General features: G+C 33.5%; 12 protein-coding genes, 1 non-coding gene and 5 pseudogenes across 15 annotated transcripts in view; 16 read left to right on the forward strand and 2 right to left on the reverse strand.

The window, feature by feature from the left end:
* The first annotated feature begins 4991 nt into the window (after nt 1-4991).
* LOC143611629 (scopoletin 8-hydroxylase-like) lies at nt 4992-6531 on the forward strand. Its single transcript, XM_077085808.1, has 3 exons — nt 4992-5509; nt 5863-6205; nt 6289-6531. The coding sequence occupies exons 1-3, from the start codon at nt 5001-5003 to the stop codon at nt 6529-6531; spliced, it is 1095 nt and encodes a 364-aa protein (XP_076941923.1). The 5' UTR covers nt 4992-5000.
* Nucleotides 6532-7273: 742 nt separating this feature from the next.
* LOC143611637 (scopoletin 8-hydroxylase-like) lies at nt 7274-8833 on the forward strand (annotated as a pseudogene).
* Nucleotides 8834-9470: 637 nt separating this feature from the next.
* TRNAW-CCA (transfer RNA tryptophan (anticodon CCA)) lies at nt 9471-9542 on the forward strand. Its single transcript has one exon. It is a non-coding gene; the product is annotated as a tRNA-Trp (tRNA).
* Nucleotides 9543-10408: 866 nt separating this feature from the next.
* On the forward strand, nt 10409-12175 carry LOC143610767 (scopoletin 8-hydroxylase pseudogene; annotated as a pseudogene). The gene is made up of 3 exons (XR_013149644.1): nt 10409-10898; nt 11155-11480; nt 11935-12175. The product of XR_013149644.1 is annotated as a scopoletin 8-hydroxylase pseudogene (transcript).
* Nucleotides 12176-13043: 868 nt separating this feature from the next.
* LOC143612609 (putative serine/threonine-protein kinase PBL23) lies at nt 13044-14967 on the forward strand (annotated as a pseudogene).
* Nucleotides 14968-16676: 1709 nt separating this feature from the next.
* LOC143612598 (phospholipase A I-like) lies at nt 16677-22255 on the reverse strand (annotated as a pseudogene). Its single transcript, XR_013149970.1, has 17 exons — nt 21722-22255; nt 21359-21506; nt 21175-21253; nt 20900-21053; nt 20618-20827; nt 20282-20527; nt 20036-20198; nt 19687-19947; nt 19476-19597; nt 19224-19385; nt 18959-19151; nt 18742-18878; nt 18528-18666; nt 18234-18437; nt 17374-18155; nt 17210-17299; nt 16677-17126 (listed from the first exon to the last, which is right to left on the reverse strand). The product of XR_013149970.1 is annotated as a phospholipase A I-like (transcript).
* A 2457-nt stretch (nt 22256-24712) lies between these two features.
* LOC143612620 (polyadenylation and cleavage factor homolog 4-like) lies at nt 24713-29734 on the forward strand. The gene is made up of 6 exons (XM_077086564.1): nt 24713-24985; nt 26684-26785; nt 26875-27765; nt 27842-28465; nt 28541-29092; nt 29546-29734. The coding sequence occupies exons 1-6, from the start codon at nt 24713-24715 to the stop codon at nt 29573-29575; spliced, it is 2472 nt and encodes an 823-aa protein (XP_076942679.1). The 3' UTR covers nt 29576-29734.
* Nucleotides 29735-47158: 17424 nt separating this feature from the next.
* Nucleotides 47159-49661, forward strand: LOC143611647 (tryptophan synthase beta chain 1-like). Its single transcript, XM_077085826.1, has 5 exons — nt 47159-47428; nt 47609-47965; nt 48341-48777; nt 48862-48956; nt 49477-49661. Exons 1-5 carry the CDS (start codon nt 47159-47161, stop codon nt 49659-49661), a joined length of 1344 nt encoding a protein of 447 aa, XP_076941941.1.
* Nucleotides 49662-60224: 10563 nt separating this feature from the next.
* Nucleotides 60225-62100, forward strand: LOC143611656 (tryptophan synthase beta chain 2, chloroplastic-like). The gene is made up of 4 exons (XM_077085832.1): nt 60225-60489; nt 60686-61042; nt 61445-61881; nt 61962-62100. The coding sequence occupies exons 1-4, from the start codon at nt 60226-60228 to the stop codon at nt 62068-62070; spliced, it is 1167 nt and encodes a 388-aa protein (XP_076941947.1). The 5' UTR covers nt 60225; the 3' UTR covers nt 62071-62100.
* A 7644-nt stretch (nt 62101-69744) lies between these two features.
* On the forward strand, nt 69745-72259 carry LOC143611662 (tryptophan synthase beta chain 1-like). The gene is made up of 5 exons (XM_077085842.1): nt 69745-70008; nt 70204-70560; nt 70963-71399; nt 71480-71574; nt 71966-72259. The coding sequence occupies exons 1-5, from the start codon at nt 69745-69747 to the stop codon at nt 72148-72150; spliced, it is 1338 nt and encodes a 445-aa protein (XP_076941957.1). The 3' UTR covers nt 72151-72259.
* A 5108-nt stretch (nt 72260-77367) lies between these two features.
* On the forward strand, nt 77368-79958 carry LOC143611672 (tryptophan synthase beta chain 1-like). The gene is made up of 5 exons (XM_077085851.1): nt 77368-77637; nt 77818-78174; nt 78550-78986; nt 79071-79165; nt 79686-79958. The coding sequence occupies exons 1-5, from the start codon at nt 77368-77370 to the stop codon at nt 79868-79870; spliced, it is 1344 nt and encodes a 447-aa protein (XP_076941966.1). The 3' UTR covers nt 79871-79958.
* Nucleotides 79959-86457: 6499 nt separating this feature from the next.
* LOC143611681 (tryptophan synthase beta chain 1-like) lies at nt 86458-88983 on the forward strand. The gene is made up of 5 exons (XM_077085859.1): nt 86458-86721; nt 86917-87273; nt 87675-88111; nt 88192-88286; nt 88678-88983. Exons 1-5 carry the CDS (start codon nt 86458-86460, stop codon nt 88860-88862), a joined length of 1338 nt encoding a protein of 445 aa, XP_076941974.1. The 3' UTR covers nt 88863-88983.
* A 5082-nt stretch (nt 88984-94065) lies between these two features.
* LOC143611693 (tryptophan synthase beta chain 1-like) lies at nt 94066-96656 on the forward strand. The gene is made up of 5 exons (XM_077085867.1): nt 94066-94335; nt 94516-94872; nt 95248-95684; nt 95769-95863; nt 96384-96656. The coding sequence occupies exons 1-5, from the start codon at nt 94066-94068 to the stop codon at nt 96566-96568; spliced, it is 1344 nt and encodes a 447-aa protein (XP_076941982.1). The 3' UTR covers nt 96569-96656.
* A 4224-nt stretch (nt 96657-100880) lies between these two features.
* Nucleotides 100881-103406, forward strand: LOC143611703 (tryptophan synthase beta chain 1-like). The gene is made up of 5 exons (XM_077085875.1): nt 100881-101144; nt 101340-101696; nt 102098-102534; nt 102615-102709; nt 103101-103406. Exons 1-5 carry the CDS (start codon nt 100881-100883, stop codon nt 103283-103285), a joined length of 1338 nt encoding a protein of 445 aa, XP_076941990.1. The 3' UTR covers nt 103286-103406.
* A 5083-nt stretch (nt 103407-108489) lies between these two features.
* On the forward strand, nt 108490-111080 carry LOC143611713 (tryptophan synthase beta chain 1-like). Its single transcript, XM_077085879.1, has 5 exons — nt 108490-108759; nt 108940-109296; nt 109672-110108; nt 110193-110287; nt 110808-111080. Exons 1-5 carry the CDS (start codon nt 108490-108492, stop codon nt 110990-110992), a joined length of 1344 nt encoding a protein of 447 aa, XP_076941994.1. The 3' UTR covers nt 110993-111080.
* Nucleotides 111081-115305: 4225 nt separating this feature from the next.
* LOC143611723 (tryptophan synthase beta chain 1-like) lies at nt 115306-117830 on the forward strand (annotated as a pseudogene).
* A 5082-nt stretch (nt 117831-122912) lies between these two features.
* Nucleotides 122913-125503, forward strand: LOC143611734 (tryptophan synthase beta chain 1-like). Its single transcript, XM_077085895.1, has 5 exons — nt 122913-123182; nt 123363-123719; nt 124095-124531; nt 124616-124710; nt 125231-125503. The coding sequence occupies exons 1-5, from the start codon at nt 122913-122915 to the stop codon at nt 125413-125415; spliced, it is 1344 nt and encodes a 447-aa protein (XP_076942010.1). The 3' UTR covers nt 125416-125503.
* Nucleotides 125504-137590: 12087 nt separating this feature from the next.
* Nucleotides 137591-144179, reverse strand: part of LOC143610776 (homeobox-leucine zipper protein PROTODERMAL FACTOR 2-like) — a 13226-nt gene continuing 6637 nt past the window's right edge. Inside the window, exons 2-10 of the mRNA XM_077085163.1 lie at nt 140420-140537; nt 139963-140148; nt 139391-139837; nt 139204-139305; nt 138900-139097; nt 138609-138781; nt 138214-138487; nt 138022-138114; nt 137591-137953 (exon numbers count right to left, since the gene is read on the reverse strand). Of these exons, the coding sequence (XP_076941278.1) occupies nt 137591-137953; nt 138022-138114; nt 138214-138487; nt 138609-138781; nt 138900-139097; nt 139204-139305; nt 139391-139837; nt 139963-140148; nt 140420-140537 (1954 nt within the window). The remainder of the gene's footprint in view (nt 137954-138021; nt 138115-138213; nt 138488-138608; nt 138782-138899; nt 139098-139203; nt 139306-139390; nt 139838-139962; nt 140149-140419; nt 140538-144179) is intronic.

Raw genomic sequence — 144179 nt, forward strand, 5'->3', positions numbered from 1 at the left:
CCATTTTGAGATAAGTTTTACATCGGTCGACTCGTATCGTTCTTCCGATCAAAAGCCCTAAAACATCGGTTTGAAACTAGGGAAAAAACATAATGACGTTAAGTATTTTTTAACGGAGGACCAGTGAGACAAAAATAGTTAAAAGGTGGGACCATTGCTAGTGATTTTTAAAGGTGGGATTATTATCGGCCAATACACAAAAGGTGGGATTATTTATTTTCAATTTTCCAATAAAGTAAATATTTTGGTAAATGCGAAGGTTAAACAAGCGATTAAAATATTGAGGGTCTGTTGAGAGAATCAACTTTTTAGCGTCACACGAGTTGCTAATCATCCAACTAAGTGAAAACAAAAGCCTACGGTGGCTGCTAGTCCGCATAGGAAAAACAAAATCAACTCTTAAAATGTAAAAATGGAAGCCCAAAATAAAGAAATGAAAACCCTATGTGCCAAAGAAAAATAAAATGAGAGACTTACCTATTAACCATCCGCGAGTCCCAATAACAAAAAAGATCGAAAAAAATCTGTATCTATTAATTATTTTTTTTCTGACAATCGTGGGTTCTTATACACATTTTATAAACAAAGTAGAAATTTTTGAAAATGCGAAGGTTTAACTATTGATTAAAATATTAAGGGTAGGTTGAGAGGTTTAACTTCTTAGTTGTCCTATGAGTTGATAATAGACTCGTTAAGGGAAGACAGAAGCCTACCGGTGGCTAGTAGCCTCGCATTGGGAAAACAAAATCGACACTTTTAAAACGAATAAATAGAAGCCTAAAAGGAAGAAATGAAAAACCTACGTGTCAAAGAAAAATAAAATGAGAGACTCACCATCTTAATCATCCCTTGAGTCCCTGCTAGGCAAAAAAAAAAATTCCAAATAATATAAATTTATTAGTTTTTTCTCTGAATTATGGGTTCTTATGAACATTGTATTAAATAAACTAGAAATTTTGGTAAATGCGAAAAACTATTGAATCAAAATATTAAGGGTCGGTTGAGAATTAGTTTCTTAGTCATCTCACGAGTTGCTAATAGCCCCGTTTAGTGAAAACAAAAACCTAACGGTGACTGCCAGCCCCACATAGGGAAAACAAAATGGACTCTCTTAAAATGAAGAAATGGAAGCCCAAAATGAAGTAATGAAAACCCTACGTGCCAAAAAATAAATAAATAAATAAAATGAGAGATTCACCATCTTAATCATCACACGGGTCTCTACAAGGCCCTTCCATTTGAATTTATTTCAATAATTCTTTTAGTTGCATTAATCGGCGCAATTGTTGTAGCTCGTCAATAATAACTCTTTATAACTGGAAAAACCTTGTTATGAGCTATTACATATCTTTCCTTTTTTCTGTTTGACTTTGTATATAAAATAGAAATTATTTATTAGTTCAATCTATTATCCAAAATAAAAAAAAATTCCAAATAATCTATATTTATTTATTATTTTTTTCTCAGAATAATGGGTTCTTATACATATAGTATCAAGGTAAATGCGAAGGTTTAACTATTGATCAAAATATTGAGGGTTGTTTGAGAGAATTAGCTTCTTAGTTGTTCAACGAGTCGATGATAGCCCCATTGAGTGAAAAAAAAAAGCCTACTGGTGGCTGCTAGCCCCGCATAGGAAAAACAAAATTGTCACTCTTAAAATAAAAAATGGAAGCCCAAAATGAAGAAATGAAAACCCTATGTGTCAAAGAAAAATAAAATGATAGACTCGCCATCTTAATCAACTTATGAGTCCCTGCTATGCCCAAAATAAAAAAAATTCCAAATAATATATGTTTATTTATTTATTTATTTTATCTAAATCATGAGTCTTTATACACACATTGAATCAAATAAAGTAGAAATTTTGGTAAATGCGAAGGTTAAACTATTGATCAAAACATTGAGGTTTTGTTGAGAGAATCAGTTTCTTTAGTCTTCTCACGAGTCGCAGATCGCCCCATTAAGTGAAAACAAAAGCCTACCGATTGCTGCCAGCGCCGCATAGAAAAAACAAAATGGACACTCTTAAAATGAGAAAATGGAAGCCCAAAATGAAGAAATGAAAACCCTACGTGTTAAAGAAGAATAAAATGAGAGACTTACCATCTTAATCATCCCATGAGTCCTTGTCAGACCCAAAAATTAAAAAGAAAAAAAATCCAAATACTCTATATTTATTTATTGTTTTTCTCTCACAATCATAGGTTGTTATACATATTGTATCAAATAAAGTAAAAATTTTAGTAAATGCGAAGGTTAAACTATCGATCAACATATTGAGGTTCGGTTGAGAGAATCAGCTTCTTAGTCGTCTCACGAGTCGCAGATCGCCCCATTAAGTGAAAACAAAAGTCTACCGATTGCTGCCAACGCCGCGTAGGAAAAACAAAATGGACACTCTTAAAATGAGAAAATGAAAGCCCAAAATGAAGAAATGAAAACCTTACGTGTTAAAGAATAATAAAATGCGAGACTCACCACTTAATCATCCCATGAGTCCTTGTCAGACCCAAAAATTAAAAAGAAAAAATCCAAATACTCTATATTTATTTATTGTTTTTCACTCACAATCATGGGTTGTTATACACATTGTATCAAATAAAGTAAAAATTTTAGTAAATGCGAAGGTTAAACTATCGATCAAAATATTGAGGTTTGGTTGAGAGAATCAGCTTCTTAGTCGTCTCACGAGTCGCAGATCGCCCCATTAAGTGAAAATAAAAGCCTACCAGTGGCTGCTAACTCTAATATGGAAAACAAAATCGACACTCTTAAAATGAAGAATTGCAACTCCAAAATGAAGAAACGAAAACTCTACGTGTCAAAGAAAAATAAATAAGAGACAAACCATCTTAAACATCCGCGAGTCCCTGCTAGTCCCAATAATAAAAAAAATCCAAAAAATCTATATCTAATTATTATTTTTTATCTCACACTCGTGAGTTCTTATACAAATCTAACTAATATATTAAAGCAATATATGTTTTACACATGTCCTTCAAATATGTCATCCACATGGGATGTCAACTAATCAATTTCCATTTATATATATTTCACCTGATTAACTAATTTTTTAATTACCACTCCTTCAATTTAATACATTTTTATGTTAAATCATATGACAATTAATGCATTCATTAATATTTAATATTTATTAATTAACTCAAGGAAACCAATTGACTTTCTTAGAATTATATTATTAACAATTTCTTTTATCTCAAGTTAGTTATTACCTAAGAAATAATAACTGGTATCCACATTTTGATCAATTTGCTTAATTTTTTTTACAGAGGTATTACGAGTTTACGGGTCAAAAGTGTATAATCAAATATTAAAGCAAGATGAGTTTTCCACATGGCATCATTCTAAGACTTCTAGATAGATAAGATGTAACGTAAATGTCATGTGAGCAGCTTCTTATTTTATCATCTCTTCTTCTAAACATAATATGGGACACTAACCCTTTTAGTTATGTTATAACCGTGACTAAGTTTTTTATTTTTTTAACCAACTGTGTATCACACGGGCTCTATCCTAGTATTACAAAGTAGAAACTTTCGATCATTGATTATATTGGTAGCTTTGAGTTAACTAGTAATAAATTAATACATATTAAATGACATTTATTACTCATCTTGATTTTAAAATTAAGACACTTAATTATCATTTTCATTAAAATCCTAGTTAATTAATTTTTCGCTAATTATAAATTTGTCATTTTTATTTTGGATAATTGATTATATTTAATTAATGACTAAGATCATTTTCTCGTATTAATATCATTTATCGCATGAACCATCCCTAATATATACATATGTATATAACAAATAACTATAGTTGATATATCATATCATATGAAATGGTAATATGCTTAATATAATTCTATATATATGGTTATATAACAAATATCTAGTATACTGTACTACATTCGATATATCATATCATACCAAATGGTAATCTAATCCTATATACGCTTATACAACAAGCATCTAATTTACTATATTTGATATATAACATCATACGAGATGATAATCTTATTCTATATATGGTATATATGTACATTTAAAGATGCTATAAATATATATACATTTAATCTGCAATTAGCTGTTTAATCGAAGAAAGTTATGTTTATGTTTTATTTTGTTTTATTGATTTTCAGTTTTTACTCGGTTTGAGTTTATGTTTGTGTGATTTTGAATTAAAAAAGCAATTGGTTGATGAAGATTCAACCACTAATTTATTAACTTATATAAGAGTTTGATCAAATGATTAAATTGGAGATTGCGGCTCTTCATTTTCAGCTTTTTAGTTGTGATTAGTTCGGAAAATTGGTAATTAGTTGGTGGCCAAGCTGGGTGTGCATGGTTTGGCTTGGATCGGTTTTGGGCTAAAATCGCAAAAAAATTCAAAAATAATTTTTGGATTTTTTAAACCGTTCGGTTTCAATTTTTCGATTTTTTTTTCATCTGACCTTAAAGTTTTGGTAAGAATTTTTTTTAATAAATAACTAATTGATTATTATACATTTTGGCTAAAATATTTTAGTTACAGATTAATTAAGTTCTTAAGAATTACTTACAATAAAAAAATAAGAAATGAAAATCTAGAAATCTGGTTTGGTTCAGTTTTTACAAAAATATAAACTCAAATCGTCAGTTCTTGTTTCAGTTTGGTTTTTCAATTTTCTAGATTTCAGATGGGTATTTTGGTTTCATGCACAACTCTAGGCTGTGGACCCAAAATTGATGAGATTTAATATAGACAATGACGAAGATACCCCTTGTTTTATGGTAGACTGGTAGTTAAACATGCCAATTTGTATAAATTTAATGATAGTTTTAATTATAGAAAATGTTAACTACCATTGTCTACATATGAGGCCAGGACCATGCCTTAGTTAAATATATATTGCAACATAATTTATAAATGAATAACATGAACACTATATATATGCTAGAGATAGATACTAAAGAGATCACTACATTTTCAGTTCTCAAATGGCTTCAACATTCACCTCCAACGATGACACCTCATTGTTCAACTTTGTCGTGAAAGACGGTAACGGTGTCAAAGGTCTAGTGGACTCAGGCCTAACCGAGGTACCCAGTCGGTACATCCAACCACCCCACCATCGAATCAACAAGGAACTCGCAGCCGAGTCACTTGCAAACATGACCATTGATCTATCTGAGCTAGATGGTCCCAACCATGACCAAGTGGCCAAGGCCATTACCCATGCTGCTGAAACCCTTGGGTTCTTCCAGGTGGTGAACCATGGTGTGCCGTTGGAGCTCCTTGACTCGCTTAAAGCTGCGGCTCACAAGTTTTTCGCTCAACCGGCTGAAAAGAAGGCGGTGTATCTTAAGGGGGTTAGCCCTAGTCCCGTGGTCAAGTACGGGACTAGCTTTGTACCTGAGAAAGAAAAGGCTTTGGAGTGGAAAGACTATGTTAGCATGACATACACAAATGATGCTGATGCTCTTGAGTTTTGGCCTAGTGAATGCAAGTAAGAATCCTAAATTAGTTGTTTATGTATCTATAATTTTATTTGTACACACCTTAGGCAAATTCCATATCAGTCATGGACGAGACATATGTTGAATTGTAAGGAATAACGAATATTAAATATCACCAACGTGTTTTAGAAGCAATAACTATGGATCAAGAACTCAACAGCTAATTGTACGTGCTTGAGTGGGATAGTACTAGGATGGTGACTTCCTAGGCAGTTTTCACTCGGACAACAAAAAACAAATATGTTAGCTTATTGTGGACAAAACGAACAATATAGTTTGGTATGAGATGCCGAATGTTACATTGTTTTTTTTGTGATGATACTTTTTATCCATCTTTTTGTAGGGATGTAGCTCTCGAGTACTTAAAGACGTCAACAGAGATGGTGAAAAAACTGCTACAAACACTCATTGAGAATCTTGGAGTAAAATTCAACGACTCAAGGCTCGAAGAACTTGTAGGCTTTAGGATGGTGAACATGAACTTCTACCCAACTTGTCCAAACCCTGAGCTAACTGTTGGTGTGGGCCGTCACTCGGATATGGGCACACTAACCATGCTCCTACAAGACGGCATTGGTGGATTATATGTGAAGAAAGGTGAAAATGCATCACCAGAAGACGAAGAGTGGATTGAGATTCCACCCATCGACGGTGCTTTGGTCATCAACGTTGGTGATACTCTACAGGTAAAATTAAAAACTGATAGTGCCCCCTTTGGTTAAACGCACCATCTCGCAAATTTTATTAATTCTTGGCGTGTTTTTGTCAGATTTTAAGCAATGGGAGGTACAAAAGTGCAGAACACAGAGTGCGAACCACAAGCACCGAGTCAAGGGTCTCGGTCCCAATATTCAACGCCCCATCGCCTGTTGTGAAAATCGGACCGTTGGCTGAGCTAGTGGCTCGTGATGGGATGGCTCGATATAGAAAAGTTATATTTCAAGAGTACATGAACAATTTCTTTGCAAATTCTCATGATGGAAAGAAGTCCCTTGATTTTGCTTCTGCTTGATGAGATCAAAATGGAGTTTGTTGTGTGCAATAAAAGACTTTATGCCAAATAAAACATCATGTTTTCTTTAAACTTTTCTCTTTTAGTTTATATGAACTCAACCATTTTTTTATATTTATTTTGTCAACATACATGCTAATACTTAACATGCATGTATTTATGGTTAAATGTTACTTGTTGAGAATTGCTATTATGAGACCCCTGAAACTATGTTACCTGACCTGAAGGGTATGTATACATATTGTGATATTTACAATATGTAATATGAATATGAAACAATACTAATGGTCCACTTATGATTTTAATAACTGAATTTTGTGATTTGGTTATTATAATATAAAACAGAAATCATACCGAATCCAACCGCCACGAATACTCAATCTTGTGTCTGCATATATAATTTTTAGTTGTGATTAGTTCACAAACTTGGTAATAAGCAGCTTCAATATTATCATATTGATGAGATTTAATATATGAACAAAGACTGAGTCTGAGATGCTCACTGAATTAAAGACGCCGATTTGTATTAGGTTAATTTAATTAATGATATTTTAAAAATCTAGAAAATGTTAAAATGTCAATTCATTGTCATTTGTCAAGTTATGAGGCCAGGACCAAGCCTTAACTACATAAATAAATATTGTAACATGATCTATAAATTAATAACATGAACACTATGCATATATGCTAGAGATATATACTGAGGAGATCACTACATTAATTTTCAGTTCTTATTTCTCAAATGGCTCCAACTCTCTACTTCAATGACGAGACCTCACTGCTCAACTTTGTCGTGAAAGACGGTAACGGTGTCAAAGGTCTTGTGGACTCAGGCCTAACTGAGGTACCAAGCCGATACATCCAACCGCCCCAGAATCGAATAAACAAGGAACATGCTGCCGAGTCACTTGAACACATGACCATTGATCTATCTGAGCTAGATGGTCCCAACCATGACCAAGTGTCCAAGGCCATTACCCATGCTGCTGAAACCCTTGGGTTCTTCCAAGTGGTGAACCATGGTGTCCCATTGGAGCTCCTTGACTCGCTTAAAGCAGCCGCACATAGCTTTTTCGCTCAACCGGTTGAAAAGAAGGTTGTGTATCTTAAGGGGGTTAGCCCTAGTCCCATGGTCTATTATGGGACTAGCTTTGTTCCTGAGAAAGAAAAGGCTTTGGAGTGGAGGGATTATGTTACCATGCCATACACAAGTGATGATGATGCTTGTTAGTATTGGCCTACTGAATTCAAGTAAGAATCCTAAATTACTTGTCCTTTTTATTATTAGTTTCTTCGGTCTCTATGTAACAACCTAAATAAATCTCTCACTGACCCGTGGTTAGAAGAGATGTTGGGTTTGCAAGGAATACCGGATCTTAAATATCACCAACATGTTTTGGGCGTAATATTATGGATTAATGGAGAACTTCATATATATATATATATAGTGTTCTCAAGTGGATAAAACATAAAATATTGGTAAAAACAATACGTGTACCTTATTGTGAATAAAACATAATATTGGTTTTATGAGATGCTAAAGATATCATTCTTTTTGTTGCAATCGTACTCCATTGATCTTTTTGTAGAGATGTTGCACTCAAGTACCTAAAAACATCGACCGAGATGGTGAAAAAGCTACAACAAACACTCATCAGGAGTCTTGGAGTAGAGCCCGATCACTCAAGGGTTGATGAACTTGTAGGTTTTAGGGTAGTTAATGTGAACTTCTACCCAGCTTGTCCAAGCCCCGAGCTAACCGTTGGTGCAGGCCGTCACTCGGATATGGGCATGCTAACCGTCCTCCTACAAGACGACATTGGCGGATTGTTCGTGAAGAGGTGAAAATGCATCGTCTGAAGATGAAGAGTGGATTGAGATTCCATCCATCCATGGTGCTTTGGTCATCAACATTGGTGATTCACTACAGGTTAAATTGAAATATTGAGCGAGCCCATTGACTAAACTCAAAAAATTAAGTTTTATTATAGTTGGTTTTTTAAGAGGTAAAAATATGTCCTCTCTTATATTTTATTAATTCTTGGTGTTTCTATGTCAGATTCTAAGCAACGGGAGGTACAAAAGTGCAGAACACAGAGTACGGACCACAAGCACCAAGTCAAGGGTCTCGATCCCATTATTCATTGCCCCGTTGCCTGTTGCTAAAATTTGACCATTGCCTGAGTTGGTGGCTCGTGATGGGGTGGCTCGATATAGAGATGTAACGTTTCATGAATACATGAACAACTTCTTTGCAAAATCTCTTGATGGAAAGAGGTCTCTTGATTTTGCTTCTATTTGATGAGATTGAAAGTCATTTTATTGTTATGTAACTTTTCCATCTATCATGTATCTATATTAATATTGGTGTTTGAGAATTCGTGTAATGAATAAACTTTTCCCATCTATCATGATAAAATCTTCTTCATATGTAGTGGTGGAACTTAAACATTTAAATAATTAGGGCCTGAAAATAAATCATAGGTTTGGTCTTTCAGATTAGGTCATTAGGAGGGCCACAACCAAATATCATCATCATCATCGTACTCAGTATATCCCACCAATAGCAATGCTATGGCAGGGTCTGAGGAGGGTAAGATGTAGACAGTCTTACCTCTATCCCATAGGGATAGAGAGGCTGCTTCCGGTGAGACCCCCGGCTCGATAATGTTTAAGTTCCACCAAATATAACTATTATTTAAACCTAATGAGCTAATACTCGTGCGTCTAAGAAAAAAAATCATAAAGGGCCAAGTCCAATTCTCGTCACTTCGCCAATCATATGATAATAGCAGGTGTGGTATTACAAACAATAAAAACCAAAACAACAATCACACAACAAACTAGTTATGAATCTAAAACAAGCTAAAAGAAATTTAAAATACAGAATATGTGTCGTTGCTTCATTAATTAATTTGAGCACGAAACTATAAGCATCAGGATCTGTGGCGCAATGGTAGCGCGTCTGACTCCAGATCAGAAGGTTGCGTGTTCGATTCACGTCAGGTTCAATGTTTTTTTACTTTTAGATATTGTATCTTTTATGCGATCAATGTCAGCAGCTTAGGTAATACTTGGACATATGATTAAAGGTACACTGGTTTTTTGTTTTTGATATTCTTCTCAAGAGTAGAATGAGTGGGTCCGGTTAGTGACGCATCAAAACAGGTGCGGGTAGACTGAGTTCTTGTCAAATCAAACCATTTTATAAACAAGTTTTAATTCGATTTAGGTTTATATTTCTTTTAGAAAAAAAAATAGGGATCAAAAGTTAGGGTCATCCGCTATATATTTTTAAGTTGTAAGTTTTATAACAATGACCTAAACTAGCGTGTTATACCATTCATGTAGAATCGAAATGGAATTCATATAACTTAAATAAATCTAAATGAACGCATAAGCATCGTCTTTTATCCGGTCATCTTATTTCTTGATCAATTAACACGAAAAATTTACTAATGTCAAATTATGCTAATATGATTCAAACTTGTTTCAACTTCTTATATGGTCTGAGGTAAAAAGTTGAGTTCTCATGGACTGGCAATATTGACAAAACTTAAGGCGGTTTTTTTGTTAATTAATATTATATAACAGTAACTAGAATTAAAAAAAAACAATAAATACTGTATTACTAAAAGATAGGACGTTTTTTTATTCATATTCATGCACTTAACTCAAAAAATTACAGAAGACAGAAAAGTAAATAAATAATTAAGTTCAAAACATTTATATTTTATATTATAAACAGGCAGTCTCTCATGACCAGAGTCCAAGAATGACTATATATATGTCCATGTTTGAGATACTAGGACATACAACAACTAAATAATAAAAAAAAATTAATAATTTTATATCATAAGGTTACTTTGATCGAAATTAATGGCTTCCGGTTTCAATGATGATAACTCGTTGTTCAACTTTCTCGTAAAAGACGGCAATGGTGTCAAAGGTCTGGTCGACTTGGGTCTCACAGAGGTACCAGGACGATACATCCAGCCGCCACACCACCGAATCAACAAGGAACAAGTTGCTAGTTCACTCGAAAATGTGACCATTGATCTATCTGAGCTTGATGGTCCCAACCATGACCAAGTGGTCAATGCCATTGTTCATGCATCTGAAACTCTAGGCTTCTTCGGTGTGCCGTTGGAAGTGCTCCATTCGCTTAAAGCGGCAGCCCACCGGTTTTTTGATCAACCGGCTGAAAAGAAGGCGGTGTATCTCAAGGGGGTTAGTCCTAGCCCCTTGGTCAAGTATGGGACTAGTTTTGTTCCTGAGAATGAGAAGGCTTTGGAGTGGAAAGACTATGTTAGCATGAGGTATACTAATGATGCGGATGCTCATGAGTTTTGGCCTAATGACTGCAAGTAAGAGTTTATATAGTTGACATATATACATATTATGCTTGAAAAATCATTATGTTTTTGACAAGTGTCCATTGACGGAACTTAATATTAATCTTGACCCATTCTGCTGCCACATGTAAAAGTAGTATTTTGTGTGGTTTGTCATGTGAAAACTTTCTAGTTGAGCGAAAAAAATTTTAAATTAAAAACAAGAAAAGTAAAATGATACTTTTGTAAAAGGAAAGAGAAGAGACTATTTAATGTTTGTGTTTTGTAGGGAGGTGGTGTTGGAGTACATGAAGACGTCATCGGGGATGGTGCGAAAGTTGTTACAAGCACTCATCGGGAACCTTGGGGTAAAGCTAGACGAGTCAAGGCTCCATGAACTTACAGGTTTTAATTTGGTGAACATGAACTTCTACCCGGCTTGTCCTAACCCCGACCTAACCGTTGGATGCAGATACGCTAACCGTTCTTCTACAAGACGGCATTGGTGGATTGTACGTGAAAAAGGTTGAAAATGATTCACCGGGAGATGAAGTGTGGATTGAGATTCCACCCAAGGATGGGGCTTTGGTCATTAACGTTGGTGATTCACTACAGGTTAGATTTCACGTGCAGAAAAAAAAAGTGAAAATAACAATTAAAACTATATTGGTAAATAACGTTTTAGGTTTGGATTAAATACAAATTAAATTAATACATTAAACATGTGAATCAAGTAATTATATATATATATATGTAAACTTGTATGTATAATTACACCATTTGATTCGCATATTTAATACATTTTTTTTGGGTTGTACATTAACTTTTCCCTAATTTTTTATATTTTTAAAAGAATTAAAAACCAGATGTCTTAATATAAAGATATTATAATTATGATAAAGATAACTAAAGGTAATCAGCTAATATATCAACAACTATCAGAAAATTAATTCGAGAGATACAATAATATGAAACAAAGCATATCATGGATAAATCATATAATATATTAATGTTAATAGATAATTAACTAGGTTAACACATGCAAAAACTAAACTTAATGTTTATGTAGATATTAAGCAATGGGAGGTACAAAAGTGCAGAACATAGAGTACGAACCACAAACGTCGAGTCAAGAGTGTCAGTCCCATTATTCACTGCCCACGGCGAAAGTTGGACCATTTCCCGAGCTGGTGGCTCGAGACGGGGTGGCTAAATATAAGGAGATGTTATATGAAGAGTACGTGAAAAACTTTTTGAAGAAATCTCTTGATGGAAAGAAGTCACTTGATTTAGTATCTACGACAGTTTGAGACAAATTCCTCATATAAATATTCTATCCTTTTAATGAGAAAGAATTTTTTGCGTGTAATAATTGAATTCGAACCTATACAAGCCAGTCCAAAGTTCAAAAAAGACTTTAAACAGTTTATTATAAAAAGTATAACGATGGTATTTCCCCCTCCCTGTCCATGACTACTCGTAGCATGGCGGGTATTTCCAAACCTAAACATCATTTTAATCTCAACACTATTCCCACCATCTCTCACATCACTCGTCGGCTCGTCCGTGTGACGCCTCCTTGGTTTGGAGAAAGGCCATGAACGATGAGTTTCGTGCCATTATCGAAAATAGGGCTTGAGATTTACTACCAAAATAAACCTAATATGAATATTTTACGCAATATGTGGATTTTCAGACATAAAAAGTAATTCCCATCACACACTTGAGCAATATAAAGCTCGCCTAGTTTGTGGTGACATGTCCCAACAGGTCGGTGTCGATTGTGGTGAAACCAGCTCGGTTGTCAAACCATGCTAAGCTTGGCCAATTCAACAACTTGATATAAAAAAATTGTCTTATTTCATGGCAACCTCAATGAGACAGTTTACATGCATCAACCATTCAACCTAAATAGTTATTTTATATATAAGTAGCGTTATATTAAAAACATTACATGTTTTTACAAAAAAGTAATCATGAATCTCTCTATATATACATACATGTTGATTGTTGAAACCTTTATCCCGAATTCTTCTCTCTATCTATCGACCCAATAAACAAATATCTTATTATTCAAATGTGCCAATTCGATTTTTAACGATGTTAAAGGGTTGTGCACGAATGGAGATCCAAGACAGGATATGATATTATGTGTGTCGGATTAAGCAACATTACAAGATGACTCAACAGGCTCAAAATGAAATGCCAACAGGAAATAGCAAGCTAAAGATGGTAGCCAATGAGACGCGCAAACACGGGGATTCAGAAATCGTTGCCAAGGTTTACACGTTCCAGGACCTTGCCCATGCAACTGAAAACTTTAACCCCGAGTTGCTTGTGGGCAAAGGCGGGTTTGGGAGGGTCTACAAGGGCCGTCTCCGAAACAAAAACCAGGTAAGCTTTAGATGATCATTTGGAGATCTTATATGTTTTTGGAAAATGACCCACGTGTCATTTGACTGGTTAATACCGACAAAATGTTCATTTGACCAACCAATTCTTAAAATGCGTCAACCCAATCACTTTCTAATTGTTACTTGACTAAATTTTTAACCAATTAGGTTCCGCAATTTGTCCAAAAAGTCTCGTCGAAAGCCACAAAAATCTCGTCATGCGCCTACATAATCCTGCCGGCTAGTGGCTTGACGTTTTTATGACACTTAGCAAAATCTGGTTAGTTAAAATTTTCGTCGAGAATCGTTAAAAAGTGATCATGTCAAACAAGTTTCATGGTGAATATTAATTATGGGAATATGGTTGGTCAAATGGGCATTTTGTTGACATTAACCTCTCAAATAGACATTTTGGTCACTATCACTATTATTTTATGACCAAGTGGTTTTAGTTTTTTGAGGCCATTTGTAAAACTAGACAACTCGCTTATGTTAAACCCAATTTCATGCAAGTTTCACCAATTTCGCCTGCATGTGAAGCGAAGTCACCTAGTTATAATATTTAATTTCTTTTCCTTTCTTCTGAATCCGCTCCACCTGCACGTGAAATTGGTGCATATTGCGTGAATTCACTTGTACCGAATTGTGGCTCACGTGCTCGTTATGTGGTTTCATGTGTAGGTTTTCGCGGTGAAACAACTTGACATGATCGGAGTACAAGGAGGGAATCGTGAGTTCTTAGCGGAGGTTCTAACACTCGGTCGCATTCACCACCCGAACCTAGTCAATCTTGTCGGATATTGTGTGAATGGTCATCAAAGGTTATTGGTCTATGAATACATGAAAAATGGTTCATTGGAAGAACACTTGTTTGGTATATTCAATTTCATATAGAATGTATGTGTTCTAAGTAACTTATGTGTCATTTGATTTATAATCATTTTTTTCTGAAGATTTGGATGAGAAGAAAGCTCCTATTGATTGGCATACGAGGATGGTGATAGCTAAAGGAGTAGCCAAGGGCTTGTACACTTGCATGACGTGGCCAACCCTCCGATTATTTATCAAGATCTAAGACCTATAAATGTATTACTTGATGATGACATGAATCCTAAGATATCAGATTTTGGTCCAGCTAAGTTTGGTCGGAAAAAAGGGGATGGTCATATCACGACTAGAGTGATAGGTGCTTATGGTTATTCTTCTCCCGAGTATGCAATGACTGGAGAATTAACAACAAAATCAGATGTTTATAGCTTCAGGGTTGTATTCCTGGAGTTAATCTCAGGGAGAAAAGTAATCGATAACAAAAGACCTACCGAAGAGCAAAACTCATTATTTGAGTAAGTTTTATATACGTTATAATAGGTTATAATAGGAAATACGCATACATGTGGGGTCCACACTAAAAATATGTATTGTTTATGTATTTTCCGGTTTTATATTTAATAAAACTAAAATATGACTCGTATGATATTTCTCGATTGTAGGCAAAGCCTTTGTTTAAAGAACATAGTAAGATTCCAATGGTGGCTGATCCGTTGCTAAAGGGAAATTACCCGATAAAGTGTTTACATCAAGCCGTTGCGATTGCATCAATGTGTCTACAAGAAGAACCCGTCACGAGGCCATACATGGGTGACGTCGTGGTGACTCTTGAGTACCTAGCCAAGGTTCAGAATGACCACGGACCAAGTAACGTTGATTAATAGTCATTGGGAGTTGAACGACCATGAACGATATAAATGTACAGCTTTTGACGTAAACAGTACAATTTAGTGTAACATAGTGTAGTTAAAAGAAGAATTTACCTTTTTGTTTCCCTTTGAGGCAAAGACTGAACATATAAAAACAAGGTGAATATTTGCAAACATAAGTTTTGAAACCAAAAATACATGTGAGGCGTGTCACATTATGCCACCTCTTTCTAAACCTTTGTTTAAACCTCAAATTGGTTAATGTCATCTTTAAGGTTCCGGTAACGGAAGCTAGGAATCTTGGTCAACCTATGGTGGCGGTTGTCGGCAACGTCTACCATGGTGCACATTCTAGGCATAAACCTACCACTACTGCCACCCTTTCTCTTCACCCTCCGCCACGAAATGGTCAAGAATCCAAAACCAGTCCAAAAGTTCGAACCATTTCTATCACCGCGATGCTTCTTGTCAGGAGAGTTTTTTGTTGAACACTTGTGATCACCATCGACATCACCACTGCTAGTCTCAAGTCTTTTGAAATACTCTATCTCCTTCATCACAAGGTTTCCCACCGTACCTCGTGTGCCTATCTCAATGGGAACATGATCGCCACCGGCCGCCTTTTTTGGCAAGATGGTGGTGGTTGTGTAGGGGTGGGAAAAGGTTGCTTTTGGTGTATGCTTTGTACATAAGATGCAATTTATTCCATCTATATTAAAGTAGACATGCCCTTGATAAAGTGCATAATGGGATGGTTTTTCCCTTTTGGCATAAAGTATGCTTTTTGTATGATGTCGTATTCTTGTCTATGCAAGTTCTATTATTCTTTCACCCTTTAACTTACTATAAATATATGAAAACCTTCTATTGTAAGAAAATAAAAGCGGATAATAATCTGCTCCATAACTTGAACTAATATGACCTATTAATCTATTATTCATAGAAAACTAATGTTGTAAATGTTCATAATCCTAAAGCCAAATAAGATATAGAAGGGTAATAAGGGTTTACCAAAAGTGATGTTTCTATAAAAATAACCTATCACTTATGAAACTGCTTTTAATCATGACAACCAATTCTTTTTCATACTTTTTCTCATGTTCTAATAATTACTCATTTGGAAAGCAAGTTGACTATTAATGTCAAAACTCCAATCAGAACCTAGATATTATTAACTACAAGTTTCTTGGTTTTAAGAAAGCTAGAAGAGCTTATAAGAGTTTCAGTCCAAAAAGCCAAGGCGCGAGACGCCTTTCACGTACGTGAGACACATGTTTATACAACCAAACAAGCGTTATTTACAACCAAAATCTGCTTCTCGTATATTTACGTATCAACCTAATTATCAAGGAAATCTTTCATGATTTCTACGCCACGTGCCTTAATCGTTCCTTTTTAAACAAAGGTGTGTCGATGGCAAGTGACCGTAATGTAAATGTTTACAAAAAATATAATGCATGAGGTATTACTATCATTAAGAAAGTACACCTTTGAAGGTGTAAATAAACAAGATAAGTACAAGTTTACAACTCACATTTGCAGTACAACCCTCAAAATTGCAATGTACCTTTTTATTATTCTATTCTCTATATACCCAAGCCACAAAAACAGTCTCTTTTCAAATCTCTTCTTTATAAGGGCAATCCTTTTATCTATAGTTCCTCTATTATAATGTTCTTTTTTCAACTTCTGTCTTGTAGTTGTATAATTGTGTTAGAAGGTTAAGGTACATGAGGCAAATGACACGAATACCTTATGCTCGGGTGAGATGCAAGAGCTTGTTGTAAAGCAACATTAATTCGAGCTCCACTCGCAAACATCAAATCGTATAGCTGGCACACGAATCTTGACAGCTCATCCTCGTCATCATCCCAAACTAACATCCCTTTATCTGTACCTTTATCCGTCTCACTATCTTCCCAATCGCTTGCTGGGCTTATGGGTTGTTCTGTATACTCGTCGTCTCCTTCATCTACCCCGATCTCAAACTTGCCGTTTCCCAAATCGTTCAATTCAGTTGACCCGAGAAATGTGGTCAACTGCATTTCTTGAGGTTCTGACGATGGACATATGACGGCTTTAGCACCCGAATCTAGGAATGCCTTTATTAGAGCCGGTGAAGGACCGTATAAACATGTGCATATTATTATCCTATCCCTCCAAGCACCAACCTGCAAAATTTATTACAATCAAATTAAACCAAACTTCAAAAAAAAAAAAATTATAAACTAAGTATGATTATCTAAAAACATACCATGCAACGCACGTCTTCAAGCGTTAAGTGCAAAGAAGGGACCGTCCTGCGAAACATGTAGGCCCCAATTTCTTGGTCATCTTCCATCACCTTCATAAAGCGGTTATTGAATCATTTTAACCAAATATAGAATAAATAAAAAACCGTGAGCTATTTAAACATACTTGTGTCTGGCGTCCTATGTAACGATGTACGACCCCTCCAATCTGAAAATAAGGTCGACACGCAACCAAATCAGAAACGCTAGAGATGTTGGTAATTGCTGACGTGTACTTTCTGCGTCGGCCTTTTAATAATGATAGCAGACTGTATTTGACATTCTGTAGAAACTTCTCAGCCAACTCTCCTGGTTCTGCCACTACAAATACATCATTTTGCCAGCTGTAACAACAAAAACACCGCAACTCGGATCAACAGGTGACATGGTTGTTAATACTTACAGCAAATAATTTTCATCAAAGTGACCTTAAAATAGACCCGGTGGTATCGTTTTGGAGAGACAGGTGTACGACTCCAACTTGTGGTGAATTCTGTAGCTTTTCGTGTAATAATCGAACAGGGGCTGACAGCTGTCGGGGTACTGTTGGTGATTCTGGAGGGGAAGAAGTTCTACCGGAATGGAATCCATCAAGGCTTAAATGAGGTACCAATTCAATTCTGCCAGGCCTATGAAGCCCAAGATCGGGACTGTAAAGAAGTGGGCTTGATGGAAAGCTTCCGGTGAATAATGGTGATGTGAAGGGCGTTGGGAAAGATGATGTCCCAGGGTCGGGCTTATTATTAAGTGGTCTTGATGCAGCATTCAGAAGTGATAATCTTATATTGTGATCAGAACAATATGTTTGAAGTGCACGAGCATGGTTATAAACTCTTCCAGAATCTGGATTGTGAGAAGCTTCCACTAATAAAACATTGCGTCTCCACCCTAACGATGGACTGTTTTCACCTGTGAATTTAATATGAAATATAAAAAATGGAGGTTAAAAAATGGAAGTTAATCAGACTTAGAAAGTAGAAACTGCACCAGTATTGGACCCATTTGCCTTGAAAAATTGATGAGAGTTGAGATTATCTGGTAGCTTTTCATCAATGTGATTCAGCAGCAGTCTCTCACAGGCCTTTTTAAATGCAGGAGAATTATTCTGAATATATTCATCTGTTGCTACCTCTAACTTTAGCCAGACTGTGGGGTCCGTTTCATCCAACTCCATATCACACCGATCATCAACTGTAAAAAGTCATTTATATTTTTTAAATAAGTACTTAAATAAACTAATTGTGATATCAGGAATGAGAATAATAATATTTAATATTCCACCTGGATTGAATCGAAAATAGTGTATTTCAGGAACCATCGGTAACAATGTGCTCAATGCTTCTTCAACACGTTCAACTGAGCATGCACTCTCAATCAACACTTGACCGGTGTCCAAATATCGCCACCCACCTTTACGAGCCTAGATTCAAAAGTGGATAATATTTAAGTTTTCCTATGTTTGTATAACTAAGAGAATTCAATTCACGTGCCATACCTTTGTTGGAACAGAACAACAACCAACTGAAACCAAAGTGTCGATTTTTGCATCAGGCCAAAGAAGCTGAGCTTCTCGTATTGCAAATATAGTAGGGTTATTTGCAACGATAGCGCCATCTTGCCAGCGAAAAACACCTGCATAGAGATAGATAAGGTTTAATTACAAAAAATAAATAAAAGTATAAATTTATTATGCCAAAATAACTATGTAGTACCATCAGAGTAATCATCAAGATAATACGGAGCTGCAGATGATGCTCTTATAGCTTGCCATAAATCATGTCTACAACTTCCCATATAAGCACTCCTTTTATACCCAATTTGAGCACCGGTAGTTGCCGTTCCTGGTCCATTCATAGTCATATTTTCTGACATCATCAAAGGGACTTCTGGTGTGCCAGCTGGATACTATAACATCAACACTTAATACATTAAGAAAAATAACACATTAATGTAATAATAACTAGGGAAAACACAAACCTGATAATTACGAAATATAAATGGCTGTGCTGGTGCCACATTGACCAATGTTGATACCACAAAAACTTTGGGAATCCGTTTTACTGATGAATCTATTAGCAAATCTCCATCCTCGTCAGCACATATCTCCTTTAACAATCTCTCAAACTGATCTGCACTGTGCTGGACAAATTCAAAACCGGTAGTTTTAGGGCTTATTTTCTTTAAACATTAGTAATTTTAAAGTGAATATAATAATGGAAAACAAAGTACTTTAGATCCATGTACAACAACTCTAAAGCTTTGTGACGAGCTCTTGTAAAGTTGATCTAACTTTTCTCTCCAAGTTGCTGCTTCATTATCCTTAGGAACAGGTTCAGCAAAAACAAGTTTTCCTGCAAAATTGTAAAACAAAATATTACATAAATACCCTTTAAACATTTATTATAATACGACTTCTGTAGATACAAAACATTTGAATTACCAAGATTTTTGTATATATCTTCACATTGTTCCAAAGACATAAGCTTTATTCCAAGAGCAACCGCCAGCATGCCGCCAGTTGATGTGCCACATATTAAGTCGAACATCTCATGTATCCGTTTCCCGGTACCATTTTCAATTTCTTTAAGAATCCTAACAGTAGCAAGGCCTTTCATCCCACCACCATCCATTGCAAGTATCCTTAAACCTTGTTTTGGGACCTGTCTTCCTTTGATAGCACGCCTTAGACTTTCATTCTCTCCTATATTAGAACAAAGTTTTACCCACATTTAACAAATTATATACACTTTACTTTCTTATTTCAGAAATTTTTATCACTCAGAACCAACCAAGAATTGCTAGAGCACGAGCAGCAGCTTTGCTCACACGTTGCTCAGATGAAAGTGTAAGCCTCAAAAGAAGATCTCTTAAACTTTCAGAAGTAACAAGGACTCGCCGATTCTCCAGACAAAAAGCTAAATTCCCAACTGCTAATAAAGCTAACCTTTGTACCTAGGAAAAATTGTAATGATTGTGTCACGTCCTTTATATAGATAAAGTGGTACCATTAATCGGAACTTATCGGGCGTACATACCTCTGGATCCTTATGGGCACATAATAGTTTTAAAGATTTCATCACATCTTTGCTAAGCATTTTTTGGGCCACTGTATCAGAGACAAAACCCAACTTGCCCACAACTTGCAAAACCGATTTTAGTTCTTGAGGACCAACAGAAGTAAGTACTCTTTTAATTGGCTGCATGATGTCACATTTCATCAACTGAAGGGCCACAGATACATCTGAGGCAAGAGAAGTGAGCGCAGAGCAAGCCTCCACAACCTTAATAAAAAAATTAAAAGAATTTAACTACCTAGAATAAGAATTTAGCAAGACATAAACAAATATTAAACCATAAAAAGCCTCATTTACCACATGTTGGTCTTCACTGCTTATCATGCTTATGAGCTGTCTGACAGCGTTTTCATCTTTACCAATAACTACACGGTTTCCTTCATCCTGCATGATCTTTGCTAAAGCAGATGCTAGCAAAGGATGGTGACATGAAGAAAAACGAAATATAAGAGAAAAAAACGCACTCAACTTGTGCCTTGATGCAACAAAGTAAGAACTATTCTCCATCTGCAATTTCATGAAAATGAGTTGTGAAAAAATTGAGTACGATATATGAAGAATATTATCATTACTCGGTACCTCAATTTGAACATTGACTGATCTAAGATGGTCATCTGACACAATACGAATATTTGCAAGAGAAAGGTGGCGAAGTTGATGCAAAGGCAAAATATCAGGAAGAAACTCAAGTGGATTACCAAATAGCCTAAGAATCCGTAATTCAGCCATGGCCCTGCATGAAAGATTATGAAAAACAATAAGTTTAAATGGAATTAAGTATAGCCGTCGCTATAAGATGATAACAACCAATTACCAAGGAAAACAAGTTACAATTTAGGTAAAAAGTGAATAACCTGAAATCAAGAAGAGGGCGAATTAACTTATTATGTTCAAGTGATAATTCCACAAGTCCAACACACTGCTTCAGTTCAACTGTGTAATGTTCAGACAAGACACAAAAGATGAGTCACAACTCACACGCTGTAGAAAACTGCTCTGAACATAATCAAACAGCAAGTGTCTTCTCATAAACCTTACCTGGTACCGAAACCAACATATTGTAGTCAACTGTGAGCACTTTCAGGTTTTTCAAAGCACCAAGCTCAGGCGGCAAGACTGTTAGCTTATTGTTATCAAGATATAGCTTTTCGAGACATGGGAGTTTGGTCAACTCTACTGGAAGCGTCTGCACATACGTTCAACATTTGGAAAAATATAAGAAATTTGCACACAACTTACTTCGAACAAAACCGCCATTAAGTTAAACCTCTAACAAACTACAAATTTCGTATCTTTCACATATAGATCCATTCAACCGCCCGTATTGCAACAATTATCTAGGGCATTTAAGTATTAAACACAAGCAACATTGCAAAAAAAAACATACACAAAACAACTTACTAATAATCCACAGTTATTAAGACTAACAACAGTAACATTCATCCAATGATCACCACCCCCAGGACCCAACTCCGCAGCGAAATCCGACTTCAACAGCTTCGCAAGCACTCCCATCCCATCATTCCCCGGACCCGACACCCCAACTCGCGACATCGCCACCGCCTTAAGCGGCTCCCTCCGCTTCACAACCTTCATTTCCACCGCCACAACATTCCCATTCCCATTCCCATCATCCTCAACCGACACCAACCGAATCACAACCGTGTCCTGCGGCAATGGCAACGCCACCATCACCTGAGACTGCAGCCTCAAAGTGAGCTGATCCTCATCGTCGCCCGCGTTCCATTCGAGATCAATCCGAAACCCTAGCTCCGGATTATTATTATTATTATCATTGCTATTAACATTATTATTATTATTATTGTTGTTGTTGTTGTTGTTGTTGTCTTGATCGTCTAGTGCTTCATCGGAGCCGTAATAGAGCGATAAATGAAAGACATCAGACGGGCGTTTCCAGCCTAATCCCCACGACATTACAAGTCAGAGTGGATCATGGGTTAAATGAACGAATTGGAAGTTGAATTGAAGGAATTAGGGTTTAAGGAAGGTATTGGTGCAATGTAGGGTTACGATTGGGACAAAATTGGGGGAAATGAAATGAGGCGAATGCGTGTATTGAATTGAATAATAAACGGATTTACACATTAATTATAATATGCATTCATGGACCTGGCGAATTGTTGATGATGTCATTGTGAGAGAAATGAAATAATAAATAAATAAAAATGAGGTTTTTAATAAATTTGGGGTTGGTTGAAGGAAGAAGACGGATGATACGACGACGTTGAATGATTGCCTACATCCTACTGACTTTGCTTTCTTGTTTCATTTCAAGACTTTTACCATTCCAAAATAAAACTCCAAAAACAAGTTTTTTTTTTTTAACGACGACTTCTTTCTTGTGTTTATTCATCAAACTTTATAATTTGGAGAGCGTCATTGTCTTCATTCTGGCTAGAATAGGGGTGTAAACGAGCTAAGTCGAGCTCGAGCTTGAGCTTGGGTTGCTTCGAGCTTTATTTTCAAAGCTCAAGCTTGGCTCGTGAGTAGATTTTCAAGCTCGAGCTCGGCTCGTTTACTATTTATCAATTAATTATTATATAATTATAATTATTTTTATATATTTTTTCTATTATAATTTTGTGTAAACTAATATATATTATTTAGTGATTTTTATTTATTTTTTCATAGCATTATATACATTGATTAATAATTATTAAATATATATTTTAAAAAATTATATAAATGATAGGCTCGAGCTCGATAAGTGAAGTTCGGGCTCGTGCTCGTTTATTAAATGAGCTTACTTTTAGGCTCAAGCGCGGGCTCGGACTTTATTAATCTCAACTCGATCAAGCTTTTTAACGAGCCGATCTCGAGTAGCTCGCGAGCAGCTCGGCTCATTTGCACCCCTAGGCTAAACTATATGTTTTAACTAAGCTCGTGTTGGCTTTAAAGTTTGGCTTGGGTATTCCCCTAGGTCCCCCCCCTGGGGACTATATCGTCGGCTATCATTTACAATCATTTTGCCGCCACAAAAGCACTCTTTGGAATAACATACTGTGGGAGGAAAACTCATATGGGCTCGAGATTTGAATTGACAACCTCGCAAGGCTTAACACAAATCTTTCATTACCAATATCTATTGATACGGTTATGAAAAAAAAATTTAGAACGATCGTTTCAACAATAAATACGTTTAAAGGCATGTTCACAATTGATGTGTAGTTAAATATGCTTAACTAATTTGTGGACATTATGTGAAATCAAGTTGGGCTGTTAGTAAAAAATCACAAGAACTAAATGGGCTTGTTCAATAGCAATTAGTTGGGCTGAGAAGAAACATGCATGCAGAGGCTTAAAAGATTATATAGTGGGCTTAATTATAACTTAATAATGTGTTAGTCCATTAAATAAAGTATGAAGTCAAGTCGGTTTACAAATTACAAGTTACAACACGGAATTAAAAGGAACTTAAAGGAGATCGGTGACGGCAGAAACGAGTTCGACGGCTACAGGAGAATCGAGAAAAGGTTTTGATGATTTTTGGGTTTTAATTATTTTAAAGAACAAGAAATCATTTTGGTTTGTAATGTAAGTTTTTTGTTGTTTGTCTATAAAACAGTTTGAGTGTGTCTCTAAGTTTAAGTTTTCTACAGAATCACATAACCTAGTTAAGCATTCCGAATTGTATGTGTGTTTAATTATATTCACTATTTCTATCGTTGCAACCTGCATACTAAGATTAGAATGGCTCAGTGTCTAGTGTGGATATAAATTGTTTAGCTAAAGGATTATTGCACCATAATTGTTAGTAAGCCAAATCAATTCAAAATATTGTCTTAATATTGAAGTTAGCTTTAAAATTATTAAATGATACATAAAATACTATTTAAAACTTATATAAATGGTAAATAATGTATATTACTTATAGTATAAAAAAGATGCAATTTTTGGATACACCCATTAGTTTACAAAAAGTATCCATTTGCTATACCCGTCTAAAACGTGTCTATCAAATAACCATAATATATAAATTGGTTTCAGATATCATCATTGAATGACTCAAATAATTTAAACACACATAAACTTATCAAAACATTTAAATCGATGTGACAATTAGTATTAAATTGGTTGTATTAACCATTAAATCTTATATCCGTCTCAACATATAAAAGAATTCAAACGTAATCCTACACTCGATCTATATGTTTCAGGTTTCGGGTATCTATATGTCGGGTTGCTAAATAGTATGTTTTCGAATATTACCGAAGGGCATTAACACAAAATAATTAAGTAGTCATTCATCTTCCCTCTGCAACCGCATCTCCCCTGCAAGACACACATTATGAAAACACTCCTCAATTCACCTTCAAAACCCTAACCCTAATTCCACCCCCAATTCACCCACCATCAAATTGACCCGACCCGATGGACGATAACACCACCAATCCGAAGTCATCAACTCCGATTCTCGACCGATTCAAGGTTCTATTGAAGGACCGAGAGGACGAAGCTAGGGTTTCAATTGGGGCAAATGACGATATGCTTGGTACCGGAGAAATTGTGGAGCTTTATGAAGTTGTGTTGTCGGAATTGGTTATTAATTCGAAGCCGATTATTACTGATCTCACGATTATTGCTGGTGAACAGAGGGAGCATGGTGAAGGTATTGCTGATGCGATTTGTGCTCGGATTATTGAGGTAATTGTGTTAATTGAAGTTTTCTGAATGTTGTGTTGGGTCTAGGGTTATAAAGTTTGTAACTTTGTTAAATTGTTGTATGCATATTCATGATATGAGTTGTTATTAGTAATTAGGCATGAAAGTTGTTGTCTTGGTTGTTAGTTTCGATGTGTTTGTAATATTACAAGTCGCAAAGGTTGAGCCTTGGGCCCGAGATAAGCAAGGCGTATAACATAAAGATATCATTTTTTGGGGTTTTAGACATGTTTTAGGTTTTTTAAGGGCTAGTGTAGGCTGGTGTCAGGTCATTTTTGGATGCTTCAAACCAGTTTACTCGGAATGTTCAGGATTTGGGTGAAATCTCACTTCGCTTGAAACTCGCCTGGATGGCAGCGAGGCGCTATCTATGAGCCTCACCTGAGGGTTTTGGCGCACCTGAAGGGCTTTTGACGAAGTTTTCTGAGTGTTAAATTGGGTTTAGGGTTACAAAGTTTCTAACTTAGTTAAATTGTTGTATGCATATTCATGATATGAGTTGTTATTAGTAATTAAGCATGAAAGTTGTTGTCTTGGATGTTATTTTCGATGTGTTTGTAATATTGCAAGGCACAAAGGTTGAGCTTTGGGCTCGAGATAAGCAAGGCGTATAACATAAAGATATCATTTTTTGGGGTTTTAGACATGTTTTAGGTTTTTTAAGGGCTAGTTTAGGTTGTTTCCGGGTCTTTTATGGATGTTTTAGACCAGAGGGAACATGGTGAGGGGATTGCTGATGTGATTTGTGCTCGAATTATTGAGGTAATTGTGTTGTTCTTTTGTTTGTGATTGAAGTTTTCTTAAGTTATGTTAGGTCTAGGGTTATAAAGTTTCTAACTTTATTAAGTTATTGTATGCATACTCATGATATGGTTTGCTAGTTATTAGGCATGAAATTTGTTTGTCTTGGGTGTTAGTTTCGATGTCTTTGTAATATTGCAAGGCGCAAAGGTCGAGCCTTGCGTCTAGGTGCAAGGGTCTTAAAAGGCGAGGGCTTGAGATGAGCAAGGCGCATAACATAAACATAGTATTTTTGGGGGTTTTAGACATCTGTTAGGTTTTTGGGTTGTTTTAGGCTAGGGCTGGTCACTAGTTGAGCCATAGTGGGTTTGAGCTCGAGCTCGAAATGAAATGAGGTAGCTCGGCTAGGCTCGAGGTCGATCTTGAAGTTAAATGAGCCTAAGATCGAGCCAACAAACCGAGCTTGGGTCGAGATTGGCTCGGTTACAAAAATGAGCCAGCTCGGATCAGGTTGTTTCAAATTAAACTTTCTTAGCCATTATTATTCGAGCTGTTTTTGGGCCATTTTTGGATGTTTTAGACCTGTTTGCCCGAAATTTTAAGGATTTGGGTGAAGTCTCACGGAAATCTGACCAAAATTTGGCCGGAATCTTGATCGAAAGTCGTCTGGATGGCAGTGAGGCTCTATTTATGCGCCTTGTCTAAGGGCCTTGGTGCACCCGAAGGCCTATTTTGACAAAGTTAACTTACACTTTCATAAACCTTAAGTTTGCAATGTTTGGTGTTTTTGTTCATTATAATGTCATTGTAACTCTTCAGCACTTGATGCTTACTATACCTACTTCTCTATCTGTTACTATTTTTTGTTGTTTCATAAGCATGAACATCCTGCACTTTCTGAAGTTTATATGGCCTAATTTTGTTTGCTCTGCTATCTAGGTTCCTGTTGAACAAAAGCTTCCTTCTTTATATCTTCTGGATAGTATTGTTAAAAATATTGGTAGAGAATACGTAAGGCACTTTTCTGCTTGTTTGCCTGAGGTTAGTGGCTCAAAGTATTTGTTTTATTTACAGTATAAAACATATTAAAGTTTCAGAAATGTGATTTTTTTTTATGATTGTTTTTCTAGGTCTTTTGTGCGGCATACAGGCAGGTTCACCCAAATCAACGCCCTTCCATGCGCCATCTTTTTGGTACTTGGTCAACCGTGTTTCCAGCTTCTGTTCTTCGCAAGATTGAAAGTCAACTGCGGTTTTCCCCTTCTTCTTCTTTAAGAGATTCTGAATCTCCAAGACCTGCTCATGGTATACATGTCAATCCTAAATACTTGGAGAAAATTCAACATGCAAGAGCTGCTTCAGCTCCAAAGATTGTTGAAGAATATGAATCTGATAACAGGAATGTGGTCTCTTCACATATTGGAACTCAGTCAATGGGGTCAACTAGTCGTGTGGGCCGTACGCCTTTTAGTCTTGGACATAAACAGCCTCCATCACCAGTACTTGATGAATATATTATGGCTGATTCTCCCAAAAGGGTTGTTGAAGGAGCATCCCCATCTCGTCACGGATATGATTATCGAACAGGTGTCGTGACAGCTGGCGATGAAGATCTACGTGACTGGCGGAGACCACATGGTGTAACTAATGGATTTGATGTTCAGAGACCTAGAGCTCTGATTAGCGCATACGGGACAGATGAAAGGATTAAAGCAAGCCAAAAACTTCACCATGGGAAAAACTTAACTGTAAATGGGTTAGGCTTAGGTAGTAAGCCTGGTGTGATGACATGGCGGAACTCTGACGAAGAGGAGTTTGAGTGGGAAAATATGAGTCCCACTTTAGCAGACCGTGGTTGTGGTAATGATTTGTTTTCATCTGCTTCGTTACCTGGTAGCTCTAAAGTAGGTCAGCCTCTTCATGTCGACCGGTCAATGCCTACAAAGACTGATTTTGGCAGAGGTGATTGGTCTATCCATGAGCTACTTCCTTCAGTTACTCCCAACACTGCAGTTTCATTGGTTAGTGTATATTTTTCTTATATATGTTCCTCTTCAATAATCTATCTAGAAAATTAAAATCTGTTTTTTTTTTCAGGCTGATCGTGGATTAAAGCGGAAAATGCCTGGATTCCAAAGTGAGCCACAAGATTCATTCAATCTTTCTCATGGTCAGCATCACTACAATTCTCATGGTCAAAGGCCCCATCTCATTGACAGCTTTCAAGGTGGCAGTAATCTACCACACCACTTATCTTCATCATCTTGGCGACCCCCACTAAATATGCAAATGCCGTCTCATCCATTTCAAAAACAAGTAAATGACAGTTTTAGTGAAAGGAGAGAATCCAGTCAACAAATCCCAGTGCAGAACACTAGGTTCCCACCACAGTTATCACTGCCTCAAGAAATTAGACCAAATATGATACCACCTACTTTAGGTTATAACCCGTCTCATTTAGTAACCCGACCCATGATTCGTGGGTACACCCCTCAAAGATTTGACCCATCTGCTGGTGCTTCATTGCATCCAGTTTCTGGCATGCAATCATCTATGCCTTTTCATTTAGGCCCACCTCCTTTACCCCCAGGCCCACCTCCAGGTCCTCAATTACTTTCATCAATCGCCTCCGCCCCTCCAGCTGGCGGTGCAATTTCTGGTTTATTAGGTTCTCTTATGGCTCAAGGTTTTCTCTCACTCAACAAACCGTCTCATGAACAGGTACATATAATTTATCAGATTACAAAAGTTGTAATTTGTTGTAAGTTTTTCTTAGTTATGTAATTATATGTATAGGATTCAGTTGGGCTTGAGTTTGATCTTGATGTTCTGAAGACGCGCCACGAGTCAGCAATAGCTGCTTTATATGAAGCTCTGCCCAGACAATGCAAAACATGTGGGCTCCGATTCAAGTTGCAAGAAGAACATAGTAATCATATGGATTGGCATGTGACTAAGAACCGAGTATCAAAAAACCGTAAGCAAAAACCATCTCAGAAGTGGTTTGCTAATGTTAATGTGTGGCTGAGTAGTGCAGAGGCATTGGGAACTGATCCGGTTCCAGGGTTTCTTCTTCCTTCTGAGAATGTTGTGGAAAAGAAAGACGATGATGACATGGCGGTTCCTGCTGATGAGGATCAGAATGTTTGTGCACTTTGTGGAGAGCCGTTTGATGATTTTTACAGTGATGAAACAGAAGAATGGATGTATAGAGGTGCTGTGTACATGAATGCTCCATCTGGAGCAACTGCGGGCATGGATAGATCTCAGTTAGGCCCCATAGTTCATGCTAAATGCAGGTCTGAGTCTACTGTGGACCCTCCTGATGATTCTGCCCATAATGGACGGGTATGTAATGCAACTGGCTTTGCTGTATATATGAAATTATAAGATCCTTGCTGCCTATATTACAAATTAAATAGGTGAAGTTAAGTATTTGCTGTAATTTTTTGTCTACTCGTTTTAAGCATGACTTCCTCTGCAAATTGCAAATTTCTTTGTGTCTTCGATTCACCACAATTAGTGATTTTATGGTGTTATTCTAAACAAAACAATATTTTGGTTACTCCATTTGGTTTCTACTTGGCGATGCCCTTTTCGCACACGAAACCAATTAAACAGCAAATTAGAAAATGTAACTCACCTTCACCTGTTTAATTTAAAATATAATTAACTGAACTGCATTAAAAAGATAAATTATATGAGGTGATAAAAAATGTCTACCAGAACTTATTTGACTGGTACTGTAATGCATGTTGTAAAAGTTAAAAGATTTTCATTTGTTTTATTTTTTATTTTCAGGCATTTACTGAAGAGAGGATGCGTAGTTAGCTGAGCTGATTTCGGCTTTTAGGTCCATTTCTGTAACCTAGAAACGAGTTTCTTCATTTTACTTGTTCTCACATCTGCTCGAATGTATGCAGTGGCAGTCTTGTACATGTATAGTTGGATTAAATTGATATGGATTTCCCCTGCATCAGAATGACTGAACTACCCGTTTTTCGTTTTTTGCTTTTTTTTTTTTTCGTAATTCCATCTTTCCATGGCCGGATTCTTGATTCTTAAGACCTACCCGTATCACAATTCACAAAAATTGTTAAGATTGGAAGCATCTTATAGGTCTTTTTAATTAGATGTATGCATTTTGTTGCCAACTGTTATTTGCAGGGAGGATTACATTGCTGATAAAAGTGCATACATTGATGAAATGTCTGTAGAAGAACCCTGGTCAACCTGTGCTCAACATATTTCGACTTATTTTCATTGTTGCAGCAGTTAACTGTATTTCCAGCTTTGTTCATTTGATGCTTTTAAAACATGCAATTCAAATGTTTTGTTACATTTAATGGGTTATATATCTGAAAAACTTATTATTTATGGTAAAAGTGAGATGCACAAGAATTGCATATCCATCACACTTTATTAGATAATGTGTTTGCTAGATTACATGAGCATTGCAAGTTATAAGCTTGAATCCAGATACAAATGTCTTAACTAGTTTACACTAATGGAGAGAACTCTTACCCTCAAAATAAACAAACAACTAATTGCCACAAGAATAAAAAGCATACATCTCTATATTGGCATTCCAATGTGAAGATACACATCCTGCTTGTTGATGAAATAGCTTTGATGAAATAGCTTTGAAGTATCACAATATTTGCTTTTGAGTAGATACCATTTGGGAAAATTCCCAAAATGGATAATTTTAACCAACGGAAAAATTCCCAAAATGGCCATATCATTTGTTTGTTTGGGAAGTCATTTGCTCGTTTGGGAGGTCATTTGTTCATTTGGGGTGTCGGGTGTCGTTTGTTCGTTTGGGTGATCATTTATTCGTTTGGGAGGTCATTTGTTTGTTTGGGGTTCGACCTAAATATTTAGGCCGAACCCCGAAGGTACTTTTGAATGAAATGCCTAGGCTTTAAGCGGGCGGCACTCCTACTAATCGTCGAGTATTTAAGAGAAAACGGTATCGGAACTTGTACGTACTTTAAGAATAAACCACTCAAGATCGTTGGGAATCGGACACTATTCCCAAGACTAATTGTGTGAGTGAGAGAATGGGTTTTGGGATGCAAAAATGCAGGGCCCCAACCTCCTATTTATAGGAAAAATTTTGAAGTTCATCGTGTATCGAGATGGACTGTAAAACCCTCCTTAACCGCCCTTTTATTATTTGAATCCGTAGGTATCGCGGCGAATGAATGATCTTATCATCGTGTAGCACGACATAGACCAACTAGAATTGCTTCGTCTGACCTGCCATGTGGTGCCACATGGCCTATCAGATCGTGCCACGTGTGTTCCACATGGTGCAACACGTGTCTGGTGGTCGTGGTGCCCACGCTGCGTATCGCGATGACCAAAGACTCGGTTCATTGCGTAGAGCGACACCATGCATCTATTTCTCGAGTTTTTGTGAAACATCCAGGCGTGATGGTTCTTCTTCTGATCCATCGCGTAGCGCCATGGTTCTTGCTTGAATTCCAGAATTTTCATTTTCTGCCCTTTATCTTCACACGCCCATTGTGTAATAATTGTAATGATTAATGTTTTTGATCAGTTGTGAAGTTTGGTTTGAGTTCTCAGGTTGCACAATTCTGCTACCTTGAAGTAATTAAGCCATTGGCAACTAAAATCCCAATTGGAGTCATTGAAGAGTAAGTTGAAAGGTAAAATGAATAGATGATAATTGACAGTGGCAATTAATAGAAGCATGTGCAAGAAGGTGCAACAACATGAATAAGTGTACGTGCCTTTGTTCTTCTTCTTCGGTGAAAGAAACAATATTGCATCATCACAAAATTGTTTATATAGTATCTTGAAAGATAACGTGTAAGCAAGGTAATTGTTATACATGTAAGAGTATAATTTAGTTTGTCAACAATTGTTTTTCACATATACACGGGTGTGCCATCTTTCATAGTACGCTGAAACACGTTCGGCAAGTAATCTGATTCGACACCGGCGACGGAAAACGGTTGTGGTATGAAAAATTGGTCACGAAGATGGATCATGCTAATGCATTCTATGTTTGTATTTTATTTCTCAACATACACGAAACAACAAGTGGTTGCTGACTTGCTGTTCCACACAAGGATTTCATGGACAGGTATGACACACAAAAGATTTCATGGCTCATCACATTGCAACTACTTCTAGAATTGATTATCTCCGGCACTTTGCTTTTTGTTCATGTAGAAAACGTGCTCCACGCATGACCAAGTTGACATATAACAAGTGGTATTATGTGCATGAGAGTTCAAGATGATCTTTTCAAAGAGAATGGTGATCATGGTGATATTATTATTGAAGTGAGATTGTTTGTCCTTTACAAATGTCTTCCTTCTCCCATATACAGGAGGTTATATCTTTTACATATCAAAACTAACTTTGTGGTTCCTCTTTATCTGGTTCCTTTCCTTCAACTTCTGGCCTTTTACCCATCATGCACTAGATAGGTCTGAAGAGCATGCTTTCCTTAGACTTTCATATGGTTAAGGAGAAAGAATAGTAAATCTTGGGAGGATTTCTTGGTTTGACCAAATTTTTATTCTTATCTTCGTTTTTTATGGGCCTTTACTCTTCTCATGGGCTATCCTTGTTAAATCTTCAATAACCTTCTTCACCTATTTGGTTATGGACCGCCTTAGTTAGAAGCCTTAATTCGAGGTAGGCTCTATAATTACTAAGTATTTGTTTGTTACAATAAGTTATTAGTTAAAAGTTTATAGGCAATTTTAATTTATTTTAAAATAAATTGATAAAAATATGCGATACCTGATTTAAATGAATGAATGGCCGGCCACCTTTGTAGCACGATTACCGTTCTAGAATTAGACATTTATCTTTATTTAAACAGTTCTATCTATATGATTTAGACATGTCACTCTCCTCCTTTTACATGGAATTGACAAGAGAAATACATGCATTATTTGACATTTTGTTGTGAAAAAGATTAGTCAAACATCAAATCAATTTGCAATAGGGCACATTGCTAAATCACGTTAGTTAATACGTGTACGCGTTCTATATATATATATAGGGTAAGGTTAAAATGAAAACTCATTTGAGTCGTGAAAACCCTATGTAACATCGTTTTTTTTTCTTTTTGTTACATGTAATATATGTTGTAACATTTAATACAAAACATTGAAACATCAAAAAAAAAATGTAGTGAAAACTCACTTGAGTTGTGAAACATGGAATTGACAAGAGAAATATATATATATATATATATATATATATATATATATATATATATATATTTTTCAAACTATACTTCTATATATATATATATAGGGTAGTATAAAATGAAAACACACTTGAGTTATGAAAACTCTAAAAACTCATTCTCAACCACATGTTTTAATTAATTTTAAATCTTGTGGTCCATAATTAAAGTGAATAAAAAATATAAATATAAATATAACTTTTTCTCTCTTCTGAAAACATATATAAAAATTAGTAAAAAAATGTTAAAAAATAGCAAAACATTTTTTTTATGTTTCGATGTTTTGTATTAAATGTTACAACATATATTACATGTAACAAAAAAAAACGATGTTACATAGGGTTTTCGCGGGTTTTCACAACTCAAATGAGTTTTCATTTTAACCTGACCCTATATATATATATATATATATATATATATAGGTGAGATCAAATAAAAACTCATCTTAAAGATAAAACTTAAAAACTCCTAAAAATTATTTTTAACTTTTTTAAAAAAAAAATTTTGAAGTTTCTTTTTTTTTTCCATTATTCTTATATATATATTGTTATTGATTCCAAAAAAAAACCTTGCTGTAACCTTGTCGATATAGTGTACATGTGTAATAGTGTGCATTACATATATACAAAGTGTTGTATTGTATAGAATACAACACTATTGCACATATTTGATACAACACTATCGTATATATGCAATATAAGACTAATACGCACATCGAATATGCATTAGGTAGTATGTATAATACAACATTAACGCACATGTGCACTACATCGACTTTTATTTTATTATTCTTTTTGCATATAATACAACACTACTACACATATATAATACACACGCGCATTACATCAGTTTTTTTTTATTTTTTCGAGTGAAGGGTAAGAAAATATAAGAATAATGGCAAAAACAGAAATTTAAAAATATTTTTTTATTTTTAATTAAAATAATTCTTTAAGAGTTTTTGAGTTTTCTCTCTAAAGATAAGTTTTCTCTTGATCCTTTCTATATATATATATATATATATATATATATATATATATATGGGAGATTTCAATTAAGAACCCCTTTGAGTTTTAAGAACTCAAAAGAACTTATTGTAACGATTTTTTTTTTCGAATTTTTTTTACACATGCTTAATATATGTAAGTTACATACACGTAAAAAATTACAGAATTTTTTACGCACCGAGTCGACTTTTTACACATGTGTAACGGACGTAAAAGTTAGTGTAACCACTTACATATTTATTCTCTCTTCTACTTTGACTTTTTTGCCAGATTTAATCTCAACCACATATTCCAATCCATTTAATTTAATGTGTGGCCTAGAATTGAGTTCTTAAGTTCTTAAAACTCAACATGGTTCTCAAAATATCACTTCCATATATATATATATATATATATATATATATATATATTAGTTTAGGTTATTTTTATATAATTTAATAGTAAAAGTAGTGAGCCTTTTTTTTAATTAAAATTGATGGGGAGGAAAAATTATTTACTAAAATGTGTGATTTGAAACCTATTTACTAAAATAGGTAATTCTCATTTATTCCTTTATTTACTAATCTATTATAACTTTTTTCTTTTTCTTTTTATTTAATCAACCTATTATCATTATTTTTTTAGTTTTACTTTTTAATCAACACATTTAAGACGTTTTTTTAAATAATTAGTTATATTAAGCCTATGTAAAATAAAAACAAAATAATAAGCTAAATAGAAATGAAATAAAAGTTCCAAAATATACTTAACAAAACTAATAAATTAATGCAAATGTTTTACTTGTCTTTCTTTAAATTAAGAAGTCAAGATAATTGAGTTTTCATTTAGCAAACAAACCTATAGCTTCTTTAGGGTTATGTTTAATATATAACTATTATTTAATAGTCTTGTTGAATTACAATATCTTTATTTTATTCTTTTTTTAATATACCTAGTTGTATTATTGCTTTAGGATAAAATGCGGATCTAATTCAGTAAAATTTATGAATATTCCTCCTAAAAACGATTTATATCATGATATGATTTTGAAAAAAAAAATTGGTCTTGTTATTTAAACACGTGATGCTTTTTTCTTGATTGATAACTAGGTTAGAGCTCGTGTTTCACACGGGTGAAAAATATAATAAAAATAAAAAATTGTTATATATAATACATTAATTATAAGTGAATTAACAAAATATCATTTAGAAGTCAAGAAATTTAACAGAATAATTACTTAAGTGGAGTTGGCAAGCATTTTTAGTTTGAAACATGAGGTCTTGGGTTCGAGACTTGTATCACACAATAATTTATTTTTCAAAATTTTACAAAATGTTATCTTCATATGAAGATGGTTGTATTTGAAGAGAACATGCTCCATATTTTCGCGGGTTTTCACAACTCAAATGAGTTTTCATTTTAATCTGACCCTATATATATGTATATATATATATAGGTGAGATCAAATAAAAACTCATCTTAAAGATAAAACTTAAAAACTCCTAAAAATTATTTTTAACTTTTTTTTAAAAATTTTTTGAAGTTTCTTTTTTTTTCCATTATTCTTATATATATATTGTTATTGATTCCAAAAAAAAACCTTGCTGTAACCTTGTCGATGTAGTGCACATGTGTAATAGTGTGCATTGCATATATACAAAGTGTTGTATTGTATAGAATACAACACTATTGCACATATTTGATACAACACTATCGTATATATGCAATATAAGACTAATACGCACATCGAATACGCATTAGGTAGTATGTATAATACAACATTAACGCACATGTGCACTACATCGACTTTTATTTTATTATTTTTTTTGCATATAATACAACACCACTACACATATATAATACACACGCGCATTACAGCAGTTTTTTTTTTATTTTTTCGAGTGAAGGGTAAGAAAATATAAGAATAATGGCAAAAACAGAAATTTAAAAATATTTTTTTATTTTTAATTAAAATAATTCTTTAAAAGTTTTTGAGTTTTCTCTCTAAAGATAAGTTTTCTCTTGATCCTTTCTCTCTCTATATATATATATATATATATAGGGGAGATTTCAATTAAGAACCCCTTTGAGTTTTAAGAACTCGAAAGAACTTAGTGTAGCGATTTTTTTTTTCGAATTTTTTTTACACATGCTTAATATATGTAAGTTACATACGCGTAAAAAAATTACAGAACTTTTTACGCACCGAGTCGACTTTTTACACTTGTGTAACGGACGTAAAAGTTAGTGTAACCACTTACATATTTATTCTCTCTCCTACTTTGACTTTTTTGCCAGATTTAATCTCAACCACATATTCCAATCCATTTAATTTAATGTGTGGCCTAGAATTGAGTTCTTAAATTCTTAAAACTCAATATGGTTCTCAAAATATCACTTCCATATATATATATATATATATATATATATATATATATATATATATATTAGTTTAGGTTATTTTTATATAATTTAATAGTAAAAGTAGTGAGCCTTTTTTTTAATTAAAATTGATGGGGTGGAAAAATTATTTACTAAAATGTGTGATTTGAAACCTATTTACTAAAATAGGTAATTCTCATTTATTCCTTTATTTACTAATCTATTATAACTTTTTTCTTTTTCTTTTTATTTAATCAACCTATTATCATTATTTTTTTAGTTTTACTTTTTAATCAACACATTTAAGACGTTTTTTTAAATAATTAGTTATATTAAGCCTAAGTAAAATAAAAACAAAATAATAAGCTAAATAGAAATGAAATAAAAGTTCCAAAATATACTTAACAAAACTAATAAATTAATGCAAATGTTTTACTTGTCTTTCTTTAAATTAAGAAGTCAAGATAATTGAGTTTTCATTTAGCAAACAAACCTATAGCTTCTTTAGGGTTATGTTTAATATATAACTATTATTTAATAGTCTTGTTGAATTACAATATCTTTATTTTATTCTTTTTTTAATATACCTAGTTGTATTATTGCTTTAGGATAAAATGCGGATCTAATTCAGTAAAATTTATGAATATTCCTCCTAAAAACGATTTATATCATGATATGTTTTTGAAAAAAAAAATTGGTCTTGTTATTTAAACACGTGATGCTTTTTTCTTGATTGATAACTAGGTTAGAGCCCGTGTTTCACACGGGTGAAAAATATAATAAAAATAAAAAATTGTTATATATAATACATTAATTATAAGTGAATTAACAATATATCATTTAGAAGTCAAGAAATTTAACAGAATAATTACTTAAGTGGAGTTGGCAAGCATTTTTAGTTTGAAACATGAGGTCTTGGGTTCGAGACTTGTATCACACAATAATTTATTTTTCAAAATTTTACAAAACGTTATCTTCATATGAAGATGGTTGTATTTGAAGAGAACATGCTCCATATTTTCGCGGGTTTTCACAACTCAAATGAGTTTTCATTTTAACCTAACCCTATATCTATGTATCTATAAATATAGGTGAGATCAAATAAAAACTCATCTTAAAGATAAAACTTAAAAACTCTTAAAAAAAATTTTTAACTTTTTTTTAAAAAATTTTTGAAGTTTCTTTTTTTTTCCCATTATTCTTATATATATATTGTTATTGATTCCAAAAAAAACCTTGCTGTAACCTTGTCGATGTAGTGCACATGTGTAATAGTGTGCATTGCATATATACAAAGTGTTGTATTGTATAGAATACAACACTATTGCAAATATTTGATACAACACTATCGTATATATGCAATATAAGACTAATACGCACATCGAATACGCATTAGGTAGTATGTATAATACAACATTAACGCACATGTGCACTACATCGACTTTTATTTTATTATTTTTTTTGCATATAATACAACACCACTACACATATATAATACACACGCGCATTACAGCAGTTTTTTTTTTAATTTTTTCGAGTGAATGGTAAGAAAATATAAGAATAATGGCAAAAACAGAAATTTAAAAATATTTTTTTATTTTTAATTAAAATAATTCTTTAAAAGTTTTTGAGTTTTCTCTCTAAAGATAAGTTTTCTCTTGATCCTTTCTCTCTCTATATATATATATATATATATATATATATAGGGGAGATTTCAATTAAGAACCCCTTTGAGTTTTAAGAACTCGAAAGAACTTAGTGTAACGATTTTTTTTTTCGAATTTTTTTTACACATGCTTTATATATGTAAGTTACATACACGTAAAAAAATTACAGAACTTTTTACGCACCGAGTCGACTTTTTACACATGTGTAACGGACGTAAAAGTTAGTGTAACCACTTACATATTTATTCTCTCTCCTACTTTGACTTTTTTGCCAGATTTAATCTCAACCACATATTCCAATCCATTTAATTTAATGTGTGGCCTAGAATTGAGTTCTTAAGTTCTTAAAACTCAATATGGTTCTCAAAATATCACTTCCATATATATATATATATATATATATATATATTAGTTTAGGTTATTTTTATATAATTTAATAGTAAAAGTAGTGAGCCTTTTTTTTAATTAAAATTGATGGGGTGGAAAAATTATTTACTAAAATGTGTGATTTGAAACCTATTTACTAAAATAGGTAATTCTCATTTATTCCTTTATTTACTAATCTATTATAACTTTTTTCTTTTTCTTTTTATTTAATCAACCTATTATCATTATTTTTTTAGTTTTACTTTTTAATCAACACATTTAAGACGTTTTTTTAAATAATTAGTTATATTAAGCCTAAGTAAAATAAAAACAAAATAATAAGCTAAATAGAAATGAAATAAAAGTTCCAAAATATACTTAACAAAACTAATAAATTAATGCAAATGTTTTACTTGTCTTTCTTTAAATTAAGAAGTCAAGATAATTGAGTTTTCATTTAGCAAACAAACCTATAGCTTCTTTAGGGTTATGTTTAATATATAACTATTATTTAATAGTCTTGTTGAATTACAATATCTTTATTTTATTCTTTTTTTAATATACCTAGTTGTATTATTGCTTTAGGATAAAATGCGGATCTAATTCAGTAAAATTTATGAATATTCCTCCTAAAAACGATTTATATCATGATATGATTTTGAAAAAAAAAATTGGTCTTGTTATTTAAACACGTGATGCTTTTTTCTTGATTGATAACTAGGTTAGAGCCCGTGTTTCACACGGGTGAAAAATATAATAAAAATAAAAAATTGTTATATGTAATACATTAATTATAAGTGAATTAACAATATATCATTTAGAAGTCAAGAAATTTAACAGAATAATTACTTAAGTGGAGTTGGCAAGCATTTTTAGTTTGAAACATGAGGTCTTGGGTTCGAGACTTGTATCACACAATAATTTATTTTTCAAAATTTTACAAAATGTTATCTTCATATGAAGATGGTTGTATTTGAAGAGAACATGCTCCATATTTTCGCGGGTTTTCACAACTCAAATGAGTTTTCATTTTAACCTGACCCTATATATATGTGTATATATATATAGGTGAGATCAAATAAAAACTCATCTTAAAGATAAAACTTAAAAACTCCTAAAAATTATTTTTAACTTTTTTTTAAAAAAATTTTTGAAGTTTCTTTTTTTTTTTCCATTATTCTTATATATATATTGTTATTGATTCCAAAAAAAACCTTGCTGTAACCTTGTCGATGTAGTGCACATGTGTAATAGTGTGCATTGCATATATACAAAGTGTTGTATTGTATAGAATACAAAACTATTGCACATATTTGATACAACACTATCGTATATATGCAATATAAGACTAATACGCACATCGAATACGCATTAGGTAGTATGTATAATACAACATTAACGCACATGTGCACTACATCGACTTTTATTTTATTATTTTTTTTGCATATAATACAACACTACTACACATATATAATACACACGCGCATTACAGCAGTTTTTTTTTATTTTTTCGAGTGAAGGGTAAGAAAATATAAGAATAATGGCAAAAACAGAAATTTAAAAATATTTTTTTATTTTTAATTAAAATAATTCTTTAAAAGTTTTTGAGTTTTCTCTCTAAAGATAAGTTTTCTCTTGATCCTTTCTCTCTCTCTATATATATATATATATATATATATATATATATAGGGGAGATTTCAATTAAGAACCCCTTTGAGTTTTAAGAACTCGAAAGAACTTAGTGTAACGATTTTTTTTTTCGAATTTTTTTTACACATGCTTTATATATGTAAGTTACATACACGTAAAAAAATTACAGAACTTTTTACGCACCGAGTCGACTTTTTACACATGTGTAACGGACGTAAAAGTTAGTGTAACCACTTACATATTTATTCTCTCTCCTACTTTGACTTTTTTGCCAGATTTAATCTCAACCACATATTCCAATCCATTTAATTTAATGTGTGGCCTAGAATTGAGTTCTTAAGTTCTTAAAACTCAATATGGTTCTCAAAATATCACTTCCATATATATATATATATATATATATATATATATATTAGTTTAGGTTATTTTTATATAATTTAATAGTAAAAGTAGTGAGCCTTTTTTTTAATTAAAATTGATGGGGTGGAAAAATTATTTACTAAAATGTGTGATTTGAAACCTATTTACTAAAATAGGTAATTCTCATTTATTCCTTTATTTACTAATCTATTATAACTTTTTTCTTTTTCTTTTTATTTAATCAACCTATTATCATTATTTTTTTAGTTTTACTTTTTAATCAACACATTTAAGACGTTTTTTTAAATAATTAGTTATATTAAGCCTAAGTAAAATAAAAACAAAATAATAAGCTAAATAGAAATGAAATAAAAGTTCCAAAATATACTTAACAAAACTAATAAATTAATGCAAATATTTTACTTGTCTTTCTTTAAATTAAGAAGTCAAGATAATTGAGTTTTCATTTAGCAAACAAACCTATAGCTTCTTTAGGGTTATGTTTAATATATAACTATTATTTAATAGTCTTGTTGAATTACAATATCTTTATTTTATTCTTTTTTTAATATACCTAGTTGTATTATTGCTTTAGGATAAAATGCGGATCTAATTCATTAAAATTTATGAATATTCCTCCTAAAAACGATTTATATCATGATATGATTTTGAAAAAAAAAATTGGTCTTGTTATTTAAACACGAGATGCTTTTTTCTTGATTGATAACTAGGTTAGAGCCCGTGTTTCATACGGGTGAAAAATATAATAAAAATAAAAAATTGTTATATATAATACATTAATTATAAGTGAATTAACAATATATCATTTAGAAGTCAAGAAATTTAACAGAATAATTACTTAAGTGGAGTTGGCAAGCATTTTTAGTTTGAAACATGAGGTCTTGGGTTCGAGACTTGTATCACACAATAATTTATTTTTCAAAATTTTACAAAATGTTAACTTCATATGAAGATGGTTGTATTTGAAGAGAACATGCACCATATTTTCGCGGGTTTTCACAACTCAAATGAGTTTTCATTTTAACCTGACCCTATATATATGTATATATATATAGGTGAGATCAAATAAAAACTCATCTTAAAGATAAAACTTAAAAACTCCTAAAAATTATTTTTAACTTTTTTTTAAAAAAATTTTTGAAGTTTCTTTTTTTTTTTCCATTATTCTTATATATATATTGTTATTGATTTAAAAAAAAACCTTGCTGTAACCTTGTCGATGTAGTGCACATGTGTAATAGTGTGCATTGCATATATACAAAGTGTTGTATTGTATAGAATACAACACTATTGCACATATTTGATACAACACTATCGTATATATGCAATATAAGACTAATACGCACATCGAATACGCATTAGGTAGTATGTATAATACAACATTAACGCACATGTGCACTACATCGACTTTTATTTTATTATTTTTTTTACATATAATACAACACTACTACACATATATAATACACACGCGCATTACAGCAGTTTTTTTTTTTAATTTTTTCGAGTGAAGGGTAAGAAAATATATGAATAATGGCAAAAACAGAAATTTAAAAATATTTTTTTATATTTAATTAAAATAATTCTTTAAGAGTTTTTGAGTTTTCTCTCTAAAGATAAGTTTTCTGTTGAAAGGCTTTGCCCTACGCTACCTAATGGAGCAAAAGTTGAAAGGCTTTTGAGGCATCGCACGCCTTCGCATATCTTGAAAGGCTTTGCCCTACGCTACCTAATGGAGCAAATGTTGTAGTTAACTGCAGTGGCAACGGGTACGATGATGCCACTACAATTGTCAATAGCATTCCTGTCGATGAAATTTGATATGTGTAGTAGCGTAAAAATGTGTACACATGTACGTGATCCAAGCTGAGCATGATGGTAGAAATAAAAGTAATCTTATGTTGCAAACAAATACACAGTGCGTTTGATTGTGAAAAGTAAAATATAACGATAATATTAGTTTGAATTTAACAAATTATGTAAAACCTAATTGAATTTGACTAAGAAACATGAAACACAAAGATACAAGGAAAAAACAGCAATAACTCAATTTTAATCAATGATCACCACGTTAGTTCAGATCAATTAACTACATATAATTTCAGCTAATTTAGATTTTTTTTTTCTTAAATTTAGTTAAATGTAATGCATATATTTTTTTATGAGGGTACGTAACATGCATCCTTTCTCATTCATATCACAAGGGGGCGAATTAAGCCTTGCTTTCTTAACACATAAAATCAGTGATTGCCTAGGTGAAAGTATTCAATGGTATTTGTAACACCCTAGGCAAACCCACATCAGTCGAGTTGTGGATAAAAGAGATTCTTAATTGGTTCATAAGTAAATACCTCGCCTCTTAATCACCAACGTGTTTTGGATTTAATGCTAGTGGACGAGAGGAGAGCTCCATAGTTAAGTGCGCTTAGGTGAAAATAATACTAGGATGGGCGACCTCTTGAAAAGTGTCCACATGACAACAAAAAACAATTCCGTGAGCTTCCCGTGGACAAAGTAGACAATATTAATGGTACGAGAGGCCGGATGTTACGTTCGGCCTCTTTGAGATTGTTTTTGATCTCGGTTCTTAGGTACAAAGGCATGATAGGCAGTTGTATTTAAAGTCGTTCACTTGCCACTAGAAACAACGCCTTCATTGGTTATACTTTCTTTATCGCTTGGCATGATGAATGGTGATTAGATTTTTGTTTTGTGTTAGTAGGATCTTTTTCTTAAGGCTTTGATACTATAATAAAATTATTATGGCATTATGGCAAAAGAAGTAACCAAAGAAGATGGATTCGTATATTGATATTGTTCATATTGATTCCATTAGAGATCATCCCTATCAATACAAGGGAGCTAAACACAAAAGACCTTAATTTAAGGCAAGCTAACAGGAGAAGATGAAGGTAAGAAAATAAAAGAAACAAATCGTCCAAAAATAAATAAATCATCTTCTCTGTATATGCCACAATCTTAGTTAGGATCGGGCTCTATTGGAAGAAAGGAATGGCACGATCCATACGAAATTAATACCGTAAGAACTAGTAGTTTCGTGTTTTTTTTAAGTCCAGTAACTTCTATTTATTTATTTCAATTTTCATTTTGTGACTTTTTTAATAGTAATTTTTTAGTAGTATTTTATTTTTGTTTTGTTTAATTGTTAAAATTATTATTTTTAATGAAAAAAATATTCAACTAATTTAAAAACAATGATTAAAAAGTTATTAATATTGTTTATGACCACTTAAATTATTACTATGACTAAATTTCACGCATGTGTTTTGTAACATTAATACAATCATGGAGTATTCACCGCAATTTTGATGACATGAGAACGGTACGTAATAACAAGAGGATAACTCATGAGTTCACACTTCAATTGTTGTAGTTTCTTTTAAATTTACGTGGAGAATAGTATTGATCAAAGCGCTTCTACTCTAGTAAAATTAATGACAGGGTTCCTCACCATTACTTTGAAGGTTCGAACCCAATAGTGGGCATTGTTAATAATTCAAGTAAAATTAATGGGTGTGCGATTAGGCCGTTTTAAAAAAGACAACTAATGATGGATTATAATTTTTTACGCGTACTACATTTTTATGTCTATCAAAGTGATTTTATCGGGTAATTGGGTCACTTTTTTTATTTTTTTCGTTGAATTGAGTTGGGTTCTCGAATTTGTTTGGTTTCTGAGCATTTTTTTAAGATGATTTCAATTTTTAGATTTTTTTTAAATTTGTTTGTGAAGAAAAAACAGGGCATTTTTTTTAATTTGATTTGAGTTGTTTTTTTAAGATGATTTCAATTTTTAGATTTTTTTAAAATCTGTTTGTGAAGAAAAAACCATGTATACACATGTAACTAATATAAAGTTTGTATTCCATAGGACCACACTCTACACTAGAAGTGGTCACGATAGATTTTCGAGCCAACAAGGTTTGACCCGTCTTATAAATGAAAATGATATAAACAGCGACAATTTATGCACGATTTATGTGCTTAAAAATTTTATCATTTTTCTTTAAAAATACAAATCAGAATTAAAACATGCACGATGTATTAGAATTCATTTAAGATTTCTCTTACTACTTAATTCCTAAAATAATGTTTTAGTGAAACTTTTATTGAAAGTTTTGGGTATATGTGTGAATGAATGTCTTAAAAATAAAAATGGTAAAACTTGTCTCACATCGGGTTGGGAACAAAATTAGGAGTAGTTTATAAGGTTTAGCTTTTATGTTGTGTTTTACTACAAGTCTTACCCGCGCGCAAAGGGTGCAAAATTGGGTTTCTGTACTAAAAATTCTTCGAACTCGTGCGTGCCCGCACGTCCGCGGACACGAATGCAGCTCCGAAAACCCGGGCCCGCGTGAGGCAATTTTTTGCATTTGTTTTTGAAAATTTCATAACTGAACTTTGGTCAACGATTACATGATTAATGTTATTATTTTCGGTTTTAACTGATGCACTAATGACCGTTATTCATAATTATTATGCACTAATGATCATTATTCAGTTATGACTTTTTTGGCTATAAAACCAGTCCAAATGCTTCAGCCAAAGACACACCATAATATACAACACTCTCTAATTCTCTATAGCATTACTCCATTTACATTTCAGGCAAGTCGTTAGTCCGGCGGTCTGCTACGGCTGTTTTCGAACCGACGTACCCTGGGAACAAACCGCGAATTTGTTTAAGGGAATTATGTTAAACACAAGCCTGATTCACCGTTATCATTTATTATTTCATTTTTCCTTGTTTCAGGTTCTAATACAGGATCATCAACAATTTTTAGGGTCTGTTTTACATGGGTTAATTGGAATGGAAATGTCTCGAAAAGTCATAGGTGGGTTGTCCCAGTTGTTAGCCCAAAATCTATCATTTGGGCATTCGATTTCACCCCGAAACACTTTTCGTGCAAGATACATAACATTCAAAACTTAAAAAAAAAAAAAATAATAAGACGACACGTTTTCTAGTTGTCACTCGTAATTTAATTTAGGCTTGTCATTTACCATTATCTGTGTCATTTCCTTCTATGGTTTGTAACTTTGAAATTTTGGCATACCTGTCAAAATTAGAAATCCGTGTATGATGGGCCTAACGCAATATTTTACTCATTAGAAATTTATCAATAAACAATTATTCTTGAGAATATTTTCTTTATTCATTTGTCGCTTCCGCATCGCATCACGACGAGGCTGGGTTCGCTAGAAAAAGGTTCAGGGTTTGTGCTTAGAGCCTAGGCTCTGTTTCTTTTACCTTCTTGTACGTGTAGGTGATTCGCTAGCCATATAAGCGAACTCAATCCTTGCCATTTGACCCGGACATGTTGTAAAAGGTTGAAGTATTTTGAATTATTTGTTGTCACAAACAAAGTCAGTAAAAACCTATGAAAGTTTTGACAAGTTGGATTGAACGGCAGGTGAACTCCGTCAAATTGAATAAAAACTTAATAAGTTTAACTAGGACCGACTATTAAGGTGTGCGAGCAGCACCCTCGATCGAGTTATGCTTTTTTTTTTGGCCAAAAACTTTTTTTATATATATTTAAAAAAATATCTTATATAATATAATTAGATTTCGATCGTTTTAAAATTATTGGGTCCAAAATTAATTTTTTTGTATTTATAATCTATTTGGTAAAGTTTAGGTTATTGGGCCCAAACAAAAACCATTTGGTAAAGAATGGTAGGGAAACTTCATGAATCATTGGTTAGCCGTTAGTTATTGTGTATCACTAATTGATTTTATTACTATATTTTTGCTATATTTATGGTTATAACGTTAATATTGTTTAAAAAATAGGAGCATTTACATATATCCTTTTCCTAAAAACATCAATTACATATCTCCTCTACTTCAATCCAAATCGAATCGATGTTAAGACGAACATATCGAACACTAATAAACCGATTGAAATCGAACTTTTAATCAATAGTCAATATAAAAAAAGTTTTGGATTTAGTTTTTTTTTACCAACAAAAACAACTCAAATATAATTAAAAAGTGGTGGTAGTCATTTATGGCGATGATAGGATAGCCGGAAGCTTGCCGGAAAAATTGAGTTTGCCGGAAGTAAGTTGGAAAAGATGATTTGATGGTGTGGGTTTAACTTTATAATTACTCACATAACTTTGTTTTTTAATTAATTTATTAATGGTAAGGCCGTAAGAGATATGGGTAACTTAATAATTTGATATGAAAAAGGAAAATATGTAATTGTTTGTTTAGGTGTGAGGAAATATGTAATTAAGGGTGTTAAGTAAGGAAAAATATTTAAAAATCCCAAAAAATAAGCTTATATATTTCATTACTCGTTTTGTTCTATAACTTCTTTTATTTCGGGTCGACTGAGGTATGGAAATTCTCAAAGATCGATGACATGATTTTAATTGTGAAAAAAGTTCTTGCCACCCAATTGAACTTGTCAAGTTGGGTTACCTACCTATAGCAACATGTCTAAAAATAAAAAGATTCCAAAAAACACCTACTAGTATGTCTCTTTCCTAAACAACCTACGACTCAAAAGTAATTTAATGCGAACCTTGTGTGGCTTCATTTTTTTTTTTAAAAGAAGAGGATAATGTTACATGTGTTTCATAAGCACTAATTAATAGTATTTGTCCATCCTTTTTGAAACGTGTAAAATTACCTCAATGAATTTTGCATTATATATATGCCTCTTAAACCTTAGCCACTCACCACATATATCAATCATAACTTTAATTTTCTCTAAAAATGGCTTGCAATTACTCAACCGTCTCTCTTCCTTGTGTAGGAAAGGTAGCACTAGCACCAATTGAGTCACCAACTCTCAACACAAACCTAAATTACATTAGTAAATCTAATACAATTAAGACATTAAGTACTACTGTTTCGTTAGAAAAAGCTCCGATTATCGGGAAATTTGGAAGCTTTGGAGGAAAATTCGTAGGCGAAGTCCTCATTTCTCCGTTGGCAGAACTTGAGGCTGAGTTCAATTCGGTTTTGCTTGATCACGAGTTTAAGGTTAGTCGAAAAATCTTTCTTCGCGTATGTCCATTTTCCTTCTATTTTGATGTAAAAGTTGATATATAGTTAAGAAAGTGAATGTGCATGTTCAAGGCAAAAAATAAAAATGAAAATTATTTTTTTTTCTTTCGTTATATTCACCGATTTGTTGATCATAAAATATATGAACATGTATAGATGGAGTTAGTAAGTGCAATGAGGGATTACGTTGGACGTGAAACGCCTCTTTATTATGCCAAAAAGCTCACAGATTACTACAAGAACATCAACGGAGAAGGTCCTGAAATATATATTAAAAGAGAGGATCTGAGCCATGGAGGATCATACAAGATGAACAATGTTGTTGCACAAGCCATTTTGGCAAAACGGATGGGCCGAAAGACCGTTATAACTGCGACAAGTACCGGTCACCATGGTGTTGCAACAGCTGCTGTATGTGCCAAGTTTTCTCTAGATTGCACTGTTTATATTGGAACCAAAGATATGCTGAGAAAACCCTCAAATGTGCAACTCATGGAGTTGCTTGGAGCTCAGGTACTTATATTTTGTTTCCTAAATCAGTATTTATCTGCATTTGAACTTTCCCATGAAATCTTTGTACGTAGTTACATCCAAATTCGTTTATATTTTTATTTTAATCATTTAATATTACATGGATAGAAACTAAACAGAATAAAATACATATTTGAAGAGCAAAAAGGTTAAAATAGGCCTTTCTTTAAAAGTAAGATAAGATATAAGTTGAAAATCATGAAAAATCAATATAAATTTCTGTTGGAAAAAGTTTTAAGAATGTCACTTTCATTTCTTGAACAATAAATCTTTTTTTAATACATTTGTCTTTTTATTGTTCCAATAGATATCCAAATAGAAGGAATTAACTAAATATTATCGACTATTTGTGTATAGGTTAAGCCTGTTGATGGAGGCTTTCAGGCAGCAGCCTCAGAATCAACTAGGGGATGGATGGAAAACCTACAAACTGGCTATTACCTTTCTGGAACGGCTGTGGGCCCGCACCCAATCCCGACCATGGTCTGTGAATTCAATTCGGTGATTGGAAAAGAAACAAGGAGACAAGCAATGGAGAAGTGGGGTGGTACTCCAGATGTTTTGGTTGCTTGTGTAGGGACTGGTTGCAATGCTTTAGGTCTGTTTCATGAATTTGTAGGCGACAAACACGTTCGGATGATTGGAGTTGAGGGTGGTGGAGTCGGATCTAAGACTGACGAGTTACATTCGGCGAGTCTTGTAAGAGGTGAAATTGGTGTTTATCATGGAGCCATGTGCTATTTGCTACAAGATGAAGAAGGCCAAATCACAAAAACAAAATCTGTTGCTAGTGGGTGAGTGTTAGTTATTATTGGTTTAATTATTATTGCTTAGTCTTATTAGATCCTTAAATATTAATATGTACGTTTATTTGGCAGTTTGGAGTTTCCAGGAGTAAGCCCAGAACTAAGTTTTTTAAAAGATGCTGGCAGAATTGAGTGTTATTCAGTTACTGATAAAGAGGCTCTTGATGGTAAGCATATATAAGAATGGAAAATCCCCAAAATGTCCATTTTACCGCAACAAGTAAAAAGGAAAATGACAATTTTACCAAATCCGCCGAGCCCGACTGTTATAAATGTCAGGTGACGGTATTGCCAACCTATTATAAATAGCCACGTATCAAATTAATAATATGTTGTAAAGAAAATTCCATTGGAACTCACATAAATGTCGTCAAAACTCACAAAAATTTGGTCGGAACTCACAAAGTGTGTCGGATCTAAAAAATATTTTGCACCCCATGAGAACTTTGTATGCGTGGCTGCTTGTTGTAGGTGTACAATGCCGGGGTCTATTGGGTCCAAGAAATTTTAGATTAACATTTGAGGAACTTTGTGGTCAAATGGAAATTTTTTTGAAAGTAAAATGAACATTTGGGGATTTCCCATACAACAAAAACTACACTATACATAATACATATATACATTATAAGTGGTAGAAAATCTCTTCTAGTGCTTGAACCTTATTGCCTTTGTATTGATGAAATGCAGCATACAAAAGACTGTGTCGTCTTGAAGGGATAGTTCCAGCATTGGAGGCGTCTCATGCCTTCGCATATCTTGAAAAGCTTTGCCCTACGCTGCCTAATGGGGTGAAAGTTGTAGTTAACTGCAGTGGCAATGGGTACAGCGATGTCACTACAGTCGTCAACAGCATTCCTGTCAATGAAATTTGATATGCATAGTCGCGTAAAAATGTGTATACATGTATGAGATCCAAGCTGAACACGATGGTAGATACAGAAGTAATCTTATGTTCCAAACAAAAAACAATTGTTAGCAATAAACGTTCCGTTTGATTGTGAAAAGTAAAAGAAAATGATTAGTTTAGTTTGAATTAAACAAATATAAAACCATTGTTACTTAACTAACAAATAAGCAAAGATGCACGAAGTGTTCACAATTAATTTTTAGAAAAAAGTACAAAAAATGACATATCCTAAATGTGCTTAGATGAATAAGGTGACGATGAATCTGGTAAGGTTTAAAGACAGTCAGATCGAAAAGTTTACAAAATGACATTCTGACGAAGTTCTTAAACAGTTGGTCCGACAATAGCAGTTTTTCAGACCGTTGGGCCAACTGTTTATACATGCTGGAATATCTCTTCCTTTTTTTAGTTCCATCGGCTCGCACGATTTGTTGGAAAAGGAAAGGTCAAAATGGCCATTTTGAGGATTTCCCCAAAATTTTAAGATATATAAGAGCCTACACTTAAATAAACCTTTGTCTCGCAACACACGCAGGCGTTAAACATATTAATATAGCACGCGTACCTTGCTTTGGTTCCTCGTACATCTTTGCTGCGTCTTATTTTTTATTTCATCTCATGGGCTGTTTAATGACTTTTTTTGCGGACTTCTGGGCTGTTATAATCCAATTCCTTTTATTTTCATCTCATGGCCGGGCTGCAAATCTTCAATAACCTAACATAAATCAATAAAATAAATCAATGATCACCACATTAGTTCAAATCAATTAACTTCTAATAATTTCAACAAACTTGGATTTATTTATTTCAGTTGAATAAGATTTAATGCATCGTGACTACTGATAATTTTTTTTCTAAGGGATCACATCCTTTCTCATACATATATATCCCCAAGCCCTTTTAATTACGACCACTAATATCCCAAGTAGAGGTTACACAGCAACAACCATCACCTGTAAAAATCCCACATATTGCAAAGCTGTTGGTGGGGTCTGGGGAGGGTGAGATATAGACAACCACACATCTATCTCAAAGGACAAAGAGATTGCTTCAAGATACCCTCAGCACCTATAAAAATCCCACATATTGCAAAGCTATTGATGGGATCTAGGGAGAGTGAGATGTAGACAACCACACATCTATCTCAAGGGACAGAGAGATTGCTTCCAAGATACCCTCAACACCTGTAAAAATCCCACATATTGCAAATCTATTGGTGAGGTCGGAGGAGGGTGAGATATAGACAAACACACATCTATCTCAAGGGACAGAGAGATTGCTTCCAAGATACCCTCAGCTCTGGAAAAGACCTGCATCAAAGGCATGACATACAAAATATAAAGTATATTGTGATAGTGATGGTTTCAAAACTGTAGAACCATTGTTATACCAATAATGGTATAACAATATATCATTAGCAAACTACCAATAATCGAAACATGGTACCAAAGTATAATAGTAGTAGACAAAGTATCAAAGGAAGATAACGCCATTAGAAAGCTGACATGCAACAATTACTAGCACTCAAAGAAAAGCTACTTCCTCAAGAAAAACTAAGATGACTTTAACCCTCCCCCCTAGAGATCTTTAACCCTAATTCTACGTCTCTATGAAGCCCCATCCTTGACCATGTCCTAAGAAAGGTGAAAGTCTAGAAAATTCTGGCAAATCTGTTTATCCTTAGTGAGTTTGGGTTTGCCTATACCCCTCTTCCCCTCCATGGCAAGGGTTTCCACGGATCTAATCGGTGCTGTTATCCTCTTCACTTGTCCAAACCATCTCAATCTTTCCTCTTTAATCTTATCTGCAATACTAGTGACCCCCAACCTTTCCCAGATACTCTGAATTCTTATTCGGCCCAATCTCGTGTGCCAACACCTCCACCTAAGCATCCTCATATCTGCTACCTCCAACTTAAACATTTGTGTTTTCTTGATAACCCAACAATCTATTTCGTATAACATAGCCAGCCCAACTGTAACCTATAAATTTTCCCATTAATTTATTGGGAACATGTTATTACACAATACCCTGTAGTTGTTCTCCACCTACACCAATCTGCCCGGTTTAGCGTGTCACATCACTATCTATGTCCATATAGCTTTGTATAAATGATTCTAAATATTTGAACCTTGTTTTTGAGGTTAGAGTGGTCGCCAAATGGTTTAGCAATAGCTTTGTTTTAGGTTACCTTACCAATTATTGTGTGCTTTCTGCATATAAAAAAGTGGCCGCCAAATACTTTTCCGGTCACTTTGTAGCTTGTCAAATCAAGGGGGAAAGCTTGCATAAATATTGACTCATATTAAGTTCTTCAATTTCTTTGTCCAAACGGTTATTGATTGAACCAATGATTATCTTTATGTTGTTATTGATTAATCAAGAGGTTCCTTAAAATAGGGGATTTGTTTTTTGGAATTTTAATAATTTGCTGGAGAACAAAGTGAAACTAGTGTAAGGTTACATTAGAGAATGCATTAGGAGATTATCAAAAAATCCCAAAAGATTATTAATTGTTGCACCCAAGAAGTTTTATAACAAAATTTTGAAGATCATGGTATAGATGTGTGTTTCCTTACTAGTTACTGAATCAAGAAATATATACATATGTTCAAATAGTCGTGGTTGCAAGGTATGTTGATAAATGCGAGCTTGTTAAAGAGTTATTAGTTTTGTTTGGAAGCTTTAGCATTTAATTTCTCTTAAATTTTCTGTTGGTGATTTATTTGCCTGATTTAATGATTTATTCGTTGAGTTTTACTTGTTAAATTTTCTGCAATACAACCGGTGGGTTAAGCAAACGAAGAGCTTTAATTTTGAAAGAAAATCCGTTAGCATATTATGTTACATAGGGTTTTCGCGGGTTTTCACAACTCAAATGAGTTTTCATTTTAACCTGACCCTATATATATATATATATATATAGGTGAGATCAAATAAAAACTCATCTTAAAGATAAAACTTAAAAACTCCTAAAAATTATTTTTAACTTTTTTTTAAAAAAATTTTGAAGTTTCATTTTTTTTCCATTATTCTTATATATATATTGTTATTGATTCCAAAAAAAAACATTGCTGTAACCTTGTCGATGTAGTGCACATGTGTAATAGTGTGCATTGCATATATACAAAGTGTTGTATTGTATAGAATACAACACTATTGCACATATTTGATACAACACTATCGTATATATGCAATATAAGACTAATACGCACATCGAATACGCATTAGGTAGTATGTATAATACAACATTAACGCACATGTGCACTACATCGACTTTTATTTTATTATTTTTTTTGCATATAATACAACACTACTACACATATATAATACACACGCGCATTACAACAGTTTTTTTTTAATTTTTTCGAGTGAAGGGTAAGAAAATATAAGAATAATGGCAAAAACAGAAATTTAAAAATATTTTTTTATTTTTAATTAAAATAATTCTTTAAGAGTTTTTGAGTTTTCTCTCTAAAGATAAGTTTTCTCTTGATCCTTTCCATATATATATATATATATATATATATATATATATGGGAGATTTCAATTAAGAACCCCTTTGAGTTTTAAGAACTCGAAAGAACTTAGTGTAACGATTTTTTTTTTCGAATTTTTTTTACACATGCTTAATATATGTAAGTTACATTCACGTAAAAAAATTACAGAATTTTTTACGCACCGAGTCGACTTTTTACACATGTGTAACGGACGTAAAAGTTAGTGTAACCACTTACATATTTATTCTCTCTCATACTTTGACTTTTTTGCCAGATTTAATCTCAACCACATATTACAATCCATTTAATTTAATGTGTGGCCTAGAATTGCATTCTTAAGTTCTTAAAACTCAATATGGTTCTCAAAATATCACTCCCATATATATATATATATATTAGTTTAGGTTATTTTTATATAATTTAATAGTAAAAGTAGTGAGCCTTTTTTTAATTAAAATTGATGGGGTGGAAAAATTATTTACTAAAATGTGTGATTTGAAACCTATTTACTAAAATAGGTAATTCTCATTTATTCCATTATTTACTAATCTATTATAACTTTTTTCTTTTTCTTTTTATTTAATCAACCTATTATCATTATTTTTTTAGTTTTACTTTTTAATCAACATATTTAAGACGTTTTTTTAAATAATTAGTTATATTAAGCCTAAGTAAAATAAAAACAAAATAATAAGCTAAATAGAAATGAAATAAAAGTTCCAAAATATACTTAACAAAACTAATAAATTAATGCAAATGTTTTACTTGTCTTTCTTTAAATTAAGAAGTCAAGATAATTGAGTTTTCATTTAGCAAACAAACCTATAGCTTCTTTAGGGTTATGTTTAATATATAACTATTATTTAATAGTCTTGTTGAATTACAATATCTTTATTTTATTCTTTTTTTAATATACCTAGTTGTATTATTGCTTTAGGATAAAATGCGGATCTAATTCAGTAAAATTTATGAATATTCCTCCTAAAAACGATTTATATCATGATATGATTTTGAAAAAAAAAATTGGTCTTGTTATTTAAACACGTGATGCTTTTTTCTTGATTGATAACTAGGTTAGAGCCCGTGTTTCACACGGGTGAAAAATATAATAAAAATAAAAAATTGTTATATATAATACATTAATTATAAGTGAATTAACAATATATCATTTAGAAGTCAAGAAATTTAACAGAATAATTACTTAAGTGGAGTTGGCAAGCATTTTTAGTTTGAAACATGAGGTCTTGGGTTCGAGACTTGTATCACACAATAATTTATTTTTCAAAATTTTACAAAATGTTATCTTCATATGATGATGGTTGTATTTGAAGAGAGCATGCTCCATATTTTCGCGGGTTTTCACAACTCAAATGAGTTTTCATTTTAACCTGACCCTATATATATGTATATATATATAGGTGAGATCAAATAAAAACTCATCTTAAAGATAAAACTTAAAAACTCTTAAAAATTATTTTTAACTTTTTTTTAAAAAAATTTTTGAAGTTTCTTTTTTTTTTTCCATTATTCTTATATATATATTGTTATTGATTCCAAAAAAAACCTTGCTGTAACCTTGTCGATGTAGTGCACATGTGTAATAGTGTGCATTGCATATATACAAAGTGTTGTATTGTATAGAATACAACACTATTGCACATATTTGATACAACACTATCGTATATATGCAATATAAGACTAATACGCACATCGAATACGCATTAGGTGGTATGTATAATACAACATTACGCACATGTGCACTACATCGACTTTTATTTTATTATTTTTTTTGCATATAATACAACACTACTACACATATATAATACACACGCGCATTACAGCAGTTTTTTTTTAATTTTTTCGAGTGAAGAGTAAGAAAATATAAGAATAATGGCAAAAACAGAAATTTAAAAATATTTTTTTATTTTTAATTAAAATAATTCTTTAGGAGTTTTTGAGTTTTCTCTCTAAAGATAAGTTTTCTCTTGATCCTTTCCCTATATATATATATATATATATATATATATATAGGGGAGATTTCAATTAAGAACCCATTTGAGTTTTAAAAACTCGAAAGAACTTAGTGTAACGATTTTTTTTTTCGAATTTTTTTTACACATGCTTAATATATGTAAGTTACATACACGTAAAAAAATTACAGAATTTTTTACACACCGAGTCGACTTTTTACACATGTGTAACTGACGTAAAAGTTAGTGTAACTACTTACATATTTATTCTCTCTCATACTTTGACTTTTTTGCCAGATTTAATTTCAACCACATATTCCAATCCATTTAATTTAATGTGTGACCTAGAATTGAGTTCTTAAGTTCTTAAAACTCAATATGGTTCTTAAAATATCCCTCCCCAATATATATATATATATATATATATATTAGTTTAGGTTATTTTTATATAATTTAATAGTAAAAGCAGTGAGCCTTTTTTTTAATTAAAATTGATGGGGTGGAAAAATTATTTACTAAAATGTGTGATTTGAAACCTATTTACTGAAATAGGTAATTCTCATTTATTCCTTTATTTACTAATCTATTATAACTTTTTTCTTTTTCTTTTTATTTAATCAACCTATTATCATTATTTTTTTAGTTTTACTTTTTAATCAACACATTTAAGACGTTTTTTTAAATAATTAGTTATATTAAGCCTAAGTAAAATAAAAACAAAATAATAAGCTCAATAGAAATGAAATAAAATTTCCAAAATATACTTAACAAAACTAATAAATTAATGCAAATGTTTTACTTGTCTTTCTTTAAATTAAGAAGTCAAGATAATTGAGTTTTCATTTAGCAAACAAACCTATAGCTTCTTTAGGGTTATGTTTAATATATAACTATTATTTAATAGTCTTGTTGAATTACAATATCTTTATTTTATTATTTTTTTAATATACCTAGTTGTATTATTGCTTTAGGATAAAATGCGGATCTAATTCAGTAAAATTTATGAATATTCCTCTTAAAAACGATTTATATCATGATATGATTTTGAAAAAAAAAATTGGTCTTGTTATTTAAACACGTGATGCTTTTTTCTTGATTGATAACTAGGTTAGAGCCCGTGTTTCACACGGGTGAAAAATATAATAAAAATAAAAAATTGTTATATATAATACATTAATTATAAGTGAATTAACAATATATCATTTAGAAGTCAAGAAATTTAACAGAATAATTACTTAAGTGGAGTTGGCAAGCATTTTTAGTTTGAAACATGAGGTCTTGGGTTCGAGACTTGTATCACACAATAATTTATTTTTCAAAATTTTACAAAATGTTATCTTCATATGAAGATGGTTGTATTTGAAGAGAACATGCTCCATATTATGTTTGGTTCGGATGGTTTAAGAGTATGTTAGTTTTCGTCCTTATGGTTTGTCCAAATCAGCAATTTTAGCCAATAGTTTCAAATTTGCTATTTTCGTCCCCGTGGTTTCATTTCGCTTGCAATTAAACCCGAATTCACTAATTCTGTTAAGTTTGGTCATTAAATCCATCATTGTGCCCTTCACGTGAGGGGCAGTTTTGTCCTTTTTTCCCAAAATACACCCCAACCCCTCACGTGAGTGGGCTTGCGAATTAGGGCTGGGCTTATTTAGAAAGAAAAATGACAAAACTGCCCCTCACGTGAAGGACACGCTGATGGTTTTAATTACCAGACTTAACGGGATTAGTGAATTCGGGTTTAATTGCAAGTGAAATGAAACCACAGGGATGAAAATCGCAAATTTAAAACTATTGGACTAAAATCGCAGATATGGTCAAACCATAGGGACAGAAACCGCAGTTTACTCTTTTAATTAAAATAAAGTATAAAACGGAAATGGTTATTCCAAATGTGAAAGTGAAAATTCTTCGTACAAATTTCTATACTGAGTTTTAATTAAAAAATTAATAAGTAAAAAAAAGTTTAAAATGATCAGTTGATCCAAGAGAATAAAAAAACAATAATAATTGGTTGATTAGAAGAAGAAAGAAGGTATATTAGCTTAGTTATATAAAGGAATAAATGAAAGTACCATTTTGAAAAATACTTTTTAAATAATCTATTTTAATAAATATTTTTTTCACACCACCTATTTTGGTAAAAAGTAAAGTGATAGGCAATAATCATTCCTGAAGTTTATATCTTGAGCCAACCTATGGCTGACAATTTAATTAGACACGATACATGGTATGAACCTACATGATTTTAACAGGTATCGGGTATGATCTTAACAGGTTTCGTGTACTAAACAGCTAGTCACATATCGACCAGTTAATTTTTGTGTCTAAACAGTAAAATACCTGTTACCTGTTAAGTACCTGATTAGATTTTTTTACAAATAAAAATATAAAATAATATAATATGTTATATACCCCAAATAGCTAGCCCTAAATTTTTATACCAAACAATTAAAAACAGCGCATGCTATTCCAATCCAACATCAAGCAGACGACGCACAAACCCTTCTCCAATTCTCCCTCGCCGAATCTTCGATAGTCAGGTGGTTTCCCTCCACATCTCCGGTAGTCGTAGCCCTTATATTCTCCGGTCTACCTCTCAGCATCTCTGTTGTCCTGCAATCCGGCCTTCTCGCCGCTGCAGCGACGCCACAAGCCACCGAACGGCTGAGCCCTTCTCCGATTCTCCGGCAGGTTCGTTTGTTGTCGTGTATACATGGTATTAACATGTTTGTGTTCGGGTTTGGGATACATGTACACGATAAGTTTTTGGGTTGTGCACAGGTCTACATGTTTCGTGTTCATGTTTTATTATGTACGGGTATACACGATATGTCAGCCCTAAGCCAACTCTAAGATTTTTGAACCGACGCCCAAGATTTTTGAAGTTACTTATAAAATAGCAATCAATATATACACGAATACAACTAAATGTTTCAGACTTCAGTTATTCTATCTAAATGGTTATCGAACGGTGTGGGTGTGTTTTTCAGTTGAAATCGATAGAGCATGTGAACCAAATTCATTAAAATTTTCTTTCTGGTCTATCTAGTATTTAATTATGTTATAATAAGTGTATCTATTAAAATTTTCTTTCTGATCTATCTAGTATTGAATCGATAGAGCATGTGAACCAAATTCATTAAATAATTTTTTTTTTTCAAATTTTAATTCAATGTAATCTAAACTTTAATGTTTTGATGTAATCTAAACTTTTCTTTAATTCAATTTTATCCTCATATTCACATAAAAAAATATTTAATGTTTGCATTTAAATTGTTTTGAATGCCTTTTCCAAGATGATTTCCATTTTGGTTTTCTTTTTGTCCTTAAAAAGTTGTTATCATCAAACATAAAACTTAATTTGTATGTGAAGAACATGTTATAAACTTCAGGAATGATTATTGCCTATCATTTTCAAAGTCGTATTCAAAGTCGTGTGCCATGAAAATTATGTTTTCAACTTTTCACTAAAAAAATATATATAGAATTCGAATGGAGTATATAAGTTAAAGTCGTATGCCCAGACAGAGAGAACCATTCATTAAGAAGTGGGCCCACACGATTTTATTTTCATGACAAAAAGGTTGGTCATTAAGAAGTGGACCCGTACGATTTTATTTTCATGACAAAAAGGTTGGGCCCGTCTTGAATGAAAATAATGTAAACACACTTATAATCACTTAATTAAGCACGATTTATGAGAGCGCAAATTTACCAATTTTCTTTTTAAAAACAAGTCAGAATGAAATTGTGCACGGTTTATAGATCATTTAAGATTTCTCTTACTACTTGTTTTCAAAATTTAATTCCTGAAAGGATGTTTTTAGTGAAACTTTTTAAAGTTTTACAATCCATATTATCCTTGACCCTGAGTACAAGATTTCCGGGATCAAGAAACTAGCAAACAAATACTGCAAGCGAAAGTTACTTCTACATAATTATTTTGTTGGTTAATCATCTTTAGTTAAACGAGTTGTTTTAACTTAAATATCTTTAGAGTGAGGACCATCCCGAAAAGCATTACACACACATGTATATTTGAAAAACATTCAGGCATGCTAAGGTGATCGGGCTGGAAGCCCTCGCCCTCCCAGCTGGCTCTGATCAAGTTGTGCTAACATTAATTATAAACACATCAACCAAGTTAGAGTCGTATTATAAGAGTTATTGTAATCAGGGCCTAACTGAGATCTATTCATGCCTTCAAGTGTTCCAGATGGAGCATTCATGTACAAAAGAGAAGACTTGCGACAACAGTATTGTGGTAAACCGACGTCTTGGCATGGTGAGAAAGTATAGAAAACCTAGTATATACGCACAAGTATCCTGAAGGCAAGATGAGGAGAAGAAGAGAAAGAAGAAGGCAAGGACCATAAGACTCTGATATCATATAGAATAATGAAAACACCCCGTAAGCTATTATGATTATTAATTAGCTATATATAAATATACAATGAAGATGATTACAAGTGAAACCCGATGAAATAATATCTATTACACATGATACCAATAAACCTTGATAATATCTTCTCTCTAATAAAGCGAAAACATTTGTTTTGGTATTAAGTGGTTTAGCAACAAAACTCGTACTTTCTATTTTTTTTAACTTCTTGTACTCGTATCCTATAAGCGAATTCACTCAACAAGATAGATTGGGTGACAAATGAACTACATAGACCTTAATGAAAACTGGTTTAAGTTTAATTATGTAAAACTACTTGCAACCCAATTGAGGTTGTCATGTTGGCTTACTAGTTATAGCACAAACTGTCTAAAAATGAAAAAATTCCAAAAATTACACCTATTATTAAGTCTCTTTCCTCTACAACCTACTTCCAAAAAATATATAATGCGAACCAACAGACCAGATAACCTTGTGTGGTTTTCATTTATCTTAAAGAAAAGGACAAATATCACATGTGTTTCAGAAGCTGTAGTGTCTGTCTGTCCTTTTTTAAAACGTGCAAAATTACCTCTATGAATTGCATTATATATATGCCTCTAAAACCTTAGCCACTCACCACATATATCAATTACAACTTAATTTTCTCTAAAAATGGCATGCAATTACAAAACGTTTTCTCTACCTTGTGTTGGAAAGGTGGCACAAATTGAGCCACCGACTCTCAACACAAACCTAAATTACGTAAGTAAATCAAATACAATTAAGACATTAAGTACTACTGTTTCATTAGAAAAAGCTCCAGTTATCGGGAAATTTGGAAGCTTTGGAGGAAAATTCGTAGGCGAAATCCTCATGTCTCCGTTGGCAGAACTTGAAGCTGAGTTCAATTCGGTTTTGCTTGATCATGAGTTTAAGGTTAGTTGCAAAATCTTTCTTCATGTATGTCCATTTGCCTTCTATTTCGATGTAAAAGTTGATATATAGTTAAGAAATGGAACGTGCATGTTCAAGGCATAAAATATTAATAAAAATTGAACGTTATGTATTTTTTTTTTTCTTTTCATTATATTCATCGATTTCTTGATCATAAAAAAATATTGAATATGTATAGATGGAGTTAGCAAGTGCAATGAGGGATTACGTAGGACGTGAAACGCCTCTTTACTATGCGGAAAAGCTCACAGATTACTACAAGAACATCAACGGAGAAGGTCCTGAAATATATATTAAAAGAGAGGATCTGAGCCATGGAGGATCATACAAGATGAACAATGTTGTTGCACAAGCCATTTTGGCAAAACGGATGGGCCGAAAGAGTGTTATAACCGCGACAAGTGCCGGTCACCATGGTGTTGCAACAGCTGCTGCATGTGCCAAGTTTTCTCTAGATTGCACTGTTTATGTTGGAACCAAAGATATGCTGAGAAAACCCTCAAATGTGCAACTCATGGAGTTGCTTGGAGCTCAGGTACTTTTGTTTCCCAAATTAGTATTTATCAAAAAGTGAAGTTTCCCGTGAAATCTTTGTAGTTACATGCAAATTTGTTTATATTTTTATTTTAATCATTTAAAATATAACATGGATACAAACTAACAGTATCAAACATATATTTGAAGAGCTAAAAGGTTAAAAGGACCTTTATTTTTTATAAGTAATATATAAGTTGAAAAATAAGAAAAACACAATTTCAAACCATTAATGCAAATTCAACCACAAAATAAATTTATGGTGGAAAAGATGATATAAAAAAATGTCATTTTCATTTCTTTAACAACAAATCTATGTTTAATACACTTGTCTTTTTTTTTTCTTCAATAAATGTCCAAATTGAAGGAAACAATTAACACTATTGACTATTTGTATATATAGGTTAAGCCTGTTGATGGAGGTTTTCAGGCAGCAGCCTCAGAATCAACTAGGGGATGGATGGAAAACCTACAAACTGGCTATTACCTATCTGGAACAGCTGTGGGCCCGCACCCAATCCCGACCATGGTCCGTGAATTCAACTCGGTGATTGGAAAAGAAACAAGGAGACAAGCAATGGAGAAATGGGGTGGGATTCCAGATGTTTTGGTTGCTTGTGTAGGGACTGGTTGCAATGCTTTAGGTCTGTTTCATGAATTTGTAGGCGACAAACACGTTCGGATGATTGGAGTTGAGGGTGGTGGAGTCGGATCTAAGATTGACGAGTTACATTCGGCGAGTCTTGTAAGAGGTGAAATTGGTGTTTATCATGGAGCCATGTGCTATTTGCTACAAGATGAAGAAGGCCAAATCACAAAAACAAAATCTGTTGCTAGTGGGTGAGTGTTGGTTATTATTGGTTTAATTATTATTGCTTAGTCTTATTAGATCCTTAAATATTAATTTGTTTCTTTTGCAGTTTGGAGTTTCCAGGAGTAAGTCCAGAACTAAGTTTTCTAAAAGATGCTGGCAGAATTGAGTGTTACACAGTAACTGATCAAGAAGCTCTTGATGGTAAACATATATAACAAAGACAAATACATAAGTGGTAGAAAATCACGGTGTATAAGATCAAATACAAACAAATGTTTATGTAAGAATCGTATAAATAACTAGAGTAATTATATTAACAATCGAGTGATTACTATTACGTTATAGTTTTTGAACTAGAGTAGTTATTATTACGCTACTTCATTTTGTTATAAAGTTTTAATAATTAATCTAGTTAAAAATTATAACATAGTAATAATTACTTTAGCGTTAGCATAGTTACTCAAACTATTTATACGTTTCTCACATTAAGATCTATTTGTACCGGATCACAACTTGAAAATCACTACTTAGTTGCATTATCATATTTCTTGTAGTCCGTGAACCTTATAATCTTTGTATTGATGAAATTGGTAATTCTCATTTATTCCTTTATTTACTAATCTATTATAACTTTTTTCTTTTTCTTTTTATTTAATCAACCTATTATCATTATTTTTTTAGTTTTACTTTTTAATCAACACATTTAAGACGTTTTTTTAAATAATTAGTTATATTAAGCCTAAGTAAAATAAAAACAAAATAATAAGCTAAATAGAAATGAAATAAAAGTTCCAAAATATACTTAACAAAACTAATAAATTAATGCAAATGTTTTACTTGTCTTTCTTTAAATTAAGAAGTCAAGATAATTGAGTTTTCATTTAGGTGCTGTTTGTTTTTGCAGACATAAACTGTCTGCAAGCTGATTTCATCTGTTTTCATGTCTGCAACTGAAGATGTGGTCTGAAGATCTGCAAGCTGAAAATATAAGACTGTTTGTTTTTATAAGCTGATACTGTCTGCATAATTGTCAAACTTATCTCACAAGATAGAAGTCATTTATTCAAGTTACATAGAAAATATAATAATAAAATTGTGGCGGCGGACGGTGGGTAGTGGCGATGGATGGTGGTGGTGGACAGTGGGTGGTGGTAATGGACGGTTTTGGTGGGTGGTGGACGGTGGTAGTTGACGGTGATGGCGTCCGACAGTGGGTGGTGGTGGTGATGAACGGTTGTGGTGGGTGGTGGACGGTGGTGATTGGTGGTGGCTGTGATGGATGGTGGTGGTGGTGGTGGTGGCGGACGATGGGTAGTGGTGGTGGATGCTGGTAGTGGCGGCGGACGGTGGGTAGTGGCGGTGGATGGTGGTGGACGGTGGCAGTGGGGGGTGGTGGTGGTGGCGTACGGTGGGTGGTGGTGGCGGACGGTGGTGGGAGGAGTGGATGAGAGGGTGGCTTCAAAGGGATAAGAGTATGATTTTTTTGCGAAGATGTTTTAAGCAAGATTTCTTTGCTTTTCTTTTAAGATGAAAGAAGATAACTTAAGATCTGTTTTAAGAAAAAAAACAAACAGTCTTCAAGGGTAATGTCTGCGCGTGTGCAGACATTAGCTCCCTTGAAGATGTTTGAAGAAAAAACAAACACCCCCTTAGCAAACAAACCTATAGCTTCTTTAGGGTTATGTTTAATATATAACTATTATTTAATAGTCTTGTTGAATTACAATATCTTTATTTTATTCTTTTTTTAATATACCTAGTTGTATTATTGCTTTAGGATAAAATGCGGATCTAATTCAGTAAAATTTATGAATATTCCTCCTAAAGACGATTTATATCATGATATGATTTTGAAAAAAAAAATTGGTCTTGTTATTTAAACACGTGATGCTTTTTTCTTGATTGATAACTAGGTTAGAGCCCGTGTTTCACACGGGTGAAAAATAGAATAAAAATAAAAAATTGTTATATATAATACATTAATTATAAGTGAATTAACAATATATCATTTAGAAGTCAAGAAATTTAACAGAATAATTACTTAAGTGGAGTTGGCAAGCATTTTTAGTTTGAAACATGAGGTCTTGGGTTCGAGACTTGTATCACACAATAATTTATTTTTCAAAATTTTACAAAATGTTATCTTCATATGAATATGGTTGTATTTGAAGAGAGCATGCTCCATATTTTCGCGGGTTTTCACAACTCAAATGAGTTTTCATTTTAACCTGACCCTATATATATGTATATATATAGGTGAGATCAAATAAAAACTCATCTTAAAGATAAAACTTAAAAACTCCTAAAAATTATTTTTAACTTTTTTTTAAAAATTTTTTTGAAGTTTCTTTTTTTTCCATTATTCTTATATATATATTGTTATTGATTCCAAAAAAAACCTTGGTGTAACCTTGTCGATGTAGTGCACATGTGTAATAGTGTGCATTGCATATATACAAAGTGTTGTATTGTATAGAATACAACACTATTGCACATATTTGATACAACACTATCGTATATATGCAATATAAGACTAATACGTACATCGAATACGCATTAGGTGGTATGTATACAACATTATGCACATGTGCACTACATCGACTTTTATTTTATTATTTTTTTTGCATATAATACAACACTACTACACATATATAATACACACGCGCATTACAGCAGTTTTTTTTTTAATTTTTTCGAGTGAAGGGTAAGAAAATATAAGAATAATGGCAAAAACAGAAATTTAAAAATATTTTTTTATTTTTAATTAAAATAATTCTTTAAGAGTTTTTGAGTTTTCTCTCTAAAGATAAGTTTTCTCTTGATCATTTTCTATATATATATATATATATATATATATATATATATATATAGGGGAGATTTCAATTAAGAACCCCTTTGAGTTTTAAAAACTCGAAAGAACTTAGTGTAACGATTTTTTTTTCGAATTTTTTTTACACATGCTTAATATATGTAAGTTACATACACGTAAAAAAATTACAGAATTTTTTACGCACCGAGTCGACTTTTTACACATGTGTAACGGACGTAAAAGTCAGTGTAACTACTTACATATTTATTCTCTCATACTTTGACTTTTTTGCCAGATTTAATTTCACCCACATATTCCAATCCATTTAATTTAATGTGTGACCTAGAATTGAGTTCTTAAGTTTTTAAAACTCAATATGGTTCTTAAAATATCCCTCCCTTATATATATATATATATATATATATATATATATATATATATATATATATATAGTTTAGGTTATTTTTATATAATTTAATAGTAAAAGTAGTGAGCCTTTTTTTTTAATTAAAATTGATGGGGTGGAAAAATTATTTACTAAAATGTGTGATTTGAAACCTATTTACTAAAATAGGTAATTCTCATTTATTCCTTTATTTACTAATCTATTATAACTTTTTTCTTTTTCTTTTTATTTAATCAACCTATTATCATTATTTTTTTAGTTTTACTTTTTAATCAACACATTTAAGACGTTTTTTTAAATAATTAGTTATATTAAGCCTAAGTAAAATAAAAACAAAATAATAAGCTAAATAGAAATGAAATAAAAGTTCCAAAATATACTTAACGAAACTAATAAATTAATGCAAATGTTTTACTTGTCTTTCTTTAAATTAAGAAGTCAAGATAATTGAGTTTTCATTTAGCAAACAAACCTATAGCTTCTTTAGGGTTATGTTTAATATATAACTATTATTTAATAGTCTTGTTGAATTACAATATCTTTATTTTATTCTTTTTTTAATATACCTAGTTGTATTATTGCTTTAGGATAAAATGCGGATCTAATTCAGTAAAATTTATGAATATTCCTCCTAAAAACGATTTATATCATGATATGATTTTGAAAAAAAAAATTGGTCTTGTTATTTAAACACGTGATGCTTTTTTCTTGATTGATAACTAGGTTAGAGCCCGTGTTTCACACGGGTGAAAAATATAATAAAAATAAAAAATTGTTATATATAATACATTAATTATAAGTGAATTAACAATATATCATTTAGAAGTCAAGAAATTTAACAGAATAATTACTTAAGTGGAGTTGGCAAGCATTTTTAGTTTGAAACATGAGGTCTTGGGTTCGAGACTTGTATCACACAATAATTTATTTTTCAAAATTTTACAAAATGTTATCTTCATATGAAGATGGTTGTATTTGAAGAGAACATGCTCCATATTATGTTTGGTTCGGATGGTTTAAGAGTATGTTAGTTTTCGTCCTTATGGTTTGTCCAAATCAGCAATTTTAGCCAATAGTTTCAAATTTGCTATTTTCGTCCCCGTGGTTTCATTTCGCTTGCAATTAAACCCGAATTCACTAATTCTGTTAAGTTTGGTCATTAAATCCATCATTGTGCCCTTCACGTGAGGGGCAGTTTTGTCCTTTTTTCGCAAAATACACCCCAACCCCTCACGTGAGTGGGCTTGCGAATTAGGGCTGGGCTTATTTAGAAAGAAAAATGACAAAACTGCCCCTCACGTGAAGGACACGCTGATGGTTTTAATTACCAGACTTAACGGGATTAGTGAATTCGGGTTTAATTGCAAGTGAAATGAAATCACAGGGATGAAAATCGCAAATTTAAAACTATTGGACTAAAATCGCAGATATGGTCAAACCATAGGGACAGAAACCGCAGTTTACTCTTTTAATTAAAATAAAGTATAAAACGGAAATGGTTATTCCAAATGTGAAAGTGAAAATTCTTCGTACAAATTTCTATACTGAGTTTTAATTAAAAAATTAATAAGTAAAAAAAAGTTTAAAATGATCAGTTGATCCAAGAGAATAAAAAAACAATAATAATTGGTTGATTAGAAGAAGAAAGAAGGTATATTAGCTTAGTTATATAAAGGAATAAATGAAAGTACAATTTTGAAAAATACTTTTTAAATAATCTATTTTAATAAATATTTTTTTCACACCACCTATTTTGGTAAAAAGTAAAGTGATAGGCAATAATCATTCCTGAAGTTTATATCTTGAGCCAACCTATGGCTGACAATTTAATTAGACACGATACATGGTATGAACCTACATGATTTTAACAGGTATCGGGTATGATCTTAACAGGTTTCGTGTACTAAACAGCTAGTCACATATCGACCAGTTAATTTTTGTGTCTAAACAGTAAAATACCTGTTACCTGTTAAGTACCTGATTAGATTTTTTTACAAATAAAAATATAAAATAATATAATATGTTATATACCCCAAATAGCTAGCCCTAAATTTTTATACCAAACAATTAAAAACAGCGCATGCTATTCCAATCCAACATCAAGCAGACGACGCACAAACCCTTCTCCAATTCTCCCTCGCCGAATCTTCGATAGTCAGGTGGTTTCCCTCCACATCTCCGGTAGTCGTAGCCCTTATATTCTCCGGTCTACCTCTCCGCATCTCGATTGTCCTGCAATCCGGCCTTCTCGCCGCTGCAGCGACGCCACAAGCCACCGAACGGCTGAGCCCTTCTCCGATTCTCCGGCAGGTTCGTTTGTTGTCGTGTATACATGGTATTAACATGTTTGTGTTCGGGTTTGGGATACATGTACACGATAAGTTTTTGGGTTGTGCACAGGTCTACATGTTTCGTGTTCATGTTTTATTATGTACGGGTATACACGATATGTCAGCCCTAAGCCAACTCTAAGATTTTTGAACCGACGCCCAAGATTTTTGAAGTTACTTATAAAATAGCAATCAATATATACACGAATACAACTAAATGTTTCAGACTTCAGTTATTCTATCTAAATGGTTATCGAACGGTGTGGGTGTGTTTTTCAGTTGAAATCGATAGAGCATGTGAACCAAATTCATTAAAATTTTCTTTCTGGTCTATCTAGTATTTAATTATGTTATAATAAGTGTATCTATTAAAATTTTCTTTCTGATCTATCTAGTATTGAATCGATAGAGCATGTGAACCAAATTCATTAAATAAATTTTTTTTTCAAATTTTAATTCAATGTAATCTAAACTTTAATATTTTGATGTAATCTAAACTTTTCTTTAATTCAATTTTATCCTCATATTCACATAAAAAAATATTTAATGTTTGCATTTAAATTGTTTTGAATGCCTTTTCCAAGATGATTTCCATTTTGGTTTTCTTTTTGTCCTTAAAAAGTTGTTATCATCAAACATAAAACTTAATTTGTATGTGAAGAACATGTTATAAACTTCAGGAATGATTATTGCATATCATTTTCAAAGTCGTATTCAAAGTCGTGTGCCATGAAAATTATGTTTTCAACTTTTCACTAAAAAAATATATATAGAATTCGAATGGAGTATATAAGTTAAAGTCGTATGCCCAGACAGAGAGAACCATTCATTAAGAAGTGGGCCCACACGATTTTATTTTCATGACAAAAAGGTTGGTCATTAAGAAGTGGACCCGTACGATTTTATTTTCATGACAAAAAGGTTGGGCCCGTCTTGAATGAAAATAATGTACACACACTTATAATCACTTAATTAAGCACGATTTATGAGAGCGCAAATTTACCAATTTTCTTTTTAAAAACAAGTCAGAATGAAATTGTGCACGGTTTATTGATCATTTAAGATTTCTCTTACTACTTGTTTTCAAAATTTAATTCCTGAAAGGATGTTTTTAGTGAAACTTTTTAAAGTTTTACAATCCATATTATCCTTGACCCTGAGTACAAGATTTCCGGGATCAAGAAACTAGCAAACAAATACTGCAAGCGAAAGTTACTTCTACATAATTATTTTGTTGGTTAATCATCTTTAGTTAAACGAGTTGTTTTAACTTAAATATCTTTAGAGTGAGGACCATCCCGAAAAGCATTACACACACATGTATATTTGAAAAACATTCAGGCATGCTAAGGTGATCGGGCTGGAAGCCCTCGCCCTCCCAGCTGGCTCTGATCAAGTTGTGCTAACATTAATTATAAACACATCAACCAAGTTAGAGTCGTATTATAAGAGTTATTGTAATCAGGGCCTAACTGAGATCTATTCATGCCTTCAAGTGTTCCAGATGGAGCATTCATGTACAAAAGAGAAGACTTGCGACAACAGTATTGTGGTAAACCGACGTCTTGGCATGGTGAGAAAGTATAGAAAACCTAGTATATACGCACAAGTATCCTGAAGGCAAGATGAGGAGAAGAAGAGAAAGAAGAAGGCAAGGACCATAAGACTCTGATATCATATAGAATAATGAAAACACCCCGTAAGCTATTATGATTATTAATTAGCTATATATAAATATACAATGAAGATGATTACAAGTGAAACCCGATGAAATAATATCTATTACACATGATACCAATAAACCTTGATAATATCTTCTCTCTAATAAAGCGAAAACATTTGTTTTGGTATTAAGTGGTTTAGAAACAAAACTCGTACTTTCTATTTTTTTTAACTTCTTGTACTCGTATCCTATAAGCGAATTCACTCAACAAGATAGATTGGGTGACAAATGAACTACATAGACCTTAATGAAAACTGGTTTAAGTTTAATTATGTAAAACTACTTGCAACCCAATTGAGGTTGTCATGTTGGCTTACTAGTTATAGCACAAACTGTCTAAAAATGAAAAAATTCCAAAAATTACACCTATTATTAAGTCTCTTTCCTCTACAACCTACTTCCAAAAAATATATAATGCGAACCAACAGACCAGATAACCTTGTGTGGTTTTCATTTATCTTAAAGAAAAGGACAAATATCACATGTGTTTCAGAAGCTGTAGTGTCTGTCTGTCCTTTTTTAAAACGTGCAAAATTACCTCTATGAATTGCATTAAATATATGCCTCTAAAACCTTAGCCACTCACCACATATATCAATTACAACTTAATTTTCTCTAAAAATGGCATGCAATTACAAAACGTTTTCTCTACCTTGTGTTGGAAAGGTGGCACAAATTGAGCCACCGACTCTCAACACAAACCTAAATTACGTAAGTAAATCTAATACAATTAAGACATTAAGTACTACTGTTTCATTAGAAAAAGCTCCAGTTATCGGGAAATTTGGAAGCTTTGGAGGAAAATTCGTAGGCGAAATCCTCATGTCTCCGTTGGCAGAACTTGAAGCTGAGTTCAATTCGGTTTTGCTTGATCATGAGTTTAAGGTTAGTTGCAAAATCTTTCTTCATGTATGTCCATTTGCCTTCTATTTCGATGTAAAAGTTGATATATAGTTAAGAAATGGAACGTGCATGTTCAAGGCATAAAATATTAATAAAAATTGAACGTCATGTATTTTTTTTTTCTTTTCATTATATTCATCGATTTCTTGATCATAAAAAAATATTGAATATGTATAGATGGAGTTAGCAAGTGCAATGAGGGATTACGTAGGACGTGAAACGCCTCTTTACTATGCGGAAAAGCTCACAGATTACTACAAGAACATCAACGGAGAAGGTCCTGAAATATATATTAAAAGAGAGGATCTGAGCCATGGAGGATCATACAAGATGAACAATGTTGTTGCACAAGCCATTCTGGCAAAACGGATGGGCCGAAAGAGTGTTATAACCGCGACAAGTGCCGGTCACCATGGTGTTGCAACAGCTGCTGCATGTGCCAAGTTTTCTCTAGATTGCACTGTTTATGTTGGAACCAAAGATATGCTGAGAAAACCCTCAAATGTGCAACTCATGGAGTTGCTTGGAGCTCAGGTACTTTTGTTTCCCAAATTAGTATTTATCAAAAAGTGAAGTTTCCCGTGAAATCTATGTAGTTACATGCAAATTTGTTTATATTTTTATTTTAATCATTTAAAATATAACATGGATACAAACTAACAGTATCAAACATATATTTGAAGAGCTAAAAGGTTAAAAGGACCTTTATTTTTTATAAGTAATATATAAGTTGAAAAATAAGAAAAACACAATTTCAAACCATTAATGCAAATTCAACCACAAAATACATTTATGGTGGAAAAGATGATATAAAAAAATGTCATTTTCATTTCTTTAACAACAAATCAATGTTTAATACACTTGTCTTTTTTTTTTCTTCAATAAATGTCCAAATTGAAGGAAACAATTAACACTATTGACTATTTGTATATATAGGTTAAGCCTGTTGATGGAGGTTTTCAGGCAGCAGCCTCAGAATCAACTAGGGGATGGATGGAAAACCTACAAACTGGCTATTACCTATCTGGAACAGCTGTGGGCCCGCACCCAATCCCGACCATGGTCCGTGAATTCAACTCGGTGATTGGAAAAGAAACAAGGAGACAAGCAATGGAGAAATGGGGTGGGATTCCAGATGTTTTGGTTGCTTGTGTAGGGACTGGTTGCAATGCTTTAGGTCTGTTTCATGAATTTGTAGGCGACAAACACGTTCGGATGATTGGAGTTGAGGGTGGTGGAGTCGGATCTAAGATTGACGAGTTACATTCGGCGAGTCTTGTAAGAGGTGAAATTGGTGTTTATCATGGAGCCATGTGCTATTTGCTACAAGATGAAGAAGGCCAAATCACAAAAACAAAATCTGTTGCTAGTGGGTGAGTGTTGGTTATTATTGGTTTAATTATTATTGCTTAGTCTTATTAGATCCTTAAATATTAATTTGTTTCTTTTGCAGTTTGGAGTTTCCAGGAGTAAGTCCAGAACTAAGTTTTCTAAAAGATGCTGGCAGAATTGAGTGTTACACAGTAACTGATCAAGAAGCTCTTGATGGTAAACATATATAACAAAGACAAATACATAAGTGGTAGAAAATCACGGTGTATAAGATCAAATACAAACAAATGTTTATGTAAGAATCGTATAAATAACTAGAGTGATTATATTAACAATCGAGTGATTACTATTACGTTATAGTTTTTGAACTAGAGTAGTTATTATTACGCTACTTCATTTTGTTATAAAGTTTTAATAATTAATCTAGTTAAAAATTATAACATAGTAATAATTACTTTAGCGTTAGCATAGTTACTCAAACTATTTATACGTTTCTCACATTAAGATCTATTTGTACCGGATCACAACTTGAAAATCACTACTTAGTTGCATTATCATATTTCTTGTAGTCCGTGAACCTTATAATCTTTGTATTGATGAAATGCAGCATACAAAAGACTGTGTCGTCTGGAAGGGATAGTTCCAGCATTGGAGGCATCGCACGCCTTCGCATATCTTGAAAGGCTTTGCCCTACGCTACCTAATGGAGTAAAAGTTGTAGTTAACTGCAGTGGCAACGGGTACGATGATGCCACTACAATTGTCAATAGCATTCCTGTCGATGAAATTTGATATGTGTAGTAGCGTAAAAATGTGTACACATGTACGAGATCCAAGCTGAGCATGATGGTAGAAATAAAAGTAATCTTATGTTGCAAACAAATACACAGTGCGTTTGATTGTGAAAAGTAAAATATAACGATAATATTAGTTTGAATTAAACAAATTATGTAAAACCTAATTGAATTTGACTAAGAAACATGAAACACAAAGATACAAGGAAAAAACAGCAATTATCTCAAGATTCGGATTTGATAGCATTATTTACAATTTGACTACCATTTACACTAGCAAGCCACTTTCACATAGCCTTATTTAACACATGTAAATGATGGACATCCAACAACCGGCCGATCCAATCTAGCATCTTGTTTGTTAACAATTTTTAACCAAATAAAACTTGTTGCGTTATATTTTTTATTTAATCTCTTGTGCTGTTTAATGACTTTATTTGTGGGCTCGTGGGCTGTATAATCAATTCCCTTATTTCTTTTGTCATCCCACGGGTTGGAAAGCTGCAATAACTCAATTTTAATCAATGATCACCACGTTAGTTCAGATCAATTAACTACATATAATTTCAGCTAATTTAGATTTTTTTTTTCTTAAATTTAGTTAAATGTAATGCATATATTTTTTTATGAGGGTACGTAACATGCATCCTTTCTCATTCATATCACAAGGGGGCGAATTAAGCCTTGCTTTCTTAACACATAAAATCAGTGATTGCCTAGGTGAAAGTATTCAATGGTATTTGTAACACCCTAGGCAAACCCACATCAGTCGAGTTGTGGATAAAAGAGATTCTTAATTGGTTCATAAGTAAATACCTCGCCTCTTAATCACCAACGTGTTTTGGATTTAATGCTAGTGGACGAGAGGAGAGCTCCATAGTTAAGTGCGCTTAGGTGAAAATAATACTAGGATGGGCGACCTCTTGAAAAGTGTCCACATGACAACAAAAAACAATTCCGTGAGCTTCCCGTGGACAAAGTAGACAATATTAATGGTACGAGAGGCCGGATGTTACGTTCGGCCTCTTTGAGATTGTTTTTGATCTCGGTTCTTAGGTACAAAGGCATGATAGGCAGTTGTATTTAAAGTCGTTCACTTGCCACTAGAAACAACGCCTTCATTGGTTATACTTTCTTTATCGCTTGGCATGATGAATGGTGATTAGATTTTTGTTTTGTGTTAGTAGGATCTTTTTCTTAAGGCTTTGATACTATAATAAAATTATTATGGCATTATGGCAAAAGAAGTAACCAAAGAAGATGGATTCGTATATTGATATTGTTCATATTGATTCCATTAGAGATCATCCCTATCAATACAAGGGCGCTAAACACAAAAGACCTTAATTTAAGGCAAGCTAACAGGAGAAGATGAAGGTAAGAAAATAAAAGAAACAAATCGTCCAAAAATAAATAAATCATCTTCTCTGTATATGCCACAATCTTAGTTAGGATCGGGCTCTATTGGAAGAAAGGAATGGCACGATCCATACGAAATTAATACCGTAAGAACTAGTAGTTTCGTGTTTTTTTTAAGTCCAGTAACTTCTATTTATTTATTTCAATTTTCATTTTGTGACTTTTTTAATAGTAATTTTTTAGTAGTATTTTATTTTTGTTTTGTTTAATTGTTAAAATTATTATTTTTAATGAAAAAAATATTCAACTAATTTAAAAACAATGATTAAAAAGTTATTAATATTGTTTATGACCACTTAAATTATTACTATGACTAAATTTCACGCATGTGTTTTGTAACATTAATACAATCATGGAGGTATTCACCGCAATTTTGATGACATGAGAACGGTACGTAATAACAAGAGGATAACTCATGAGTTCACACTTCAATTGTTGTAGTTTCTTTTAAATTTACGTGGAGAATAGTATTGATCAAAGCGCTTCTACTCTAGTAAAATTAATGACAGGGTTCCTCACCATTACTTTGAAGGTTCGAACCCAATAGTGGGCATTGTTAATAATTCAAGTAAAATTAATGGGTGTGCGATTAGGCCGTTTTAAAAAAGACAACTAATGATGGATTATAATTTTTTTACGCGTACTACATTTTTATGTCTATCAAAGTGATTTTATCGGGTAATTGGGTCACTTTTTTTATTTTTTTCGTTGAATTGAGTTGGGTTCTCGAATTTGTTTGGTTTCTGAGCATTTTTTTAAGATGATTTCAATTTTTAGATTTTTTTTAAATTTGTTTGTGAAGAAAAAACAGGGCATTTTTTTTAATTTGATTTGAGTTGTTTTTTTAAGATGATTTCAATTTTTAGATTTTTTTAAAATCTGTTTGTGAAGAAAAAACCATGTATACACATGTAACTAATATAAAGTTTGTATTCCATAGGACCACACTCTACACTAGAAGTGGTCACGATAGATTTTCGAGCCAACAAGGTTTGACCCGTCTTATAAATGAAAATGATATAAACAGCGACAATTTATGCACGATTTATGTGCTTAAAAATTTTATCATTTTTCTTTAAAAATACAAATCAGAATTAAAACATGCACGATGTATTAGAATTCATTTAAGATTTCTCTTACTACTTAATTCCTAAAATAATGTTTTAGTGAAACTTTTATTGAAAGTTTTGGGTATACGTGTGAATGAATGTCTTAAAAATAAAAATGGTAAAACTTGTCTCACATCGGGTTGGGAACAAAATTAGTAGTAGTTTATAAGGTTTAGCTTTTATGTTGTGTTTTACTACAAGTCTTACCCGCGCGCAAAGGGTGCAAAATTGGGTTTCTGTACTAAAAATTCTTCGAACTCGTGCGTGCCCGCACGTCCGCGGACACGAATGCAGCTCCGAAAACCCGGGCCCGCGTGAGGCAATTTTTTGCATTTGTTTTTGAAAATTTCATAACTGAACTTTGGTCAACGATTACATGATTAATGTTATTATTTTCGGTTTTAACTGATGCACTAATGACCGTTATTCATAATTATTATGCACTAATGATCATTATTCAGTTATGACATTTTTGGCTATAAAACCAGTCCAAATGCTTCAGCCAAAGACACACCATAATATACAACACTCTCTAATTCTCTATAGCATTACTCCATTTACATTTCAGGCAAGTCGTTAGTCCGGCGGTCTGCTACGGCTGTTTTCGAACCGACGTACCCTGGAAACAAACCGCGAATTTGTTTAAGGGAATTATGTTAAACACAAGCCTGATTCACCGTTATCATTTATTATTTCATTTTTCCTTGTTTCAGGTTCTAATACAGGATCATCAACAATTTTTAGGGTCTGTTTTACATGGGTTAATTGGAATGGAAATGTCTCGAAAAGTCATAGGTGGGTTGTCCCAGTTGTTAGCCCAAAATCTATCATTTGGGCATTCGATTTCACCCAGAAACACTTTTCGTGCAAGATACATAACATTCAAAACTTAAAAAAAAAAAAAAATAAGACGACACGTTTTCTAGTTGTCACTCGTAATTTAATTTAGGCTTGTCATTTACCATTATCTGTGTCATTTCCTTCTATGGTTTGTAACTTTGAAATTTTGGCATACCTGTCAAAATTAGAAATCCGTGTATGATGGGCCTAACGCAATATTTTACTCATTAGAAATTTATCAATAAACAATTATTCTTGAGAATATTTTCTTTATTCATTTGTCGCTTCCGCATCGCATCACGATGAGGCTGGGTTCGCTAGAAAAAGGTTCAGGGTTTGTGCTTAGAGCCTAGGCTCTGTTTCTTTTACCTTCTTGTACGTGTAGGTGATTCGCTAGCCATATAAGCGAACTCAATCCTTGCCATTTGACCCGGACATGTTGTAAAAGGTTGAAGTATTTTGAATTATTTGTTGTCACAAACAAAGTCAGTAAAAACCTTTGAAAGTTTTGACAAGTTGGATTGAACGGCAGGTGAACTCCGTCAAATTGAATAAAAACTTAATAAGTTTAACTAGGACCGACTATTAAGGTGTGCGAGCAGCACCCTCGATCGAGTTATGCTTTTTTTTGGCCAAAAACTTTTTTTATATATATTTAAAAAAATATCTTATATAATATAATTAGATTTCGATCGTTTTAAAATTATTGGGTCCAAAATTAATTTTTTTGTATTTATAATCTATTTGGTAAAGTTTAGGTTATTGGGCCCAAACAAAAAACCATTTGGTAAAGAATGGTAGGGAAACTTCATGAATCATTGGTTAGCCGTTAGTTATTGTGTATCACTAATTGATTTTATTACTATATTTTTGCTATATTTATGGTTATAACGTTAATATTGTTTAAAAAATAGGAGCATTTACATATATCATTTTCCTAAAAACATCAATTACATATCTCCTCTACTTCAATCCAAATCGAATCGATGTTAAGACGAACATATCGAACACTAATAAACCGATTGAAATCGAACTTTTAATCAATAGTCAATATAAAAAAAGTTTTGGATTTAGTTTTTTTTTACCAACAAAAACAACTCAAATATAATTAAAAAGTGGTGGTAGTCATTTATGGCGATGATAGGATAGCCGGAAGCTTGCCGGAAAAATTGAGTTTGCCGGAAGTAAGTTGGAAAAGATGATTTGATGGTGTGGGTTTAACTTTATAATTACTCACATAACTTTGTTTTTTAATTAATTTATTAATGGTAAGGCCGTAAGAGATATGGGTAACTTAATAATTTGATATGAAAAAGGAAAATATGTAATTGTTTGTTTAGGTGTGAGGAAATATGTAATTAAGGGTGTTAAGTAAGGAAAAATATTTAAAAATCCCAAAAAATAAGCTTATATATTTCATTACTCGTTTTGTTCTATAACTTCTTTTATTTCGGGTCGACTGAGGTATGGAAATTCTCAAAGATCGATGACATGATTTTAATTGTGAAAAAAATTCTTGCCACCCAATTGAACTTGTCAAGTTGGGTTACCTACCTATAGCAACATGTCTAAAAATAAAAAGATTCCAAAAAACACCTACTAGTATGTCTCTTTCCTAAACAACCTACGACTCAAAAGTAATTTAATGCGAACCTTGTGTGGCTTCATTTTTTTTTTTAAAAGAAGAGGATAATGTTACATGTGTTTCATAAGCACTAATTAATAGTATTTGTCCATCCTTTTTGAAACGTGTAAAATTACCTCAATGAATTTTGCATTATATATATGCCTCTTAAACCTTAGCCACTCACCACATATATCAATCATAACTTTAATTTTCTCAAAAAATGGCTTGCAATTACTCAACCGTCTCTCTTCCTTGTGTAGGAAAGGTAGCACTAGCACCAATTGAGTCACCAACTCTCAACACAAACCTAAATTACATTAGTAAATCTAATACAATTAAGACATTAAGTACTACTGTTTCGTTAGAAAAAGCTCCGATTATCGGGAAATTTGGAAGCTTTGGAGGAAAATTCGTAGGCGAAGTCCTCATGTCTCCGTTGGCAGAACTTGAGGCTGAGTTCAATTTGGTTTTGCTTGATCACGAGTTTAAGGTTAGTCGAAAAATCTTTCTTCGCGTATGTCCAGTTTCCTTCTATTTTGATGTAAAAGTTGATATATAGTTAAGAAAGTGAATGTGCATGTTCAAGGCAAAAAATAAAAATGAAAATTATTTTTTTTTCTTTCGTTATATTCACCGATTTGTTGATCATAAAATATATGAACATGTATAGATGGAGTTAGTATGTGCAATGAGGGATTACGTTGGACGTGAAACGCCTCTTTATTATGCCAAAAAGCTCACAGATTACTACAAGAACATCAACGGAGAAGGTCCTGAAATATATATTAAAAGAGAGGATCTGAGCCATGGAGGATCATACAAGATGAACAATGTTGTTGCACAAGCCATTTTGGCAAAACGGATGGGCCGAAAGACCGTTATAACTGCGACAAGTACCGGTCACCATGGTGTTGCAACAGCTGCTGTATGTGCCAAGTTTTCTCTAGATTGCACTGTTTATATTGGAACCAAAGATATGCTGAGAAAACCCTCAAATGTGCAACTCATGGAGTTGCTTGGAGCTCAGGTACTTATATTTTGTTTCCTAAATCAGTATTTATCTGCATTTGAACTTTCCCATGAAATCTTTGTACGTAGTTACATCCAAATTCGTTTATATTTTTATTTTAATCATTTAATATTACATGGATAGAAACTAAACAGAATAAAATACATATTTGAAGAGCAAAAAGGTTAAAATAGGCCTTTCTTTAAAAGTAAGATAAGATATAAGTTGAAAATCATGAAAAATCAATATAAATTTCTGTTGGAAAAAGTTTTAAGAATGTCACTTTCATTTCTTGAACAATAAATCTTTTTTTAATACATTTGTCTTTTTATTGTTCCAATAGATATCCAAATAGAAGGAATTAACTAAATATTATCGACTATTTGTGTATAGGTTAAGCCTGTTGATGGAGGCTTTCAGGCAGCAGCCTCAGAATCAACTAGGGGATGGATGGAAAACCTACAAACTGGCTATTACCTTTCTGGAACGGCTGTGGGCCCGCACCCAATCCCGACCATGGTCCGTGAATTCAATTCGGTGATTGGAAAAGAAACAAGGAGACAAGCAATGGAGAAGTGGGGTGGTACTCCAGATGTTTTGGTTGCTTGTGTAGGGACTGGTTGCAATGCTTTAGGTCTGTTTCATGAATTTGTAGGCGACAAACACGTTCGGATGATTGGAGTTGAGGGTGGTGGAGTCGGATCTAAGACTGACGAGTTACATTCGGCGAGTCTTGTAAGAGGTGAAATTGGTGTTTATCATGGAGCCATGTGCTATTTGCTACAAGATGAAGAAGGCCAAATCACAAAAACAAAATCTGTTGCTAGTGGGTGAGTGTTAGTTATTATTGGTTTAATTATTATTGCTTAGTCTTATTAGATCCTTAAATATTAATATGTACGTTTATTTGGCAGTTTGGAGTTTCCAGGAGTAAGCCCAGAACTAAGTTTTTTAAAAGATGCTGGCAGAATTGAGTGTTATTCAGTTACTGATAAAGAGGCTCTTGATGGTAAGCATATATAAGAATGGAAAATCCCCAAAATGTCCATTTTACCGCAACAAGTAAAAAGGAAAATGACAATTTTACCAAATCCGTCGAGCCCGACTGTTATAAATGTCAGGTGACGGTATTGCCAACCTATTATAAATAGCCACGTATCAAATTAATAATATGTTGTAAAGAAAATTCCATTGGAACTCACATAAATGTCGTCAAAACTCACAAAAATTTGGTCGGAACTCACAAAGTTTGTCGGATCTAAAAAATATTTTGCACCCCATGAGAACTTTGTATGCGTGGCTGCTTGTTGTAGGTGTACAATGCCGGGGTCTATTGGGTCCAAGAAATTTTAGATTAACATTTGAGGAACTTTGTGGTCAAATGGAAATTTTTTTGAAAGTAAAATGAACATTTGGGGATTTCCCATACAACAAAAACTACACTATACATAATACATATATACATTATAAGTGGTAGAAAATCTCTTCTAGTGCTTGAACCTTATTGCCTTTGTATTGATGAAATGCAGCATACAAAAGACTGTGTCGTCTTGAAGGGATAGTTCCAGCATTGGAGGCGTCTCATGCCTTCGCATATCTTGAAAAGCTTTGCCCTACGCTGCCTAATGGGGTGAAAGTTGTAGTTAACTGCAGTGGCAATGGGTACAGCGATGTCACTACAGTCGTCAACAGCATTCCTGTCAATGAAATTTGATATGCATAGTAGCGTAAAAATGTGTATACATGTATGAGATCCAAGCTGAACACGATGGTAGATATAGAAGTAATCTTATGTTCCAAACAAAAAACAATTGTTAGCAATAAACGTTCCGTTTGATTGTGAAAAGTAAAAGAAAATGATTAGTTTAGTTTGAATTAAACAAATATAAAACCATTGTTACTTAACTAACAAATAAGCAAAGATGCACGAAGTGTTCACAATTAATTTTTAGAAAAAAGTACAAAAAATGACATATCCTAAATGTGCTTAGATGAATAAGGTGACGATGAATCTGGTAAGGTTTAAAGACAGTCAGATCGAAAAGTTTACAAAATGACATTCTGACGAAGTTCTTAAACAGTTGGTCCGACAATAGCAGTTTTTCAGACCGTTGGGCCAACTGTTTATACATGCTGGAATATCTCTTCCTTTTTTTAGTTCCATCGGCTCGCACGATTTGTTGGAAAAGGAAAGGTCAAAATGGCCATTTTGAGGATTTCCCCAAAATTTTAAGATATATAAGAGCCTACACTTAAATAAACCTTTGTCTCGCAACACACGCAGGCGTTAAACATATTAATATAGCACGCGTACCTTGCTTTGGTTCCTCGTACATCTTTGCTGCGTCTTATTTTTTATTTCATCTCATGGGCTGTTTAATGACTTTATTTGCGGACTTCTGGGCTGTTATAATCCAATTCCTTTTATTTTCATCTCATGGCCGGGCTGCAAATCTTCAATAACCTATCATAAATCAATAAAATAAATCAATGATCACCACATTAGTTCAAATCAATTAACTTCTAATAATTTCAACAAACTTGGATTTATTTATTTCAGTTGAATAAGATTTAATGCATCGTGACTACTGATAATTTTTTTTCTAAGGGATCACATCCTTTCTCATACATATATATCCCCAAGCCCTTTTAATTACGACCACTAATATCCCAAGTAGAGGTTACACAGCAACAACCATCACCTGTAAAAATCCCACATATTGCAAAGCTGTTGGTGGGGTCTGGGGAGGGTGAGATATAGACAACCACACATCTATCTCAAAGGACAAAGAGATTGCTTCCAAGATACCCTCAGCACCTATAAAAATCCCACATATTGCAAAGCTATTGATGGGATCTAGGGAGAGTGAGATGTAGACAACCACACATCTATCTCAAGGGACAGAGAGATTGCTTCCAAGATACCCTCAACACCTGTAAAAATCCCACATATTGCAAATCTATTGGTGAGGTCGGAGGAGGGTGAGATATAGACAAACACACATCTATCTCAAGGGAAAGAGAGATTGCTTCCAAGATACCCTCAGCTCTGGAAAAGACCTGCATCAAAGGCATGACATACAAAATATAAAGTATATTGTGATAGTGATGGTTTCAAAACTGTAGAACCATTGTTATACCAATAATGGTATAACAATATATCATTAGCAAACTACCAATAATCGAAACATGGTACCAAAGTATAATAGTAGTAGACAAAGTATCAAAGGAAGATAACGCCATTAGAAAGCTGACATGCAACAATTACTAGCACTCAAAGAAAAGCTACTTCCTCAAGAAAAACTAAGATGACTTTAACCCTCCCCCTAGAGATCTTTAACCCTAATTCTACGTCTCTATGAAGCCCCATCCTTGACCATGTCCTAAGAAAGGTGAAAGTCTAGAAAATTCTGGCAAATCTGTTTATCCTTAGTGAGTTTGGGTTTGCCTATACCCCTCTTCCCCTCCATGGCAAGGGTTTCCACGGATCTAATCGGTACTGTTATCCTCTTCACTTGTCCAAACCATCTCAATCTTTCCTCTTTAATCTTATCTGCAATACTAGTGACCCCCAACCTTTCCCAGATACTCTGAATTCTTATTCGGCCCAATCTCGTGTGCCAACACCTCCACCTAAGCATCCTCATATCTGCTACCTCCAACTTAAACATTTGTGTTTTCGTGATAACCCAACAATCTATTTCGTATAACATAGCCAGCCCAACTGTAACCTATAAATTTTCCCATTAATTTATTGGGAACATGTTATTACACAATACCCTGTAGTTGTTCTCCACCTACACCATTCTGCCCGGTTTAGCGTGTCACATCACTATCTATGTCCATATAGCTTTGTATAAATGATTCTAAATATTTGAACCTTGTTTTTGAGGTTAGAGTGGTCGCCAAATGGTTTAGCAATAACTTTGTTTTAGGTTACCTTACCAATTATTGCGTGCTTTCTGCATATAAAAAAGTGGCCGCCAAATACTTTTCCGGTCACTTTGTAGCTTGTCAAATCAAGGGGGAAAGCTTGCATAAATATTGACTCATATTAAGTTCTTCAATTTCTTTGTCCAAACGGTTATTGATTGAACCAATGATTATCTTTATGTTGTTATTGATTAATCAAGAGGTTCCTTAAAATAGGGGATTTGTTTTTTGGAATTTTAATAATTTGCTGGAGAACAAAGTGAAACTAGTGTAAGGTTACATTAGAGAATGCATTAGGAGATTATCAAAAAATTTATGAATATTCCTCCTAAAAACGATTTATATCATGATATGATTTTGAAAAAAAAAATTGGTCTTGTTATTTAAACACGTGATGCTTTTTTCTTGATTGATAAGTAGGTTAGAGCCCGTGTTTCACACGGGTGAAAAATATAATAAAAATAAAAAATTGTTATATATAATACATTAATTATAAGTGAATTAACAATATATCATTTAGAAGTCAAGAAATTTAACAGAATAATTACTTAAGTGGAGTTGGCAAGCATTTTTAGTTTGAAACATGAGGTCTTGGGTTCGAGACTTGTATCACACAATAATTTATTTTTCAAAATTTTACAAAATGTTATCTTCATATGAAGATGGTTGTATTTGAAGAGAACATGCTCCATATTATGTTTGGTTCGGATGGTTTAAGAGTATGTTAGTTTTCGTCCTTATGGTTTGTCAAATCAGCAATTTTAGCCAATAGTTTCAAATTTGCTATTTTCGTCCCCGTGGTTTCATTTCGCTTGCAATTAAACCCGAATTCACTAATTCTGTTAAGTTTGGTCATTAAATCCATCATTGTGCCCTTCACGTGAGGGGCAGTTTTGTCCTTTTTTCCCAAAATACACCCCAACCCCTCACGTGAGTGGGCTTGCGAATTAGGGCTGGGCTTATTTAGAAAGAAAAATGACAAAACTGCCCCTCACGTGAATGACACGCTGATGGTTTTAATTACCAGACTTAACGGGATTAGTGAATTCGGTTTTAATTGCAAGTGAAATGAAACCACAGGGATGAAAATCGCAAATTTAAAACTATTGGACTAAAATTGCAGATATGGTCAAACCATAGGGACAGAAACCGCAGTTTACTCTTTTAATTAAAATAAAGTATAAAACGGAAATGGTTATTCCAAATGTGAAAGTGAAAATTCTTCGTACAAATTTCTATACTGAGTTTTAATTAAAAAATTAATAATTAAAAAAAGTTTAAAATGATCAGTTGATCCAAGAGAATAAAAAAACAATAATAATTGGTTGATTAGAAGAAGAAAGAAGGTATATTAGCTTAGTTATATAAAGGAATAAATGAAAGTACAATTTTGAAAAATACTTTTTAAATAATCTATTTTAATAAATATTTTTTTCACACCACCTATTTTGGTAAAAAGTAAAGTGATAGGCAATAATCATTCCTGAAGTTTATATCTTGAGCCAACCTATGGCTGACAATTTAATTAGACACGATACATGGTATGAACCTACATGATTTTAACAGGTATCGGGTATGATCTTAACAGGTTTCGTGTACTAAACAGCTAGTCACATATCGACCAGTTAATTTTTGTGTCTAAACAGTAAAATACCTGTTACCTGTTAAGTACCTGATTAGATTTTTTTACAAATAAAAATATAAAATAATATAATATGTTATATACCCCAAATAGCTAGCCCTAAATTTTTATACCAAACAATTAAAAACAGCGCATGCTATTCCAATCCAACATCAAGCAGACGACGCACAAACCCTTCTCCAATTCTCCCTCGCCGAATCTTCGATAGTCAGGTGGTTTCCCTCCACATCTCCGGTAGTCGTAGCCCTTATATTCTCCGGTCTACCTCTCCGCATCTCTATTGTCCTGCAATCCGGCCTTCTCGCCGCTGCAGCGACGCCACAAGCCACCGAACGGCTGAACCCTTCTCCGATTCTCCGGCAGGTTCGTTTGTTGTCGTGTATACATGGTATTAACATGTTTGTGTTCGGGTTTGAGATACATGTACACGATAAGTTTTTGGGTTGTGCACAGGTCTACATGTTTCGTGTTCATGTTTTATTATGTACGGGTATACACGATATGTCAGCCCTAAGCCAACTCTAAGATTTTTGAACCGACGCCCAAGATTTTTGAAGTTACTTATATATACACGAATACAACTAAATGTTTCAGACTTCAGTTATTCTATCTAAATGGTTATCGAACGGTGTGGGTGTGTTTTTCAGTTGAAATCGATAGAGCATGTGAACCAAATTCATTAAAATTTTCTTTCTGGTCTATCTAGTATTTAATTATGTTATAATAAGTGTATCTATTAAAATTTTCTTTCTGATCTATCTAGTATTGAATCGATAGAGCATGTGAACCAAATTCATTAAATAAATTTTTTTTTTCAAATTTTAATTCAATGTAATCTAAACTTTAATGTTTTGATGTAATCTAAACTTTTCTTTAATTCAATTTTATCCTCATATTCACATAAAAAAATATTTAATGTTTGCATTTAAATTGTTTTGAATGCCTTTTCCAAGATGATTTCCATTTTGGTTTTCTTTTTGTCCTTAAAAAGTTGTTATCATCAAACATAAAACTTAATTTGTATGTGAAGAACATGTTATAAACTTATGTTATAAACTTCAGGAATGATTATTGCCTATCATTTTCAAAGTCGTATTCAAAGTCGTGTGCCATGAAAATTATGTTTTCAACTTTTCACTAAAAAAATATATATAGAATTCGAATGGAGTATATAAGTTAAAGTCGTATGCCCAGACAGATAGAACCATTCATTAAGAAGTGGGCCCACACGATTTTATTTTCATGACAAAAAGGTTGGTCATTAAGAAGTGGACCCGTACGATTTTATTTTCATGACAAAAAGGTTGGGCCCGTCTTGAATGAAAATAATGTAAACACACTTATAATCACTTAATTAAGCACGATTTATGAGAGCGCAAATTTACCAATTTTCTTTTTAAAAACAAGTCAGAATGAAATTGTGCACGGTTTATTGATCATTTAAGATTTCTCTTACTACTTGTTTTCAGAATTTAATTCCTGAAAGGATGTTTTTAGTGAAACTTTTTAAAGTTTTACATTCCATATTATCCTTGACCCTGAGTACAAGATTTCCGGGATCAAGAAACTAGCAAACAAATACTGCAAGCGAAAGTTACTTCTACATAATTATTTTGTTGGTTAATCATCTTTAGTTAAACGAGTTGTTTTAACTTAAATATCTTTAGAGTGAGGACCATCCCGAAAAGCATTACACACACATGTATATTTGAAAAACATTCATGCATGCTAAGGTGATCGGGCTGGAAGCCCTCGCCCTCCCAGCTGGCTCTGATCAAGTTGTGCTAACATTAATTATAAACACATCAACCAAGTTAGAGTCGTATTATAAGAGTTATTGTAATCAGGGCCTAACTGAGATCTATTCATGCCTTCAAGTGTTCCAGATGGAGCATTCATGTACAAAAGAGAAGACTTGCGACAACAGTATTGTGGTAAACCGACGTCTTGGCATGGTGAGAAAGTATAGAAAACCTAGTATATACGCACAAGTATCCTGAAGGCAAGATGAGGAGAAGAAGAGAAAGAAGAAGGCAAGGACCATAAGACTCTGATATCATATAGAATAATGAAAACACCCCGTAAGCTATTATGATTATTAATTAGCTATATATAAATATACAATGAAGATGATTACAAGTGAAACCCGATGAAATAATATCTATTACACATGATACCAATAAACCTTGATAATATCTTCTCTCTAATAAAGCGAAAACATTTGTTTTGGTATTAAGTGGTTTAGAAACAAAACTCGTACTTTCTATTTTTTTTAACTTCTTGTACTCGTATCCTATAAGCGAATTCACTCAACAAGATAGATTGGGTGACAAATGAACTACATAGACCTTAATGAAAACTGGTTTAAGTTTAATTATGTAAAACTACTTGCAACCCAATTGAGGTTGTCATGTTGGCTTACTAGTTATAGCACAAACTGTCTAAAAATGAAAAAATTCCAAAAATTACACCTATTATTAAGTCTCTTTCCTCTACAACCTACTTCCAAAAAATATATAATGCGAACCAACAGACCAGATAACCTTGTGTGGTTTTCATTTATCTTAAAGAAAAGGACAAATATCACATGTGTTTCAGAAGCTGTAGTGTCTGTCTGTCCTTTTTTAAAACGTGCAAAATTACCTCTATGAATTGCATTAAATATATGCCTCTAAAACCTTAGCCACTCACCACATATATCAATTACAACTTAATTTTCTCTAAAAATGGCATGCAATTACAAAACGTTTTCTCTACCTTGTGTTGGAAAGGTGGCACAAATTGAGCCACCGACTCTCAACACAAACCTAAATTACGTAAGTAAATCTAATACAATTAAGACATTAAGTAATACTGTTTCATTAGAAAAAGCTCCAGTTATCGGGAAATTTGGAAGCTTTGGAGGAAAATTCGTAGGCGAAATCCTCATGTCTCCGTTGGCAGAACTTGAAGCTGAGTTCAATTCGGTTTTGCTTGATCATGAGTTTAAGGTTAGTTGCAAAATCTTTCTTCATGTATGTCCATTTGCCTTCTATTTCGATGTAAAAGTTGATATATAGTTAAGAAATGGAACGTGCATGTTCAAGGCATAAAATATTAATAAAAATTGAACGTCATGTATTTTTTTTTTCTTTTCATTATATTCATCGATTTCTTGATCATAAAAAAATATTGAATATGTATAGATGGAGTTAGCAAGTGCAATGAGGGATTACGTAGGACGTGAAACGCCTCTTTACTATGCGGAAAAGCTCACAGATTACTACAAGAACATCAACGGAGAAGGTCCTGAAATATATATTAAAAGAGAGGATCTGAGCCATGGAGGATCATACAAGATGAACAATGTTGTTGCACAAGCCATTTTGGCAAAACGGATGGGCCGAAAGAGTGTTATAACCGCGACAAGTGCCGGTCACCATGGTGTTGCAACAGCTGCTGCATGTGCCAAGTTTTCTCTAGATTGCACTGTTTATGTTGGAACCAAAGATATGCTGAGAAAACCCTCAAATGTGCAACTCATGGAGTTGCTTGGAGCTCAGGTACTTTTGTTTCCCAAATTAGTATTTATCAAAAAGTGAAGTTTCCCATGAAATCTTTGTAGTTACATGCAAATTTGTTTATATTTTTATTTTAATCATTTAAAATATAACATGGATACAAACTAACAGTATCAAACATATATTTGAAGAGCTAAAAGGTTAAAAGGACCTTTATTTTTTATAAGTAATATATAAGTTGAAAAATAAGAAAAACACAATTTCAAACCATTAATGCAAATTCAACCACAAAATAAATTTATGGTGGAAAAGATGATATAAAAAAATGTCATTTTCATTTCTTTAACAACAAATCAATGTTTAATACACTTGTCTTTTTTTTTCTTCAATAAATGTCCAAATTGAAGGAAACAATTAACACTATTGACTATTTGTATATATAGGTTAAGCCTGTTGATGGAGGTTTTCAGGCAGCAGCCTCAGAATCAACTAGGGGATGGATGGAAAACCTACAAACTGGCTATTACCTATCTGGAACAGCTGTGGGCCCGCACCCAATCCCGACCATGGTCCGTGAATTCAACTCGGTGATTGGAAAAGAAACAAGGAGACAAGCAATGGAGAAATGGGGTGGGATTCCAGATGTTTTGGTTGCTTGTGTAGGGACTGGTTGCAATGCTTTAGGTCTGTTTCATGAATTTGTAGGCGACAAACACGTTCGGATGATTGGAGTTGAGGGTGGTGGAGTCGGATCTAAGATTGACGAGTTACATTCGGCGAGTCTTGTAAGAGGTGAAATTGGTGTTTATCATGGAGCCATGTGCTATTTGCTACAAGATGAAGAAGGCCAAATCACAAAAACAAAATCTGTTGCTAGTGGGTGAGTGTTGGTTATTATTGGTTTAATTATTATTGCTTAGTCTTATTAGATCCTTAAATATTAATTTGTTTCTTTTGCAGTTTGGAGTTTCCAGGAGTAAGTCCAGAACTAAGTTTTCTAAAAGATGCTGGCAGAATTGAGTGTTACACAGTAACTGATCAAGAAGCTCTTGATGGTAAACATATATAACAAAGACAAATACATAAGTGGTAGAAAATCACGGTGTATAAGATCAAATACAAACAAATGTTTATGTAAGAATCGTATAAATAACTAGAGTGATTATATTAACAATCGAGTGATTACTATTACGTTATAGTTTTTGAACTAGAGTAGTTATTATTACGCTACTTCATTTTGTTATAAAGTTTTAATAATTAATCTAGTTAAAAATTATAACATAGTAATAATTACTTTAGCGTTAGCATAGTTACTCAAACTATTTATACGTTTCTCACATTAAGATCTATTTGTACCGGATCACAACTTGAAAATCACTACTTAGTTGCATTATCATATTTCTTGTAGTCCGTGAACCTTATAATCTTTGTATTGATGAAATGCAGCATACAAAAGACTGTGTCGTCTGGAAGGGATAGTTCCAGCATTGGAGGCATCGCACGCCTTCGCATATCTTGAAAGGCTTTGCCCTACGCTACCTAATGGAGCAAAAGTTGTAGTTAACTGCAGTGGCAACGGGTACGATGATGCCACTACAATTGTCAATAGCATTCCTGTCGATGAAATTTGATATGTGTAGTAGCGTAAAAATGTGTACACATGTACGAGATCCAAGCTGAGCATGATGGTAGAAATAAAAGTAATCTTATGTTGCAAACAAATACACAGTGCGTTTGATTGTGAAAAGTAAAATATAACGATAATATTAGTTTGAATTAAACAAATTATGTAAAACCTAATTGAATTTGACTAAGAAACATGAAACACAAAGATACAAGGAAAAAACAGCAATTATCTCAAGATTCGGATTTGATAGCATTATTTACAATTTGACTACCATTTACACTAGCAAGCCACTTTCACATAGCCTTATTTAACACATGTAAATGATGGACATCCAACAACCGGCCGATCCAATCTAGCATCTTGTTTGTTAACAATTTTTAACCAAATAAAACTTGTTGCGTTATATTTTTTATTTAATCTCTTGTGCTGTTTAATGACTTTATTTGTGGGCTCGTGGGCTGTATAATCAATTCCCTTATTTCTTTTGTCATCCCACGGGTTGGAAAGCTGCAATAACTCAATTTTAATCAATGATCACCACGTTAGTTCAGATCAATTAACTACATATAATTTCAGCTAATTTAGATTTTTTTTTTCTTAAATTTAGTTAAATGTAATGCATATATTTTTTTATGAGGGTACGTAACATGCATCCTTTCTCATTCATATCACAAGGGGGCGAATTAAGCCTTGCTTTCTTAACACATAAAATCAGTGATTGCCTAGGTGAAAGTATTCAATGGTATTTGTAACACCCTAGGCAAACCCACATCAGTCGAGTTGTGGATAAAAGAGATTCTTAATTGGTTCATAAGTAAATACCTCGCCTCTTAATCACCAACGTGTTTTGGATTTAATGCTAGTGGACGAGAGGAGAGCTCCATAGTTAAGTGCGCTTAGGTGAAAATAATACTAGGATGGGCGACCTCTTGAAAAGTGTCCACATGACAACAAAAAACAATTCCGTGAGCTTCCCGTGGACAAAGTAGACAATATTAATGGTACGAGAGGCCGGATGTTACGTTCGGCCTCTTTGAGATTGTTTTTGATCTCGGTTCTTAGGTACAAATGCATGATAGGCAGTTGTATTTAAAGTCGTTCACTTGCCACTAGAAACAACGCCTTCATTGGTTATACTTTCTTTATTGCTTGGCATGATGAATGGTGATTAGATTTTTGTTTTGTGTTAGTAGGATCTTTTTCTTAAGGCTTTGATACTATAATAAAATTATTATGGCATTATGGCAAAAGAAGTAACCAAAGAAGATGGATTCGTATATTGATATTGTTCATATTGATTCCATTAGAGATCATCCCTATCAATACAAGGGAGCTAAACACAAAAGACCTTAATTTAAGGCAAGCTAACAGGAGAAGATGAAGGTAAGAAAATAAAAGAAACAAATCGTCCAAAAATAAATAAATCATCTTCTCTGTATATGCCACAATCTTAGTTAGGATCGGGCTCTATTGGAAGAAAGGAATGGCACGATCCATACGAAATTAATACCGTAAGAACTAGTAGTTTCGTGTTTTTTTTAAGTCCAGTAACTTCTATTTATTTATTTCAATTTTCATTTTGTGACTTTTTTAATAGTAATATTTTAGTAGTATTTTATTTTTGTTTTGTTTAATTGTTAAAATTATTATTTTTAATGAAAAAAATATTCAACTAATTTAAAAACAATGATTAAAAAGTTATTAATATTGTTTATGACCACTTAAATTATTACTATGACTAAATTTCACGCATGTGTTTTGTAACATTAATACAATCATGGAGGTATTCACCGCAATTTTGATGACATGAGAACGGTACGTAATAACAAGAGGATAACTCATGAGTTCACACTTCAATTGTTGTAGTTTCTTTTAAATTTACGTGGAGAATAGTATTGATCAAAGCGCTTCTACTCTAGTAAAATTAATGACAGGGTTCCTCACCATTACTTTGAAGGTTCGAACCCAATAGTGGGCATTGTTAATAATTCAAGTAAAATTAATGGGTGTGCGATTAGGCCGTTTTAAAAAAGACAACTAATGATGGATTATAATTTTTTACGCGTACTACATTTTTATGTCTATCAAAGTGATTTTATCGGGTAATTGGGTCACTTTTTTTATTTTTTTCGTTGAATTGAGTTGGGTTCTCGAATTTGTTTGGTTTCTGAGCATTTTTTTAAGATGATTTCAATTTTTAGATTTTTTTTAAATTTGTTTGTGAAGAAAAAACAGGGCATTTTTTTTAATTTGATTTGAGTTGTTTTTTTAAGATGATTTCAATTTTTAGATTTTTTTAAAATCTGTTTGTGAAGAAAAAACCATGTATACACATGTAACTAATATAAAGTTTGTATTCCATAGGACCACACTCTACACTAGAAGTGGTCACGATAGATTTTCGAGCCAACAAGGTTTGACCCGTCTTATAAATGAAAATGATATAAACAGCGACAATTTATGCACGATTTATGTGCTTAAAAATTTTATCATTTTTCTTTAAAAATACAAATCAGAATTAAAACATGCACGATGTATTAGAATTCATTTAAGATTTCTCTTACTACTTAATTCCTAAAATAATGTTTTAGTGAAACTTTTATTGAAAGTTTTGGGTATATGTGTGAATGAATGTCTTAAAAATAAAAATGGTAAAACTTGTCTCACATCGGGTTGGAAACAAAATTAGGAGTAGTTTATAAGGTTTAGCTTTTATGTTGTGTTTTACTACAAGTCTTACCCGCGCGCAAAGGGTGCAAAATTGGGTTTCTGTACTAAAAATTCTTTGAACTCGTGCATGCCCGCACGTCCGCGGACACGAATGTAGCTCCGAAAACCCGGGCCCGCGTGAGCCAATTTTTTGCATTTGTTTTTGAAAATTTCATAACTGAACTTTGGTCAACGATTACATGATTAATGTTATTATTTTCGGTTTTAACTGATGCACTAATGACCGTTATTCATAATTATTATGCACTAATGATCATTATTCAGTTATGACTTTTTTGGCTATAAAACCAGTCCAAATGCTTCAGCCAAAGACACCATAATATACAACACTCTCTAATTCTCTATAGCATTACTCCATTTACATTTCAGGCAAGTCGTTAGTCCGGCGGTCTGCTACGGCTGTTTTCGAACCGACGTACCCTGGAAACAAACCGCGAATTTGTTTAAGGGAATTATGTTAAACACAAGCCTGATTCACCGTTATCATTTATTATTTCATTTTTCCTTGTTTCAGGTTCTAATACAGGATCATCAACAATTTTTAGGGTCTGTTTTACAAGGGTTAATTGGAATGGAAATGTCTCGAAAAGTCATAGGTGGGTTGTCCCAGTTAAATCTATCATTTGGGCATTCGATTTCACCCCGAAACACTTTTCGTGCAAGATACATAACATTCAAAACTTAAAAAAAAAAAATAAGACGACACGTTTTCTAGTTGTCACTCGTAATTTAATTTAGGCTTGTCATTTACCATTATCTGTGTCATTTCCTTCTATGGTTTGTAACTTTGAAATTTTGGCATACCTGTCAAAATTAGAAATCCGTGTATGATGGGCCTAACGCAATATTTTACTCATTAGAAATTTATCAATAAACAATTATTCTTGAGAATATTTTCTTTATTCATTTGTCGCTTCCGCATCGCATCACGATGAGGCTGGGTTCGCTAGAAAAAGGTTCAGGGTTTGTGTTTAGAGCCTAGGCTCTGTTTCTTTTACCTTCTTGTACGTGTAGGTGATTCGCTAGCCATATAAGCGAACTCAATCCTTGCCATTTGACCCGGACATGTTGTAAAAGGTTGAAGTATTTTGAATTATTTGTTGTCACAAACAAAGTCAGTAAAAACCTATGAAAGTTTTGACAAGTTGGATTGAACGGCAGGTGAACTCCGTCAAATTGAATAAAAACTTAATAAGTTTAACTAGGACCGACTATTAAGGTGTGCGAGCAGCACCCTCGATCGAGTTATGCTTTTTTTTTGGCCAAAAACTTTTTTTATATATATTTAAAAAAATATCTTATATAATATAATTAGATTTCGATCGTTTTAAAATTATTGGGTCCAAAATTAATTTTTTTGTATTTATAATCTATTTGGTAAAGTTTAGGTTATTGGGCCCAAACAAAAAACCATTTGGTAAAGAATGGTAGGGAAACTTCATGAATCATTGGTTAGCCGTTAGTTATTGTGTATCACTAATTGATTTTATTACTATATTTTTGCTATATTTATGGTTATAACGTTAATATTGTTTAAAAAATAGGAGCATTTACATATATCCTTTTCCTAAAAACATCAATTACATATCTCCTCTACTTCAATCCAAATCGAATCGATGTTAAGACGAACATATCGAACACTAATAAACCGATTGAAATCGAACTTTTAATCAATAGTCAATATAAAAAAAGTTTTGGATTTAGTTTTTTTTTACCAACAAAAACAACTCAAATATAATTAAAAAGTGGTGGTAGTCATTTATGGCGATGATAGGATAGCCGGAAGCTTGCCGGAAAAATTGAGTTTGCCGGAAGTAAGTTGGAAAAGATGATTTGATGGTGTGGGTTTAACTTTATAATTACTCACATAACTTTGTTTTTTAATTAATTTATTAATGGTAAGGCCGTAAGAGATATGGGTAACTTAATAATTTGATATGAAAAAGGAAAATATGTAATTGTTTGTTTAGGTGTGAGGAAATATGTAATTAAGGGTGTTAAGTAAGGAAAAATATTTAAAAATCCCAAAAAATAAGCTTATATATTTCATTACTCGTTTTGTTCTATAACTTCTTTTATTTCGGGTCGACTGAGGTATGGAAATTCTCAAAGATCGATGACATGATTTTAATTGTGAAAAAAATTCTTGCCACCCAATTGAACTTGTCAAGTTGGGTTACCTACCTATAGCAACATGTCTAAAAATAAAAAGATTCCAAAAAACACCTACTAGTATGTCTCTTTCCTAAACAACCTACGACTCAAAAGTAATTTAATGCGAACCTTGTGTGGCTTCATTTTTTTTTTTAAAAGAAGAGGATAATGTTACATGTGTTTCATAAGCACTAATTAATAGTATTTGTCCATCCTTTTTGAAACGTGTAAAATTACCTCAATGAATTTTGCATTATATATATGCCTCTTAAACCTTAGCCACTCACCACATATATCAATCATAACTTTAATTTTCTCTAAAAATGGCTTGCAATTACTCAACCGTCTCTCTTCCTTGTGTAGGAAAGGTAGCACTAGCACCAATTGAGTCACCAACTCTCAACACAAACCTAAATTACATTAGTAAATCTAATACAATTAAGACATTAAGTACTACTGTTTCGTTAGAAAAAGCTCCGATTATCGGGAAATTTGGAAGCTTTGGAGGAAAATTCGTAGGCGAAGTCCTCATTTCTCCGTTGGCAGAACTTGAGGCTGAGTTCAATTCGGTTTTGCTTGATCACGAGTTTAAGGTTAGTCGAAAAATCTTTCTTCGCGTATGTCCATTTTCCTTCTATTTTGATGTAAAAGTTGATATATAGTTAAGAAAGTGAATGTGCATGTTCAAGGCAAAAAATAAAAATGAAAATTATTTTTTTTTCTTTCGTTATATTCACCGATTTGTTGATCATAAAATATATGAACATGTATAGATGGAGTTAGTAAGTGCAATGAGGGATTACGTTGGACGTGAAACGCCTCTTTATTATGCCAAAAAGCTCACAGATTACTACAAGAACATCAACGGAGAAGGTCCTGAAATATATATTAAAAGAGAGGATCTGAGCCATGGAGGATCATACAAGATGAACAATGTTGTTGCACAAGCCATTTTGGCAAAACGGATGGGCCGAAAGACCGTTATAACTGCGACAAGTACCGGTCACCATGGTGTTGCAACAGCTGCTGTATGTGCCAAGTTTTCTCTAGATTGCACTGTTTATATTGGAACCAAAGATATGCTGAGAAAACCCTCAAATGTGCAACTCATGGAGTTGCTTGGAGCTCAGGTACTTATATTTTGTTTCCTAAATCAGTATTTATCTGCATTTGAACTTTCCCATGAAATCTTTGTACGTAGTTACATCCAAATTCGTTTATATTTTTATTTTAATCATTTAATATTACATGGATAGAAACTAAACAGAATAAAATACATATTTGAAGAGCAAAAAGGTTAAAATAGGCCTTTCTTTAAAAGTAAGATAAGATATAAGTTGAAAATCATGAAAAATCAATATAAATTTCTGTTGGAAAAAGTTTTAAGAATGTCACTTTCATTTCTTGAACAATAAATCTTTTTTTAATACATTTGTCTTTTTATTGTTCCAATAGATATCCAAATAGAAGGAATTAACTAAATATTATCGACTATTTGTGTATAGGTTAAGCCTGTTGATGGAGGCTTTCAGGCAGCAGCCTCAGAATCAACTAGGGGATGGATGGAAAACCTACAAACTGGCTATTACCTTTCTGGAACGGCTGTGGGCCCGCACCCAATCCCGACCATGGTCCGTGAATTCAATTCGGTGATTGGAAAAGAAACAAGGAGACAAGCAATGGAGAAGTGGGGTGGTACTCCAGATGTTTTGGTTGCTTGTGTAGGGACTGGTTGCAATGCTTTAGGTCTGTTTCATGAATTTGTAGGCGACAAACACGTTCGGATGATTGGAGTTGAGGGTGGTGGAGTCGGATCTAAGACTGACGAGTTACATTCGGCGAGTCTTGTAAGAGGTGAAATTGGTGTTTATCATGGAGCCATGTGCTATTTGCTACAAGATGAAGAAGGCCAAATCACAAAAACAAAATCTGTTGCTAGTGGGTGAGTGTTAGTTATTATTGGTTTAATTATTATTGCTTAGTCTTATTAGATCCTTAAATATTAATATGTACGTTTATTTGGCAGTTTGGAGTTTCCAGGAGTAAGCCCAGAACTAAGTTTTTTAAAAGATGCTGGCAGAATTGAGTGTTATTCAGTTACTGATAAAGAGGCTCTTGATGGTAAGCATATATAAGAATGGAAAATCCCCAAAATGTCCATTTTACCGCAACAAGTAAAAAGGAAAATGACAATTTTACCAAATCCGTCGAGCCCGACTGTTATAAATGTCAGGTGACGGTATTGCCAACCTATTATAAATAGCCACGTATCAAATTAATAATATGTTGTAAAGAAAATTCCATTGGAACTCACATAAATGTCGTCAAAACTCACAAAAATTTGGTCGGAACTCACAAAGTTTGTCGGATCTAAAAAATATTTTGCACCCCATGAGAACTTTGTATGCGTGGCTGCTTGTTGTAGGTGTACAATGCCGGGGTCTATTGGGTCCAAGAAATTTTAGATTAACATTTGAGGAACTTTGTGGTCAAATGGAAATTTTTTTGAAAGTAAAATGAACATTTGGGGATTTCCCATACAACAAAAACTACACTATACATAATACATATATACATTATAAGTGGTAGAAAATCTCTTCTAGTGCTTGAACCTTATTGCCTTTGTATTGATGAAATGCAGCATACAAAAGACTGTGTCGTCTTGAAGGGATAGTTCCAGCATTGGAGGCGTCTCATGCCTTCGCATATCTTGAAAAGCTTTGCCCTACGCTGCCTAATGGGGTGAAAGTTGTAGTTAACTGCAGTGGCAATGGGTACAGCGATGTCACTACAGTCGTCAACAGCATTCCTGTCAATGAAATTTGATATGCATAGTAGCGTAAAAATGTGTATACATGTATGAGATCCAAGCTGAACACGATGGTAGATATAGAAGTAATCTTATGTTCCAAACAAAAAACAATTGTTAGCAATAAACGTTCCGTTTGATTGTGAAAAGTAAAAGAAAATGATTAGTTTAGTTTGAATTAAACAAATATAAAACCATTGTTACTTAACTAACAAATAAGCAAAGATGCACGAAGTGTTCACAATTAATTTTTAGAAAAAAGTACAAAAAATGACATATCCTAAATGTGCTTAGATGAATAAGGTGACGATGAATCTGGTAAGGTTTAAAGACAGTCAGATCGAAAAGTTTACAAAATGACATTCTGACGAAGTTCTTAAACAGTTGGTCCGACAATAGCAGTTTTTCAGACCGTTGGGCCAACTGTTTATACATGCTGGAATATCTCTTCCTTTTTTTAGTTCCATCGGCTCGCACGATTTGTTGGAAAAGGAAAGGTCAAAATGGCCATTTTGAGGATTTCCCCAAAATTTTAAGATATATAAGAGCCTACACTTAAATAAACCTTTGTCTCGCAACACACGCAGGCGTTAAACATATTAATATAGCACGCGTACCTTGCTTTGGTTCCTCGTACATCTTTGCTGCGTCTTATTTTTTATTTCATCTCATGGGCTGTTTAATGACTTTATTTGCGGACTTCTGGGCTGTTATAATCCAATTCCTTTTATTTTCATCTCATGGCCGGGCTGCAAATCTTCAATAACCTATCATAAATCAATAAAATAAATCAATGATCACCACATTAGTTCAAATCAATTAACTTCTAATAATTTCAACAAACTTGGATTTATTTATTTCAGTTGAATAAGATTTAATGCATCGTGACTACTGATAATTTTTTTTCTAAGGGATCACATCCTTTCTCATACATATATATCCCCAAGCCCTTTTAATTACGACCACTAATATCCCAAGTAGAGGTTACACAGCAACAACCATCACCTGTAAAAATCCCACATATTGCAAAGCTGTTGGTGGGGTCTGGGGAGGGTGAGATATAGACAACCACACATCTATCTCAAAGGACAAAGAGATTGCTTCCAAGATACCCTCAGCACCTATAAAAATCCCACATATTGCAAAGCTATTGATGGGATCTAGGGAGAGTGAGATGTAGACAACCACACATCTATCTCAAGGGACAGAGAGATTGCTTCCAAGATACCCTCAACACCTGTAAAAATCCCACATATTGCAAATCTATTGGTGAGGTCGGAGGAGGGTGAGATATAGACAAACACACATCTATCTCAAGGGACAGAGAGATTGCTTCCAAGATACCCTCAGCTCTGGAAAAGACCTGCATCAAAGGCATGACATACAAAATATAAAGTATATTGTGATAGTGATGGTTTCAAAACTGTAGAACCATTGTTATACCAATAATGGTATAACAATATATCATTAGCAAACTACCAATAATCGAAACATGGTACCAAAGTATAATAGTAGTAGACAAAGTATCAAAGGAAGATAACGCCATTAGAAAGCTGACATGCAACAATTACTAGCACTCAAAGAAAAGCTACTTCCTCAAGAAAAACTAAGATGACTTTAACCCTCCCCCTAGAGATCTTTAACCCTAATTCTACGTCTCTATGAAGCCCCATCCTTGACCATGTCCTAAGAAAGGTGAAAGTCTAGAAAATTCTGGCAAATCTGTTTATCCTTAGTGAGTTTGGGTTTGCCTATACCCCTCTTCCCCTCCATGGCAAGGGTTTCCACGGATCTAATCGGTGTTGTTATCCTCTTCACTTGTCCAAACCATCTCAATCTTTCCTCTTTAATCTTATATGCAATACTAGTGACCCCAACCTTTCCCAGATACTCTGAATTCTTATTCGGCCCAATCTCGTGTGCCAACACCTCCACCTAAGCATCCTCATATCTGCTACCTCCAACTTAAACATTTGTGTTTTCGTGATAACCCAACAATCTATTTCGTATAACATAGCCAGCCCAACTGTAACCTATAAATTTTCCCATTAATTTATTGGGAACATGTTATTACACAATACCCTGTAGTTGTTCTCCACCTACACCATTCTGCCCGGTTTAGCGTGTCACATCACTATCTATGTCCATATAGCTTTGTATAAATGATTCTAAATATTTGAACCTTGTTTTTGAGGTTAGAGTGGTCGCCAAATGGTTTAGCAATAACTTTGTTTTAGGTTACCTTACCAATTATTGCGTGCTTTCTGCATATAAAAAAGTGGCCGCCAAATACTTTTCCGGTCACTTTGTAGCTTGTCAAATCAAGGGGGAAAGCTTGCATAAATATTGACTCATATTAAGTTCTTCAATTTCTTTGTCCAAACGGTTATTGATTGAACCAATGATTATCTTTATGTTGTTATTGATTAATCAAGAGGTTCCTTAAAATAGGGGATTTGTTTTTTGGAATTTTAATAATTTGCTGGAGAACAAAGTGAAACTAGTGTAAGGTTACATTAGAGAATGCATTAGGAGATTATCAAAAAATCCCAAAAGATTATTAATTGTTGCACCCAAGAAGTTTTATAACAAAATTTTGAAGATCATGGTATAGATGTGTGTTTCCTTACTAGTTACTGAATCAAGAAATATATACATATGTTCAAATAGTCGTGGTTGCAAGGTATGTTGATAAATGCGAGCTTGTTAAAGAGTTATTAGTTTTGTTTGGAAGCTTTAGCATTTAATTTCTCTTAAATTTTCTGTTGGTGATTTATTTGCCTGATTTAATGAGTTTTACTTAATTCGTAGGTCAATGCTGCAATACAACCGGTGGGTTAAGCAAACGAAGAGCTTTAATTTTGAAAGAAAATCCGTTAGCATATTATGTACATGATTTTTTTATCAAGAGAGAATTCACGTTTGCGTCCATGTGGTTTCATCGCGGGAGCATATTGAATCCATGTGGTTACATGGTGAGCTGGTTTAAGTCCCTTCATCTATTAACACCGTAAATCACCGTTAATTTGTGGGCAATATGGTATTTTCACCCCTATATCAAAAACTCACTTGTCACTTTGCATCCCTCACTTTCTCCTTTATCCCTCCCTCACACCGATCACTCACCACTCGCTGTCATCACTCACTACTCTGGATGTGGTTCACGGAGGTCTTAGGAGAGGCTCAAATTGACCATCCATGAAACCACAGGAACTCAATCAAGTCATTTTATGTTTTAAGGACTCTATGTGCTCCCATCATGAAACCATAGGGACGCGAATAAGAATTCTTAGCTTTTTTAAATGCTTGGGAAAGAAAAAAAGAGAAGCATATGGACACCATTATAGCGGACACCATTATAGCAAGAATCAGAAATATGCAATCAAATATTTAGAAATAAGCACAGGAAGTGGTTTATATCTTGAAAATATCTATCGCAAGAGTCCGAACATGTTGGATTTCTCAATATAAGAGAGTTACTCGTTTAGTTGGTTTATATTCTTTGGTTATTGAAGTTCTTGAATATATTGAAAAACATGTACCATCAATAGAATTTGAAAACATTTATTTTTGTGTTTTACTCACACTTGATGATGCGTGTTTTAAAAGTCATAAATGTATTTCCCTAATGCCTTCTAAGGAAAGATATGTTAAATGCGACCTTGCTCATTATATTGGCGTAGCTCCAACTTGAAAAGTTTAGATCTAAGGGTTTTGGTTCATTTTGAAGTTGTCAACATGACCGACAATTGTATTAACGCAGAAAATCCAAGACAAAAGACAAACAAAAGACAATTGTATTCTCTCTAATAAAGCGAAAACATTTGTTTTGGTATTAAGTGGTTTAGAAACAAAACTCGTACTTTCTATTTTTTTTAACTTCTTGTACTCGTATCCTATAAGCGAATTCACTCAACAAGATAGATTGGGTGACAAATGAACTACATAGACCTTAATGAAAACTGGTTTAAGTTTAATTATGTAAAACTACTTGCAACCCAATTGAGGTTGTCATGTTGGCTTACTAGTTATAGCACAAACTGTCTAAAAATGAAAAAATTCCAAAAATTACACCTATTATTAAGTCTCTTTCCTCTACAACCTACTTCCAAAAAATATTTAATGCGAACCAACAGACCAGATAACCTTGTGTGGTTTTCATTTATCTTAAAGAAAAGGACAAATATCACATGTGTTTCAGAAGCTGTAGTGTCTGTCTGTCCTTTTTTAAAACGTGCAAAATTACCTCTATGAATTGCATTAAATATATGCCTCTAAAACCTTAGCCACTCACCACATATATCAATTACAACTTAATTTTCTCTAAAAATGGCATGCAATTACAAAACGTTTTCTCTACCTTGTGTTGGAAAGGTGGCACAAATTGAGCCACCGACTCTCAACACAAACCTAAATTACGTAAGTAAATCTAATACAATTAAGACATTAAGTACTACTGTTTCATTAGAAAAAGCTCCAGTTATCGGGAAATTTGGAAGCTTTGGAGGAAAATTCGTAGGCGAAATCCTCATGTCTCCGTTGGCAGAACTTGAAGCTGAGTTCAATTCGGTTTTGCTTGATCATGAGTTTAAGGTTAGTTGCAAAATCTTTCTTCATGTATGTCCATTTGCCTTCTATTTCGATGTAAAAGTTGATATATAGTTAAGAAACGGAACGTGCATGTTCAAGGCATAAAATATTAATAAAAATTGAACGTCATGTATTTTTTTTTTCTTTTCATTATATTCATCGATTTCTTGATCATAAAAAAATATTGAATATGTATAGATGGAGTTAGCAAGTGCAATGAGGGATTACGTAGGACGTGAAACGCCTCTTTACTATGCGGAAAAGCTCACAGATTACTACAAGAACATCAACGGAGAAGGTCCTGAAATATATATTAAAAGAGAGGATCTGAGCCATGGAGGATCATACAAGATGAACAATGTTGTTGCACAAGCCATTTTGGCAAAACGGATGGGCCGAAAGAGTGTTATAACCGCGACAAGTGCCGGTCACCATGGTGTTGCAACAGCTGCTGCATGTGCCAAGTTTTCTCTAGATTGCACTGTTTATGTTGGAACCAAAGATATGCTGAGAAAACCCTCAAATGTGCAACTCATGGAGTTGCTTGGAGCTCAGGTACTTTTGTTTCCCAAATTAGTATTTATCAAACAGTGAAGTTTCCCATGAAATCTTTGTAGTTACATGCAAATTTGTTTATATTTTTATTTTAATCATTTAAAATATAACATGGATACAAACTAACAGTATCAAACATATATTTGAAGAGCTAAAAGGTTAAAAGGACCTTTATTTTTTATAAGTAATATATAAGTTGAAAAATAAGAAAAACACAATTTCAAACCATTAATGCAAATTCAACCACAAAATAAATTTATGGTGGAAAAGATGATATAAAAAAATGTCATTTTCATTTCTTTAACAACAAATCAATGTTTAATACACTTGTCTTTTTTTTTCTTCAATAAATGTCCAAATTGAAGGAAACAATTAACACTATTGACTATTTGTATATATAGGTTAAGCCTGTTGATGGAGGTTTTCAGGCAGCAGCCTCAGAATCAACTAGGGGATGGATGGAAAACCTACAAACTGGCTATTACCTATCTGGAACAGCTGTGGGCCCGCACCCAATCCCGACCATGGTCCGTGAATTCAACTCGGTGATTGGAAAAGAAACAAGGAGACAAGCAATGGAGAAATGGGGTGGGATTCCAGATGTTTTGGTTGCTTGTGTAGGGACTGGTTGCAATGCTTTAGGTCTGTTTCATGAATTTGTAGGCGACAAACACGTTCGGATGATTGGAGTTGAGGGTGGTGGAGTCGGATCTAAGATTGACGAGTTACATTCGGCGAGTCTTGTAAGAGGTGAAATTGGTGTTTATCATGGAGCCATGTGCTATTTGCTACAAGATGAAGAAGGCCAAATCACAAAAACAAAATCTGTTGCTAGTGGGTGAGTGTTGGTTATTATTGGTTTAATTATTATTGCTTAGTCTTATTAGATCCTTAAATATTAATTTGTTTCTTTTGCAGTTTGGAGTTTCCAGGAGTAAGTCCAGAACTAAGTTTTCTAAAAGATGCTGGCAGAATTGAGTGTTACACAGTAACTGATCAAGAAGCTCTTGATGGTAAACATATATAACAAAGACAAATACATAAGTGGTAGAAAATCACGGTGTATAAGATCAAATACAAACAAATGTTTATGTAAGAATCGTATAAATAACTAGAGTGATTATATTAACAATCGAGTGATTACTATTACGTTATAGTTTTTGAACTAGAGTAGTTATTATTACGCTACTTCATTTTGTTATAAAGTTTTAATAATTAATCTAGTTAAAAATTATAACATAGTAATAATTACTTTAGCGTTAGCATAGTTACTCAAACTATTTATACGTTTATCACATTAAGATCTATTTGTACCGGATCACAACTTGAAAATCACTACTTAGTTGCATTATCATATTTCTTGTAGTCCGTGAACCTTATAATCTTTGTATTGATGAAATGCAGCATACAAAAGACTGTGTCGTCTGGAAGGGATAGTTCCAGCATTGGAGGCATCGCACGCCTTCGCATATCTTGAAAGGCTTTGCCCTACGCTACCTAATGGAGCAAAAGTTGTAGTTAACTGCAGTGGCAACGGGTACGATGATGCCACTACAATTGTCAATAGCATTCCTGTCGATGAAATTTGATATGTGTAGTAGCGTAAAAATGTGTACACATGTACGAGATCCAAGCTGAGCATGATGGTAGAAATAAAAGTAATCTTATGTTGCAAACAAATACACAGTGCGTTTGATTGTGAAAAGTAAAATATAACGATAATATTAGTTTGAATTAAACAAATTATGTAAAACCTAATTGAATTTGACTAAGAAACATGAAACACAAAGATACAAGGAAAAAACAGCAATTATCTCAAGATTCGGATTTGATAGCATTATTTACAATTTGACTACCATTTACACTAGCAAGCCACTTTCACATAGCCTTATTTAACACATGTAAATGATGGACATCCAACAACCGGCCGATCCAATCTAGCATCTTGTTTGTTAACAATTTTTAACCAAATAAAACTTGTTGCGTTATATTTTTTATTTAATCTCTTGTGCTGTTTAATGACTTTATTTGTGGGCTCGTGGGCTGTATAATCAATTCCCTTATTTCTTTTGTCATCCCACGGGTTGGAAAGCTGCAATAACTCAATTTTAATCAATGATCACCACGTTAGTTCAGATCAATTAACTACATATAATTTCAGCTAATTTAGATTTTTTTTTTCTTAAATTTAGTTAAATGTAATGCATATATTTTTTTATGAGGGTACGTAACATGCATCCTTTCTCATTCATATCACAAGGGGGCGAATTAAGCCTTGCTTTCTTAACACATAAAATCAGTGATTGCCTAGGTGAAAGTATTCAATGGTATTTGTAACACCCTAGGCAAACCCACATCAGTCGAGTTGTGGATAAAAGAGATTCTTAATTGGTTCATAAGTAAATACCTCGCCTCTTAATCACCAACGTGTTTTGGATTTAATGCTAGTGGACGAGAGGAGAGCTCCATAGTTAAGTGCGCTTAGGTGAAAATAATACTAGGATGGGCGACCTCTTGAAAAGTGTCCACATGACAACAAAAAACAATTCCGTGAGCTTCCCGTGGACAAAGTAGACAATATTAATGGTACGAGAGGCCGGATGTTACGTTCGGCCACTTTGAGATTGTTTTTGATCTCGGTTCTTAGGTACAAATGCATGATAGGCAGTTGTATTTAAAGTCGTTCACTTGCCACTAGAAACAACGCCTTCATTGGTTATACTTTCTTTATTGCTTGGCATGATGAATGGTGATTAGATTTTTGTTTTGTGTTAGTAGGATCTTTTTCTTAAGGCTTTGATACTATAATAAAATTATTATGGCATTATGGCAAAAGAAGTAACCAAAGAAGATGGATTCGTATATTGATATTGTTCATATTGATTCCATTAGAGATCATCCCTATCAATACAAGGGAGCTAAACACAAAAGACCTTAATTTAAGGCAAGCTAACAGGAGAAGATGAAGGTAAGAAAATAAAAGAAACAAATCGTCCAAAAATAAATAAATCATCTTCTCTGTATATGCCACAATCTTAGTTAGGATCGGGCTCTATTGGAAGAAAGGAATGGCACGATCCATACGAAATTAATACCGTAAGAACTAGTAGTTTCGTGTTTTTTTTAAGTCCAGTAACTTCTATTTATTTATTTCAATTTTCATTTTGTGACTTTTTTAATAGTAATATTTTAGTAGTATTTTATTTTTGTTTTGTTTAATTGTTAAAATTATTATTTTTAATGAAAAAAATATTCAACTAATTTAAAAACAATGATTAAAAAGTTATTAATATTGTTTATGACCACTTAAATTATTACTATGACTAAATTTCACGCATGTGTTTTGTAACATTAATACAATCATGGAGGTATTCACCGCAATTTTGATGACATGAGAACGGTACGTAATAACAAGAGGATAACTCATGAGTTCACACTTCAATTGTTGTAGTTTCTTTTAAATTTACGTGGAGAATAGTATTGATCAAAGCGCTTCTACTCTAGTAAAATTAATGACAGGGTTCCTCACCATTACTTTGAAGGTTCGAACCCAATAGTGGGCATTGTTAATAATTCAAGTAAAATTAATGGGTGTGCGATTAGGCCGTTTTAAAAAAGACAACTAATGATGGATTATAATTTTTTACGCGTACTACATTTTTATGTCTATCAAAGTGATTTTATCGGGTAATTGGGTCACTTTTTTTATTTTTTTCGTTGAATTGAGTTGGGTTCTCGAATTTGTTTGGTTTCTGAGCATTTTTTTAAGATGATTTCAATTTTTAGATTTTTTTTAAATTTGTTTGTGAAGAAAAAACAGGGCATTTTTTTTAATTTGATTTGAGTTGTTTTTTTAAGATGATTTCAATTTTTAGATTTTTTTAAAATCTGTTTGTGAAGAAAAAACCATGTATACACATGTAACTAATATAAAGTTTGTATTCCATAGGACCACACTCTACACTAGAAGTGGTCACGATAGATTTTCGAGCCAACAAGGTTTGACCCGTCTTATAAATGAAAATGATATAAACAGCGACAATTTATGCACGATTTATGTGCTTAAAAATTTTATCATTTTTCTTTAAAAATACAAATCAGAATTAAAACATGCACGATGTATTAGAATTCATTTAAGATTTCTCTTACTACTTAATTCCTAAAATAATGTTTTAGTGAAACTTTTATTGAAAGTTTTGGGTATATGTGTGAATGAATGTCTTAAAAATAAAAATGGTAAAACTTGTCTCACATCGGGTTGGAAACAAAATTAGGAGTAGTTTATAAGGTTTAGCTTTTATGTTGTGTTTTACTACAAGTCTTACCCGCGCGCAAAGGGTGCAAAATTGGGTTTCTGTACTAAAAATTCTTCGAACTCGTGCATGCCCGCACGTCCGCGGACACGAATGTAGCTCCGAAAACCCGGGCCCGCGTGAGCCAATTTTTTGCATTTGTTTTTGAAAATTTCATAACTGAACTTTGGTCAACGATTACATGATTAATGTTATTATTTTCGGTTTTAACTGATGCACTAATGACCGTTATTCATAATTATTATGCACTAATGATCATTATTCAGTTATGACTTTTTTGGCTATAAAACCAGTCCAAATGCTTCAGCCAAAGACACCATAATATACAACACTCTCTAATTCTCTATAGCATTACTCCATTTACATTTCAGGCAAGTCGTTAGTCCGGCGGTCTGCTACGGCTGTTTTCGAACCGACGTACCCTGGAAACAAACCGCGAATTTGTTTAAGGGAATTATGTTAAACACAAGCCTGATTCACCGTTATCATTTATTATTTCATTTTTCCTTGTTTCAGGTTCTAATACAGGATCATCAACAATTTTTAGGGTCTGTTTTACAAGGGTTAATTGGAATGGAAATGTCTCGAAAAGTCATAGGTGGGTTGTCCCAGTTAAATCTATCATTTGGGCATTCGATTTCACCCCGAAACACTTTTCGTGCAAGATACATAACATTCAAAACTTAAAAAAAAAAAAATAAGACAACACGTTTTCTAGTTGTCACTCGTAATTTAATTTAGGCTTGTCATTTACCATTATCTGTGTCATTTCCTTCTATGGTTTGTAACTTTGAAATTTTGGCATACCTGTCAAAATTAGAAATCCGTGTATGATGGGCCTAACGCAATATTTTACTCATTAGAAATTTATCAATAAACAATTATTCTTGAGAATATTTTCTTTATTCATTTGTCGCTTCCGCATCGCATCACGATGAGGCTGGGTTCGCTAGAAAAAGGTTCAGGGTTTGTGTTTAGAGCCTAGGCTCTGTTTCTTTTACCTTCTTGTACGTGTAGGTGATTCGCTAGCCATATAAGCGAACTCAATCCTTGCCATTTGACCCGGACATGTTGTAAAAGGTTGAAGTATTTTGAATTATTTGTTGTCACAAACAAAGTCAGTAAAAACCTATGAAAGTTTTGACAAGTTGGATTGAACGGCAGGTGAACTCCGTCAAATTGAATAAAAACTTAATAAGTTTAACTAGGACCGACTATTAAGGTGTGCGAGCAGCACCCTCGATCGAGTTATGCTTTTTTTTTGGCCAAAAACTTTTTTTATATATATTTAAAAAAATATCTTATATAATATAATTAGATTTCGATCGTTTTAAAATTATTGGGTCCAAAATTAATTTTTTTGTATTTATAATCTATTTGGTAAAGTTTAGGTTATTGGGCCCAAACAAAAAACCATTTGGTAAAGAATGGTAGGGAAACTTCATGAATCATTGGTTAGCCGTTAGTTATTGTGTATCACTAATTGATTTTATTACTATATTTTTGCTATATTTATGGTTATAACGTTAATATTGTTTAAAAAATAGGAGCATTTACATATATCCTTTTCCTAAAAACATCAATTACATATCTCCTCTACTTCAATCCAAATCGAATCGATGTTAAGACGAACATATCGAACACTAATAAACCGATTGAAATCGAACTTTTAATCAATAGTCAATATAAAAAAAGTTTTGGATTTAGTTTTTTTTTACCAACAAAAACAACTCAAATATAATTAAAAAGTGGTGGTAGTCATTTATGGCGATGATAGGATAGCCGGAAGCTTGCCGGAAAAATTGAGTTTGCCGGAAGTAAGTTGGAAAAGATGATTTGATGGTGTGGGTTTAACTTTATAATTACTCACATAACTTTGTTTTTTAATTAATTTATTAATGGTAAGGCCGTAAGAGATATGGGTAACTTAATAATTTGATATGAAAAAGGAAAATATGTAATTGTTTGTTTAGGTGTGAGGAAATATGTAATTAAGGGTGTTAAGTAAGGAAAAATATTTAAAAATCCCAAAAAATAAGCTTATATATTTCATTACTCGTTTTGTTCTATAACTTCTTTTATTTCGGGTCGACTGAGGTATGGAAATTCTCAAAGATCGATGACATGATTTTAATTGTGAAAAAAATTCTTGCCACCCAATTGAACTTGTCAAGTTGGGTTACCTACCTATAGCAACATGTCTAAAAATAAAAAGATTCCAAAAAACACCTACTAGTATGTCTCTTTCCTAAACAACCTACGACTCAAAAGTAATTTAATGCGAACCTTGTGTGGCTTCATTTTTTTTTTTAAAAGAAGAGGATAATGTTACATGTGTTTCATAAGCACTAATTAATAGTATTTGTCCATCCTTTTTGAAACGTGTAAAATTACCTCAATGAATTTTGCATTATATATATGCCTCTTAAACCTTAGCCACTCACCACATATATCAATCATAACTTTAATTTTCTCTAAAAATGGCTTGCAATTACTCAACCGTCTCTCTTCCTTGTGTAGGAAAGGTAGCACTAGCACCAATTGAGTCACCAACTCTCAACACAAACCTAAATTACATTAGTAAATCTAATACAATTAAGACATTAAGTACTACTGTTTCGTTAGAAAAAGCTCCGATTATCGGGAAATTTGGAAGCTTTGGAGGAAAATTCGTAGGCGAAGTCCTCATTTCTCCGTTGGCAGAACTTGAGGCTGAGTTCAATTCGGTTTTGCTTGATCACGAGTTTAAGGTTAGTCGAAAAATCTTTCTTCGCGTATGTCCATTTTCCTTCTATTTTGATGTAAAAGTTGATATATAGTTAAGAAAGTGAATGTGCATGTTCAAGGCAAAAAATAAAAATGAAAATTATTTTTTTTTCTTTCGTTATATTCACCGATTTGTTGATCATAAAATATATGAACATGTATAGATGGAGTTAGTAAGTGCAATGAGGGATTACGTTGGACGTGAAACGCCTCTTTATTATGCCAAAAAGCTCACAGATTACTACAAGAACATCAACGGAGAAGGTCCTGAAATATATATTAAAAGAGAGGATCTGAGCCATGGAGGATCATACAAGATGAACAATGTTGTTGCACAAGCCATTTTGGCAAAACGGATGGGCCGAAAGACCGTTATAACTGCGACAAGTACCGGTCACCATGGTGTTGCAACAGCTGCTGTATGTGCCAAGTTTTCTCTAGATTGCACTGTTTATATTGGAACCAAAGATATGCTGAGAAAACCCTCAAATGTGCAACTCATGGAGTTGCTTGGAGCTCAGGTACTTATATTTTGTTTCCTAAATCAGTATTTATCTGCATTTGAACTTTCCCATGAAATCTTTGTACGTAGTTACATCCAAATTCGTTTATATTTTTATTTTAATCATTTAATATTACATGGATAGAAACTAAACAGAATAAAATACATATTTGAAGAGCAAAAAGGTTAAAATAGGCCTTTCTTTAAAAGTAAGATAAGATATAAGTTGAAAATCATGAAAAATCAATATAAATTTCTGTTGGAAAAAGTTTTAAGAATGTCACTTTCATTTCTTGAACAATAAATCTTTTTTTAATACATTTGTCTTTTTATTGTTCCAATAGATATCCAAATAGAAGGAATTAACTAAATATTATCGACTATTTGTGTATAGGTTAAGCCTGTTGATGGAGGCTTTCAGGCAGCAGCCTCAGAATCAACTAGGGGATGGATGGAAAACCTACAAACTGGCTATTACCTTTCTGGAACGGCTGTGGGCCCGCACCCAATCCCGACCATGGTCCGTGAATTCAATTCGGTGATTGGAAAAGAAACAAGGAGACAAGCAATGGAGAAGTGGGGTGGTACTCCAGATGTTTTGGTTGCTTGTGTAGGGACTGGTTGCAATGCTTTAGGTCTGTTTCATGAATTTGTAGGCGACAAACACGTTCGGATGATTGGAGTTGAGGGTGGTGGAGTCGGATCTAAGACTGACGAGTTACATTCGGCGAGTCTTGTAAGAGGTGAAATTGGTGTTTATCATGGAGCCATGTGCTATTTGCTACAAGATGAAGAAGGCCAAATCACAAAAACAAAATCTGTTGCTAGTGGGTGAGTGTTAGTTATTATTGGTTTAATTATTATTGCTTAGTCTTATTAGATCCTTAAATATTAATATGTACGTTTATTTGGCAGTTTGGAGTTTCCAGGAGTAAGCCCAGAACTAAGTTTTTTAAAAGATGCTGGCAGAATTGAGTGTTATTCAGTTACTGATAAAGAGGCTCTTGATGGTAAGCATATATAAGAATGGAAAATCCCCAAAATGTCCATTTTACCGCAACAAGTAAAAAGGAAAATGACAATTTTACCAAATCCGTCGAGCCCGACTGTTATAAATGTCAGGTGACGGTATTGCCAACCTATTATAAATAGCCACGTATCAAATTAATAATATGTTGTAAAGAAAATTCCATTGGAACTCACATAAATGTCGTCAAAACTCACAAAAATTTGGTCGGAACTCACAAAGTTTGTCGGATCTAAAAAATATTTTGCACCCCATGAGAACTTTGTATGCGTGGCTGCTTGTTGTAGGTGTACAATGCCGGGGTCTATTGGGTCCAAGAAATTTTAGATTAACATTTGAGGAACTTTGTGGTCAAATGGAAATTTTTTTGAAAGTAAAATGAACATTTGGGGATTTCCCATACAACAAAAACTACACTATACATAATACATATATACATTATAAGTGGTAGAAAATCTCTTCTAGTGCTTGAACCTTATTGCCTTTGTATTGATGAAATGCAGCATACAAAAGACTGTGTCGTCTTGAAGGGATAGTTCCAGCATTGGAGGCGTCTCATGCCTTCGCATATCTTGAAAAGCTTTGCCCTACGCTGCCTAATGGGGTGAAAGTTGTAGTTAACTGCAGTGGCAATGGGTACAGCGATGTCACTACAGTCGTCAACAGCATTCCTGTCAATGAAATTTGATATGCATAGTAGCGTAAAAATGTGTATACATGTATGAGATCCAAGCTGAACACGATGGTAGATATAGAAGTAATCTTATGTTCCAAACAAAAAACAATTGTTAGCAATAAACGTTCCGTTTGATTGTGAAAAGTAAAAGAAAATGATTAGTTTAGTTTGAATTAAACAAATATAAAACCATTGTTACTTAACTAACAAATAAGCAAAGATGCACGAAGTGTTCACAATTAATTTTTAGAAAAAAGTACAAAAAATGACATATCCTAAATGTGCTTAGATGAATAAGGTGACGATGAATCTGGTAAGGTTTAAAGACAGTCAGATCGAAAAGTTTACAAAATGACATTCTGACGAAGTTCTTAAACAGTTGGTCCGACAATAGCAGTTTTTCAGACCGTTGGGCCAACTGTTTATACATGCTGGAATATCTCTTCCTTTTTTTAGTTCCATCGGCTCGCACGATTTGTTGGAAAAGGAAAGGTCAAAATGGCCATTTTGAGGATTTCCCCAAAATTTTAAGATATATAAGAGCCTACACTTAAATAAACCTTTGTCTCGCAACACACGCAGGCGTTAAACATATTAATATAGCACGCGTACCTTGCTTTGGTTCCTCGTACATCTTTGCTGCGTCTTATTTTTTATTTCATCTCATGGGCTGTTTAATGACTTTATTTGCGGACTTCTGGGCTGTTATAATCCAATTCCTTTTATTTTCATCTCATGGCCGGGCTGCAAATCTTCAATAACCTATCATAAATCAATAAAATAAATCAATGATCACCACATTAGTTCAAATCAATTAACTTCTAATAATTTCAACAAACTTGGATTTATTTATTTCAGTTGAATAAGATTTAATGCATCGTGACTACTGATAATTTTTTTTCTAAGGGATCACATCCTTTCTCATACATATATATCCCCAAGCCCTTTTAATTACGACCACTAATATCCCAAGTAGAGGTTACACAGCAACAACCATCACCTGTAAAAATCCCACATATTGCAAAGCTGTTGGTGGGGGTCTGGGGAGGGTGAGATATAGACAACCACACATCTATCTCAAAGGACAAAGAGATTGCTTCCAAGATACCCTCAGCACCTATAAAAATCCCACATATTGCAAAGCTATTGATGGGATCTAGGGAGAGTGAGATGTAGACAACCACACATCTATCTCAAGGGACAGAGAGATTGCTTCCAAGATACCCTCAACACCTGTAAAAATCCCACATATTGCAAATCTATTGGTGAGGTCGGAGGAGGGTGAGATATAGACAAACACACATCTATCTCAAGGGACAGAGAGATTGCTTCCAAGATACCCTCAGCTCTGGAAAAGACCTGCATCAAAGGCATGACATACAAAATATAAAGTATATTGTGATAGTGATGGTTTCAAAACTGTAGAACCATTGTTATACCAATAATGGTATAACAATATATCATTAGCAAACTACCAATAATCGAAACATGGTACCAAAGTATAATAGTAGTAGACAAAGTATCAAAGGAAGATAACGCCATTAGAAAGCTGACATGCAACAATTACTAGCACTCAAAGAAAAGCTACTTCCTCAAGAAAAACTAAGATGACTTTAACCCTCCCCCTAGAGATCTTTAACCCTAATTCTACGTCTCTATGAAGCCCCATCCTTGACCATGTCCTAAGAAAGGTGAAAGTCTAGAAAATTCTGGCAAATCTGTTTATCCTTAGTGAGTTTGGGTTTGCCTATACCCCTCTTCCCCTCCATGGCAAGGGTTTCCACGGATCTAATCGGTGTTGTTATCCTCTTCACTTGTCCAAACCATCTCAATCTTTCCTCTTTAATCTTATATGCAATACTAGTGACCCCAACCTTTCCCAGATACTCTGAATTCTTATTCGGCCCAATCTCGTGTGCCAACACCTCCACCTAAGCATCCTCATATCTGCTACCTCCAACTTAAACATTTGTGTTTTCGTGATAACCCAACAATCTATTTCGTATAACATAGCCAGCCCAACTGTAACCTATAAATTTTCCCATTAATTTATTGGGAACATGTTATTACACAATACCCTGTAGTTGTTCTCCACCTACACCATTCTGCCCGGTTTAGCGTGTCACATCACTATCTATGTCCATATAGCTTTGTATAAATGATTCTAAATATTTGAACCTTGTTTTTGAGGTTAGAGTGGTCGCCAAATGGTTTAGCAATAACTTTGTTTTAGGTTACCTTACCAATTATTGCGTGCTTTCTGCATATAAAAAAGTGGCCGCCAAATACTTTTCCGGTCACTTTGTAGCTTGTCAAATCAAGGGGGAAAGCTTGCATAAATATTGACTCATATTAAGTTCTTCAATTTCTTTGTCCAAACGGTTATTGATTGAACCAATGATTATCTTTATGTTGTTATTGATTAATCAAGAGGTTCCTTAAAATAGGGGATTTGTTTTTTGGAATTTTAATAATTTGCTGGAGAACAAAGTGAAACTAGTGTAAGGTTACATTAGAGAATGCATTAGGAGATTATCAAAAAATCCCAAAAGATTATTAATTGTTGCACCCAAGAAGTTTTATAACAAAATTTTGAAGATCATGGTATAGATGTGTGTTTCCTTACTAGTTACTGAATCAAGAAATATATACATATGTTCAAATAGTCGTGGTTGCAAGGTATGTTGATAAATGCGAGCTTGTTAAAGAGTTATTAGTTTTGTTTGGAAGCTTTAGCATTTAATTTCTCTTAAATTTTCTGTTGGTGATTTATTTGCCTGATTTAATGAGTTTTACTTAATTCGTAGGTCAATGCTGCAATACAACCGGTGGGTTAAGCAAACGAAGAGCTTTAATTTTGAAAGAAAATCCGTTAGCATATTATGTACATGATTTTTTTATCAAGAGAGAATTCACGTTTGCGTCCATGTGGTTTCATCGCGGGAGCATATTGAATCCATGTGGTTACATGGTGAGCTGGTTTAAGTCCCTTCATCTATTAACACCGTAAATCACCGTTAATTTGTGGGCAATATGGTATTTTCACCCCTATATCAAAAACTCACTTGTCACTTTGCATCCCTCACTTTCTCCTTTATCCCTCCCTCACACCGATCACTCACCACTCGCTGTCATGACTCACTACTCTGGATGTGGTTCACGGAGGTCTTAGGAGAGGCTCAAATTGACCATCCATGAAACCACAGGAACTCAATCAAGTCATTTTATGTTTTAAGGACTCTATGTGCTCCCATCATGAAACCATAGGGACGCGAATAAGAATTCTTAGCTTTTTTAAATGCTTGGGAAAGAAAAAAAGAGAAGCATATGGACACCATTATAGCGGACACCATTATAGCAAGAATCAGAAATATGCAATCAAATATTTAGAAATAAGCACAGGAAGTGGTTTATATCTTGAAAATATCTATCGCAAGAGTCCGAACATGTTGGATTTCTCAATATAAGAGAGTTACTCGTTTAGTTGGTTTATATTCTTTGGTTATTGAAGTTCTTGAATATATTGAAAAACATGTACCATCAATAGAATTTGAAAACATTTATTTTTGTGTTTTACTCACACTTGATGATGCGTGTTTTAAAAGTCATAAATGTATTTCCCTAATGCCTTCTAAGGAAAGATATGTTAAATGCGACCTTGCTCATTATATTGGCGTAGCTCCAACTTGAAAAGTTTAGATCTAAGGGTTTTGGTTCATTTTGAAGTTGTCAACATGACCGACAATTGTATTAACGCAGAAAATCCAAGACAAAAGACAAACAAAAGACAATTGTATTCTCTCTAATAAAGCGAAAACATTTGTTTTGGTATTAAGTGGTTTAGAAACAAAACTCGTACTTTCTATTTTTTTTAACTTCTTGTACTCGTATCCTATAAGCGAATTCACTCAACAAGATAGATTGGGTGACAAATGAACTACATAGACCTTAATGAAAACTGGTTTAAGTTTAATTATGTAAAACTACTTGCAACCCAATTGAGGTTGTCATGTTGGCTTACTAGTTATAGCACAAACTGTCTAAAAATGAAAAAATTCCAAAAATTACACCTATTATTAAGTCTCTTTCCTCTACAACCTACTTCCAAAAAATATTTAATGCGAACCAACAGACCAGATAACCTTGTGTGGTTTTCATTTATCTTAAAGAAAAGGACAAATATCACATGTGTTTCAGAAGCTGTAGTGTCTGTCTGTCCTTTTTTAAAACGTGCAAAATTACCTCTATGAATTGCATTAAATATATGCCTCTAAAACCTTAGCCACTCACCACATATATCAATTACAACTTAATTTTCTCTAAAAATGGCATGCAATTACAAAACGTTTTCTCTACCTTGTGTTGGAAAGGTGGCACAAATTGAGCCACCGACTCTCAACACAAACCTAAATTACGTAAGTAAATCTAATACAATTAAGACATTAAGTACTACTGTTTCATTAGAAAAAGCTCCAGTTATCGGGAAATTTGGAAGCTTTGGAGGAAAATTCGTAGGCGAAATCCTCATGTCTCCGTTGGCAGAACTTGAAGCTGAGTTCAATTCGGTTTTGCTTGATCATGAGTTTAAGGTTAGTTGCAAAATCTTTCTTCATGTATGTCCATTTGCCTTCTATTTCGATGTAAAAGTTGATATATAGTTAAGAAATGGAACGTGCATGTTCAAGGCATAAAATATTAATAAAAATTGAACGTCATGTATTTTTTTTTTCTTTTCATTATATTCATCGATTTCTTGATCATAAAAAAATATTGAATATGTATAGATGGAGTTAGCAAGTGCAATGAGGGATTACGTAGGACGTGAAACGCCTCTTTACTATGCGGAAAAGCTCACAGATTACTACAAGAACATCAACGGAGAAGGTCCTGAAATATATATTAAAAGAGAGGATCTGAGCCATGGAGGATCATACAAGATGAACAATGTTGTTGCACAAGCCATTTTGGCAAAACGGATGGGCCGAAAGAGTGTTATAACCGCGACAAGTGCCGGTCACCATGGTGTTGCAACAGCTGCTGCATGTGCCAAGTTTTCTCTAGATTGCACTGTTTATGTTGGAACCAAAGATATGCTGAGAAAACCCTCAAATGTGCAACTCATGGAGTTGCTTGGAGCTCAGGTACTTTTGTTTCCCAAATTAGTATTTATCAAACAGTGAAGTTTCCCATGAAATCTTTGTAGTTACATGCAAATTTGTTTATATTTTTATTTTAATCATTTAAAATATAACATGGATACAAACTAACAGTATCAAACATATATTTGAAGAGCTAAAAGGTTAAAAGGACCTTTATTTTTTATAAGTAATATATAAGTTGAAAAATAAGAAAAACACAATTTCAAACCATTAATGCAAATTCAACCACAAAATAAATTTATGGTGGAAAAGATGATATAAAAAAATGTCATTTTCATTTCTTTAACAACAAATCAATGTTTAATACACTTGTCTTTTTTTTTCTTCAATAAATGTCCAAATTGAAGGAAACAATTAACACTATTGACTATTTGTATATATAGGTTAAGCCTGTTGATGGAGGTTTTCAGGCAGCAGCCTCAGAATCAACTAGGGGATGGATGGAAAACCTACAAACTGGCTATTACCTATCTGGAACAGCTGTGGGCCCGCACCCAATCCCGACCATGGTCGTGAATTCAACTCGGTGATTGGAAAAGAAACAAGGAGACAAGCAATGGAGAAATGGGGTGGGATTCCAGATGTTTTGGTTGCTTGTGTAGGGACTGGTTGCAATGCTTTAGGTCTGTTTCATGAATTTGTAGGCGACAAACACGTTCGGATGATTGGAGTTGAGGGTGGTGGAGTCGGATCTAAGATTGACGAGTTACATTCGGCGAGTCTTGTAAGAGGTGAAATTGGTGTTTATCATGGAGCCATGTGCTATTTGCTACAAGATGAAGAAGGCCAAATCACAAAAACAAAATCTGTTGCTAGTGGGTGAGTGTTGGTTATTATTGGTTTAATTATTATTGCTTAGTCTTATTAGATCCTTAAATATTAATTTGTTTCTTTTGCAGTTTGGAGTTTCCAGGAGTAAGTCCAGAACTAAGTTTTCTAAAAGATGCTGGCAGAATTGAGTGTTACACAGTAACTGATCAAGAAGCTCTTGATGGTAAACATATATAACAAAGACAAATACATAAGTGGTAGAAAATCACGGTGTATAAGATCAAATACAAACAAATGTTTATGTAAGAATCGTATAAATAACTAGAGTGATTATATTAACAATCGAGTGATTACTATTACGTTATAGTTTTTGAACTAGAGTAGTTATTATTACGCTACTTCATTTTGTTATAAAGTTTTAATAATTAATCTAGTTAAAAATTATAACATAGTAATAATTACTTTAGCGTTAGCATAGTTACTCAAACTATTTATACGTTTCTCACATTAAGATCTATTTGTACCGGATCACAACTTGAAAATCACTACTTAGTTGCATTATCATATTTCTTGTAGTCCGTGAACCTTATAATCTTTGTATTGATGAAATGCAGCATACAAAAGACTGTGTCGTCTGGAAGGGATAGTTCCAGCATTGGAGGCATCGCACGCCTTCGCATATCTTGAAAGGCTTTGCCCTACGCTACCTAATGGAGCAAAAGTTGTAGTTAACTGCAGTGGCAACGGGTACGATGATGCCACTACAATTGTCAATAGCATTCCTGTCGATGAAATTTGATATGTGTAGTAGCGTAAAAATGTGTACACATGTACGAGATCCAAGCTGAGCATGATGGTAGAAATAAAAGTAATCTTATGTTGCAAACAAATACACAGTGCGTTTGATTGTGAAAAGTAAAATATAACGATAATATTAGTTTGAATTAAACAAATTATGTAAAACCTAATTGAATTTGACTAAGAAACATGAAACACAAAGATACAAGGAAAAAACAGCAATTATCTCAAGATTCGGATTTGATAGCATTATTTACAATTTGACTACCATTTACACTAGCAAGCCACTTTCACATAGCCTTATTTAACACATGTAAATGATGGACATCCAACAACCGGCCGATCCAATCTAGCATCTTGTTTGTTAACAATTTTTAACCAAATAAAACTTGTTGCGTTATATTTTTTATTTAATCTCTTGTGCTGTTTAATGACTTTATTTGTGGGCTCGTGGGCTGTATAATCAATTCCCTTATTTCTTTTGTCATCCCACGGGTTGGAAAGCTGCAATAACTCAATTTTAATCAATGATCACCACGTTAGTTCAGATCAATTAACTACATATAATTTCAGCTAATTTAGATTTTTTTTTTCTTAAATTTAGTTAAATGTAATGCATATATTTTTTTATGAGGGTACGTAACATGCATCCTTTCTCATTCATATCACAAGGGGGCGAATTAAGCCTTGCTTTCTTAACACATAAAATCAGTGATTGCCTAGGTGAAAGTATTCAATGGTATTTGTAACACCCTAGGCAAACCCACATCAGTCGAGTTGTGGATAAAAGAGATTCTTAATTGGTTCATAAGTAAATACCTCGCCTCTTAATCACCAACGTGTTTTGGATTTAATGCTAGTGGACGAGAGGAGAGCTCCATAGTTAAGTGCGCTTAGGTGAAAATAATACTAGGATGGGCGACCTCTTGAAAAGTGTCCACATGACAACAAAAAACAATTCCGTGAGCTTCCCGTGGACAAAGTAGACAATATTAATGGTACGAGAGGCCGGATGTTACGTTCGGCCTCTTTGAGATTGTTTTTGATCTCGGTTCTTAGGTACAAATGCATGATAGGCAGTTGTATTTAAAGTCGTTCACTTGCCACTAGAAACAACGCCTTCATTGGTTATACTTTCTTTATTGCTTGGCATGATGAATGGTGATTAGATTTTTGTTTTGTGTTAGTAGGATCTTTTTCTTAAGGCTTTGATACTATAATAAAATTATTATGGCATTATGGCAAAAGAAGTAACCAAAGAAGATGGATTCGTATATTGATATTGTTCATATTGATTCCATTAGAGATCATCCCTATCAATACAAGGGAGCTAAACACAAAAGACCTTAATTTAAGGCAAGCTAACAGGAGAAGATGAAGGTAAGAAAATAAAAGAAACAAATCGTCCAAAAATAAATAAATCATCTTCTCTGTATATGCCACAATCTTAGTTAGGATCGGGCTCTATTGGAAGAAAGGAATGGCACGATCCATACGAAATTAATACCGTAAGAACTAGTAGTTTCGTGTTTTTTTTAAGTCCAGTAACTTCTATTTATTTATTTCAATTTTCATTTTGTGACTTTTTTAATAGTAATATTTTAGTAGTATTTTATTTTTGTTTTGTTTAATTGTTAAAATTATTATTTTTAATGAAAAAAATATTCAACTAATTTAAAAACAATGATTAAAAAGTTATTAATATTGTTTATGACCACTTAAATTATTACTATGACTAAATTTCACGCATGTGTTTTGTAACATTAATACAATCATGGAGGTATTCACCGCAATTTTGATGACATGAGAACGGTACGTAATAACAAGAGGATAACTCATGAGTTCACACTTCAATTGTTGTAGTTTCTTTTAAATTTACGTGGAGAATAGTATTGATCAAAGCGCTTCTACTCTAGTAAAATTAATGACAGGGTTCCTCACCATTACTTTGAAGGTTCGAACCCAATAGTGGGCATTGTTAATAATTCAAGTAAAATTAATGGGTGTGCGATTAGGCCGTTTTAAAAAAGACAACTAATGATGGATTATAATTTTTTACGCGTACTACATTTTTATGTCTATCAAAGTGATTTTATCGGGTAATTGGGTCACTTTTTTTATTTTTTTCGTTGAATTGAGTTGGGTTCTCGAATTTGTTTGGTTTCTGAGCATTTTTTTAAGATGATTTCAATTTTTAGATTTTTTTTAAATTTGTTTGTGAAGAAAAAACAGGGCATTTTTTTTAATTTGATTTGAGTTGTTTTTTTAAGATGATTTCAATTTTTAGATTTTTTTAAAATCTGTTTGTGAAGAAAAAACCATGTATACACATGTAACTAATATAAAGTTTGTATTCCATAGGACCACACTCTACACTAGAAGTGGTCACGATAGATTTTCGAGCCAACAAGGTTTGACCCGTCTTATAAATGAAAATGATATAAACAGCGACAATTTATGCACGATTTATGTGCTTAAAAATTTTATCATTTTTCTTTAAAAATACAAATCAGAATTAAAACATGCACGATGTATTAGAATTCATTTAAGATTTCTCTTACTACTTAATTCCTAAAATAATGTTTTAGTGAAACTTTTATTGAAAGTTTTGGGTATATGTGTGAATGAATGTCTTAAAAATAAAAATGGTAAAACTTGTCTCACATCGGGTTGGGAACAAAATTAGGAGTAGTTTATAAGGTTTAGCTTTTATGTTGTGTTTTACTACAAGTCTTACCCGCGCGCAAAGGGTGCAAAATTGGGTTTCTGTACTAAAAATTCTTCGAACTCGTGCGTGCCCGCACGTCCGCGGACACGAATGTAGCTCCGAAAACCCGGGCCCGCGTGAGCCAATTTTTTGCATTTGTTTTTGAAAATTTCATAACTGAACTTTGGTCAACGATTACATGATTAATGTTATTATTTTCGGTTTTAACTGATGCACTAATGACCGTTATTCATAATTATTATGCACTAATGATCATTATTCAGTTATGACTTTTTTGGCTATAAAACCAGTCCAAATGCTTCAGCCAAAGACACCATAATATACAACACTCTCTAATTCTCTATAGCATTACTCCATTTACATTTCAGGCAAGTCGTTAGTCCGGCGGTCTGCTACGGCTGTTTTCGAACCGACGTACCCTGGAAACAAACCGCGAATTTGTTTAAGGGAATTATGTTAAACACAAGCCTGATTCACCGTTATCATTTATTATTTCATTTTTCCTTGTTTCAGGTTCTAATACAGGATCATCAACAATTTTTAGGGTCTGTTTTACAAGGGTTAATTGGAATGGAAATGTCTCGAAAAGTCATAGGTGGGTTGTCCCAGTTAAATCTATCATTTGGGCATTCGATTTCACCCCGAAACACTTTTCGTGCAAGATACATAACATTCAAAACTTAAAAAAAAAAAATAAGACGACACGTTTTCTAGTTGTCACTCGTAATTTAATTTAGGCTTGTCATTTACCATTATCTGTGTCATTTCCTTCTATGGTTTGTAACTTTGAAATTTTGGCATACCTGTCAAAATTAGAAATCCGTGTATGATGGGCCTAACGCAATATTTTACTCATTAGAAATTTATCAATAAACAATTATTCTTGAGAATATTTTCTTTATTCATTTGTCGCTTCCGCATCGCATCACGATGAGGCTGGGTTCGCTAGAAAAAGGTTCAGGGTTTGTGTTTAGAGCCTAGGCTCTGTTTCTTTTACCTTCTTGTACGTGTAGGTGATTCGCTAGCCATATAAGCGAACTCAATCCTTGCCATTTGACCCGGACATGTTGTAAAAGGTTGAAGTATTTTGAATTATTTGTTGTCACAAACAAAGTCAGTAAAAACCTATGAAAGTTTTGACAAGTTGGATTGAACGGCAGGTGAACTCCGTCAAATTGAATAAAAACTTAATAAGTTTAACTAGGACCGACTATTAAGGTGTGCGAGCAGCACCCTCGATCGAGTTATGCTTTTTTTTTGGCCAAAAACTTTTTTTATATATATTTAAAAAAATATCTTATATAATATAATTAGATTTCGATCGTTTTAAAATTATTGGGTCCAAAATTAATTTTTTTGTATTTATAATCTATTTGGTAAAGTTTAGGTTATTGGGCCCAAACAAAAAACCATTTGGTAAAGAATGGTAGGGAAACTTCATGAATCATTGTTTAGCCGTTAGTTATTGTGTATCACTAATTGATTTTATTACTATATTTTTGCTATATTTATGGTTATAACGTTAATATTGTTTAAAAAATAGGAGCATTTACATATATCCTTTTCCTAAAAACATCAATTACATATCTCCTCTACTTCAATCCAAATCGAATCGATGTTAAGACGAACATATCGAACACTAATAAACCGATTGAAATCGAACTTTTAATCAATAGTCAATATAAAAAAAGTTTTGGATTTAGTTTTTTTTTACCAACAAAAACAACTCAAATATAATTAAAAAGTGGTGGTAGTCATTTATGGCGATGATAGGATAGCCGGAAGCTTGCCGGAAAAATTGAGTTTGCCGGAAGTAAGTTGGAAAAGATGATTTGATGGTGTGGGTTTAACTTTATAATTACTCACATAACTTTGTTTTTTAATTAATTTATTAATGGTAAGGCCGTAAGAGATATGGGTAACTTAATAATTTGATATGAAAAAGGAAAATATGTAATTGTTTGTTTAGGTGTGAGGAAATATGTAATTAAGGGTGTTAAGTAAGGAAAAATATTTAAAAATCCCAAAAAATAAGCTTATATATTTCATTACTCGTTTTGTTCTATAACTTCTTTTATTTCGGGTCGACTGAGGTATGGAAATTCTCAAAGATCGATGACATGATTTTAATTGTGAAAAAAGTTCTTGCCACCCAATTGAACTTGTCAAGTTGGGTTACCTACCTATAGCAACATGTCTAAAAATAAAAAGATTCCAAAAAACACCTACTAGTATGTCTCTTTCCTAAACAACCTACGACTCAAAAGTAATTTAATGCGAACCTTGTGTGGCTTCATTTTTTTTTTTAAAAGAAGAGGATAATGTTACATGTGTTTCATAAGCACTAATTAATAGTATTTGTCCATCCTTTTTGAAACGTGTAAAATTACCTCAATGAATTTTGCATTATATATATGCCTCTTAAACCTTAGCCACTCACCACATATATCAATCATAACTTTAATTTTCTCTAAAAATGGCTTGCAATTACTCAACCGTCTCTCTTCCTTGTGTAGGAAAGGTAGCACTAGCACCAATTGAGTCACCAACTCTCAACACAAACCTAAATTACATTAGTAAATCTAATACAATTAAGACATTAAGTACTACTGTTTCGTTAGAAAAAGCTCCGATTATCGGGAAATTTGGAAGCTTTGGAGGAAAATTCGTAGGCGAAGTCCTCATTTCTCCGTTGGCAGAACTTGAGGCTGAGTTCAATTCGGTTTTGCTTGATCACGAGTTTAAGGTTAGTCGAAAAATCTTTCTTCGCGTATGTCCATTTTCCTTCTATTTTGATGTAAAAGTTGATATATAGTTAAGAAAGTGAATGTGCATGTTCAAGGCAAAAAATAAAAATGAAAATTATTTTTTTTTCTTTCGTTATATTCACCGATTTGTTGATCATAAAATATATGAACATGTATAGATGGAGTTAGTAAGTGCAATGAGGGATTACGTTGGACGTGAAACGCCTCTTTATTATGCCAAAAAGCTCACAGATTACTACAAGAACATCAACGGAGAAGGTCCTGAAATATATATTAAAAGAGAGGATCTGAGCCATGGAGGATCATACAAGATGAACAATGTTGTTGCACAAGCCATTTTGGCAAAACGGATGGGCCGAAAGACCGTTATAACTGCGACAAGTACCGGTCACCATGGTGTTGCAACAGCTGCTGTATGTGCCAAGTTTTCTCTAGATTGCACTGTTTATATTGGAACCAAAGATATGCTGAGAAAACCCTCAAATGTGCAACTCATGGAGTTGCTTGGAGCTCAGGTACTTATATTTTGTTTCCTAAATCAGTATTTATCTGCATTTGAACTTTCCCATGAAATCTTTGTACGTAGTTACATCCAAATTCGTTTATATTTTTATTTTAATCATTTAATATTACATGGATAGAAACTAAACAGAATAAAATACATATTTGAAGAGCAAAAAGGTTAAAATAGGCCTTTCTTTAAAAGTAAGATAAGATATAAGTTGAAAATCATGAAAAATCAATATAAATTTCTGTTGGAAAAAGTTTTAAGAATGTCACTTTCATTTCTTGAACAATAAATCTTTTTTTAATACATTTGTCTTTTTATTGTTCCAATAGATATCCAAATAGAAGGAATTAACTAAATATTATCGACTATTTGTGTATAGGTTAAGCCTGTTGATGGAGGCTTTCAGGCAGCAGCCTCAGAATCAACTAGGGGATGGATGGAAAACCTACAAACTGGCTATTACCTTTCTGGAACGGCTGTGGGCCCGCACCCAATCCCGACCATGGTCCGTGAATTCAATTCGGTGATTGGAAAAGAAACAAGGAGACAAGCAATGGAGAAGTGGGGTGGTACTCCAGATGTTTTGGTTGCTTGTGTAGGGACTGGTTGCAATGCTTTAGGTCTGTTTCATGAATTTGTAGGCGACAAACACGTTCGGATGATTGGAGTTGAGGGTGGTGGAGTCGGATCTAAGACTGACGAGTTACATTCGGCGAGTCTTGTAAGAGGTGAAATTGGTGTTTATCATGGAGCCATGTGCTATTTGCTACAAGATGAAGAAGGCCAAATCACAAAAACAAAATCTGTTGCTAGTGGGTGAGTGTTAGTTATTATTGGTTTAATTATTATTGCTTAGTCTTATTAGATCCTTAAATATTAATATGTACGTTTATTTGGCAGTTTGGAGTTTCCAGGAGTAAGCCCAGAACTAAGTTTTTTAAAAGATGCTGGCAGAATTGAGTGTTATTCAGTTACTGATAAAGAGGCTCTTGATGGTAAGCATATATAAGAATGGAAAATCCCCAAAATGTCCATTTTACCGCAACAAGTAAAAAGGAAAATGACAATTTTACCAAATCCGTCGAGCCCGACTGTTATAAATGTCAGGTGACGGTATTGCCAACCTATTATAAATAGCCACGTATCAAATTAATAATATGTTGTAAAGAAAATTCCATTGGAACTCACATAAATGTCGTCAAAACTCACAAAAATTTGGTCGGAACTCACAAAGTTTGTCGGATCTAAAAAATATTTTGCACCCCATGAGAACTTTGTATGCGTGGCTGCTTGTTGTAGGTGTACAATGCCGGGGTCTATTGGGTCCAAGAAATTTTAGATTAACATTTGAGGAACTTTGTGGTCAAATGGAAATTTTTTTGAAAGTAAAATGAACATTTGGGGATTTCCCATACAACAAAAACTACACTATACATAATACATATATACATTATAAGTGGTAGAAAATCTCTTCTAGTGCTTGAACCTTATTGCCTTTGTATTGATGAAATGCAGCATACAAAAGACTGTGTCGTCTTGAAGGGATAGTTCCAGCATTGGAGGCGTCTCATGCCTTCGCATATCTTGAAAAGCTTTGCCCTACGCTGCCTAATGGGGTGAAAGTTGTAGTTAACTGCAGTGGCAATGGGTACAGCGATGTCACTACAGTCGTCAACAGCATTCCTGTCAATGAAATTTGATATGCATAGTAGCGTAAAAATGTGTATACATGTATGAGATCCAAGCTGAACACGATGGTAGATATAGAAGTAATCTTATGTTCCAAACAAAAAACAATTGTTAGCAATAAACGTTCCGTTTGATTGTGAAAAGTAAAAGAAAATGATTAGTTTAGTTTGAATTAAACAAATATAAAACCATTGTTACTTAACTAACAAATAAGCAAAGATGCACGAAGTGTTCACAATTAATTTTTAGAAAAAAGTACAAAAAATGACATATCCTAAATGTGCTTAGATGAATAAGGTGACGATGAATCTGGTAAGGTTTAAAGACAGTCAGATCGAAAAGTTTACAAAATGACATTCTGACGAAGTTCTTAAACAGTTGGTCCGACAATAGCAGTTTTTCAGACCGTTGGGCCAACTGTTTATACATGCTGGAATATCTCTTCCTTTTTTTAGTTCCATCGGCTCGCACGATTTGTTGGAAAAGGAAAGGTCAAAATGGCCATTTTGAGGATTTCCCCAAAATTTTAAGATATATAAGAGCCTACACTTAAATAAACCTTTGTCTCGCAACACACGCAGGCGTTAAACATATTAATATAGCACGCGTACCTTGCTTTGGTTCCTCGTACATCTTTGCTGCGTCTTATTTTTTATTTCATCTCATGGGCTGTTTAATGACTTTATTTGCGGACTTCTGGGCTGTTATAATCCAATTCCTTTTATTTTCATCTCATGGCCGGGCTGCAAATCTTCAATAACCTATCATAAATCAATAAAATAAATCAATGATCACCACATTAGTTCAAATCAATTAACTTCTAATAATTTCAACAAACTTGGATTTATTTATTTCAGTTGAATAAGATTTAATGCATCGTGACTACTGATAATTTTTTTTCTAAGGGATCACATCCTTTCTCATACATATATATCCCCAAGCCCTTTTAATTACGACCACTAATATCCCAAGTAGAGGTTACACAGCAACAACCATCACCTGTAAAAATCCCACATATTGCAAAGCTGTTGGTGGGGGTCTGGGGAGGGTGAGATATAGACAACCACACATCTATCTCAAAGGACAAAGAGATTGCTTCCAAGATACCCTCAGCACCTATAAAAATCCCACATATTGCAAAGCTATTGATGGGATCTAGGGAGAGTGAGATGTAGACAACCACACATCTATCTCAAGGGACAGAGAGATTGCTTCCAAGATACCCTCAACACCTGTAAAAATCCCACATATTGCAAATCTATTGGTGAGGTCGGAGGAGGGTGAGATATAGACAAACACACATCTATCTCAAGGGACAGAGAGATTGCTTCCAAGATACCCTCAGCTCTGGAAAAGACCTGCATCAAAGGCATGACATACAAAATATAAAGTATATTGTGATAGTGATGGTTTCAAAACTGTAGAACCATTGTTATACCAATAATGGTATAACAATATATCATTAGCAAACTACCAATAATCGAAACATGGTACCAAAGTATAATAGTAGTAGACAAAGTATCAAAGGAAGATAACGCCATTAGAAAGCTGACATGCAACAATTACTAGCACTCAAAGAAAAGCTACTTCCTCAAGAAAAACTAAGATGACTTTAACCCTCCCCCTAGAGATCTTTAACCCTAATTCTACGTCTCTATGAAGCCCCATCCTTGACCATGTCCTAAGAAAGGTGAAAGTCTAGAAAATTCTGGCAAATCTGTTTATCCTTAGTGAGTTTGGGTTTGCCTATACCCCTCTTCCCCTCCATGGCAAGGGTTTCCACGGATCTAATCGGTGTTGTTATCCTCTTCACTTGTCCAAACCATCTCAATCTTTCCTCTTTAATCTTATATGCAATACTAGTGACCCCAACCTTTCCCAGATACTCTGAATTCTTATTCGGCCCAATCTCGTGTGCCAACACCTCCACCTAAGCATCCTCATATCTGCTACCTCCAACTTAAACATTTGTGTTTTCGTGATAACCCAACAATCTATTTCGTATAACATAGCCAGCCCAACTGTAACCTATAAATTTTCCCATTAATTTATTGGGAACATGTTATTACACAATACCCTGTAGTTGTTCTCCACCTACACCATTCTGCCCGGTTTAGCGTGTCACATCACTATCTATGTCCATATAGCTTTGTATAAATGATTCTAAATATTTGAACCTTGTTTTTGAGGTTAGAGTGGTCGCCAAATGGTTTAGCAATAACTTTGTTTTAGGTTACCTTACCAATTATTGCGTGCTTTCTGCATATAAAAAAGTGGCCGCCAAATACTTTTCCGGTCACTTTGTAGCTTGTCAAATCAAGGGGGAAAGCTTGCATAAATATTGACTCATATTAAGTTCTTCAATTTCTTTGTCCAAACGGTTATTGATTGAACCAATGATTATCTTTATGTTGTTATTGATTAATCAAGAGGTTCCTTAAAATAGGGGATTTGTTTTTTGGAATTTTAATAATTTGCTGGAGAACAAAGTGAAACTAGTGTAAGGTTACATTAGAGAATGCATTAGGAGATTATCAAAAAATCCCAAAAGATTATTAATTGTTGCACCCAAGAAGTTTTATAACAAAATTTTGAAGATCATGGTATAGATGTGTGTTTCCTTACTAGTTACTGAATCAAGAAATATATACATATGTTCAAATAGTCGTGGTTGCAAGGTATGTTGATAAATGCGAGCTTGTTAAAGAGTTATTAGTTTTGTTTGGAAGCTTTAGCATTTAATTTCTCTTAAATTTTCTGTTGGTGATTTATTTGCCTGATTTAATGAGTTTTACTTAATTCGTAGGTCAATGCTGCAATACAACCGGTGGGTTAAGCAAACGAAGAGCTTTAATTTTGAAAGAAAATCCGTTAGCATATTATGTACATGATTTTTTTATCAAGAGAGAATTCACGTTTGCGTCCATGTGGTTTCATCGCGGGAGCATATTGAATCCATGTGGTTACATGGTGAGCTGGTTTAAGTCCCTTCATCTATTAACACCGTAAATCACCGTTAATTTGTGGGCAATATGGTATTTTCACCCCTATATCAAAAACTCACTTGTCACTTTGCATCCCTCACTTTCTCCTTTATCCCTCCCTCACACCGATCACTCACCACTCGCTGTCATGACTCACTACTCTGGATGTGGTTCACGGAGGTCTTAGGAGAGGCTCAAATTGACCATCCATGAAACCACAGGAACTCAATCAAGTCATTTTATGTTTTAAGGACTCTATGTGCTCCCATCATGAAACCATAGGGACGCGAATAAGAATTCTTAGCTTTTTTAAATGCTTGGGAAAGAAAAAAAGAGAAGCATATGGACACCATTATAGCGGACACCATTATAGCAAGAATCAGAAATATGCAATCAAATATTTAGAAATAAGCACAGGAAGTGGTTTATATCTTGAAAATATCTATCGCAAGAGTCCGAACATGTTGGATTTCTCAATATAAGAGAGTTACTCGTTTAGTTGGTTTATATTCTTTGGTTATTGAAGTTCTTGAATATATTGAAAAACATGTACCATCAATAGAATTTGAAAACATTTATTTTTGTGTTTTACTCACACTTGATGATGCGTGTTTTAAAAGTCATAAATGTATTTCCCTAATGCCTTCTAAGGAAAGATATGTTAAATGCGACCTTGCTCATTATATTGGCGTAGCTCCAACTTGAAAAGTTTAGATCTAAGGGTTTTGGTTCATTTTGAAGTTGTCAACATGACCGACAATTGTATTAACGCAGAAAATCCAAGACAAAAGACAAACATCACATATCACCAGGATTATGATTTTTACTTTTAAACACACTACTAAATACGCCAAATCTTAGAGCTCAGATTCCACTTGAACGAGATTTCATTGGAAATACTTGTATGTATTGGTAGTTTGACTTTGTGTAATGATTTTTTTAAGTTTGATATACGAAAGATACTAAGTTTAGCCAATATATCATATGATTTTGATGATAATGGGGATGATACATAAAGACTTATGACTAAAAACCTTAACTATATTAACACCTTCGAAGGGAATTAAGTTTTGCTAACTTGAATACTCTATCTACTTATGTAAGATTGACGCTAGAAACAAAGAAAAACTTTTATCTACGTTGCTCTATCATTTATTTTGAAGTTATGATTAGTTTTATTGACCACAATAAAAATGGCAAGACTTGTTTTTCTTCTCAAGAACAAAAAAAAATGAGCTGAGGCAAGCACTATGACTCACTGAAACTATTTTTCCCTATGGTGTAATATGAAAGAATATGTTTCTTTCTTGTTTGAGTAATAGCAATGAGATTCCCAATATCATGCTAAGATTTAATCTCATAATGACTTGGTCATTCATAAGAGATTCTTTCTCAATCAGAATAATGGAATGGAAGACACTACAAGATATACTCCTTTTCAAATCGCCCCGTGAAGACAGATGTTCAAGTATTTAGTAAATTACAGACCACTTCAGATCTTCATTTTCGAGAGGAATGATAAACTCTGTAAATATCAATCGAAACTTTGCAATGAAGTAGGTAAAGTTTGATTTGTGTATTTGGATATGTGATAAATATATGAGCAAAAGTAATAGCTAACAAAAAAAGAGTTAGTTTTGGTGGTTTATTGTATATGCTAAAATTCTCTATTTGTATGAATTCTTGACATCCATGGGTGCATGGTTGTAGGGCCAATATTATATATTATTTTTAGGATTGTATATGTCGTTCTATTTTGCTTTTAGTCGGTGTATTACTTACTCGGTACGTTTATTTTGTAGGTTTATTATGTAAACTTTGGAGAAATGGGGACCCTATATAAAGAGTCATTAACCCATTTCTCAAACAACAACTCATTACAATACTTTCACAACTTCCAGGAAAAAAAAGTTTTCTTTCTCTCTTCTCTTCTTCTTCCTCCTTTCAAGCAAATAAACCAAACACACTAAGATCTGAGATCCGAGTGTTGTTGGTGATTTTCGCTAACCAACAACACGGATTGATCCGAGCAAAGTTGTTAGATCCATTCTAGAGGACCTACAAGTGGAGGAATTGTCCCGTTTAGAGGGAGCTCCTGCTTAGAGGGAGTCGGATAATTAAAATTTTCAAATTTTGAGAAATTGATCCGACCATAGGAAAATGATAATACATTGATATGCAATGATCCTAGCGCATGAAAAGAGTAGATCAAAAGTCTAAAAAATCACTCACAGATGTGTAGATAGGCTTGACAAACAAGTAAGTGTCGGGTGATATAAACCTAAATTCCTGCCGGTACTAATGGATATACGATTATGAAGCGGTTGTATGATTCCGTGAAGTCATATTCATGAAGGCAGAAATGTAATTATACATGTCATACACAAGCCTCTCTTTAACTGATCACAGTTGTCTTATGAAATAAGTGTCAATTTTAATTTTCATTTGAGTCAAGAAAAGCCTCATAGAAAGGCAAGAAAAAGGAAAACAAAAGAGTCAAAAAAGGAAAAAGAAAAACAGAAAAACAAAATGAAAAATCAGAAAAGGAGTCATTTAGGATTTTAACTTCTGCTTTATTTCTTCATTTATTTTGATTCAAGCCTTGGACTTTCTCTGTTTGTAGTCATACAAGATCTGGTTGTTAAGGCCCTGAATCTTGTGTTTTATTTTAACTTTTCTAGATTGAGTCAAAGTGTGCAAAGCACTAAATGTCGAGTGTACAAAGTACTAAGTGTCAAGTATGTTAATAAGAGTACTATGATCAAATAAGAAAGGTTTAAGTCAAGTTGAGGTGATATGTTAACACAAAGTAAGCCCGAGATATGATGGAATAAGTAACATGTCTGATTAAGTGGGGACCACATAAGCACCGTGCCTAATTGTACTTTAAACGTATCACTTTGGCATCAAAACATTTGTCAAGTTAAACAAACGAACAATATCTACAGTCGGTGATGAAATTGTAACATAATAATATTAAAATGGAAACGCAATCTAAGGCTTTGCAAATCAATATGATTCCATGTTGTGATCTTTCTCACAAAAATATTAAAATAATTAGAAAATTTTGTAAATATTATTTATATATAATAATAATTTCATCTTTACTCCTATCTTTTATTGTTTATTTTGATTTTGGTTTATTTTAGTTTCAACTTCAAAATGTTATATATATATTTTCGTTATTTTTAAAATATATGAAAATGCCAAAAAGATTTTAAGTTTTTATTATGTTCGTACATATTTTAATAAACCTTGTTTTATTCAAAATCATGTGTTTTGTTGTCAAGGTCGTTCATGCAAAGTTTGTTGGAAACCCAGGACTTACACAAATCATTTACATGTTGAGGGACTGAAATTGAGAGGGCCTGTGAACGAATTCTTCTTTGATCCTCGAGAGGGTCTGTGAACGAATCTTATTCGTTCGAAGTTTTGTATAGGTGTACATAGACAGGTAGATCAAGATCAAGTCTGCTTGGAGTTGCAGGTGCTGAAGCGCTTAAAAGAAAATGATAACGTGAAAGTTGGTGGTTGAAGCTACAAATGAACTGATTGCATCCGAAGACAGGAAAAGAAACTAGTCGGCTCAAGAAAGTCAACAAAAGAAAATTAGATGTCGAGCCTCCCGCATTTGATGTTTCTAAAATTTGTTGTTGCCGATACTTCCCAGAAAATAATATTGAAGTTCAAGTCTACAAGACTGGAAAATAAAGAATTGTCCAAGATCTAATCTGGTTCAAGATTCTGGATCAAGTCAAGTACTAAGTTTCAAGAAATAAAGATGAAGCAAAGAACTTGACGAAGGTTCCACGACATACTCAATCCTAGAGGGAGATTGTAGGGCCAATATTATATATTATTTTTAGGATTGTATATGTCGTTTTATTTTGCTTTTAGTCGGTATATTACATACTCGATACGTTTATTTTGTAGGTTTATTATGTAAACTTTGGAGAAATGGGGACCCTATATAAAGAGTCACTTAACCCATTTCTCCAACAACAACTCATTACAACACTTTCACAACTTTCAGGAAATAAAAGTTTTCTTTCTCTCTTCTCTTCTTCTTCCTCCTTTCAAGCAAATAAACCAAACAAACTAAGATCTGAGATCCGAGTGTCGTTGGTGATTTCCACTAACCAACAACACGGATTGATCCGAGCAAAGTTGTTAGATCCATTCTAGGGGACCTACAATGGTCAATGAGTTAAATGGTTGAACCAATCAAGTCACATTTATATTGGCCAAAGTTTATGTATATTTCGATGAGTTTTCTACACTTAAAAGCTATATCTAAGAATGTATAGAAACAATAAAGCAATATGTGAGTCAATTAAAAGCATGTATCTAATGCAAAGCCAAACCAAGAATTTCTAAACATTGAACAACAAAACTATAAAGGTGGAAAGAGTTGTTGCTAGTAGCTTCAAGTAGGTTGCCGATTTATTCTTGTTCAAAGCACATAAAACTGAAAATCCTAATGAAATCTTAAGCAAAACCAAATGTTTGGAAGTTATAATACCATGCATTAATGAAAAAGGTTCCAGAACACTGCATTAGATTGAATCGCCATCCTCAGATGCCCAGGATTCATTAAGTTGCATTGTTGACGTTTTCCATCTATTGACGATACTGCAACATAAACAAGCACATAAATATCATAATCATTGTGCTGACGATAATTGACAATCATAAGTAGCGATGGAGCCAAAGAGGGGCTAGTAGGTGTTCTCACCATTCCTCTTTTTGTTGACTAGAAAAATACAAACTATCACTTTTTATTCATTTCCTCATGTGAATACTAGGAGTGCATGCTTTAAATAGAATGTAATCAAGCGAGGCCAATAGCTGGCTTACCATGTTCTATTTAACGATTTTCGTGAATCTTTCTTGTTGGGCTACGTAAACACTTTTCATTAAGTCACCATAAATAAACGACGATTTAAAATCGAGGTAACAGACCTCCCAACCTACACAAGTTGCCAATGCTAATATTAACCGAACCATTTCTACACGAGCAACTGGTTTCAAATTTGATCCCATGTTTTTGCACGTACATAGCCTTTCTTGTCCAATCTTGACTTATGCTTTATATCGTTCTAGTTTCAAATCCCCTTTTAACTTAAAACCCCACCTTAAACCGATGGGTGCGATTTCTCCAAGTCGCTTAGTGAGGTTCCCAGTCTTGTTTTTCTTGTGAACCAAACATATTTTTATATACAATCCTGCCAAAGCTCGTTATTTGCGAATTTTTTGAAATTAATAAATTCATCATTGGCTAACATTAGCATATCCTCATCAATATTTAAGGGCAATGTATTTTCTTGCACGTCTTCAAGTGACCGGAATACTTGAGGTGGTGTGAGGTCGAAGTTTGAAGATGTACATGTGTATGCCTTAAACGAGCTTGAGGAGCTCTTTAATGAAAGTTGTGTAATTGCATTGTTTCCTGATGAATTTGGTCATATTGGAAAAGAATGATCCGCTTTACTGGATCCGGTGTTCTCTCAGTTTTGAATTCTACTACACAAGACCGTTTCCTAACGGTCTAGATTCGCTTTGTGAGTTGTTTTCTAGTCTGACAACCTCTTGATCTCTAATTTTGAATTCTACTAACACTAAACCATCCTTATTCGACTTCTCATTGTTACTTTACTAGTCCCGTTCCTTGATTTATTTGCATACCACATCCATTCTTACAACTACTTTTCCCAAAACCTACCAGCTTTGCTTATGAATTCGATTCCAAAATGAATCGTTCCCTTGACTCGGTCAATAATTTTTGCTAGTTGTTTCGTGGGGACTTTTACATGTCAAAATTTTTAGATAATCAAGATTTAGATTTCTTTCATTCAAAGCTTCATTGGGAGTTATCCTTCAATGACTTAGTTGAAACTAGGTTCACTATGGTGGTGTTTGTTTTTGCTTAAAACATCTGTAGGAGGCTTATGTCTACGGGCGCGCAGACATAAGCTTCTGAAGACTGTTTGTTTTTTTTTAAATAAGATCTGCAAACTGCTTTTATGGTCATAAAAAAAGCTATTGTTTAACTTCTTCACACATCTTCACGCTTCTTAACATCCTATCAACACCTAATGTCCAACAGCACCACCACCCATCGTGCGCCGCCGCCACCACCACTGTCCACCACCACCCACCGTCCGCCGCCACCACCACCGTCCACCACCACCACCCACCGTCAGCCACCATCACTGTCCATCACCACCACCGTCCACCGCCACCACCACCGTCCATCACCACCACCACCCACCGTCCGCCACCACCACTCACCGTCCGCCACAACCACCGTCCACTACCACCACCCACCATAACCATCCACCACCCACCACCACCGTACATCACCACCACCACCACCACCCACCCGTCGGCCACTACCACCACCCACTGTCCGCCACCACCACCCACCACCACTTACCATCCGCCACCAACACCATCCACCACCATCACTGTCCATCGCCACCACCACCCACCATCTGCCACCACCACCGCCCACCACCAACTATTTTACTTGTCTACAGACGTTAAATGACTTCTATCTACTGTGATATGTATGATAGGTAACTAATTTTCAGCTTATGCAGACGATACACAGTTTATAAAACAAACAGTATTATATTTTCATATTGCAGACCTTCAGACCACATCTTCAGTTGCAGACATGAAATCAGATGAAATCAGATTGCAGACAGTTTTTGTCTTTAAAAACAAAAAGCACCTATGTAAACCGTGAAGCAAAGGCTACACCCAAGAAATTTTGAGCGATAAAGGCATTCATTACACTTTTGGTCATTAAAAGAAGTCATTGGTTTCAACATTTCACCACCCCATTTTGTTTTGCAGTGGGAGGGGTGGTTAATTGTCATCTTACTCCTTCACAAAATTTTGAGAACTTCGGATAATTCTCAAATTTTGTATCTTGGTTGGAATCTCATTGATTACCAATTCTTGGAATATTTTGAAGGCTAATAAAGCCTCATCTTTCAATTTGATTACCAATACCCACATGTGCCACCTGTTGGACGGTCATCATTACTAAATCCCGTAATATTTTGAAGGCATGTCTTTCAATTTGATTACCAGTACCCACATGAACTTGTTGTCATCGTTCACCAAGAAGAAAAAAAATAGCAATTTCGTCATGTGATTGGTGTAATGGCCCACTAAGGACTTCATTGATTAGTTCTAGTGGTTAGCTCACTCTATACAGGGTTAGGGTCTGCTCCATGAACACAAGTCGATGTGGCTTTCCAACGAGACGCGCTTCATAAACTTTGTGTTGAATGCTTGATAGTCGGTACACCACATACCATAGCTTTACTCGTCAAGTGATTCATGGCTTAAAAATCAATGGGTAAGACGGGCAACCCATCTTTAGTCTACAAGCTTTACAACTATACATACAAGAGATATTGTATTAAGTCGTATTTGTATAGCCGGTTCTCAAATTAGGTTACTTTCGTAAGGAGCTTCCGACTTGTATCGTAAACCCAAAGAAATTTCTCCATCGATCCTTAGTACTTTACATCATGTTCAGTTCTTTGTCCAACATTCAAGATATTACAATATAGATCAAGGATAAAATTTACCTCTCGTATTTGATATGAACCTATCAAATAGTTTGTTGGTATGTTTAAGAGAGAGAAATTTTATTTCCTATTCTATAATTACGCACACTGCTGTCTAGTACAAAATGCCTTCCTCCATGGCGTACCGTTTTAGCAACACTTTTCTTCATTCGGCAAAAACTAAATCTTGTTTCTCTTGTACGCATACTATCTTTATTAGGGTCAGCTAATCCGCTTGAGCTTGGATATGGCTACTCTCACCCTTCTTTTGCTTAGGATTTGTACATTTGGATTCATATTGTCTATATGCATCATAATTAAAATACTTTATGTGACTCTTCTCTCGTAGAATTATTGGAACGCGGTGTGCCTTTACGGAGTGAGGAGGCACTCTTTCCACCTCTTCCACACACGTTCCCTCGTTTGTTTCTTCTACCCTGACCATGCTATTTTAGCCTGACGAGCATCGTCCTCGTCTATTTGTTGATGACTCCTTGCACCCAACTTTATTGTTTCGACCTTTGACTCATAATGGATAAACAACTACCAATGATTATCAGTGCTTCCATCTTTTGTTCGGAGTATTGCTTGATAGATGGCACGCGTTAAAGAAACTTATTTGGCACGAAATCAAGTAGTTTTATCATCAATGCTACATCTTCAATTGTAGAGCCAATTCTATTAAACTTTGAAGCCAATTAGCTTAGTTTGCCTGCAAACTCATCAACCGTAGGGCTTCAATTTCTTTCTGAATGGCTTCCGGCTCACTTCTTAGCATTTGCAATCAAGTCCTATGTACCACATCGGCTCCAAAATATCGAGCCTTCAGAGCTCTCAAGCATTCTTAGAGTTCTTACTCTTTGTGATCTCTGACAAGATCTCTTCACGCACCACTTGAAAAATAAAGGCTCTCACTGTCGTGTTCTTTTCTCGTCCAACTACCTTGTAAGCAAGCTTGATGGCTTCTCGAACTCTCTAGACGTCTTTATTGCTTTCACCCTGATTTCCCATGCCGTGATGTTGTTTAACGTTAACATAGAATAATGGAGCAGCATCCCACTAGATGCTTTTGTAACTATTAAGGGTAAAAACAGTGATCGACGTCATATTGAACCATGGGTACTTGGGCATAAACCAATCAATCCTCTGATACCAATTAAAGGAAAATCAATGGTATATCAAACTATCGAAAACAAACAATTTTGGAGCAAAAAGATTCATGCTACCGACTCTTTGTTTTTTTATTAAACTCGCTTATCAAACACTTATACAAAGAATAACCTTAAATACTAATTCTTTGAAGATAAAATAGATAACTAAATAAAGATAAAAACCAATAAACCTACTTTAAATACTTGGATCAACCTGATTTGTTGAATCATTATCCTTAAACGAGTTGCATCTATCTTCAGCTTCTTCATTTTCGTTAAGATTATAACAATTAGCAAATGTGGAAAAGCAGGCTCCACTTTTTTTATAGTTACTAACTTACTAAAAGTGTTAACTTTCGGTATAGAATAATATTAATAAACACAATTTAGGAGTGCATGCTAGCTTTAAAACAGAATGTGATCAAGTGAGATTAATGATTCACTTACCGGCCATAATATTCCTCATCAATTGTTAGAAGATACTTCGTTTTTTATCCTTTCAGCTGTGGCCTTAATTAAGGTATCAATTGTTGCCACTGAGTTAATTGATATGTTAGCATTGGGAGCTGAATCAACTAAAATTTGGAATGCGGCGGTTATTAGTGATCTGCCACTTCCAACTGCAAGAACTCCAGCTTCTCTTTGCTCAGGTCCATCAGGAAGTATGGCAAAACCCGATGGTAGCAATGCCACATAATCTGGATTACCCCCACTTAATACAACATTCATGGATGCGGCATCTACGGGTGCATATATAACATATGATCCCATAGAATCATTTGAGGTCTCTTGAAGTATAAACATACTGCTCTGAGTTGTATTTGCGCTCTGCAAAATAAACAAGTTAGAAGTTAAAAAGAATCATTAATTTCGTTTTGTTTAATTTTAGAACATACGGCAATTCGCAGAAGAGAAACACAATTTCCTGCACGGCCATTGGCAATATGTGCAATCTCTTGTACTGCTCCACTAGATGAAAAAATGTCCCACTGGAGATCGATATATCGAACATATAATCAATGAGCTAACTTCATAATCATTAAGTATATGATATTCTTTAAGGACTCTAGTTAAAAAAGATGAGTTACCTTAGGTCTATGGTGCTCACTGCGAAGAAACTCGAAGATCTGTTTAGGAGGAACTTGTAGCTGAAACGAAGTTGCAGCAGTTAGCACCATACCAGGTGGCTTGCCTGGATCATCCATACTCATTTGGCTCATTACATGAACATCATCTAGCCTACTTCCAGATAAACTTGTCCATGTGTTGGTAGTCGAAGCACCAACCCCGCTACAGAAGCTCGAAACCATTCTCGCAGCTAACTCCAACAAACTCTTTCTCCCTTCAAGAGTGATTATAGTTATCAAATGAATTAACAAAACCATTTAGAATATCAAATTAAGCATATTATAAAAGTCATTTCTTTAAATTAGAAAACAATAGAATGTGAACAAGTAGATATATCATATATATATACTTGCCTCCTACATCTTCTACCGGAATATTACTAGCCATTGCGCCCGCAACTCTTTCGCATTGTCTCTCTAAAGTTGCTACCCATCTTTTTGCACCATATGCTAACCCAGAGTTTACTAGCACCTTATAACTATCAAGAACAGCCCCATCATCAACTTCGAGATGCTCAACCCATGTGACCTAGAAATGGAATCAAACACGAAGTCATGAAGTTGATGTACATTCACATATGCATTATAACATCATCAAAAGTCAGTAAACTTTTAATATAAACCTAGATGAATTCATAGTTACATACCTTTGAGTACCCATTGTGCATCCCTTGAATCAAACAGCCAGAAGGCCTTCTTCTGCATCTAGATTTCATTGATCGTAGATCATCCAAGGATACATCCGCCACGACCCACATTCCGTCATCTTCTTGTTTACAATAGCGAACAAAGTAGCTCTCTCTTGTTGGGACGAGTGGCGTCGGAATTTGATACTCAGCTGTCATCTGAAAAAATGGATTGTAGTTTTTAGATTAAATGAATACAATCAAATATGGAGTTTTAAAAGCTAATGTATAACTTCACAAAACATTAAATGATTGATCCCCTTACCACTTGCATAGCTCCATTGAAAGTGCCAGCCACACCGGTTGAAAGTACTTCTAGTGTCCTTGCTCTTGAAACAATGCCATAAAAGACATTCGACCAACGATTCTGAAAAAAATCATTGTTAGTTTATTGAGTTCACAATTTAAAGGAAAATTGACATTAAAAGATTGTCAATTCAGTAAACACATACTACATCCATAAGAATTTCCACAACAGTCATGTGTTTCATCATGACAATCTTGGATGCCCTTGAAGCTTCACATTTCAGTCCAGGTGGTTTCGGTCCAACTCCTCCAAGAAATGAACACATATACTCGTCTTCGCTTAAGGTTTCATAAGATGGATCATCTGAGGTTGGAACCCACAGCGATTCACCAACTAGCGCCATTTTGGTTAGTTCCTCCATGGCTTCAACAGCAAGCTCAACAATAAATGGCTTCTCAATCTCGGTAGGGCCAACCATGGACCGGGGAAGGTCACTTGCTCCAAGCATCTCTGCTACCATTCCTTGGTTTTGGCTGAAATTAGACGCAGGTAAGTCAAGGGAATGAGATGGTCCTTGAGATGATGAAACATCAGGGTAAGCGAGTATTTGCTTGTCAAAGCACTTGGAAGTCATTTTAGATAACCGATCAATCTGTTAAAAAAAAAAAAAACCCTTGAAAGTTAACTTTGAACAAATTATAGAAAGTACATAAATTCCACTTGATATACGTATATGCGAGGAAAATATGTTTTCTTGTGATTAAATTTAAGACATACCTTGTCTCGTAGACACGAATTCTCAACTATTAGTTGGTATTCTATGGACATTTCCCCAGTAGCAGCCGGCCCACCACAGTTTATACAAGTGGCGTTAGTGAGAGCTTCGGTCAATCGTTTGTGATCTGCCTGGAGTTGTTCATTTAGATTCCTCAGCACTGAATTCTCAGTGCGTTCATGCTGAGCCTAATTTAGAATAAAAATAAAAAAAATAACTTGAGAAGCTATGTGGCTTATTTAGTATAACGCGCCGCTTTGATATACACTTATGGACGTGCACACGTAGTTTAAAATCAAAGAGGTACGTCTTAACTCAAAACTAAGTCGCTATGAGTATTGTGTTTGTTTTATTACTCATTGAAAAATAAAAAATAAAAAAAACAGTAAAAGGAAGTTGAGCCATTAACACAGGGTTGTTATGCTTAAAGATGAAGGTGAGTATAGTCAAACCAGTTACCTTCATCTGAGTTCTTTTGTTTTGGAACCAAAACTTAATTTGCAATGGCTCCAGGGATAACCTTCTTCCAAGTTCCTCTCTCTGCATGCTGCTCGGGTGAGGGTGATCTTTATATAACCTACATGGAATATAAACAATAAATATTGATAAAGCTTTAAGGCTAGTCTCAAACTATTTTTCCTCAAACGAAAAAGCCAACTCATTTGAGGGCTCAATGAATAGAATCAATTGAATATTTGATGCGCAATTGTAGAGAACTCTAACAAATTAAGGGTAAATTAAATAAACTAAATAAGACTATGACTTAGGTGTCTTCAAACTCTTTGATAATCTTGATCTATAAACAACTTCATTTATCTTGTATTTGCTTTTCTTTAGTTTGGTTTATTACCATCAATCATCCTCCCAAATTTGATCTAAACTTGCAAGATCTTTGATGTCGTTTTGTACAACAGAAAAAAAACCCCTTAAAAACGTATATAGTTGAGGATCCTAAGAGAACTTTTTTGAAATTGAGAACTTTGAGAACCATTTTGTACCAAAAAAAACCCCTTTAAACACATATTTAAAAAATTTATAAAGCGAAAAAAAAATAAAAATTATAAAAAAAGTAAAAAAAGCCAAAAAAAAAAATTTCTTCTCGTTCTCATAAAAAACCCTAATTATACACATATGTATATTTTTATCTAATCTACATTTACATAATGTATACATATGTGCATTATCATTTATCTTAATTGTACATTTGTGTATAAAGAATAACATGTATAAAATTAAAAATAATTATTATACATATATGTATAATTTTCTAAACCGATATATTTTTTATTTTTTTAGTGAAACCGAGATGAAAGATAAAAAAGTTTGGTTTTTTCACTTTATTTATTTTCATGTTTTATATGTTTTAAAAATTTTTTTATTTTTCTTAAAAGGAGTTTTTTTATGGTCCAAAATAATTCTCAAAATTCTCAATTTCAAAAGAGTTTTTTTTCTTTTCTTTTTTTGTTATATAGATGCAGGTTCAAAAGGAAAGCAAAAAAAAAGTGGAAAACCATGTCATTTACATGTAAAAAAATTTATTTTTACACGTAAAAAACACATTTTTCATAATATTTTTTTGAGCTTTACACATATAGAAGCCATTTTCATTAAAAAAATAATCAGTTTAAAAACCGTAAAAAAATATTTTTTATAAAATTAATTTTTTTACTAGAACGTATTCTGTATGTGTTCATAAGCAAATCTACAAAAAAGTTTATGTTAAAACTAATTTTTTACATTTGAAATAAAGCTTTATATTATTTTTTTACATGTAAAAGACATGGTTCCCCGGTTCCCACTTTTTTAGAGTTCCCCTTTAACCATCTCTCTCTCTCTCTCTCTCTCTCAATATATATATATATATAGGAAAGGGTTATTCTAAAAATCCTCCTTAGTTAAAAAAACCATGAAAACTCTATCTTAACCTTTGATCTCAACAATCCACTTTGATCTCATGGTTGAAATTAAACCAATTTACTTTACTATTTTATGGCTTGTAAAATTAAATAGAAAGGGTAATCTAGAAAGACCACATGACATCTCTCTCCTCATGACATAACACACTTTGTATCATCTTCTCTATTTTAATCATAAGTTTCAATTCGTTCATTTCCTCTTTTATTAATTTTATTGATTAAATACCAAAATGAATATTTATTAAATTCCAAATGTAAATTAATTAAAAAAATCCACACGGGTGAGTTTACATCATAAAAATAAAGGTTACAAATGTTACTTACATAAATTACGATATTCTATTAATTTATATTTGTAAAATAAGGGTTACAAAATGTTACATTTATAAATTACAATAAAGGTTACAAAATGGCATCTCTCTCCTCATGACATGACACACTTTGTATCATCTTCTCTATTTTAATCATTTTAAGTTTCAATTTGTACATTTCCTCTTTTATTAATTTTATTGATTAAATATCAAAATGAATATTTATTAAATTCTAAATGTAAATTAATTAAAAAAAAATCCACAAGGGTGAATTTACATCATAAAAATAAAGGTTACAAATGTTACTTACATAAATTACAATATTCTATTAATTTATATTTGTAAAATAAAGGTTACAAAATGTTACATTTATAAATTACAATATTACAATATTATTGTCAAGTAAATTTAAATTTTTGCTCTAAAAAAATATGTTTAAAAGTTATAAAAAATGTAAAAAATCACAAAACATTTATTATTATTTTTTGATATTTTGTATTAAATGTAACAACATATATTACATATATTTAAAAAAAAGTGATATTACATAGGGTTTTTCACGGGCCCGAGCTTCACTTATCGAGCTCGACCCCAACTAGTGAGCCTAAACGAGCATGTCATTTTTATAATTTTTTTAATATATATCAATATGTGCATATATATATTTACAATAGTATGAAAAATAACTAAATTGTTATGAATTATTGATGAATGATGGATGACACAATTGTCAAACACCTTTATTCACCTTTTGAAATGGTGTCATCCAATGAATTATTTTGGATAGTCTTGCAAGTAAAAGGCATGTGGATGCACACATATTTCAAACCAACTATACGTACATGTCTGCATTGTAGTATTATAAATATGCATGTGTGTAAGGAGTAAAAAGATCATCCCCTGCAATAAAAATTTCTTTACTCTCTTTCTAATTATTTTCTATATTAATGTTAATCTTGTTATGATTTAGTGGAAGTATTATAACACGTTATCAGCACGAGCCGCTTATATCCTAACCAAGAAAGGTAATGGACACAATCTTTAATTATGTACATTAGATATATATCTATGCATATACATATACTAACTAATATACTGAGTAATAGCAATAATGTGTATAAACATTGTTATTAAAATTTGATAACTATTCTAACTTTTATTTATATATGCACACTAATATCTCATTTAGAAGTTAGATTTATTTACACTAACAATTCTATTCTTATTATTGTGCATACTAATTATATATATTTTATAAAATAAACTGTATTTAATATCTTATTTATTATCTTACTTTAAAATAATTAATATTATATATTATATATATACACACACACAAACGGTAATGTTACCGTTATAAACGGTAATATAACCGTTATAAAAGGTTATAAATTTTCACTATAAATAACCAATCATTAACCCCATTTCATTTACAACAAACATTCTTCTTATTAAATTTATCCAAGATAAAGTTCTCAAAATGATTCACCCGGTTTTACTGTTGGTCACTATAATGCTTATACTACTTCTCATTCTAATTTTTAATCTCCCATCTGAAGATTTCGGCATTTTCTTTTTCTTTTATATGTTTATAGCTCTACCAATGTATTGTATCTCATTGTTGATTGATATATATGGATTCTAATATTTATCTTATTATTTGCTCTATTATGTTTAGCAACAAAATGTCAAATATAGCAAAACTCGAATTCCCTGCACTCAACATTTCTGGAGAAAATTATATGTCTTGGACAGCAAATGTCAAAAGACATTTAAAATCTATGGATGTGTTAGACACAATCCAAGAATACAATGATTGCTCTGACCAGGATAAAGCAAGAGCTGATGTTTTCATCCATAAACATATTGATGAATTACTACAGCATGAGTATTTTAATTATGATAACCCATATATGATATGGGAATATTTGAAAAGCAGATTCGGTCATCTAAAGGAAGTTTTACTTCCTACTTCTAGAGATGAATGGAACA

This window comes from Bidens hawaiensis, unplaced genomic scaffold (genome assembly GCF_021521415.1).
Source record: "Bidens hawaiensis isolate Kalapana, Puna unplaced genomic scaffold, B.hawaiensis_p1.1 tig00002236_1, whole genome shotgun sequence".
NCBI lineage: Eukaryota > Viridiplantae > Streptophyta > Magnoliopsida > Asterales > Asteraceae > Bidens > Bidens hawaiensis.

Bases quoted from the DNA above. Each gene is read 5' to 3' on its own strand.
- LOC143611629 (XM_077085808.1), top strand. From the start codon at position 5,001: ATGGCTTCAACATTCACCTCCAACGATGACACCTCATTGTTCAACTTT. The intron at 5,510-5,862 runs GTAAGAATCCTA...ATCTTTTTGTAG, and splicing joins TTTTGGCCTAGTGAATGCAA to GGATGTAGCTCTCGAGTACT. The intron at 6,206-6,288 runs GTAAAATTAAAA...TGTTTTTGTCAG, and splicing joins ACGTTGGTGATACTCTACAG to ATTTTAAGCAATGGGAGGTA.
- LOC143612620 (XM_077086564.1), top strand. From the start codon at position 24,713: ATGGACGATAACACCACCAATCCGAAGTCATCAACTCCGATTCTCGAC. The intron at 24,986-26,683 runs GTAATTGTGTTA...TCTGCTATCTAG, and splicing joins TTTGTGCTCGGATTATTGAG to GTTCCTGTTGAACAAAAGCT. The intron at 29,093-29,545 runs GTATGTAATGCA...TTTTATTTTCAG, and splicing joins ATTCTGCCCATAATGGACGG to GCATTTACTGAAGAGAGGAT.
- LOC143611647 (XM_077085826.1), top strand. From the start codon at position 47,159: ATGGCTTGCAATTACTCAACCGTCTCTCTTCCTTGTGTAGGAAAGGTA. The intron at 48,778-48,861 runs GTGAGTGTTAGT...TTTATTTGGCAG, and splicing joins ACAAAATCTGTTGCTAGTGG to TTTGGAGTTTCCAGGAGTAA. The intron at 48,957-49,476 runs GTAAGCATATAT...GATGAAATGCAG, and splicing joins TGATAAAGAGGCTCTTGATG to CATACAAAAGACTGTGTCGT.
- LOC143611656 (XM_077085832.1), top strand. From the start codon at position 60,226: ATGGCATGCAATTACAAAACGTTTTCTCTACCTTGTGTTGGAAAGGTG. The intron at 61,043-61,444 runs GTACTTTTGTTT...TTGTATATATAG, and splicing joins TGGAGTTGCTTGGAGCTCAG to GTTAAGCCTGTTGATGGAGG. The intron at 61,882-61,961 runs GTGAGTGTTGGT...TTTCTTTTGCAG, and splicing joins ACAAAATCTGTTGCTAGTGG to TTTGGAGTTTCCAGGAGTAA.
- LOC143611662 (XM_077085842.1), top strand. From the start codon at position 69,745: ATGGCATGCAATTACAAAACGTTTTCTCTACCTTGTGTTGGAAAGGTG. The intron at 71,400-71,479 runs GTGAGTGTTGGT...TTTCTTTTGCAG, and splicing joins ACAAAATCTGTTGCTAGTGG to TTTGGAGTTTCCAGGAGTAA. The intron at 71,575-71,965 runs GTAAACATATAT...GATGAAATGCAG, and splicing joins TGATCAAGAAGCTCTTGATG to CATACAAAAGACTGTGTCGT.
- LOC143611672 (XM_077085851.1), top strand. From the start codon at position 77,368: ATGGCTTGCAATTACTCAACCGTCTCTCTTCCTTGTGTAGGAAAGGTA. The intron at 77,638-77,817 runs GTTAGTCGAAAA...GAACATGTATAG, and splicing joins TGCTTGATCACGAGTTTAAG to ATGGAGTTAGTATGTGCAAT. The intron at 78,175-78,549 runs GTACTTATATTT...ATTTGTGTATAG, and splicing joins TGGAGTTGCTTGGAGCTCAG to GTTAAGCCTGTTGATGGAGG.
- LOC143611681 (XM_077085859.1), top strand. From the start codon at position 86,458: ATGGCATGCAATTACAAAACGTTTTCTCTACCTTGTGTTGGAAAGGTG. The intron at 87,274-87,674 runs GTACTTTTGTTT...TTGTATATATAG, and splicing joins TGGAGTTGCTTGGAGCTCAG to GTTAAGCCTGTTGATGGAGG. The intron at 88,287-88,677 runs GTAAACATATAT...GATGAAATGCAG, and splicing joins TGATCAAGAAGCTCTTGATG to CATACAAAAGACTGTGTCGT.
- LOC143611693 (XM_077085867.1), top strand. From the start codon at position 94,066: ATGGCTTGCAATTACTCAACCGTCTCTCTTCCTTGTGTAGGAAAGGTA. The intron at 94,873-95,247 runs GTACTTATATTT...ATTTGTGTATAG, and splicing joins TGGAGTTGCTTGGAGCTCAG to GTTAAGCCTGTTGATGGAGG. The intron at 95,685-95,768 runs GTGAGTGTTAGT...TTTATTTGGCAG, and splicing joins ACAAAATCTGTTGCTAGTGG to TTTGGAGTTTCCAGGAGTAA.
- LOC143611703 (XM_077085875.1), top strand. From the start codon at position 100,881: ATGGCATGCAATTACAAAACGTTTTCTCTACCTTGTGTTGGAAAGGTG. The intron at 101,145-101,339 runs GTTAGTTGCAAA...GAATATGTATAG, and splicing joins TGCTTGATCATGAGTTTAAG to ATGGAGTTAGCAAGTGCAAT. The intron at 101,697-102,097 runs GTACTTTTGTTT...TTGTATATATAG, and splicing joins TGGAGTTGCTTGGAGCTCAG to GTTAAGCCTGTTGATGGAGG.
- LOC143611713 (XM_077085879.1), top strand. From the start codon at position 108,490: ATGGCTTGCAATTACTCAACCGTCTCTCTTCCTTGTGTAGGAAAGGTA. The intron at 109,297-109,671 runs GTACTTATATTT...ATTTGTGTATAG, and splicing joins TGGAGTTGCTTGGAGCTCAG to GTTAAGCCTGTTGATGGAGG. The intron at 110,288-110,807 runs GTAAGCATATAT...GATGAAATGCAG, and splicing joins TGATAAAGAGGCTCTTGATG to CATACAAAAGACTGTGTCGT.
- LOC143611734 (XM_077085895.1), top strand. From the start codon at position 122,913: ATGGCTTGCAATTACTCAACCGTCTCTCTTCCTTGTGTAGGAAAGGTA. The intron at 123,183-123,362 runs GTTAGTCGAAAA...GAACATGTATAG, and splicing joins TGCTTGATCACGAGTTTAAG to ATGGAGTTAGTAAGTGCAAT. The intron at 124,532-124,615 runs GTGAGTGTTAGT...TTTATTTGGCAG, and splicing joins ACAAAATCTGTTGCTAGTGG to TTTGGAGTTTCCAGGAGTAA.